Consider the following 144,179-nt stretch of genomic DNA (forward strand, 5'->3'; position numbering starts at 1 on the left):
GAGATGGATTCAATTAAGGTCCCTAGTCTGAAAATCTAATGATGGGCTAGTTGTCTTGACGAAAATAAACCTCGAACTCTGCTCAAATGGCCATTATTAATGCATAAGGTTTTCTCCTTTTTCCCTTACTATATGAAATGCTTAATAAGGTAAAAGATACAATCCAGGTGTGGGAGTTCTACAGCCTTAATAGAGTATCATGATTTCTCATGGTTCATTCACTGTTCTAACAAGCTAATGAAATTAGTGAGTATAGAGAACCCAAAACTAATGGATTTATTGAATTTTTCTTGCCTTCATCCAAGATGTACTAATAATAAAGTTCATCTATTGACACAATCATTGGTAATGGTTCCACCCTACTGTAAATTTATTTTTCTCCTCAAATTCGAGCTAATGCACTACTGTCCCCAAACACAGCATTACCCATAAAACAAAATACAAATTACAAAATCCAAATATGAGCTTGTACATTTGGTTCTTGTAAATACAAAATCATTGTTGACAGCTATGCTTTGGATGTCGAATCGCGTTGGCAATGGTCTAATTACGGCCTTGTTTGAGAGCGCAAACACCTTCAATCTTGTGAATCTCTCACACGCTTTCTCCAATGCACTACCAACCGCTTTCTCTATCTCTCTACATTGAGAAGTGGTGCGACAATGTTGAGATTGGAATCTAACACCGTCGCCTTCAAGGACCTAAACAATCAAAGCCACGAAGAATTAAATAATAGGCTTGTAAGTGACAGCGTCTTTCTCAATATATAGATTAGAGAAAATAACAAAAACACAGATGGAGAAACATCAAAATATGGAAACTAAAAGCATACCATGGACTATATGGACATAAACAACCAATAAACCAAGGAATTGGAATAAGGGTTCTAAGTGGTTAGTCATGATTCTTAGTAAAATCATAAAAATTAACAAAAACCCAATTAAAGAAACATGAAGATGAAGATGGAAACTAAAAAACAATCACTTAATCATCTGTTCCATTCGAGTTTAAAACTTCAAACCCAATCATTTATATACATTTGATCTGGTGAGAATGACAGAGTATTTTACCATCGAAATGAAGAGCCTGCCATATTTGCGTGTGTATCAAGTGCTTGGTTTGTATTTGCTAGTGCGTGCAAAACTCCGTTTCAGTGTCAAGTCACTCACACAACACTGTCATTGTTACGTAAATATTTTCTTCTTTAAAGTTCCAATATACCTGAACAAGCCCTATGTTTCATTAAGTTTGATTGCTAAAGTGCAATACAGAATCTGAAGAAGTGAAGGACGATTACAGTATATAGAAGTGGGAGATCTTGGCGACATGGATAAACACGAAGCACAAATCTAACGGAGTCAGATTTTTGATTGGAACCAAGAAACTGGATAGTCCTTCCATACATGTATATAAACATGGGTGTTTGGTGTGGGCTATACCAACAATGATTATAACAATGAGTTTGAGATAATAGCAAAAGATTGGAGAACCATATCAAACTTTTAAGAGCTTGAGACTTAAAAGATCAATTATATTCAATAATAAAAAGCACCAAAGCTTTTAAAATTTGGTTGAGACTTCCAAAATGCTGAACAAAATGGGTTGATTCTTTGAGTACTCTTTGAGATGGCTTAAAGCCTCCGGGATCGAGATTGATCCTGTTTAAGATTTAAAACCATACCAAATTGGGATTACTGAAAATGAATAGAAAGCGTAGCTTAGAAGAGTAGGCATTTGCTTAAACTATGTAGTATAGATACTAATATTTGACATTTGCACATACATGTATATGGTGAACACTTGCATACATATATGTATATATATCTGCCACAAATTTCATAATGCTACAACGTTGGATTCTATATATAAGGGAGAACAATACAAGCAACCCTTCCCAAGTAACAACCACACGATATGTATCATAGGAATACAGTAAGTTGTGTTGATATTTTCTTCACTATGACACTTCAAAACAAGTCAAAAATGGGCAAATATGACAATATAGATTCATTCTTGAACAATTCCAAGCCATTGCCTTTTTGCTCTCTATGGAACAAATAATTTTTGATAACTTCAACAGTATGTGTGCTAACAAGTATAAAAAAAAAAAGTTAAATTGTCTTAACATGCAAAATAACAGACTGAACTTATGAACATGGGACATGGGAGTCTGACCATCTACTGAAATGTGTGCATCTTCCTGCAAGTGTCCTTTATTTCATATATTTTCGAATAAATTCTGGAAAAGTATGTCTCTACACATGTTTAAATTATTGGTGTGCATTATGACCATGAAAATCAGACACTACACATAGTCAAGAATCAATGAAAGAAGAAAGAATACCCAAGGAGATTTTCATAGATCAACTAGGTGACTAGTCAAACCAATTCCACTCTTTGAGAAGCTCCAAACAACTTCACCAATCAATATAAATAAAGCCAAAAAGCTGTTTTGTTATTTAAATCTATAATAAAATCTCATACATATTCTCCTTTAGTTCTTCGCTGCACTACTTTAAACTCCTCATCAAACACCCCACATTGATGTGTCAATAATTCACAAGGGACTTGTCGTTCTCTCTACACACCAATGACTAAATCATTTTTCGGTTGTAACCAAAGCAACAACAATCTCAGCGTATAAATCAAAGCATTAAAGGTATAGATCGTGGGTTATCGATTTGTAACTTGCCAAGCATATACATTCAAATGAAGAAAGAACACTACATTATTTCTGTCCAATTTAAAATAGAAAAAAACTAACATAATTTGGTCTCGTGCCCATTGGAATCTTCTTCAGACTAAAACACAAACAATAGAGATGCACAAGTCTTGTTCTGATGGGAATCTTTCTGTTAGTACACAATATCATCTTTCCACCACATACTATGTATCTTTCCTAACTTTCCACCACATCCTATGTATCTTTCCTACTTTCCACCACGTCAATCTTAATATCATCTTTACTGAGCTCAATGTTAAACATGACACTTATTGGCAGCCCAGCACCTTAAGCTTTGTTGGTGTTACTACCATCCAATGAATTTTCCCTTTTAGTTTCATGATATAAATAATATTAAGGAAACCAAGACATTATAAATATTGTTCAAACAATTTATTTTTATAGATGAACTGTGTTTAATGTGTAAGTTGGCACAAAGATTAACTTCCTCCAGTATAATTTCATTCTGAAAAAAAAAAAAAAAAAAACCCCTTTTTGCTCCCTTGCATGCACATTGACTTTCTTCTAACTTCAAATGCACCAACTTTCTCACATGTGTCTAAAATTAAGAATATCCAATCAAGTAAATGGTGACACAAATTTGACACAATAATTAAGTTCTAATAACTAGTTTGATAAAAAAGCATTGATTAGAGGCACACAAGTGGCAAAGTTACCTAAACCACATCATTGCTTGTTCAAGACTTTGGGAACTTTGATAATGGATCATCGTAGCTTGGAACTGCAGCTAACAAGGCCTCCCTATTTTTGAGAAAGCAAATGAGCACTCAATTAATAGTAGAGTACGGAATTCTCATTAAAACTTTGAGGTGCATGAGCAAAAACAACAATTGTGAAAGAGCCGCACAATATTGCTCACCTGTTTTCAAAATTTTCAGGTAAATCATGTCGCAGATTGTCACCTCGGTATCTGTATATGGGAGAAGGACCAAAGAGAAAAATGATTGATGGACAGAATAATATAAAGAGAACAAATCTATTTCACGTGCAACAAAAGCAAAAAAAAATTAATCCTAAAAATTGCGGGGACAGAAGAATACAACAAAGAAAAAAAAACAGAGTTTAGATTTTTCACATGAAGGAAGCATTGGATATTTAGCAAACCTGACGGTTCTCGAGCCGTTGTTTCAGTTTCTATGATTACATATGCAAGTCATCAAGAAGGAACACACTATGTTCTTGCAATTGAAGGAGGCACATTCCTATTAAAAGTTGGCTCTTAAATAATTTGAGATTCACAATACTGTGTGGTATGGTTCAACAACTATACTAATCAAACTACTAGGTCTACATAAATGCTATATAGATATAGTATAAGTAGTCTAGGTTTACACACAAATAAGAAATAAGAATCCCTAAAACAAGGAGTTTGGATCCCACCCGGAAGGGGACAAGAGCAGCTCATATTACAGTGTAGTAAATTGTCTTGTATGGCTGCTTTATATAAAAGACTTGGAATGAGTGTTTGATCATCTATTTTTCGTATATTTGCCAATTTTCTTGTACTTATATGAGCATTTGCCTTTGGATTCTTTTGAGAGCTTATATTACCACCAACTTTCTTATAATACCAAACAATGAATTAAACAGTCTAGGGTGAGGATAACCATTCTATTTTGTTAATTATTGCAGTCCATTCCATTCCATTCCATTTCTTCTCCAAAGAAACTCCCCAATTTAGGTTTCTAAAGTGAGAAGTAACTCAGGCTTTAAAACTTAAAAAGGGTTATATGCAAGTGATCAATGAAGAAACCAAACGTCGATAGATTATTGTTGAAGTTTCTCTCTTTAATTTCCTTTTCCCTTTTGTGTTTGAACCTTTTTATTTTGGTGTGTATATCCTTATTATGCATTAGTTTAGCTTTCCATGAGTTTGATTAAGTTTATAACAGAAACACTTGCATTGTTTTACAAATGAACCCAATTGCATTGTTTTACAAATGAACTCAGATCCTCTAATCTTGCACACTGCATCAATCATATTCCCTGCAATCACATTCCCTGCAATCACTACAGTAGCCTAAGGGCCATCTGAATGTACAAGGACCTCTGTAATACTTCCAGTAATCCTTCTTAAATTAAAAAAATTTAGGATAGCTAGTAACTAACCAATTCCCTACTACATAATCCTTCCTAAATTAGAAAATTCTTTATTGGAGCAAGCAAAGGATTTCAAACTAAGAAAACATGAGAGCCAAATCCTAGACCACCTCAACTGGTACAGAAACACACATCTAAATAAAATGACTAAATTTCAAAACTTTTCAAAGAGAAAATGCAGCAAACCCAGACCATCAAAATGGGGAGAGAGAAAAAATCATACTATTTGCTAATAATACTATTGGTTTTTGAAAAAAATTAGAAGAATGACAGAGATAGAGAGAGAGAGAGAGAGAGAGAGGAGAGAGAGAGAGAGAATACCTCAGGTCGTCTCCTAGTCGAGGTGGTCTCCTAGTCGAAGTCGTCTCCTACTCGAGGTCACCGCCTTCGTTCCTTCTCTCCTTCTCCTTCGTCTCCTTCGTAAGCATGGGTAGGGTTTCTGAAATTTGATTGGGGTGTACGTAGTAATAAACGGTCTGCCAATATCTATTTCTTTTGGAAATTTACAAAAGAGTGAGGGTAATTTTGGTATAGAAAATGTGTTCTCTTCCCTTCCCTCCTCGTCACTCCGATTTTGGGGGGAACAAAATTTTACCATTTTTCCCTTCCCTTCCCTCCATTTTTCATCTCTTCCCTCCTCACTTAACAATCCAAACAGGAGAAAAGAAGAGAAAATAACATATTTTCTCTTCCCTTCCCTTCCCTTCCCTCAATCCAAACACAGTGTAAGAGAGAAGTGCATCTGTCGAGAGAGAGAATGAGAGAGTTCCCTCTGTAAAAATATGTTGGTTTTAAATAAGAGGGATGGGGCACTAAATACAGGAAAGAATAAGGGTGGCGCTGTAAATATTACATAACTTATGGGGTCCCGTTCAGCAACAAACATTTTGGCAAAACATTTTTCAAAACATTGGTCAGAGGTTTTGGAATGGTCCTCACCAAAAATCAGCACATTTCAAAACTTCTAGTCCAGTTTACAAGTTGAAAAATCATGGATTGTCCATTTTTTGTAAACCAATTTTAATGGGGTTAGAAGTTTTGAAATGGGCTGATTTTTGGTGATGATGATCTCCTCATCGTAGAGATCATCCTCATCAAAAATCAGCCCATTCCAAAACCTCTAACCCATGTTTTGAAAAATGTTTTGCCAAAATGTTTATTGCTGAACATTTCTCATAACTTATGATTTATACGTTAAATTGTATCTGAATATCCAACGGTCCCTAAATGTTTGTCAAAATACTTGTTATCCATTTGGGCACTGAACGCCGCCCAATATATATAGGTCCCGTTCAGCATCAAACATTTTGGCTAATATTTTAGCCAACCATTTTTGTCTTACATGGGTTAGAAGTTTTGGAATGGGTTGTTTTTTTATGAGGGTGATCTCTACGGTGAGGAGATCATCCTCATTAAAAATCAGCCCATTCCAAAACTTCTAACCACATGTTTATAAGTTGAAAAATCGTTGACCGTCCATTTTTTGTAAACCATTTTTGATAGGGTTTTATGTGTGTGTGTGTGTGTGTGAGAAAGAGACAGAGAAAGTATCTTTGATGCTCATTGGCCGGAGAAGACAACGGCTATAGAGCTCGCACAGTCAAAAAAATGGGTTTTACTGAGAGAGAGAGAGTATGTACCTGGATGATCGCCAACCGGAGAAGACAATAGGTAATGGAACTCTTAGCCTCGCACAGTCGAAACCCACCTTCCGTTTACTTCGATTGGCTTGTGCGATTTAGGTTAAGAGAAGATAAAACTTTACCAGCTAAGTTTTTATTGTAAAACAATACACAACATATATATATAGGGTCAGGTTCAAACGACAACCATTTCAACACACATATAGACAACGTGTTTTGTCTTATATGGGCAAAAATGTTTGGAATGGGCTGATTTTTTGTGAGGATGATCTCTATGGTGAGGAGATCATCCTTGCCAAAAATCAGCTCATTATGAAACTTCTAGACCGTCCAATTTTTGTTGAAAAATTATAGACCGTCCAATTTTTGTAAATCAATTTTGATGGGGTTACAAGTTTTGGAATGGGATGATTTTTTGCTAGGATGATCCCCTCATCACAGAGATCATCCTCACAAAAAATTGGCCCATTCCAAACATTTTTGCCCATATAAGACAAACACGTTGTCTATATGTGTGTCGCAGGAACCCGACTCATATATATATATATTATATCGGAGCAGATATTATCGAATCAAATTTCGTAATATCCGAATTTGTATCCAAAACTCATTCGAATTTTAACATAACATCCGAATCCAAATCCAATATTCGAAAATTTCGGATAATATCCGATTTTTTGAACTTGAATTCGGATTTCGACTATCCATTGACACCCCTATCTACATGACACGATTTGAAAGGAGCTTAAAACACATTGAACTCCTAGGAAAGTTTGCGTGGCACTTTTGGGATGAGTTTAAGATGCGTTGGACTTTTAATAAAATTGTTTTCCACCTGCATGCAACCCACAATGTGTTTAGCCTCCAACCAAAAAATGCCATGTACATTGTATTTTGTTATAAAAAGATGCCAATATTTGTGGAGGGGCCTTCTCTCACCACTTTTTATTTATTCCAATTTCGTTTTATGAGTTTTTTTTTACTAAAATATATGAAAAATCGATAAAAAAAAACCTATAATAAAGACTTGTATAGATGATTTATGTAATGAGGGTAGATAAGGTCTTAGGCACATGAGCGTCTACATCTACAAGTGGGATTGCGTATTCGGTAAGATGACTCCGATTCTTGCCTAAATCGAGTTTATGACCATTCAAAAATCATTGCGTCAACGAAAGTCTAAGAAAAAGGGTGAAGTAAATGAAGAAAGAGAGAATCTAGAAGAAATGAATTGATGCTAGTCTCAGAGAAGATTCCAACTTAAGTCTTGTTTTCTATCTCTGAATTATATAATTTCTAAATGACTCTTGAGGTCTTATTTATAGAAGTTTAAGATGGAGTGAACAGATGATATTATCCCTTTTATCTTTAAGACTAGCTTCAAAATATTGATGTTTATCAATACTTGACGACATATGACAACATTAGCCTAGCCATATAAATGTGACACATCATCAACCATTTTTTTCTTATAGTTGACCCGATCATAGATACTCCCACTACAATAGAAGTGGATCCCATATATTGTGGAGTATCCATAATGGGTCTCCTCCCCAACCACTAAGCCATACCCTCTATCCAGTCCAAAGAATGTAATAAATCATAGTTCAATCAGATTGGCCCACTATTAGATCATGTGACGGTCCAATTAGATACATATATGACGAATTATTCCATGTGGCAAATAACTTAGGATGTGCTATCTACAATTTCAAACCACAAGAACCATCCTTGAAAGATTTTCATCAAAAAATGAAGAAAAATATCCAAGTTTATTTTTGCTTACATCTTCAAAGAGTTTAAAAATCACTTCTTCTTCTTTCTTAAATTTTTTTTTTGATGGAATAATCTCTGAAACTCAATTGGGATATCTAAAATCCAATTTTTGGATGAAAACGCTGAAACCAAATGATTAGGACATTCGATTGTGAGAAACGTGGTGAGTTGGGGCTGGGGCGGGGGGTCAAGGATTGATTAGAAGAGAAAGTTTTACTAAATGTACTCTTAAGAGAAGTCCTAAAATTTGAGGACTAATTAGAAAGCAATCAATCGCCAGGGTCTTTAAGTAATTTTTCAAAAAGTTTTAGGTAATTGTTGAATAGAAGTACAAGGGTGATTCTGGAAATTCTGGATTGTTTTGACCAGGAGATTGAGGCATGAACGCCATGACTTTTGCTGTTTGGGTTGATGCAGAAGCAGGAGTGCAAGCTTAGACGTTCGAACACGAAGCGCCCATGTCGAAGTACAAGTGTCGACACTTATGGACACGTATCCCTTTTTTCCTCTTACTACTCTTTGCTGCTGCACCTGTGACGGCTCTCGCAGTACCACAGCCAACAGAAATGGTACTCTCTCTCTCTCTCTAAATTCTTGAAACACGGATATGGGTCACCATTCGTAATTAAAAACTCAATCATGTTAAGCTTCACACCCATAAGTTTATCTTTTGTGTTAATTTTGAACTTGTTTTGTTGATTCCTTGTGGTAGATCACAGCATGAGTAATTTTGTAATATATATATATATAGGGAAATGTTCAGCACCCTAAGTTTTACCACACACTTTAACAAACGTTTTTTGTCCTACATGGGTTAGAAGTTTTGGAATGAGCTGATTTTTGGTGAGGATGATCTCTATGATTAGAAGATCATCCTCCCCAAAAATCAGCCCATTCCGAAATGTTTAGCCCCATGTTTACACGTTGAAAAATCGTGGACCGTCCATTTTTTGTAAATCAATTTTGATGGGGTTAGAAGTTTTGGAATGAGCTGATTTTTGGTGAGGATGATCTCCTCACCATAGAGATCATCCTCACCAAAAATCAGCTCATTCCGAAACTTCTAACCCATGTAAGACAAAACGCGTTTGTTAAAGTGTGTGGTAAAACTAAGGGTGGCGAACGGGACCCATATATATATATGGGTCGGGTTCCTGCAACACACATTGCGACACACATATAGACAACGTGTTTGTCTTATATGGGCAAAAATGTTTGGAATGAGCTGATTTTTTGTGAGGATGATCTCTGTGATGAGGGGATCATCCTGGCAAAAAATCATCCCATTCCAAAACTTGTAACCCCATCAAAATTGATTTACAAAAATTGGACGGTCTATAATTTTTCAATAAAAATTGGACGGTCTAGAAGTTTTGGAATGAGCTGATTTTTGACAAGGATGATCTCCTCACCACAAAGATCATCCTCACAAAAAATCAGTCCATTCCAAACATTTTTGCCCATATAAGACAAAACACGTTGTCTATATGTGTGTTGAAATGGTTGTCGTTTGAACCTGATCCTATATATATATATATATATATATATGGGACGGTTCAGCAGCCCTAAAGTTTACCAAGTTTGGTGCCAAACATTTTTCAAAATATGGGTTAGAAGCTTTGGAATGAGCTGATTTTTTGTGAGGATGATCTCTATGATGAGGAGATCATCCTCACCAAAAATCAGCCTATTCCAAAACTTCTAACCCCATCAAAAGTGATTTACAAAAATTGGACGGTCCACGATTCTTCAACTTGTAAATTAGGGTTAGAAGTTTCAAAATGAGCTGATTTTTTGTGAGGATGGTCTCTTCACCGTAGAGATCATCCTCACAAAAAATCAGCCTATTCCAAAACTTCTAACCCCATCAAAAGTGATTTACAAAAAATGTTTGGCACCAAACTTGGCAAACATTCGGGCTGCCGAACCGTTCCCATATATATATATATATATATGGGGACGGTTCAGCAGCCCTAAAGTTTGCCAAGTTTGGTGCCAAACATTTTTCAAAATATGGGTTAGAAGCTTTGGAATGAGCTGATTTTTTGTGAGGATGATCTCTATGATGAGGAGATCATCCCCACCAAAAATCTGCCTATTCCAAAACTTCTAACCCCATCAAAAGTGATTTACAAAAATTGGACGGTCCACGATTCTTCAACTTGTAAACTAGGGTTAAAAGTTTCAAAATGAGCTGATTTTTTGTGAGGATGATCTCTCCTATTCCAAAACTTCTAACCCTATCAAAAGTGATTTACAAAAAATGTTTGGCACCAAACTTGGCAAACTTTAGGGCTGCCGAACTGCTCCCTATATATATATATATATTTAATGATGATTAGAAAATTTTCATAATAGAATATATTTATTTTTCATCTAATCTTCCAAAGCATATGTTTTGAATTTTACTAGAAAGATGTGTATATTTTGTATCCTAATTTGTCTAAAACTATGGCAACTATTTTATCGGAAAATCCAGGTAGGAACCAGGATTCTAGTTTCTTGAACTTTGGGTATAACTTTTGGTTTTGTCTTTGTGTTACTTTCTTCTTTGATCAGGACAGTGGTGAGTTTGGTTCAAAGAACAGCACCTCATTTGCAGAAGAACATTGTAAAGTTTCAAATCTTAAATGTGCATTGAAGCTCTTCGATGCCGATTTCTTCAGTGATTCAAAAGTAGGTAATTTTGTGTGTGTAGAATATGGTTGGGTGGGGGGTTTTTTGCTTAAATTTTTTATAGCTTTTATTTTACTCAGGTTCGGGAGATGTCTAAGGGTGCGAAAGAGTTTAATATCCCTATCTATAGAGCAAACAGGAAATTGGTTGCTTCTACAGATGGAGGGTTACATGATCCATCTGTTTTGATTTTCAGTCCTGAGTGGGATAGTAAAGAAAAACCCCATGAGATCAGAAGATTTATGCATCCTTCTATTTCTGGCATTCAAAAGCCAGATAGAGAAGCAGATATTGCTTTTATGACTGTAAGTGCTGCTTAAGTTCGAAAAAGGTCGTATATATAAACACTATAGCACATCTCAATTGCTTTTTTTTCCTTTCACTTACAAAATTTATGGTGTGTGCTAGGTTCTTGAACTGGGATACCTTATTAAGAAAAAGCAAATTACATCTCAGGAGCTTACTGGGATATTCCTTCGGAGATTAAAGAGGTAAGCAAGTGTGTATCAAACAATTAAATAAAATTTCGGTGCTCTCTGTATATTAATGTTTTTCTTGTGCTAATGGTGCATAATTGGATGATTCCATTAGGTATAATCCTGTTCTTGAAGCTGTTATTTCTTATACAGAAGACTTAGCATACAAGCAGGCACAAGAAGCTGATAATTTACTTGACCGAGGAGTGTATTTAGGTATCTACTCGATCCAGCTAATGCTCACACTAATCTCTGATCAGTTTTTTTTTTTTTTTTTGTGGTCATGGTTTCATGCATATTTACAATGTATGGTGATCAAAATTCACCAAGTCATCATGCATTTTGGGGATTGATATAATGTTGTTGTGAAGAAAACGAAACAACAAAGAGGACAAAATCTCACAAAACACAAGGATTTATGTGGTTCGGCAGTGTGCATATATCCACTGATCAGATCAAGAACAATCACTATTTTCTCATAAGTTTTCCAGTTCTAGAAATCTATATTTATAAAACTAGGAGTTGCTAAAATGCATCTGACTCCCAGTGGGGCACTGTCCCCTGCAACCCCACAACTCTGCATACCACCACCAGAATACATGACATTTACACAGCACTTGTTATACCTATAAAAATAAAAATAAATATACTGACACTGTTAGATTAACATATCAGTAACATGTTTTTACTCTATATCAGTGATGTGGTATGCATGCAATGTTTTTTGAATCCGAACCACCCAATTGAAGAGCTCAAACCCAACCAATGAGAGAACCTGACTATTCCTAGGACACGTGCAGTCCCCTCCCCCCACATGCACCAGGTAATTTCTTGGATAAATTATTGAGAGTGGCCCTAAGGGGCAATTCAAACTCAAGCCTCACGCTTCTTGAGGCATGGTCTGGCCATCTACCAACCCTTTGGGGTTACCAATATTCTTGTCCAAAACAGCCTGATGAGATGATAATTGTTACTGATAGTTGGGAATGTTGTTTAACAACTCCTAGATTGGTCAGGGCAACACAGCCAATTGGCTGTCCAGAACTTATAGACAGACCCATGGTTATATAGGAAAACTATTATGATTAGACAAGCTGCATTTCTTCTATATATATAGCTCCATTTTAAGAATTATCTCATTTATCACATTACTACTGTATTTTGCAACATTAGAAAGTATTGTTCCTCCGTGGATTGAATATTGTGTTGTGTTAATAGGTCCCCTCCATGGAATTCCATATGGATTGAAAGATATAATTTCAGTGCGCCAGTATAAGACGACTTGGGGTTCAACAACTTTCCAAAAACAAGTTATTGACATGGATGCATGGGTTTACAAAAGGTCCTTGTACTTTAAAATATGAAATCTGCACTTAGAATGTAACTTTTGTCACTCAGCTTGATTGGTTCTTGATTTTGATCCTTTCAGGCTAAGGTCAGCAGGAGCTGTCCTTGTTGCAAAGCTTGTTTCTGGATCACTAGCATATGATGACATCTGGTTTGGGGGAAGGACTCGAAACCCATGGAATATTGAGGAATTCTCTACCGGCTCGTCAGCTGGACCTGCTGCTTCTACATCAGCAGGTTTTTCTTGGTTTCCTGGGCTGCTTTTTTTTTTCAGCCACAAAATTTTACTAAAATGAATGGGAAGAGGGGTATTAGGGGAAGAAGGCAAAGAAACGAAGTTAAAAGAGATGTTCAAATTTTATTGCCATTGTTTGATTTTTCAATTTACTTCCAAGAAGTTTTCTTCCAAGTTTTTTGGCCCTTTTTTATGCTTTAGTTCTATCTAGTCTCAACAACATTGTCATAAAGTAACAGATGCACTCTATTTACCCTAAATTGAAACACCAGCCACAATTAATGGAACTCGTGCATTTGAATTAGACCCTGTTTGAGCCAAAACAATCTATATATATGATCTCTATGGTGAGAAGTCATCCTCACAAAAAATCAGCCAATTTTGAAATTTCTAACCCTAATTTATAAGTTGAAGAATCGTGAACCATCAATTTTTTACCGTTAGTTTGTAACCACTTTTCATGTGGTTAGAAGTTTCAGAATTGACTGATTTTTTATGAGGATGATCTACTGACTATAGAGATCATCCTCACAAAAATTCAGTCCATTGCAAAACTTTTTAGCCACATAAGACAAAACTTTATTTAGAATGTTGTCTAGGATTTTGTCAAAATAACCCAACCCATATATATATATTCAACACCCTACTGTTTGCCTTATGTGTTGTCCTACATGGGTTAGAAGTTTTGGAATGGGCTGATTTTTGATGAGGATGATCTCTATGGAGAGGAAATCATCTTCACCAAAAATCAGTCCATTCCAAAACTTCTAGCCCCATGTTTACATGTTGAAGAATCGTGAACCGTACATTTTTTGCAAACCACTTTTGATGGGGTTAGAAGTTTCGGAATGGGTGATGGTGAGGACGATCTCCTCACCATATAGATCATCCTCACCAAAAATTAGGCCATTCCAAAACTTTTAATCCTTGTAGTACAAAACCCATCAACATAGAGCAAACATGACCCTATATATATATGGAACATCACCTTTTTCTCCCACCTATTAGGTAGATGCGCCCCGAGATAACATGTTTCCACTCTTATACCCTTGATCTTGGATTGGGTGCTGGACTTGCACAAAAATCTTTCACACCTATATTCGGATATCTTGATTGGATATATTTTTCCATTTATTTTATACTTGTTTAATCTTGTATTTATTATCGCATTATCTTTTTTTTATTTATGACGGGGGTGTCTGAACTTACATCTGACTAGGGGGACCGGAAGGGCTAGTGCCAGAGCCAAGGAATATGGGTCCCTCCCCTGGGCACATGCAACACCCACACATCACACTGAGGGTGCGTCCTCGCAGGTGGCCCTGAGGAAATACTGGTCATACTGGGTATTGAACTCACAACCTACGGACTCTCACCGCTTATTAGGTCCAAAATTTCCATTGAGCCACCCCCTCAGGGTTTTATCATCGCATTATTGCCATGCAATATGCATTTAAGCATTATCATTCTATTATCCCTGATGAGTAAGCATGTTGGATTTCTTTTTGAGATTTTTCCCAAAAATGTGCGCAACTTTTGCAAAAATTCCAATGCTGGTACACTGTTCATTTTAATTCCCAAAACATGTTTTCGAGCGAGTTTGCTCGTATGTATTTGCCCTTTCTTTGTTTGCTCTTGGATCTCAAGCAGAAACCTGCTCATAATAAGGGTTGGTCTGACATTATTCTTTTTTGCAGGTCTGGTTCCATTTGCTATTGGTTCGGAAACAGCTGGTTCCATTACCTACCCTGCTGCTCGTTGTGGCGTGACAGCATTACGCCCGACTTTTGGTACTGTCGGCCGAACGGGTGTTATGTCCATCTCTGAAAGCCTGGTATCCCAACATAATCTTCATCTTTGTCCCATATTTTTTCTTTTCTTTTCTTGGTGGGGTGGAGGGGAAGGCGTGTTCAATGTAACCATGGATTCTAAATCCCTTCTATTGAACAGGATAAGCTTGGCCCTTTCTGCAGAAGTGCCATAGATTGTGCACTTGTTCTGGATGCCATACAGGGAAAGGATCCAGATGACCTCTCATCAAAAGACTTTTTCTTAGAGGATCCATTTTCTATTGACATCACAAAGCTTACAGTAGGGTATCTTGAAGATGCTGAGATGGAGGTCAGTTAACCTGTTGTTTTTGATTTTGCAAGATCAAATAAATAAACTCAAAGTGGACTATTTCAAATGTATGTCCACGACAGTATTAAAAAACTTGCGACTTTGATCAACATCAGAGAAATGAACAACTTCTTGAAATATTTTTCCAGGTTGTTAATGTTCTTGCCTCAAAGGGTGTTAATGTTGTTCCTTTCAAACTGAATTACACAGTCGATTCTGTTCAAGGCATCCTGAATTTCACAATGGATGTTGATATGTTATCTCATTTTGACAAGTGGCAGCGGTCAGGGCAGGATGATGTTTATGAAGCTCAGGATCAATGGCCCCTAGAATTGCGTCGTGCACGCATAATACCCGCAGTAGACTATGTGCAGGTTTGTCATTTGCCCTCATCCAATAATCTTCGGGTGGAATGGAAGTGTACAGTTTGAAGGCAGTTGTTCTTAATCAATTTCACTGAATACTTCTTTGTTATATTTGAATAAACATAAGGAAAAGTTAAATGGAAATGTGATAATAAATAAGATTGCATTAGAATTATTATAGTCAAGAATTCAAGATACATAAATGAAAAATTAAATGAAAATGCGATGATGTTAAGATATGGCCAAACCAACCATGATCCATCCTTTTGACACTGCCCTTTTTGACAATAGTTAATACAGTAGTATCTGTATAGAATGATATAGTGCACCTTTAGCCATCAAATATTGAAGAGCCGTATGGTTATATGAGAGGAATAGAAGCCCATTTATTACGTCAATTATAATTGTAGATACGTTGAGAGTTTAAGGATTTAAACGTCATCTACTTGGGTAGGTGTCGCAACCATTCATAGAGTTCAAGGTGTGAATGAACATCATAAAAGAAGATTTTGAAATATGTTTTTTCAAGATTTAGTGACTCATTTCTGGTCTTAACCTAGAAGTTAAGCGTTAGAAGGTTCGGTTGTGAGACAAGGAAGGTGTTAAGTACCTTGTCTCACCCACCAAGTTGGTGGTTACCAAGTATTGGCCAAATGTGAAGTATAAACTGATTTTTTGAAGTTTAGGAAGATAGTAAGTATTTACAAACAAAAAGAGATACGGTATGTTTCTCAACTTATATGTGGGTGCAATGAGCAAGCTAAAAATGTAACTTCATACTTGCTGGAATGTTTTTTGAGCTTGAGGTTTTGGTTCAAATCTAAGTAGATTTCACTTTTTGGAACCTCTAGCTTCTACCACACATATATATGCTTACATGGGAGTCTAGTTTTGTTGGTTAAGTTCTAGGAACATATCCATGGGTTGGACACATCTTTTGGGGAACTTTCACCTTATGCATGAAAATATGTCTTCTAGGGACTGTTCTTTGTTGGTTTAGAGTATTAAGTATAAATATAGGTTGATTTACACTTTTGACTCATAATCATTTTAAAAATAAAAAGAGTGGTGTGTGCATGTAATGTTCTATAAAGGAACTTGTTCATGGACTTAGAAAAGTGAAGATTACTTCACATTGTGAAGGATTACTCTTTTCCTCCTTTGGTTAAGAAAATTAACTTGAAATTTGAAGTACTTGAAACTTAAAGGAAATAGAGATAAATTGTTAGGGAAATTAAATACTCTCTAAGGTTATTATGGAGTTAGAAAAGATTACCTCACAAGTGAGGGATTACTCTCTTGCTACTTATGCCATTGAAAGGAGACTAAACTACTTACATAGCAAGAAATTAAATGTGCATAAAATTAAAGAAAGGGATAGATAGGAAGGGGGATTTGAGGGATTTAATTACATAAAAACAGAAATATAAATTGTTTTCCTCACCTTGGTCTTTTCCTCTTCTTCTCTCCTCTTCCCCTTCTTGCTCTAGGCTTCTAAAATGGGTAAGAAACCAATTGGGCAGAATTTTGAGGCTTTAGAAGGCTTTGAGAAAGAAATTTGATAGAATTTTAGGATCCTCAACTTCCTCCCCCATTTGCCTTTGATGAGTCCTCTATTTGTAGGTTCATGGGAGACCTTCGAGGATATAAGTGTCCAAATCCCTTTACTTCATAACTTTTCCAAGAAAACTTAATAAATGACTTTAAATACTCTCAATCAACTTGTCCTTGATGGTTTTTGTACCTCCTTGAGTCTTACTAATCATGATTATCAAAGGGTAGAGGTGTAATAACTCACAAGGTTCTAGAGAATTCTATAGGGAGGGTAGAAGTGCCCAAGTCCTTTGAATTTTGTCAATCTCTAGAGAATGTAAGAGCCTTGTCATGTAATTTGCGATGGAGAATTGATACTTTTAAGACAATTGCATTAAGTAGGCTCTTAACAACTTGAGGGTAGAAGAGTAAAAGTTCTAGAAGATTCTTGTGGGTGGGCAAAAAGGTCAAGGTCCCTTGATCTTAGTCAATTTGCATTGAATTTAGGAGACTAGATCTTGAATTAAGGATAGGAATGATGGGCTTAAAGGTCAATTACCTTAATTGAGTCTTAACAAATTATGGGCAAAAGGGTAATTGGCTCTTTGTGGGGATCAAAGATGACCATAAGTCAAGATTAAAAGAACTACACAATTTCTAAAAAATCAAGGTTGCAAAATTAAGAAAGGCTTAATACATGTGCAAAGTTAGGAAATTGGTTGGATTTTCTTGAGGAATAAGCAATTAATGAGCGGTTTAAAAAGTAATTTCCCTAAGAAAATCTAAAGCATGCATTCCAAACATAACTGTCTGACTGAACTTGGTTTTAGGTGAATGAAAGTCAGAACAATTTTATGAAGGACATTAGGCCAAAGAAGGCTTTGTAAATTTAGCCTAGACATTCGGTGAATGATGGCCAATGTTAATTTTTCCCTGACATTAGGTGACGAATGACAAAAGGCATTAAGCCTGGCTGTTGGTCAGTGAGGGCCAAGCTTAAATTTAAATATTGTTGCAATTTTGTGATTTTGCTTGTGCTTGAAGTGGGTCTGACTTGATCAATTGAAATCCTTTGGGTTTCACCCTTTTTCACTGGATTTTGATGAGCTCTTGGGCTCAGTTCGGGCAAATTGGGGTGTCTACAATGATCATCCAATTAGATAGACTAATTTATAGGATATAAGAGTTTCTAATGCCCGCAAATTAGTTGGATAAATATGTTCCATATTGGCAGTAATCCCATTCCCTAATCATGCAACTAACACCAAGTAGGTTCCGTCTGTATGTGTCAATTATAGTACAGAGAGAACGAAGAAAATAATTGTTCCTCTATTGTTAAATACCTCTTATAAGATGAAGAGTTTGGCTTGTTTACAGGCACAAAGAGCGCGAGGAAAATTGATTCGGGAGATCCGTAACAGCTTTACTGTAGATGCATTTATTGGCAATGTAACAGATTGGGAGAAAGTTTGCATGGGAAATCTTGTAGGCATGCCGGTCGTTGTTGTTCCAACTGGATTTAAAAATATTACAAACCCACCCGCAGGTGGTACTCGACGAAGAACCACCATTACTACTGGTATATATGCTCCTCCACAACATGATCACGTTGTAAGTCTTCCTCCCCCCCTCTCTCTCTCTCTCACACACACACACACACACACATATATGGTAATATCCAAGCTTTCCTTGAGATGTTAGCACCCTTCTCTAGTATGTTTCTTCCATCAATGCCTCTCCAAAAGTGTTGATATATGCTTGTCTTCATTTTCTTAAATTCCTTTAGTGATCAAGCAACCCACATATTATTGATCTTTCCTTTTCCGACTTGTGAAGAACATTTTATGAAAACTGACATTCATATTCTGCCATTTAATTTGGATGTAAATTATTTCAAACTCGTACTCTTCCAACATAGTTGTACATTTGTTGTGGAAGTGTTTATTTAATGAATAATTTCACAAACAAGAAGAGCCAACCTGTAACACAAGACAGGCAAATGCTCTTGCATCCCGTGCCACTGAATCAGTAACAAATTATATCTGGACCAGATTCGTCTAGAAAGTTGATATGGCACGTAATGATATGTAGCAGTCACAAAATTTGGCTGACCTATTGAAAAGTTGCAGTTTAATTGTGACTTTTTTTCCCTTTACTGAATAAATCCATTACTGCTTCAAGAAGTCACAAGTTTTTGAAAAAGTAGTGAACTTCGCAATTAAAACACAATATGCACAACTTTTTCAAAAACTCGATCCCAAGTTACTTAAAAGAGAACGATACCATAGTTGTTACTTTTTATTGACTCACTTCATTTATTGTTGCCTAATATTTTACGCCAATGGTCAATACATTTTTTAGCACATATAATTTTATGGGAATACTTTATCATGTTCATATATTCATGTGTAAACATTCAATAGTAAGTGTTGTTTTGCTCAAAGAATATGTTGAAAAATTAGAATAAATGTCTAAGGTATGAAATATGTAATTTTTATAATTTTCTCAATTTTTTTGTCAAATTTCCTTCTTGTCGATCTTATTTCCAAACTCCAACTTGATGATTATGACATGTAGTGGTTTGGCTAGTCAGATTATGTCTCTAACGTATGTACCAATCCTAAGATTTTGAAAACTGGAGCTATCCTTGCCTTGGGAATATTCTAATATGTTCTCTTTCATGTGTGCAGGCTCTAGCATTAGCCATGGCTTTCCAATCTGTCACCAATCACCATAAACGGCACCCACCCATTGATGATCTTGGGCCAGATGATTTCATTCCAAATCCGCCTGAATTTAAGTATCCTCCTCTCTCGTGTGCCAAGCCAACCCCTCATCCCATCGCTTTAGAACCGTGGTCGAATGGCTAATGGCTCGGCTTCCAGTGGGTATTCATTCAATGAAAGCCTTTTCCTTAGAGTCCAATCCTCGACCTACTCGATGAGATTATGGAAGTAACGCATTTATTGCTACTGCACGATTTATTCTAGTTCCTACTGTTTTGTACTTATTATTTACGTAAAAACAGTCAGTTAAAATGATTAATTTGAATCAAGCTTGAGACAATGACATCCATAGGGGTTATATCATGGAAGTTGCACCCTTTCATGTTATGGGCAATGGACTCTTCATCTCCAAACCACAAAATCTTTTGATAATTCATTTTTTATGGGTTAAAAAGACATGGATTCTTCTACCGATCAAAAGAAAAAAAAGAGAGAGATTCTTCGGTTTGTACACTTCCAATCCAGCATTTTCCCATTCATATCTTCTTGTATGATAAAGATTTTGGGTTAGTGATGGGAATTTGTGGGAGGCACATAAAGAATAGAGTAAGTTTACTAAAGATGAACTGATTATAGTTCACCGAGAGGATTGGTATGTATGTATAGCATTTACCAAGTCGGGTTGGGTTTTGTGTTGAGATTCGACAGCATCCAAAGACTTGGGTCACTCTATTTCTTTTTCCTCCCCTGCTATGCAAATGAGTTAGTGGTTGGTAATTAGACAGTAAAGATCGGTTTTGAACCCATGGTATCAACACTCACATGATCCTTTCTACTTTGTGGGTTGGTTAACTAGTTGAAAGTTTTTTCTACTAAATGCCCCTCCTTGTGAAAAGTATTGAACTACTCAAAATACTTTTTCACCTCTTTTTTTTTTTTTTTTTTATCAATCATCGTTGCAATGTATTTAGATTTGTGGTAATAAATGATGGATGGAGAATGCCTAAGGCTCAAGATAAAACACCTTTAGTTTGGTATTTTTCGTTATTTTCTTCCATTATTTTCTTCCAATTATTTGGTTCTCATTTTTTTTTCTTTTAAATAAAATGCCTCTATTTTAACGTTCTTGTTTAATATTTTCTTTTGGAGAATATATATTTTTCTCTATTCCTGTGACTGAGACAAGAGTAACTTCTTAGATTGTCTACGTACCTCAATTTTGATTGTGATTAAGTGTAAACTTAATCATTATACCATCTCTTCCCTAGGTTGGTTGGTGTGGTTTAGAAGAATCATACTATTTGACTTTATACATAGGTTGCAAAGGGGGCGATAAGAGATCGGATTTGATCCATGGTGATGTCAGGAGATTGGTTCGGCCAGAGGTGGCCTCTGTAGTTGTAATGTGCTTGATTTGGTAAAGCTTGGTTGACTCTACCAACTTGATTCCATTATGGTTTTGGTGTCAGATTACTTCATCGAGTAGAATCTTGATGATGATTGAGCAAGGATCAAGTCCCTGACTTGCATATCTTAGATTTCTTTAGTAAGACAACTCTTTTAATAGTAATGCATTCATTCCATCTTGACCATTGACTTTCATTATCCTCTTCAAAGATAGGATTTCCATTTCTATAGGGAGGATTGTTTGATTAGTGCCTTAAAACACTGAATTTAATACATTTTATCAAGGCACTTATCAGATTCTTGATCTTATTTTACCATAATTAGCAAATAATATTGCAATTGCTTTTTGTCATCACTTTACATATTCTACCATATTAAATTGGCATAATTGCATCAATTAATTACTTAGAAAAATCTTATCATCGTGTGCTGGATTTTGTAGATTGAAATTAAAAATTCTAATATGAATACAATTGAGCAATTCAAGCACATCAGGATGATATTAGAAGGATGTGGATCAAAATTCAACCACGTCTCGGTAGATTCCAACCTTGCGACAATAAAATGGTGATCAATCAGGCTGATTTTGCATGGCCATACTTCACATGCAAGGGTGATCTAATTGTTGATGTACACACGTACCAAATGATTTAAGAAGCCAATAATTATCTATAAATAAGACCTTAGACCTATTGTAATTTGTTCTTGCTTCTTTAGTCCTCTCTAGGTCTTCTTTCCAAATTAGATTAGGTTTTATAGCTTACAATCAATAATTGAAGTGCGGAAATTAACCTCAAACCTAACCTATAATCCACTTACAAATCTCCAAATACATAAACTTCACAAAAGAACATAAATAATTAAACTCTAAGTCCATCCTCAAGCAGATTGGGAATGCAACTCATTAACGCAACGAACTTTATGTGCCACCTCATAATCTGGCTCCTCAAAGACTAATTTTAGAATAGTTGACATCTAAAATGGTGAGGGATATGGTGAGTGAAATCGATTCGACTCTTTTTCACTAAATAACGAAAGGGGTTTGATTGGGAAATTAGGGATTTTTAGGAAGTTGCCACTTAGTTTAGGTCTAAGAATCATAGATAACTCCAAAATGAATCAGGTTGATCCACAAGTAAGAGAAATGTGTGAGAGGTCAAATTACGGGTTTCAAAAGGTATTAGGCACCGAACCCGCCTGATCAAGATGATCGGTCTTTACTATAATCCAAAACTATCCTACAGTCAAAAGAAAAAGACTAAAGTCAAGCTAAGGTCCAGTCATCATCAATTTATATTGGTTTTGCTAAATGAATTTTGCGGCTAATGTTTTTCCAAATATTACATAATTCCTCGAACTCCGTACAAAATGGAAAGATTTGAAAAAGTATTAATTTCATCTCATGTTCTAAAGTTCACATGGCAATATATTTTAATTGAAAAATTCACATATGCAAATATCTCCCAAATTAAAAATTCGTAAAAAGTTTTCAAATTAAAAGATCATGAATATGAAAATTTTAAATTGACGATTTATGAAGTTTCTAAATTAGGAATATGAAATTTTCCAAATTAGAAACTTGCAAATATGATAAATTCTCGAAGTAGAAATTTGTAAAAATGATTTTCTAAAATAGAAAATTACACCTATATGACAAATTCCTAAATTAGAAATTTATAAATATAAAAATTTCAAAATAGAAAATCACAAATACATGACAAGTTCCTAAATTAGAAATTTGTGAATACGAATTTTCCAGAATAGAAAGTTGTAAAAACATGAAATTTTCAAATTAGAAAGTCATAAATTTTCATTAGCATAAAATTCTTAAATGAGAAAAATGCAAAACTCTCAAATTGGAAAATTATAAAAAAACATGAAATTTCTAAAATTAGAAAATTTTGAATATGAATTTTTCCAAAATAGAAAATTATGAAATCCCAAAATTAGAAAGTTTTAAAAATGAATTTTTTAAAATTTAAATTATGAATATGAAAACTTTCAAATTAAGAAATTATGAATAGACGGCAATTTAACAACTCGGCAAAACTCAATATGACATAAAATCACCAAATTAACGAAATGTGAATGTACATGGATCTTAAAATGAGTAAAAATCAATATCTTGTAAATTACCAAGTCAGGAAAATATTAGCATACATGGATCTTGAAATTATAAAAATCAATACTATGTAAAATTACTAAATAGGAACATACGTGGATTTTAATATTAGCAAAAATCAAAATCACGTAAATTTATTAAATCAGGAAAATAGGGTATACATGAATTTTGAAATTAACAAAAATCAAAATTATGTAAATTTATCAAATCAAGAACGTATGGGCATATATGAATTTCAAAATTGGCAAAATATGAATATGGTAACGAATTTATGAATCGAAGATTTATACATGTCAAATTTTCAAATTAGAAATCTTATGAACATATAGCAAATCCGCGGATTGAGAATTCATGGACATAAAATTTTTGAATCAAAATATTATGAGCACGTGACAAATTAGCAAATAAAAATTATTGAATCAAAATTAATACATATATGCAAATCTAAAATGCATATATAGGCAAAATTCATACACATGGCAAGTTAGAAATTAATACATATGTGCAAACATTCTCGAGTCAAAACGTTAGGAATATGTGATGAGGTAGGAGAAAAAGAAAAGAATAAATAAAAAAAAGAAAAAGTAACACAACAAAAATACATTGGCTGTTGGGATTCCTTCAAATAAAACTTCGAAAGCAAGGGTGAGCTTTACGAGGAGAGAAATTCCAGTTGGAGGTACGTTGTTGCTGTAATCGAGTTGGCGGAGTAGGAGAAGATTGAAAACGATGGTGACGTGGTGAGAGCAGCCGATTGGGGCTGTTGTGAGGGTTTTTTCCTGTTTATTTTTTCTTGTTATTCTTCTTTTGTTTCGCAAGATTAATCCCCAGAGAATAGGAAAGAGATCAGCCAAGAGAGGAGTCTGAGAGAAGGAAGAGAACGTGGAATCGCTGATGGGTAAGGTGCTAATGGAGTGGGGTGGAGAAGGAAGATGAATGTGTTGTTGGATGAGGCGTTAATGGAAGAGTGAGGGGGAAGATGATGGAAGGGCTGCTGTTTTGGGACATTGAGAAGAGAGAGGACAACGTAGTGGTGGATGTTGGTCAGTTGGAGGTGATGGAAGAGAACGTAGTGGTCGGTCGGGTGGTAGCTGCGTTGAACGTGGTGAAGATATGGAGTGGAGAAGTGGTGATGGCTGCGTTTGAATTTTGAAAAGAAGAGGAGAGAGTGTTGTGGGTACTACTAGGGAAAGTTGGAAAAAAGGGAAGAGAGTGTTGTGTTTGGGGTGTCGCAGAGAAGGAGCAGCAACCTTGCGACTATTAGGAGGTTTGTGGAGAAGAAGGAGCAACAACTTTGTTGCTGTGAGGGTAGTGTATTCGACCCTCCCTCAATCTCTCATCATTTCCTTCTTTCTTTTTCTTCTACATCTTCTTCTTCCTTCTTTTCTTTTTTTGCTTGTTGACCAGAGAAAAGAGAGGTGGGGGACGTGAGAGAGAGTTGGGCAGAAGTGGGATTGAGCTTGGGACGATGAAATGAGAGAAGAGAGGGGCCTTTTTTTTAAAAGAATTTCTTTTCCTCTTTTATTGATTCTTTCTTTTCAGTTTTCTTTATTTTTCTTTCTCACGTATTTCTTTAAGAGAATGGGGAGTGATCCCATACTATCCACCTTAATAGTCCTTCATTGATGGGTTCGCGATTGGTTAGTTATTTTTTTTTCCTTCGATTTTTAATGTGATTTAATTTTGAATGGTTTATTAATTTTTTTTTTTAAATTTTGAATGGTTGATTTAATTTTATTTTTATCCTCAAAAGGTTGATTTAATTTTATCTTTAATCTTGATTGGTTGATTGAGTTTAATTTGAACTTTGATTTTGATTTTTTAATTTGTTGCTCGACTTTAGTTATTTTTTGATGGAATTTTAATTTGGATTGATTAATTAGTCTTTAATTTGATTTTAGATTTGATTTTTTATTTAATTTTGAATTTGAATTTGAATTTTAAGTTTTAATTGGTCGATTAAATTTTAATTTTAGTTTAATGGTTATTTTCAATTTGAATTTTTTTAAAATTTGATTGTGAATTTTAATCGGTTGTTTTAATTTTAAATTTTAAATTTTAATTTAATTTTGATTAGTCGAGAGTTTTTTCAACTTGTTTAATTCTTTTATTACGTTTTCCTAAGCGTCAAGGTTTTTAAGTAGGAGTTGGACATTAAGGGGTGTTTTAGTCATTTTTTGTGATTTCTCTTAAATTTCTCTATTTTTGTCGATTTGGGTCTCATTAGACTTGAAATTATATTATGAATACAATGTAGGTATTTTTGAGACTTTTCGGAGGTCTGAAATTCATGAGGGGTATTTTCATCATTTTATTGATTTTTGTTACTTTTTGCGAATTTTGGCATGAGGTTTCTTTTAGTCCCAATGTGATTGTTTCTAAGTTTCAAGGTCTCATTTTTCTAGCTTTGCGAGGTCTCTAAGTTATCAAAATGCATAGCGAACCTAATTGTGTGTATTTGGTAAATCAAGTATATGGTATAGCGATCCTAAGCGCGGGTAATTCTATGTTGCGTGGCAAAGAGAAAGAAGAAAGTGAAATTAAAAGAATTGGAGGAAAATAGAGGGAATTGGAAGAAGGCCTCTCAGAAGCTTTCAAGTTCTTTGCACTCATCATTAAGAATCCACCATAGTCGGGTGACGAATTGTCGAATCAGGCGGGTGCAAAAATGGGGTGTTTATAGATGCCCTTCTTTGGCAGAGGGTAGAAACAAACTAGATGGAAAATCTACTTTGGTAGATAGTGCGACATCTGAATGCCAAAGTCAGTGACAATTCATTTTGTAGCCTGATTTGACAATTTGTCAAGGCGTCCAGATTTTTGAGGGTAAGCTTTCCCTAGACTAAAAAATGTCAGATCCTCGAGCGTGAACTCTCATTGACGAACGGTGTCAGATCCTTGAATTATGAAAATTCTCCCTGACTTATGCAAGAGTGCACGTGTGTGCAATGGTGTGGTGCTTATGGAATATTCCATCGGATCATTGAGAATAAACTATTCTCGATAAAAAAATGTCAGGTCCTAGAGATCTCTCGCTAACAATAATGATTCAAATTGAAATGCACATACGCATACGATATTGAATTTTTCGGAATTATGGTAAGGTTGTAGTCATAGTATTATTGGAATCAGGTGATGTAAGAAATTCATTAAATCCTATTGGAAATTTTTTTTTTTTTTAGAGTTCAAAAACTTTGAGTCTTGCTTATCGGACTCGAGCTTATGGAAGGGACTTGCAGGAACTTATTAGAATCCTACTTTAACTCATATCCTATGATTCAGAGTAAAAAATTATACTTTCGACCCAGGTTAGCTATTTAGGAAAAATCTGTTAGAACAGTATACCTTAAAGAATTGGATAGTGAAGAAAAATTATAGTCAGAAATCTAGAGTCCAATGGTTAAAGGAAGGAGATCGGAATACTCGTTTTTTTCTACAATTTAGTAGTGGAGAACAATGCGCGCAATGGGATATCAGAATTGTTAAATGCGGAGGGAGATTCCATTACAGATGAGGCTCAAATGGGGATTTGGACTACCATTTTCTACTCAAATTTATTCAAGGAACCTGCTCCCACTGTAAGTGAAAATATTCCATCTATTTCAAAATTATCAGTAGCCCAAAGTTGGTCTCTAATCAATCCTGTGACTAGAGAAGAAATAAGGCAAGTTGTTTTTGAGTCCCTAAAAAACAAATCCCTCGGACCGGATGGGTTTGGGATGGAATTCTTCATTTATTTTTGGGATATTGTGGAAGATGACTTCTGTGCTGCTATAGATAACTTCTTTCGTCATGGGAAGATGTTAAAAGAGTTGAATGCTACATTTTTATGTCTTATCCCAAAGGAAGGGAATGCCAAAACTCTTGATAAATTTCATCCTATTGCGCTTTGCAATTTTGTTTATAAAATCATTTCCAAAATTCTTTCTAATAGACCATCAGTTTGTTTTAATTCCATTGTAAGCTTCAATCAATCGGCTTTTGTTAAAGGTTGAAAGGTCCAAAGATAATATCCTTCTTGCGCATGAGATGGTCCACAATTTACTTTTAGCTTTGTCTCCTAAAGCCCTTTGTGCTAAATTGGATATCCGTAAGGTGTATTATGTCAATTGGATGTTCCTAAAGTCTATTTTAATCCAAGTGGGATGTCCGCTAGTCTTTGTTAGTTTGGTTATGGAATGTGTGTCCGCCTCTAAATTCTCTGTAATCATTAATGGGTCTTCACATGGGTTTTTCCCTAGCAAAAAAGCTTTACGCCAAGATGATCCACTTTTTCCTTACCTATTTACCCTTATTATGGAAGCGTTCACTTGTCTATTTCAGTTTAAAGTGGGCTCAAATCAAATTTTTATTCCTTTTATCCAAGGAGTCCATGGGATTTCACATCTAATCTTTGCAGATGATGTTATTCTTTTCTTACAAAATGACATTAACTCTGTGCATCAAACTAGAGGTTTTAAGTCATTTCATAGAATTTCGGGGCTCCAAATTAATGTTACCAATAGTAACATCTTTTTCAGTAAATCTTGTATGAAGATCAATTTGATTCTGAGTACTTTTGGCTTTAACGAGGGAAATCTTCTTATCCCTTATTTAGGACTCCTTTTTTCTTCTTGTTTGACTCATACTCTTTGCCAACCATTAATTGACAAAATTTATAAAAGAATTGCTGGGTGGAAGGGACACTTACTTTCTTATGCGGGGAGGGTTGAGTTGATTAAGTCGGTTCTTTCAATTTTTCATTTGTATTGGTCAACTTCATTTAATATTCCAATTAGTGTCTTGAAAAAAATGGTCACTTAGTAAATTTCTGTGGAGTGTTCCAAATCTTGATCGTTCTAATCATCTTGTCAATTGGAATAAAGTGTGTTCTCCTAGAAAATTGGGAGGCATTGGCATTCATCGATTAAGGGATAGAAATAAAATAGGTATGATGGAACTCTTCTGGAATTTGGTAGGGAATAAATCCATGTGGGCGAAATGGATGGGATAAAGGTTTGTTGGTGGTTCAGATATTTGGCATTGCCATGTCTCTCAAAATTCATCATGGGCGTGGAAAGGCATCCTAAAGGTGAGAGAATTCCATGAATTTTATCAGAATAAAATTGGGTGATGGAATGTCAACATCTATGTGGAGGGACCCTTGGATAGAAGGGAGATCACTAATTTCCAGATTTGGTAATAGGATTGTGAGCCTTTTTTTGGATGCAAAAATTTCTGATTTTATGGAGGATAATAATTGGCATCTATTGACTGAATGGAAGAAGTGTGAAATCTTATTGGTTCGCAACGGCTACCACGTGGGCTACTAAATGATAAAGTAGTTTGGTTACCAACATTGAATGGGAAGTTTACAATGAAGAGTGCATATGAAGCCATTCAAGGAGATCATCAAACTCTATTTTGGTATGATATAGTTTGGCATTCAAAATCTATTCTGAGACATTCTTTTGTAGCTTGGTTAGCAATCCTTAAAAAACTTTCAACGATTGATAACCTACAAAAGAGAGATGTATTCTTTGTTTGCGGGATGTGGAAACAATAGACCACCTCTTTTTTAGGTGTCCATTTAGTAGATGGGTTCGGAGTTCGGCTCTTAGGATATTTGGAATTACTAGAATGGACATGGGTACTATGGTGGAAGAAATTCTTATCGTGAAGGGTGTGAGATTTCCTAACAATATCATTTACAAAATGCTTTGTCTTTGCTTTTGTTCAGTGATTTACCATCTTTGGAAGGAAAGGAATCGGCAAATTTTTGAAGAAACTATATCTCTAAAATCTTTTATTCTTGCCCAAGTGGAGGAGGATATCAAGACTGTTTTCCACGATGAAGAAATAGAAGATAGCCATTTATCTGTGAGTACCCCATTCTTCATTAGCTGGAATTGTTCATGGAAAGTTTAAAAAAAATCTGTGAAGGAATTTTCTTGGAGGCAGCCCGATATTAATTGGATTAAAATTAATACGGATGCATCGAAGAGAGATGATTATGCTGGGATTGGCTTCATAGGCAGGGATTCGAACGGATATTTTATCTTTGTGGCATGGTCGAATGTTATTGATGATGATATTGTGAGTATTGAGCCATCGGCCATAAAGAAAGCCTCAAATATGCAGTTCTCAAGGGCCACCAATCCATTATAGTGAGTTCAGATTCATTATATGCAATAAATGTTATTAATAAAGTGAATGAACCCGGTTGGAAGTACGAAGATTTAGTCGAGGAGATAAGGAATTTGGTTTTGAGAGTTACAAGATGCAATTTTGAATTTTGGTGGAGGGAGGCGAATAGAGCAGCAGATTATCTAACAAGACTTGGCGTTCTTGCTGGGGAATTTAATGTAATTGAGGATGTGTCGCTAATACCTCAAGAACTTGTGAGAATTGTAGTAGAATATCAAATTTGTTTGTATTCTCGTTAGTTTTTTTAATAAAAAGGGTGGGGTCCCTACAACTTACCGATAAAAAAAAAGTATTTGAAGAAACAAAGCAAGTAGGCATTAAGTGGGGTGAGTCCCTTTTGGAAGAGGTAGTAGGGATAGATCTAGAGATAGGGACAGTTCCAACAAAAATATAAAAATAAATGAATTTGAAATAATGAATTAATAAATAAATAAAAAAATGATTTTCATTTAAAAAAAAAGAAACAGAAAAAGAAAAGAAAAAAAAAAGGAGTTATGTTCCAATTGTCTTGTGATGAGGGTTTTTGGCTGTTTGTTTCAGTTTTACTGATTATTATTTTTTATGTCTAACCATCTGTCATTTTCATGTATCAGGCATATGAGTAAGAAGCATCTTATTGATCTTTAAGCTACTTGATGGTGAGAAAAGGCATCAAATGGTCAAGCTTGCCTTTTATTTGTTTCTCTTCTTCATAGTCATTTACAGGTCTGTTTTAGAACTAATTGTGTAATTAATATTTTAATATGCATGTTGGTCATCTTGCACTTTATGCATTATTATGTGCTAATGGAAGGTCTTCCCTGCTGTTTGTGGGCATAAAAAATCGGTCTTTTCTTTGATTATGACAGCTTGATGAGACTAAATGCTTAATTTTATCTAAAATTATTGCTATATTTTATTAGATTTGTTTTAAGGTAAAATTTATGGACTGAATAATTACATTTAATCTCCCTTCTTCGGATTTAGCTAATTACATTTGTAGTGATTTACTTTTTTTTTTGTTAGCTGCCAAGAACTTAAGGTATTTGCAAGATTGGTTGTAACCTTCATAGGCTTGTTGGGACTCCGCCTCAGACGGGTTATCCAATTCATCAAAACTTATTATGGTATAAATTTTTACAAGTGGGAATGAATGCTACTTGGAAACAACAATCATCATTAAAGCCTTAACCCAAAAATATGGAATGAATCTTGTTCCACCATTCAATTCTGAATTGAGAACAATGAAAAAATACTAGAATTTAATGGTGAATTGGCTATTCTGTGTTAAAATAGTTTTCTTTTGTAAGAAAGTCCTGGAGGAGCACAAAGATAACCTTATTAATCATGGCTCATGAGGTTCCATGTATTTTCCCTGATTTGGCAGTCATGTTCCAACAAAACAGAAAGCAAGATTTGGAGCAGTAACCATGTTGGACAAGGAATCCTTGGAAATACCAATTTTACGACTTGAATTTTTCAAATGGGTGTAATTTGGAGGAAATAACAATTTTAATTTGGTTTGACTCTTTATAAGTCACCCGGAAATAAATGGGAGAGGTGCCACATGCTATAGTTGTCATCAAAGAAATCTCCTAATGGGTTCCACCTTTTTGATAAACTAAGGGATTGTGTCATCGAAACAAGACAAAGAAGATAAGCCATAGGTTGATGCTAATTAAGAATAAAATTTAAGGTTAAAGCTTAAGTTTCTGGGATGATTGGCTGTAGATCTTCTCTCACTCTCACTCTCTCAGATCAATTCTGTTTCTGAACTGGAAGAACGATTGATCTTTTGCAGGCTTGTGTTGGCAATTGTTAAGTCAGTTACAGAAGATGATGATGGTTTGCTTGATTCTGGAGCATTTTGAAACCCCATTGCCCAAGCAATGACGCAATCATTGTAAGTTTTTTCTTTTATTTGCTGTTATCTATTGGAAGAATCCTGATTTTTTTAATTAGCCAAGCATGTGTGTGTATTATGTTTCTTCTATATGCATACTTGTTTGATTTGCATTGTGGGTTTTATTTGTTCTCATCGATTGCTTAAGTAAACTATTTTGATGTTATATTTGGCTAAAAGAGTGGCAACTACCCCCCACCCCTGCCCCTGCCCCAAAAAAACAGAAAAAAGAAAAGAAAAAATGTTTGGCTAAAGGGGTTGCAAGTGAGGGTGTGCTGTATGTAGAACCCTTGGGATGTTGGTGCCATATCTCAACAAATTTTGAAATCATAGAAGCCTCCCCATTCTTAAGTGATGTGTCAGAACCTTGTTTAATTTTCAAATGTTGATAGTAATCTTTTCAGTAAAATTGGGGTTCAAATTGTTTAGGCATTCTCCTTGTCATGTTATTGCTGCCATCTAAAGTAGATTTATTTGAACAATCAACCCTAATTGGGTTTACATAGAAAAACAACATATTGTAGATGCAGAAATCTACTCTACCTTGAGATCCTAACGCAAATCAAGATCTCACACCCAATAAACTACAAGAATAATGGGAAAGCATTGAAAAAGATATAACACATGGATTTTTTACGTGGTTCAATAAACGTGCCTACATCCATGGGTTCAAAGAGCCATTTCACTATAATGAATCTCGTGTTACATGATCTCCCTCTCCTTCCTCTACTTTTCTCCTCCCTTTACAATGGCTTTAGCCCCTTTTAAATGGAAAACCCTAACCCCTAAAAAAAAATTCTAATCCTAATTTGATTACAATTTTCACATTTAACCCCATCCAAAATGAGTAATTATCTAAAGGGGAAGAATCCTTCCTAATTAGATGGAGTTTTTCCCAAACGTTGCCATGTACCTATCTTAAAATTCTCACTAATTGGTGTGAAACGAATGGTCCAGATGGGAGAGGATTTTATCCCTCCACATATATTACCTAAATTTTTCTGTGCATGTTAATAGGGTAGGTGAGTTGTATGGAAACGCTACAAATGTAATAGTTGAGTAAGTGGGTAGGTAAGGAGTTGGGAAGTAGGAAACGTGGATAAGTTTCGTGAGTTTAGTGGGATTCTATTTTGTTTGTATTTAATCTCAGATTTGAAAAGTAACATAAAATATGGAAAAAAATTATTGAGAAGTCCTTAATTGGATTTGGATATTGACCATCCTGAATTAATTTTGGTGGTCCAATCTCCCTCGAAGGAGATCATTATCTACCTTCTTTATCAATTTTTTTTTTTTTTTTTTTTTGTGATCTCTAAAAATTAGGCATGTAACACACCCTTTGACAAACAATCCTTATTTGAGGTCATATCACTAAAGATGTTTTCTATCCATGAAAATTTCCCTTACCATTGTAGCTGCTGCTCTACTTTTTTTAAAAAATTTTTATTGTTTGCTGTTCTACTCTGTTATGTAACCCCAACACCAAAAAAAAAAACTTCGGAACTTAAATCCTTATGAAAACAAGCAACAATTTTTCAAAGACCCTATATTCTTTTGAAGTGTACACTATTGAAATTCTAATTTGATTATACAAGTAGGATACTAATTACAAGACCATAACTATTTTCAAAACTCCGTATCATTTTTTTATTATTATTATTGTTTGCTGCTCTACTCTGTTTTGTAACACCCTCAACCCCCAAGAAAAAGAATAAAAAAATGAAGATACTGTTAAATTTAGAAGTTGAAACATAAAGCTAATCAAGAGAGCTGCTATTGGTACCCCAACTTTTACTTATTACATCCCAATTAAAGAGTGAATGGTTGGGAATAAGTAAGAGTTGGGGTGCCAATAGAAGCTCTATTGTAATTGTTTGCTAGATTTTTTTTTTTTTTTGGGTTGGGGGGGAGGGGGAGGGGGTGGTTGGTTTAGGATTTTGAGTCTAATCATAACTGTAAACAAGTACTGACATTGTTTGAATGTGTTTTAATCTTTTTAATGTTGAGATGATAATTTGAATCAAAGCTTTGTAATGTTTGAAAAGTGTGTTTTAATCTTTAGTTGGGGTGTTATAAGTTAAAGTTGGGGTGCCAATAACAACTCTCCTAATTAATTATCGGTTGCCATGCAGAGTATCCTGCCTCGCAGTCATTCAAATTTCTGTTCTTTGAGAGCGCGGAAGCAGATGCATCCACCTTAGAAAATGGCTGAAATTGAGTTTCTGAATTTTCTTCAAGCATGTTGTCTTAATGGTTATCACATGCAGAATTAATTTTTGTATTTCTTCGAACATGTAATTTTTTTCTTTTTTACTTCTAATTTCTTTTTAAGAAATTTGATTTGTTCTTTGGCTTGATGTTTCCTCTTGTATTTATCTCACAAAACTTAAACTAATCGCATTGTTTATTTGCTTAACAAGTTCTCCATTGTAGTCTCATGTTATTTCTTGCTTGGATGTCTACTTGATTCTATTCTAGAATTGAAGCTGTGACATATATTTATTTGTCATCGTGGATACTCCTTCATATTATAGTGAGATGCTCACATTTAAGATATCTTTCTTAATTATTTTACAAATATTCATAACGTTTGAAGTTTTGGTTTTACAAAAAACAACTCCCACATTCATCTTTTGGTTTCCTTTCGATGCCCAAGACGTCATTTTGATCAAATTTACATAAAAGATAACAGAATACTAATGACCAAGAATGGATGAAGGAATTTCACAATTCAAGCACTCCAATGATATATAAGTCATATAATGGGCCAAGTGATGATATTGTTGTGACTTAAATCCAACAGAGCAAGTCATTTATGTTGGGGAAAGCTTCCCTTAGATCGACTAAGAATGATAAACTTTGAAGATTCAAAATAGGGATCAAACAAAAACATGAGATTTACATGATTCGGTAAGATTGCCTACTTCCATGAGCAGCGATGATAATTCTTTGTTCATGAAAAACTATGAAAATATAGTTTTTTAAGGGTTTTTGAACTTGGAATATATTTCACGTCCTAGGGTGAAACTTTTATTTTTTTAATGACAAAAATACCCCAAAAGTTGTACAGACATCCAAAAAATCTAGAATACACAAAAAAAAACTCATGTTAGGGTCATAAATCAACAAATTTTCACATATTTTTTAAATTGCTACAATTAAATTATTGGGCAACTCAATTATGACAAAGAATGAATGAAGGGACTTCACAATTCAAGCACTCCAACGATGTATAAGTCACATAATGGGTATTAATGGATCAAGTGATGATATTGTTGTGACTTAAAATCCAATTGAGTGAGTCATATTTGTTGTAGAAAGACAACCTTAGATTGATCAAGAATGATAAACTATGAAGATTCAAAATAGAGATCAAACGACCCATCGGGGCTAGCTGAGATGGTAAGGATGGACTGGGTGTGGTCCCTAGGTCTTGACTTCGAATATCTATATGCTCTTCCACAAGGCTATATTTAAATGCCTACACAGTACAGGGTGGTAGTACGTGCAGCCCACCAAAACAAAAAAAATAAAATAAAATAAAATAGAGATCAAACAAAAACACAAGATTTACGGGATTCGGCAAGATTGCCCATGTCCATGGGCAACGATGATAATTCTTTGTTGATGAAAATTTGAGAAAATATAATTTTTTAGGGTATATGAACATGGAATATATATGAAGTCCTAGGGTGAAACTTGCATTTTCTAATGACAAAAATACCCCTAAAACTGTAGGGATGTCCAAAATATCACGAATACACCCAAAAAACACGAGTTAGGGCCATAAATCAATAAATTTTTACATACGTTGTGTTCTCAGTAGATCTAACGACGAATCGCTTCTCAATAGCATGGCAAAAAGATTTATTGGTTTGACCACCTAGACAAATAAAAAATCAATCCAATGGTCTCATTTTTGGCCTAGAATGAAAAATGATTAAACCAAATGACTAGAGACAACCAAGGAATTTTTCCACTTGATTAGTTGGATCTCAACCATTTGTTTGATGGAGAAGACGTTTGAGTCTTCACTATTTTGTATAATTTTACAGACCCGTAGTCTAAGAATTTTTTAACAAGCCATGATTATCATAAATGTAGTAAACTAAATCACGACATTTTCAAAAAGTCGGATAGTTTTTGAAAAATCACTTTAATCTTAATCAACGATTTTTTAAAAAACTCATAGACTATTTTTTTAATTTTTATTTTTTTCATTCAATATATAAAATAAAATACATATTTTTTATAGTTCAAAATTTTATTCAACTTATCTGATGTTTAATTTTCTGATATATTTATCTTTTGCCAATTATTTTTCGAAGCTTTAGATTACCAAATTATTCCCGAACCCCGACTTTGTTGCTATGTACCTCGAGTCGAGTCGATTGGCTTTTTAGTTGACTCACCCCTTAACTTTCCTAAGTGTTATGCTAGAATATCATGCATCCAATGCAAAATAAAAGACACACAGAGATTTACGAGGTTCACCCATTTATGGGCTACATCCTCGGAGTGCGATCAATCTTCTTTATTTAGTATGGGTTTACAAAAGTATTTTTTTTTTTTTCTGTCTTTCTCTCGAAGTTGTTATAAATATCTCAAGAAAATTTATCAAATAATTCGCTCATGTCGGCATCCGTCCATTCTCTTGCTTCGTCAAGAATCGCTAATTCTGAAGAAAATGGTTCTTTGTGTAATTGTCTTGAGTCATCTTCTGTCCATTCCAATAAATGGTGATCTTGCTCGGCTACCATATGAATATTGCTGGCTTGTTGTTGGAGTGAATTTACAATAACGTCCTCGTTGGATGTGGAAGCAAGCCTTCTATTTATTTCATCCATTGAAATGCCACAGTGTGACAACCAATCAAAACGATCTCTTAAAATATCTTGTAAATGATTGTCTTGTGTCGTCATGGCCACCATCACTGGTAATGTTGATTCCATCATTGGTACTACTAATGCTGATGGAGCTTCATTTGATTTCTTCACGTTCTCGTGAATCCGACATACGACCCAGTCTTCCAACTGCATGTTAACAATAAAGAAATTAATTATTATCATGAAATTAAATATTAATCAAAAATAGAAGAAGAAGAAGAAAGATCCATACATTGATTTTCTTCAAGTTGTTCAGCCGTTTCGTATGCGAGCTCTCAATGATTAGGTATTCATGCATAATCCAATTGGTTTTTTGGTGAGACTTCCCTCTAAAGAACACCAAAGTTCTCTTGCACCCAATTATCTCTTTCTTGAGATAGATTTGTTTATCACCCGTAGTCCTCCAAAAACCATCAACCGTAAGACGATTTGGACGTTTCCCATTGGGATGCTTTCGATACCTTTGTGTGAAGAAGTAAAAGTCTTTCTCCATTTGAAGTTTGTACATCTCTGTTCAATTAATTAACAAATAAATAATTAAAAATTAATTAAACTTCATCTCTCAAAAAAAAAAAATAAATAAATAAATAAATAAATAAATAACAAGAACAACCAACAACCAACATCCAAATTTATTTATGAGAGTGAAACCTGCGAGATTTTCAGGATTGTATTGGTAGAGATTCTCTTCTGGAATTTTCTTACAAGGTAATTCTTGATCCAAAATTTTTTTGAGAAGATAATCCAATATTAATTCTTGATCGGTAGGACAGAAACGATAACCCGGTGGAAGCATGAAGCATTCTTCTTCTTGAACATTAACACGTCCTCTTTCTTGATATTCCATCTTTTTGTTCTTGATTCTTTAGATTTCTTGTATGTACGTACGTACGTAGTAGAAGGACCGATTGGAATTTGAAACTACTTCCAAGTAAAACTAAACTAAACAGCTGGAAAAAACCCAATCGCAATCTTCTTCTCTCAAGCCTACGTTGAATGGATGTCTCACGTGTATGATGTATTCGGAGATAGAAAATGGATTTTTATAGAAGAGTAGGGATCCAGAATGGTGTCCCCTACTTAAACAAGGTAAGATGGCACCCATCTTATGCCACGTGTAATCTTTTTTGAGACCTATTGACCGTTGGATGTGTGGTCTATCCGTTGGAGAATCTACCTCTTGAAAAAGAGTTTAAATCCAACGATTATAAGACAATTGCCATAATCAATGGATGCACAGCACATCACCAATCAAACTGACATTTTTTTATGTAGATTCATCAAGGATTGACCAAATATCCATACCGTCAGTGGGTGTCCCCAAAAATTCAACCATTTACTTATTTTATTTTTTTAAATTGGGGTTTAATAAGTGAAAGTTGGGGTGCCAAGAGAAGATCCCTTAGTTAATTATTTGTTTGTTACAATGGGAAAAATGCTTGTTATACTATTTGATATACCATCCCCTTTTTTGAGAAATATTGATTAACATGACTACTTCGTGTCAATAGATAAGATAATCGGTATTTATATATGCTAGTTAGATCTCTTATTGTATTGTTCATTAGAGCAATCAATTCAGACCCATCGAGATACATACAACTAGCTATTTCTCAGGGTCATCCAAGAATATATCATTTGAAAATTTATCAATAATCTAACATCCATCAATGAGGGCTTAAATTCGGTCGATCCAACTATATCCATACCCATGTCTAAATTATTTATCTTAATCTACATCCGTATTTGACTTAGAAGAGAGATCGTTTTTTTTTTTTTTTTTTTTTTTCTTTTGTTTGGAAGGGCATATGGAGATTTGAAGGTGTGACCAAGGGAGCAAACCCAGTCGCCCTTACCTATCTCAGCTAATCCCTGGTGGATAAGAAAAGAAAGATCTTAAGGTTGAAGAAAAGAGACATATCTTTAACAAGAAAAATCAACGGCATTTCTCGAAATGAGGGTATTTAAGTTATTAAACATTTTTATTTGACTTGGTCGAGCTGACTCCCAAGGTTTTAACTTGACTTGACTCGATGGACATTCAAGTTGAATCGAGTTTTCAGATTTAAAACTATGTTTTTGAGTGGTTTTGGGTCGTTAGAATTGAATGGGTTTACCATTAGTAAGTAATTGAATAGATTTAATATTGTGTTTTTTTGTAACAATGTTGCAGGTTGCTCCTTTTCTTTTTGTAATGATCTTCACTACTGAAAATATATTGCAGGTTGCTCCTTTTCTCTTATTGTCTTTCCATTGTAATTTATAATGCACTCTTCTTCCCTCATATTTTACCTTTTATTTTTCTCTTTTGTAAGTGATTCCTTCCTTCGAGCAGCACAAGCTTCTTATGACTTAACTTATCATATCCAACTTACATGTCTACATCCAAATCAAAATATATTTCACTTGACAAGTTATAAACATGCAGTCTGATTTGTAGGCCCCAAGTCTAGAGTTGGAGTTCTTGACCAATCCAAATGCTCTTTCAAAGTGAGAATAACCACAAGTAAATTCATTATAAATAGAAAGAACCAATACAGTGAATGCTTCTGAAGTTCTTTTATTGGATATGTTCCCACTACGTCATAAGGGGCAATAAATGACTGCTCTTTTACCGTCGCAAGAACAGTCGTTTTAAAAGGAGTTGTGTTTTAATTGTGATTACCAATAAAAGTCAGGAAAAACGGTTGTCTTAGACAGTCGTTTTTTTGGATTTATAATTTTTAAAAAAAAATTTATTTTTTCTTCATTTATAAATTGAAAAAATGAATCATTACAATCGGAAAAAATGTGCCCTGTTGACACCTAACGTGGTTATAGGACCAGAACACCATTCTGGATTGCAGCTCTTTTTTTCTTTCCTACAAACTAATGCAAATTTCAGAAAATGTTCAAATAGATTAAAGGCCAAATAACGGAAAAATATGCAAGAATCTAGTGTGCTCCCTATTACTATATATCAATCAACATTTTAATCCTCTGCAGACCATTAGCCATATTATTATAATGAGGGCAAGGAATGCCGTTCCAACCATCAGCTTCAACCTGAGCTTTTGAAGCCACATCTTCCTCCGAAGTTGCCTACCCTGCCTCTGGAAGCTATTTGCCGGAAAACAGGATATGCATCCTCTGCCCCTGAGAGAACGGAATTAACCTGTTACATAGTAACGATAACAGGATGAAACAAGACATTTTGCATTGTACGGTGCAAGACTTTGATCACAAAGTTTACAAGAAGATGACAAGTTACAAGGATAATCCTTGTACCAGATATATTTCTATACAATCTAGGTGATGAAGTGCATCAATGATTGGAATTGAGCACATTTTACTAGTTTTAGGATTCAGCTGCTTTACTGATAATGGGAGAAGCATAATTGGCAATTGCTGCATCTGGGGATTGTCTAAGGCGTCCAACAATCGAGTACAGCTCTGATGAGTGAAGGAATTGTCTGCATAGAGGGTGGGCACACATTTTCGCTAATAAGAAGAGAGTGATCTTTAGAGGTGACCCATTTACTGCATCCCTTCTACTCAGACCCAAAGCTACAGTTGAAGAGTCGGAGACAAGCTTTAACAAAGCCTGCAGAGAGCAAACAATGCAGTTAAAATGTCAAGGAATCTAGTGTCATGTATGATACTCTAGGCTGTAGGCTCAATCGAAAGCCTTAACTGGTTAACCACGAACATGCCCCCTCCCCAAACAAAAAAATAATAATAATAAATAAAATTTTCCTCCCATTTAACGTTTATAGCTAAAATGAATGTTATTAAGATCATTTAACTCCTTCCTCACTTAAACTAGTAAATTTGAAATGCATGATAGTCTGTGTAGCGTCAATTAGAAATGTTTTTAGGTGACAGATTTATAATGGTGGATAAAGAAAAAATGATTGAGAGACTTTTTAAAAACTTGAGCTTTATGTGAGAAGCATTAGTACTGGAGAGACGCAAGTCAATGGACTTTAGACAAGCCATCAAATCTCCATGTTTGTTAATAACATTTGAGGCTAACAGCCCACCACACGAAGGCCAAAAAGCCACCCCATGCTCGTTTAAGACATAGATTAAACTGACAGATTTAAGACTGGAAAGCAGAATGTACATAACTGACAGACCTGTATCGCTCCCTTAGAAACAACATCTTCACAGAGCTTGCTGGAGTTACGGACAAGATTACTGAGGGCACCTGCTGCATTTGCTTTGGACTTGTCTTCTTCCACTGAAAACAGAAGATTAATGAGTAGCGGAATGGATCTCCCGAGTTTCCTCTTAAACAGGTCATTGTGGTACACAGCGTTGCCAATCTGGAGAGATGAGAATGTTAGATCAACAACATTTGTTAAAGGTCAATATCACATAAATGTATGTTTTCTTCAGATATAATATCATTAGCTTTCAAACAAATCAGTAAATAGAATTAGGGCCATGAAGTCATGGTCGATGAAGTCACGGAAAGCAGTAACTCCACAAGAAAGACAATGACATATTGGAGAAACAGTCCATACAACACCTTTAGGTGATAACCCAACTTGATCCTTTGAGCCATCTAATTCTTGAAGATTGTCAGCTAATAAACAAATAAGGAGATGAGGTATACCATTTGCACATGCCTGTTGAACGGCTAATGGCCCTTCCCACTTAAGTCTGATTTCCATCAAACCAACACACCCATCTCTAAGGCCATGCCAATATGAGAGCATACCATTCTGGTTAGCAATTACTTCATTTGAGGATTGGATACTTACGAGGCCACATAGTGTGGAAGTCGGACGGATCAAAGGAATGGCAGTTTCAGAGACGGGGGATTCAGAAGGAACTCCACTTTCAAGGGATAGAACAGCTGCAAGAGCTAGCATGGCCGCTGCACAATGTGGTTGTAAGGATGTCGTCACCATAGTATCATTAGAAGAAGACTAATGGGCAAGGATCGAAAATCGAAAAAGCTGTTTCTTTGCAGAAGTCGTAAGCATGAATGATGCAGAAACTCTTCCAGACACCTTCAGACATTGTGCTATAGTTGCAAGGGTAAGACAAGAATACAGAACCACGACACGTGCGCTGGATATTTTGAACTTTTGATTAGTTGTTTACAAACTCTAAATACTACAGTCCAATTAGAATTAAAGAAATCAACTTTATATCATGTATAATTTAAAGGTTGGAGGATGAATGAAACTGAAAATATTGTAATGTGAAATTATGCAACAATGAATAGATTCCAAAACATAAATTTGACGAATTGCATGTCAGCTGCCTATATGGTCGAAATAAACATATATATATACACTTGTGTGTGTGTGATAGAAGCTGAAAACATTCCCATATGACCCATCAAGTGATTAAGCATATTCTCATCTTGGTATTCGCCATATGCAATCAACTACTTGGCATCAGCTATTATAGCTACAACCCTAACTGTTGGCTGTTTCAAAGCTGCCATGGAAGAAGCTACTGTGCTGCAAATATCTCAAATGAAATGGCTCCTCAGTATAAAGTGAAAAACAAACTTAGTATAAACATGAGCATTGACCTTCTAAATGACTCAAAGTTGATGAAAACATCAGCAGTTGGATGTGAAAGACAGGCTGCTTCAATGCTATGCTACGAATTAGAGCATCTTTAAAAACTAAAATTTGAATTATTGTATGACCAGCAACAAGAACAAAATTCCAATGTCTTTTAAAAAAAAAATTGAATTAATTGCTCAAAACTATCAAAGAGTGATAAAAAAATATCCATAAAATATTCTTAACATTGTCGTAGGTCATTATTAAAAGTAGAACTTGCCCACCACCGTTAGATGCATCATAACGATGTCTTTTTAAATCATGATCTAGAAAGCAAACCTAGGTACATAGAAAAACTTGTGGGTTTTAGCATGTCTATGGTATCATCACCCATAGTGTAAGCTAGTTAGGACCTTCAATATTCTATACCCTTGTTCAAGGGTTAAAAATTTATATTAAACTACTTTGAGAAATTGAAAGAAACTACAAGAAGTATGAGTGTAGGGAAACCACTTGGGGCTTACATGTTTCAAAAGTCACAGAACTTTATGAATGGGATTGTTCATAAGGTAAATTAATTTACTCAAGTAAATTCTGTCCAAATTTGAGTTTCTGGGTTTAACGAGCCCAATGGGGCTGGAAATACACATGTTGGCATATTAAATACACATATTTTTTTTAAAACTAAACTATATATATAATGAAATCACCTAGAAGGGAAGTTTGATCAATTTTAGGTCAAGTTCATATGCGGTAGAGTGTCACCTTGACGTGGTGGAAGTCACCACTACAATACAGGAACTTAGGCATTACCTTGCAGTTCATACAAGTAAGACAACCATAACTTGAAACCAATATGGCTGATTAGTCCAGAATACCAGTTCTCAGAACTAAATATTCATTACTAATTAGTCTGCCTCACAAAAAAAAAAAAAAAAAAGGATATCTATTATGGTCATATTGGAATCCTTGAAGTGCCAAATTCGGAAACAAACCTAAGATTTGACCCCGACTTCGGTGTTACCTCCTCAAACTTAGTTTTGAATAACTCAAACACATAAAACCTTTCCAATTATGAAAGAAAAATCAGAGAACTACATTAAATATTTCTCAATTCTTGAATGGTTCAAGGTGTTACTTGATATCGACAATCCAATATGGGCATGCAATCTGGTAAAAGGTCGAAGGAAGCACATACAATGGTTTCACTCTTACGATGTTCAGTTTACATTGTACTCGAGTTAGAAGTTAAGGTTAGAGTCCAGCTTCCTAACATACTACAATAATCAGCCATAACCACGGCAGATGGTAGACATTCTATTTAATGATGTGCAGCAGTAGTAAGATTTAATATGGCAGTGCAACTATGTTATAGCACTTCAATACTCATAAATCTTACAGCAATAATAAATCTTACGTTAGGCCAACTGATTTCATCCAAATTACAGGGTGCAACACAAATGTAGCATATGAGAACAGGAAGGTAATGCAACTACAAATGCATCAAAGAAAATAGTCAATAAGTAAAGTTGTCAATTTTTTTACCATTTTTGAGTTACTTCAATCATAAAGATCCTCATCATGTACCCATTCATCCTCACTAAAATCAGGAAATGAACGAAAACCATTCGCATAAAACCATTGACCTTTCTCAATTTTTCGGCAGTTTGGGCACTGCATCATGTAAAACCATTGACCTTTCTCAATGATCGCCCAAATTCATCTTTTTTTTTTTCTTTCGACCACCCAATTCAGGCGCAAAATGTACTAGTTTACATTTATAATTATTAGGTCTATAAGGAGTGAGCCAAACATTCATGAATCTGTAGGCAAAGAACATGACAAGGCTTATAGATGCTTAGGATACCACTAGGAAGATGGAGATATTGGTGAGGATGTGTGACAAAGAATAAGTGGTAGGTGGCTGAAGTAGAAATGTGCTTCTGAAGGATTATGTGACTGGCATGTACCAAAAAACTACATGCAAATTTACAAAACAACAATAATACCAAACTAATTACAAATACTAACCTGATCGAACCTTGATAGCTGTTCCACAGCATCATTCCCAACCAGTGCTTCACCGACAAACAGGACCAGGTCTGGCTTGTTGAGGTAGATCAGCTTGGAGAGTGCTCTCATCAATAGTTCATTATCCTGAGAACATAAAATACTTCTCTTACTTACATTGTTCAACATACCTATACAAAACAAATTTGCAATGTTGCAAGAACCAAACTGATATAACTGCGCTAATTCCAGTAAGAGAACATGTCCTATACACGGCAAAAAACAGTCCATGAGACAGGACACGTGGCAAATACATGGGCAACGACACCACCATTAAGACTAGTCAGGTCTTCTATGTCCAAAATATACCTCACTTGATCATCATAATAATCCTATTTTCACAGAAAAATGTCAATAGAGAAGGTTAGGATTAGAGATTGATCAATTATTTGGCAATTTGGCAAAAGGTGATCAGGTTCAGAACCATCAAGTGTTTGGTTTTCCTAGTCCCATCTAAATGCGTGCCACATATTTAAATGACGCAGACAAAAATAACCCTCCAACATGAATTAATCTATGTTGTAGCAATCCCAAAATATCTGAGATTAAGGTAGCAAGCATATGATCCGAAGAGACAAGCCTTAACAGAAGATATAGCTTTATATAGAATTGAATGGGAATGTAGGATTCATGTTGCTCACTCCCCATAGTTGGGTTAGGTATAGATGATGAGGAGAATATCATGGAACTCTCTAGAAGTTAATATGATACCTGCATTCGTCCAGCCATATCTACAAGAACAACATCTGAACCATTGCGAGTAGCCTCCTGGATGGCTTCCTTTGCAACAATTGCGGGAGCTTTTTCATAGCCCTTCTCAAATATGGGAATCTGGAGAAAAGGCAGTACATTGGTTACGATTCACTCAGTACAACCAAGATTGCAACAAATACAACATTTACAAATTTCTCCTCCTTGGGCCAACAGAGGCCCAAAGTTGAACATTATTGGACAGTGTGATTCCTACCAGGAGTCTACGTGCATGAGTCCTAAGCTGCTCAACGGCTCCTAACCGGAATGTATCACAAGCAGCCATCATGACACTGACCTCATGCTGCAGTAGCCAGTATGCAACCTGCAGAATAATGACATTCCAAAATTTGTTTATTTTAGTGAGGAAGGTAGGTGGATATGAGTCATCGCTTGATAAAACTATGTGGCAGGCAATTAGAGTTGACTGGTTTAATCATGTACTGTCAAAAAAATTAATCAGTTCATAGCAAGTACTAAAATTTCATCCATGTATGTGTTAGTGTAAATAAATTCTAAAACAAACATCTCTCAGCACATGGATCATACTGTAAAGAAGATTTAGTGGTTTAGATCCCATGTCCTAAATTGTAGCACATGGAGTGGGACAAAAAAAACCTCCTAAATAGAAGGTAAATACACAAATCAAAAAATAATATTGAATATTTTCCTACACTGCTGCAGGCATTCATCAGAGAGTTGTTAAGGTTCTCATTTAATATCTGCTACTTGTAAACAACAGGGCTGCTTAGATACATACAATTTTTTGCCAAAATCCAAATGAGTCTTCTCCCTTTCTCTCCCCCAAAAATGGTTATAAAGGATTTTTAACATAGTATATGTTGCTGAAGACATTCCTTCAACTTTTTAAAGGTGACAGGCTTTGATACAAGTGAGTCCATACCATTTGCTAGACACTCATCTGCGCTCTCTGCCAATGCATTTGCTGTCATCTGTGATATGTATAACCAATTCCGTTAGTCAACATATATGTATTGCAAAATCTGACACGTCCAATGCGGATACTTGACCCTTTTAAAAAGTCCACGCAACATAGATTTAATTGTACTCTTTTTTGGATGATTGGAAAAGAACAGAAATAAAGATTCAGAAATTAAATATATACATATATATATAGGGTCAGGTTCAAGGGACATACGAGAAAACATATGTAAAAACAATGTAACATTAATAAAATTTCAAAATATGGGTTAGAAATTTCAGATTGAGCTGATTTTTTGTGAGGATGATTTCTATGATGGGAAGATCATCCGAAAAAAAAAATCAGTCCAATTTGAAATTTCTAACCCCATTAAAAGTGATTTAGAATATGGACCGTCGATTTTTTGCCAATTTTTGTCAATAATTTGTAAATCACTTTTGATGGATTTAGAAGTTTCTGATTGAGCTGATTTTTTGTGAGGATGATCTTCTCATCGTAGTGACCATCCTTGCAAAAAACCAGCTCAATCCAAAACCTCCAACCCATATTTTGAAAAACCATTGTTTTTTCATATGTTTTTACATATGGCCCTTGATCCGCCCCCATATATATATATATTGGATGTTAATGTTCATCCTATCAGATCAATTTTTTTATCAAGAGCATCTCTTAAGTTGGACCCATCAAAAGGCGCAGGCAGGTTCAACCTGATCCCTTGATGGTAATGAATCTGAAGAAGGCTCGGGTCGGTCAATTCCAGCTTCTACAGCGGCATCCCAGTTTCCACTTTCCTCAAAAGATAGTGTCAACCTTGTTGCTTGAAGACCATCCATCACTGGCATGCATACATCCTGAATGGTATTACAAACAATTATGAATATAACTTGCTTGTACAACTCTCAACCCTTGCAAGCTAAATCTGCTCGATCCTACTTCCATCAAAGAACATGTATGGAACTCCGCTTGAATAACAAGTTATCGACCCAATATGAGAAGGATCCCTATTGTGCAGGTTGAAGGCTTAAAAAGGATGATTGGAAGGCACATACTTTAACCGAAAAACTTGGTTCCAGATAGCACAGCATGAGAAGACAGGGTTCAAGTACCCCAATTAGTTTGGTTAAGATTTAGGACTTTCATGATGATGACCAAGATATTCTTGATCCTAAAAACTTGTAAAATGAACCAAGAACTATTCAGATTCAAGAGATTACCATAAGAATGAGATCATATCTAGAAAAACATTGGAAAGCAAAACATGTCAAACAAAGTTGACCAGTTTCAAAAACATCTAGAACTATTCATATTCAAGAGATTACCATTAGAATGAGATCATATCTCTGACTCTGCAGTGCAAGCACAGCTTCGACACCATTATTCACAACAACTATGTCGGGACCTACTTAAAACCTTCACGTGGTCTTGATCTAACCTGGATAACATAGATCAATATCAACCAACAGCTAACACTAATAAACACAATTCATCCCTCATGTACAAGAGAGAAATTGGAACAAGTGCAATTAATGATAATTAGTTCAGAGCCATTAAACAAACAGGAAATCTACCTGGTTTATGAAAATAAGAAGAGTTTGGGACTGGCATAATGAGGAATGAATTTTTCGTAGTGCTTGTGTCATCAATCGTGATTGTACCTCTGGGAAAGAGCCATTTATAGCACCATCAAGTTCACATTGGGAAACAAGAGCCGTACCTGCAGAAGTCATCAGCTTATGTGAAGGAAAAGAAGTGAACTCGCAACTAAATGAAATAATTACTAACCACGGAAGAACAATGTCCAGCAATAGAATACCAAGAAAGTGTATAACTGATCCAAGAGTAGTACCACCTCACAGTTCCTCTTGTATACACCCAGGACAAACAAATTTTCAGCATTTCCTTATATCAAGAGAAATCTCTACGTAGAAAATATAAAATTATTAGTCAAGTGTTCTTGCAATGTCACCAATAATACTTTTAATTAATATTGTACTGTTCAATCCCAATCAAAGATATACAGAAAAGCAGAGCACATTTATTCATAGATACAAGATTTATATGATTTACATGATATTCACGTAAAGCCCACATCTTCAGTTTCCTTTCGGTGCAGAAGAAGCCATTTTGATCAAATTTACATAAAAGATAATAGAGTACTAATGATAATTCCATTTGCACACGGATTTCGCAATCATAAATGGTTTTAGCCTTGGAGGTTTTAACAAACGTCCATCCCTGTACTCAACTTAGTTAAGACAAAAAATGAATGAAGGGACTTCACAATTCAAGCACTCCAACTATATATCGGTCACATAATGGGTATTAATGGACCAAATTATGATCTTGTTGTGACTTAAAATCCAATTGAGCGAGTCATTCTTCTTGCAAAAAGACGCCCCAAGATCGATCAAGAATGATAAACAACGAAGATTCAAAATAGAGATCAAACAACCCACCGAGAGCTAGCTGAGATGGTAAGGACGGACTGGGTGTGCTCCCTAGGTCTTGACTTCGAATCTCTATATACTCTTCAACAAGGCTATATTTAAAGGCCTACATAGTAGGGACACCTAAAATATCAAGAATACACCCAAAAAACACAAGTTAGGGCCATAAATCAATAAATTTTCACATACGTTGTGTTCTCCGTAAATCTTACGACGAATTGGTTTACAACCTTCTCATTAGCATGGCAAAATGATTTATTAGTTTGACCACTTAGACAAATGAAAAATCAATCTAATGGTTAGCCCAGAATGAAAAATGATTAAACCAAATGACTAGAGGCAACCAAAGAATAGAGTTGGTAAGTATTACCAAAGAATTACTCCACTTGATTAGTTGGATCAATTCTAAACTAATTGTTTTCTGTGCATTACATTGTAATTTTAACCAGGTCAACCATTTGTTTGATGGAGAAGATGTTTCAGTCTCGATTGTTTTGTATAATTTTATAGACCTATAGTCTGTGATTTTTTTAAAAAGTCATGATTATCAAAAATGTAGACGACTAAATCACGATATTTTCAAAAAGTCAGGTAGTTTTTGAAAAATCACTTTAATCTTAATCAACGATTTTTTTAAAAACTAACAGATTATTTTTTCATTTAATATATAAAATAAAATACGTACTTTCTATAGTTCAAAATTTTATTCAACTTATCCGATGTTCAATTTCCTGACTTTATCGATCTTTTGCCAATTTTTTTTTGAAGCTTTCTATTACCAAATTATTCCCAAACCCTGACTTCGTCACTATGTACCTTGAGTCAACTCGATTGGCTTTTTAGTTGACTCACCCCTAAACTTTCCTAAGTGTTATGTTAGAATATCATGCATCCAATGCAAAATAAAATAGACACACAGAGATTTACGAGGTTCACCCATTTATGGTCTACATCCTCGGAGTGTGATTGATCTTCTTTATTTAGTATGGGTTTACAAAAGTATTTTTTTTTTCTGTCTTTCTCTCGGAGTCATTATAAATATCTAAAGAAAATTTATCAAATAATTCGCTCATGTTGGCATCCATCCATTCTCTTGCTTCGTCATCAATCGCTAATTTTGAAGAAAATGGTTCTTTGTGTAGTTGTCTTGAGTCATCTTCTGTCCATTCCTATAAATGATGATCTTGCTCAATATTGCTGGCTTGTTGTTGGAGTGAATTTACATTAACGTTCTCGTTGGATATGGAAGCAGACTTTAAAAATGGGTAATACCTCTGCAATGGATTACTTACACAAGTTCAAGATTACTGCTAATAAACTAGCTACTATAGGCAAACCAGTTGATGACTTTAATCTTGTCACATGTCTTGGAAAGACTTCGACCTGAATATGGTCCATTTGCCACCTCTGTTTCTCATAAAAAACCACCTATTATTATGAGAGAACGCTATGGTTCATTGATTAGTAAAGAAATTCGTATCACAAACTTTTTTTCAACGAATGCAACTGAAGCAACTGCCTTTGTGGCTAACCACTCTCCCTTACATTCACAACGGGGAAACCACTCTGGTTGAGGGGCCTCTCACTCATTTAGTAGAGGTCGTGGTCATGGAAAAGGTCGCAATGCTAATGGTGGTCAACATTTTAGACAACCACATACCAATCCGACTTCTACTCGTCTTATTTGCCAGATTTGTAACAAAGTTAGGCACTCCGCCCTTGATTGTTACCATCGCCTTGATCACTCATATCAAAGACGTGGAATTCCAAATCAACTTAACTCTCTTCATGACCTTCTCCTATTGTTTCTAATAATGGTTTTCGGTATTATTTTTCAATTGTTGATGACTATAGCAAATTTTGTTGGCTTTTTCCTCTTCAGTCGAAATCTCAAGCTCTTGCTACCTTTATTAAATTTAAAACTCATACTGAAAACCTCTTGAATGCCAAGATTAAATCTCTCCAAACTGATGGAGGGGGTGAATTCACGAGTAATTCCTTTCGTAATTTTTTATCCCTCGATGGCATCCACCATCGCATGACATGTTCCTACACTGCAGAACAAAATGGGGTAGTAGAACGTAAGCATCATCATATTGTTGAAATGACACTTGCTCTTCTTGCTCATTCTCACATACCTTCCTCTTATTGGACTGAGGCCTTTCTTACTTCAGTATTTCTGATTAATAGGCTTCCTATGCGTATCCTTAATCACATCTCCCCTTGGGAAATGTTATTTCATCGAGTCCCTGATTATTCCATTCTTAAGACTTTTGGTTGTGCATGTTATCCATACTTGAGGCCTTATCGAAATCATAAACTTGACTTTTGCACTTCCAAGTGTCTTTATTGGTTATAGTTTGCAACATAAGGTTATAACTACCTACCTCCATATTCCAAGTGTTGGGTGTAGATTTCACGTCATGTAATTTTTTGATGAAAATCAATTTCCATTTAGCTACTCTCCCTACTCCCCATCATCCATCACTATTTCTTCAGTTGGTGTATTTATAGGCCCATTACAATCTTCCTCCCATACGACTTTACCATCCTTACAACCCGATGTCCTCGTTCAATCCAATGAGACCCACCCACCTTCACCAAACCCCCCTGCAGCGCTGCGATTCAGTCCCTACCTCGGACGACATGGTTTAGTCCAATGTAAACCACCCCTTCATCAATCCCCCCATTCCACTAACCTCCCTCCCATTGTCATGCCTTCCCAACCTCAACTTATAACTACCTCTAAGCATCACATGATTACTCGATTTCGTGGTACCCCGCACACCCAAGACTATATTGCTACCCATTATCCTCTGGCCCTCATTGCCTCTACTCTACCTGTTGAACCTTCTAATTATACCCAGCATCAAAGGTGGTTGAGTGGCGAGCTGCCATGGCACAAGAGATTGATGCGCTTATCAAAATGGGTTCTTGGTCTTTTGTTCCACCCAAATCTAAACAAATGTTGTTGGATGTTGTTGGATGTCGTTGGGTTTACTAGATCAAGCAAAAATCGGATGGTATTGTTGACTGCTATAGGGCAAGATTGGTTGCTCAAGGTTATCACCAATAACCTGGTATTGATTACACCGAAACCTTTAGTCCCATAGTTAAGCTACTACAATACAGTTGGTTTTATCTCTAGCTATCTACTTTAATTGGCCCCTCAAACAACTTGATGTTTCAAATGCATTTTTGCATTGTGAATTAAATCAGGAAGTTCATATGACTCAGCCACAGGGTTTTGTTGATTCTCAACATCCTAACTATGTTTGTCAACTTCTGAAGGCCATATATGGCTTCAAACAAGCACCGTGTGCTTGGTTTATGCGCCTCACTCGATTTCTTGAAGAACTTCATTTTGTGAGCTCTTCTGATGAAACTTCTCTGTTTATAACGCAAATTTGATGGCAGCATTACTATTCTTTGATATACGTACATGATATGATCATTATCGGCAGTTGTACAAGGACAATTGCCCATCTTATTTCTCAAATGAAGACGACTTTTGCTATGAAAAATCTTGGTGATCTCACTTACTTCTTGGGTAGAGAGGTTTCTAGATCATCCAACTCTTTGTTTCTTTGCCAACACAAAATCTCCAGTGCCTACTGGTAAAAAATTGTCCAAATATGACGGTATTCCATTATTAGATGGTTCCGAATATCAAAGAATTGTTGGGAGTCCTCATATCTCACTTTAACATGACTAGATCTTGCCTTCTCTATCAACCAAGTTTGCCAATCCTCCCTGCAATCTCCTACAAGTACTCATTGGCTAGCTATGAAACAAATTTTTCGTTATCTTAAGGGGACTCTTGACTCTAGTATTACTTTTATGCGAGGAACTTCTCCACTATCTCTTCAACCAAGCTTTTTGTGACGCAGATTGGGTAGGTAGCCCAGATGATCGACGCTCTACAACCAATTATTGTTTATTCTTCGCTTCTAATCTCATCTCATGGAATGCCAAAAAGCAACCTATTGTTTCGTGCTCCTCCATTGAGTTTGAATACAGAGCTCTTGCACTACCGCTGTTGAATTATCTTGGGTCCAATCTCTTCTTAAGGATGTACATGTTTATTTATCAGCCCCTTCTCTCGTCGTTTGGTGTGATAATGTAGGGGCTATCTCGGTCGCTGAAATCCTGTCTTTCATGCAAGAACTAAACACATAGAAGTCGATTATCACTTTGTTCGGGAAAGAGTTCTCAACAATCTTTTGATTGTTCATTACATTTCTACTGTTGACAACTTGGCTGATCTGTTCTCTAAGGGCTTATCATCACCTAGATTTCATCTTCTTCGGAACAAGTCGACTGTTGGTTGTCCCCCTATCAACTTGTGGGGGCAGAATCGGCTACAGAATCTTATCCTAGGACCATTGATTCTCCAAATCTCAGTCCTAACAGAAAATCTTCAGCTGATGTCAATCCTAAAGGACAGGATCTGTTCCTCCTTTTATTTCAAGAATACCAATAATTTAGGAGTTAACAAATCAATGTAATCTGTAACAAAATTTGCAACAAATCTGTTTTGTATCTCTATATATTTGGTGTAACTCTAATCACTGAGTGTGCAGTGATACAGTCCTTTTACAACAAAGATTCAAAATAGAGATCAAACAACCCACAGGGGCTAGCTAAGATGGCAAGGACGGACTGGGTGTGCTCCCTAGGTCCTGACTTCGAATCTCTATATGCTTTCACAAGGCTATATTTAAACGACTACACAGTAGAGGGTGGTGGTACGTGGGGCTCGCCAAGGCAAAAAAAAAACAGAGATCAAACAAAAAACCAAGATTTACGTGATTCGGCAAGATTGCCCACGTCCACAGGCGGTGATGATAATTCTTTGTCGATGAAAAGCTACGAAAATATAATTTTTTAAAGCTTATGAACTTAGAATATATATGAAGTCTTAGGCCGAAACTTGCATTATCTAATGAAAAAAATTCCGCCAAATATCAAGAATACACCCAAAAAACACAAGTGAGGGCCATAAATCAATAAATGTTCATATACGTTGTGTTCTTCATAAATCTTACGACGAATCGGTTTACAACCTTCTCATGCATGGCAAAATGATTTATTAGTTTGACTACTTAAACAAATGATAAATCAATCTAACGGTTAGGCCCAGAATGAAAAATGATTAAACCAATGACTAGAGACAACCAAAGAATAGAGTTGGTTAGTAGGACCAAAGAATTGCTCCACTTGATTAGTTGGATCTCAACCATTTGTTTGATGGAGAAGACGTTTGAGTCTTCACTGTTTTGTATAATTTTACAGACCCATAGTTTATGATTTTTTAAAAATCCATGATTATTATAAATGTAGTTAACTAATCACAATAATTTCAAAAAGTCGGGTCATTTTTGAAAAAAATCATTTAATCTTAATCAATGATTTTTTTAAAAACTAACAGATTATTTTTTTCATTTAGTATATAAAATAAAATACATATTTTTTGTAGTTCAAATTTTATTTCAACTTATTCGATGTTAATTCCTGATTTATCTATCTTTTGCCAATTATTTTTCGAAGCTTTATATTACCAAATTATTCTCGAACCCCGACTTTGTTGCTATGTACCTCGAGTCGAGTCGATTGGCTTTTTAGTTGACTCACCCCTTAACTTTCCTAAGTGTTATGCTAGAATATCATGCATCCAATGCAAAATAAAAGACACACAGAGATTTACGAGGTTCACCCATTTATGGGCTACATCCTCGGAGTGCGATCAATCTTCTTTATTTAGTATGGTTCTTTATGTAATTCTCTCGAGTCATCTTCTGACCATTCTAATAAATGATGATCTTTCTCGGCTACCATATTAATATTGCTGGCTTCTTGTTGGAGTGAATTTACATTAATGTCCTTGTTGGATATGAAAGCAAGCCTTCTATCTAGTTCATCCATTGAAATGTCACTATGTAATATCCAATCAAAACGATCACTTAAAATATCTAGTGAATGGTCGTTTTGGGTGATCATGGCCACCATCACTGGAACTGCTAATGCTACTGTTGGTGGAGCTTCATTTGATTCCATCACTAGTACTGCTAGTGTTGGTAGAGCTTCATTTGATTCCATCACTAGTACTGCTAATGTTGGTGGAGCTTCATTTGATTCACGAGAAACTATGAAACATAAATAACCACAATCTTAGAATAACTATAAATAGGAGAGGAGACTGAGAAGGGAGGGGTTGAAAAGGCCATTGAGTCCATTACTGATTAATTAAGGAGCTGACTTTGTCATTGGATAATTTTTGACAAGTACCACATCGATATAACCATCGTTGATTGTAGGGAATGAGAGTCACGAAATGATCAGAGGGAGCTAAGTTGTAAGAGGTAACACAAAATCACCTTTACAAGAACTATTTTGAGATAGAGAGTGAATTGGAGGCTGTTTGACTTTGTCTAATTTTCCCATTCTTGGATACAAAGCCCTTCTCTTAGATGGATCAAAGTCCTAACAAGTAATCAATCCATTCAACAACCACAACGCAAGTAGGTCCCACACTTCCTACTACCGTCTGATTGATGCCTCAGCTCTTGGATTAGTACTAGCAAAATGAATGATCTTAAACCATCCCACCTATGAGACCAACAAAATTAATGGTAAAAAAAGCCCCCATTCCTTGTTTTTAGTACAAAAGTCAGCTTTATACAGCTTATAATCTGATAAGAGAGTTGTTAGTGATCCCCGCACTGTTTTTAATTCTCAAAATGGGGCAATAGGGGTTGGTTTACACTGCAATGTAGTGCAAAGGTTTACTAAGGGGAAAACAAAACCCATTAAAATCTACATAAAAAACAAAATCCTAGACTCTGATCTACCATTGTCGATCAAGGGTGGGTGCTTCTAATCAGTGCTATTTTCCATCACTGGTACTGCTAATGCTGGTGGAGCTTCCTTAATTAATCAGTAATGGATTCACGAGAGGGCAAAGGAATCAAATGAAGCTCCACCAACATTAGCAGTACTAATGATGGAATCAAATGAAGCTCCACCAACATTAGCATTAGCAGTACCCATGATGGTGGCCATGACGACCCAAGACGATCATTCACTAGATATTTTAAGATATCGTTTTGATTGGAAATTACACAGTGACATTTCAATGGATGAATTAGATAGAAGGCTTGTTTTCATATCCAACGAGGACATTAATATATTTTCACTCCAACAACAAACCAACAATATAAATATGATAGCCAAGCAAGATCATCATTTATCGGAATGGATAGAAGATGACTCAAGAGAATTACACAAATAACCATTTTCTTCAGAATTAACGGTTGATGATGAGCCAAGAGAATGGATAGATGGTGACATCAGCGAATTATTTGATCAATTTTCTTGAGATATTTATGACGACTCCAAGAGAAAGACAGAAAAAAGAATACTTTTGTAAACCCATAATAAGTACAGAAGATCGATCGTGCTCCGAGGATGTAGCCCATAAATGGGTGAACCTCGTAAATCTCGGTGTGCCTATTTTATTTTGCATTGGATGCATGATATTCTAACATAATACTTAGGAAAGTTTAGGGGTGAGTAAACAAAAAAGTCAATCGAGTCGACTCGAGGTACATAATGGCAAAGTCGGGGTTCGAGAATAATTTGGTAATTGAAAGGTTCGAAAAATAATTGACAAAAGATCCATAAAGTCAGAAAATTAAACATCAGATAAGTTAAATTAAATTTTGAAGTATAAAAAATATGTATTTTATTTTAAATATTAAATGACAAAATAAAAAAAATTTAAATAATTTGAGTTTTTCAAAAAATCGTTGATTAAGATTAATGTTAATTTTTTTTTTCAAAAACAACCTAACTTTTTGAAAATTGTGATTTAGTCGACTACATTTATGATAATCACAACTTTTTAAAAAAATCACAGACTATGGTTCCGTAAAATTATACAAAACAGCAAAGACTCAAACGTCTTCTCCATCAAACAAATGGTTGAGATGGTAAAAATTACAATGCGATCCACAGAAAACAGTTAGTTTAGAATTGATCAAACTAATCAAGTGGAGCAATTGTTTGGTCCTACTTACCAACTCTATTCTTTGGTTGTCTCTAGTCATTTGGTTCAATCATTTTTCATTATGGGCCTAAAATCAGACCATTGGATTGATTTTTCATTTGGCTAGGTGGTCAAACCAATAAATCTTTTCGCCATGCTAATGAGAAGGTTGTAAACCGATTCATCTTTAGATTTACGGAGAACACAATGCATGTGAAAATTTATTGATTTATGGGCCTAACTTGTGTTTTTTAAGTGTATTCTTGATATTTTAGGCGTCTCTACAACTTTAGGGTATTTTTTTCATTAGAAAATACAAGTTTCGCCCAAGAACTTCATATATATTCCAAGTTCATAAACCCTAAAAAATTATATTCTCGCAGTTTTTCATCAACAAAGAATTGTCATCGCCACCCATGGAGGGCAATTTTGCCGAAACACATAAATCTTGTGTATTTTTTTTTTTTTTTTTGCTTTGGTGGGCCACACATACCACCACCCTATACTCTGTAGGCGTTTAAATATACCTTATGGAAAGGCATATAGAGATTCGAAGTCAAGACCTGGGAGCACACCCAATCCGTCCTTACCATCTCAGCTAGTCCCCCTGGTTGTTTAATCTCTGTTTTGAATCTTCGTAGTTTATCATTCTTCATCAATCTAGGGGAGTCTTTCTGTAACAAAAATGACTCGCTCAGTAGGATTTTAAGTCACAACAATATCATCATCTTGGCCGATTAATACCAATTATGTGACCTATGTATCGTTGGAGTGCTTGAATTGTGAAGCCCCTTCATTCATTCTTTATCCTAACTACCCAATAATTTCTTAAGTGTAGTAATTTAAGAAGTATGTGAAAATTTGTTGATTTATGGCTCCAACTTGAGTTTTTTTTTTTTTTTTTTTTTTTTTGTGTATTCAGAATTTTTTGAGTTTCCGTGCCACTTTAGGAGTATTTTTATCATTAAAAACGAACGTTTGACCCTAGGACGTCATATATATTCCAGTTCAAAACCCTAAAAAAATTATATTTTCGCAATTTTTCATGAAAAAAGAATTATCATCACCACCCGTGAACATGGGAAATCTTGCCAAATCACGTAAATGTTGTGCTTTTGTTTGATCTCTGTTTTGAATCTTCAAAGTTTATCATTCTTGATCGATCTAAGGGAGGCTTTTTGTAACATAAATGACTCACTCTGTTGGATTTTAAGTCACAACAATATCATTCACTTGGCCCATTATGTGACCTATATATCATTGGAGTGCTTGGATTGTGAAGTCCCTTCATTCATTCGTAGTTCTAACTAAATTGAATATAGGGATGGACTTCTGTTAACACCTCCAAGCCTAAAACAATTTACGATCACGGAATCCATGGGAAAATGGAATTATCATCAGTGATACATTAAACAATAGATTCAACACCATAGTTTTATTTGGTATGCTTCTCAAGTACTAGCCTATGGTCAACATCACATAGCAACCTACAAATAAGATCTTTTGCCTTGGGTGTCAACCTTGAATCTTCTGAAAATTTTAAGTGATTTCTCCAGTGCACAATCTGAGAATCATCGAGGACATTGTCAAACAAGTAAATTTCCAACCTTTCAACCATACACAAATGCTTAGTGTGGTGGAATAGGCACTGAATGAGGAGACAAATTGAAAGGATTGTAAAACAAAAAAAAAATGATATATATATATATATATATATATATATATATATATATATATATATATATATATATATATATATATATAATATCCTCTAGAAATTCAGGGTGTGTTTTACAGTTGTGATTGTACGCGACTCGAGGAATTGGCAAAATGGGTTCGATGGGCATAAGTATATAAAGAATTTGTAGATGGATTGAACGGCAATAAGATAAGTCGACGTTTAATCTCTAATGAGGGTTGGAGCGGAGAATGGAATAGTGTTAAGTGTCCAATCCAAAGGTGAACAAAGCCCTATATATAGGGGATGGATCATGGGACATATGTAAAAACAATGTAATAATAATAACTTTTCAAAATATGGGTTAGGAGTTTCGTAATGACCTGATTTTTTATGAGGATCTATGATGAGATGATCATCCTAAAAAAATCAATCCAATTTGAAACTTCTAACCCCATCAAAAGTGAATTAGAATGTGGACCATCGATTTTTTACCAATAATTTGTAAACCACTTTTGGTGGACTTAGAAGTTTCAGATTGAGCTGATTTTTTGTGAGGATGATCTTCTCATCATAGAAACCATCCTGACAAAAAATCAGCTCAGTCCGAAACTTCTAACCCATATTCTGAAAAAAAACATTGTTTTTACTTATGTCCCATGATCCAACCTCATATATATATAAGCTACAAAAAATATGAAACCATTAATCAATTTATGAAGGATAATTTGAAAGGGGAAGTTAAAAAACCTGTTACAAAGGAAAGGAAATTTACCAACATCCATGAATCACAAAAACGTATAATTAACACGAATGGATTTAAGATAGTAACAACTCCTCATGGTGACTATATAACTTTCTCATAGAATTGAGCAGAAATAAGTGGAAAACCACAATGCCATTGCATGATACTTAGTGCATGCTAAATTCCTTCGGACTAATTTTGAATAGGAATATCTTGATTACAATGATTTTCAATTCTATTGCAATGAAGAGAGAAGTCTCAATGTATTTTTGATCATTAATTCCCCAAAAGTTTGAAGAGTAACAACGTGAAAAAAGCTCATATTCGACGGCCTAACACCATGGAATTTCGAAAATTTTGACGGACCATGGTGTCAAATTTTTTTCTTCCAACCGGTTGAAACCGTCAAATTAATGGAGGATGGGAGAAATGTGATGGCCATCGAATCTAGGGAACGTAAAAAATTATGACACCTCTAGGCCGTTCAATTTTGATTTCTAAAATTCATGGGCCTTGGCTCGTCAAATTTTCCTGTAGAATTTTCCAATTTTTTGCATAGTGAGTTCAATTTGAGTATTGTATTTATAGATGATGATTTATTAGAGATTTTCTTCTTATAAAGCTACAAATTATTATTTAGTGTGAGATTCTACATAGAATTCTACACAAACCGTGATTTTTATTGTTTCATACTATTAGAATATCAAGCTAAAAGTATAAACACTTCCCTTACTCAAAGAGATGTCATGTCTTAATTCAGGCACTAACACAAGGTGTACAACTTGTGTGGTTTAAGTTATTAAACCATTAACTAAGAGTAGGTTGGCTAGAAACAAACCATACCTAATCATTAAACCATAACCACCCTCCATAATTAAAGCAGCATTGTATTCTACTTTTGACTCAAAAAAGTAAAGAAAATAACAAAAGTGAATTTTGTAGATCAAATGAGCTTTGACTAAATGGAAGAGTTTGGTCTGGGTACACATAAACACACCCGATCATACTCACACGGGGTTCTACCAATGCAGACACATGGGAACATACACGTATCAGGTTCTGTCACTGTGAAGAACACATATGTAAACACCAGATTCTACCAATGCATAATCCAATCATACTTCAACTAAGAGATGGATCAAACACCATCACACACTGCATTTTATTACTGTGAAGGAAAGAATAAAATCAATTACGAATTCAAAAATTAACCTGATCCTGCATTAGGCGCTAATATATTTTAACTACTAACAAGAACATAAACGAATTTCTTTTTCTTCTGTTTCCAACATAATGAAATAAGAGTTTGATCCTAGAAAGAGTTGACGTTAGTAATAGAACTACTCTTACATAGCCTTAGATTGCCATCTTGATCCATGTTTCCAACTGAAAATATTTAGGATATGACACTATCAACAGGGACTTGAAGTTAGCAAAGAGTGATTTCCTCTAGTGATTTAGTGTAGCATTAAAATATCAAAGGGATCAATTATTGTTAAAAATGACCAGCACAAAAACATAAAGCAGACTATCTTATTTTCTTCCTCACAGGTAATAGTTAACATTATAACAGAGCCAGCAGTTGAAGCAATTCTTTTATCTTATGAATCAAAGGGGTACAAAGGTGGTAATGATGTCAATTCCACTAGCAATATCAAGTTTATTTCCTACTTGTTTAGCTAACATTGAAACTAAGTACCCATAAATATTTTTTTTGTCTCACTTACTTTATGCATTGTAAGTTAAAATTTCAGTTTTAGATCTCAGATGAAATATTGAGCCAAAGAGATGAAAGTTCTAAAAGTTCAACTTCATTGAAGGTATAGTACTCAAATTTATCACCTCCCAACACACATTCAAGTTCTTAATTCAATTTGGTGTAATTGTTATATATGCATGTTGGGGATGGATTACTTATAGATTAAAGAAGTGACCATCAGTGAGATTCTTATAACATTCCAACAAAATGCGCTCACATGGAAACTAGTATATTATTTACCTAAATGTCATTGAAAAACTGAATCCTACACTTAGTGTAGATGCAAATCAGACATTAATGACATTATTCTATGCAAATCAGACTTCCCCTCCCATCTCTACACTAATCAGCTTTAATCGTTGGACTTCAACCATCAATGCCTTGTTAATAGCTGCATGGTTGACATGTCTTAAACACATTTACGAGCATACAAGCTCACAAAAACGCATTTGTGCACACATTTAAGAGTAATAACTGAAAATAGCAACATAAGTAACTGAACTAAAGTTAGTTTTAAACAAATTGGACGCTAATAATTAAAGAACCATATGTGGTACTAGGGACCTAATTATGGTTCATTTAAGTTGGAAGATTGTTTATGAGAAGTAAACAACAACGAAATTTGATGAAAAGGAAGTTTGGATTCAAAATAGAAGCATACAATCGACCATTCAAAACAGAAGAGGTTTGGATTCAGAATAGAAGCATACAAAAAAATCTACCTTCGTGATTGGATGGATAGTCAGAGGAGTGAGATAGCGGTGGAACGTAAGACGTTCGAGCTAAAGGAAGTTTCAATTTAGAATAGAAGAGGTTTTGAGGTGAAGGAAATGGTAGAAGGGTTGAATCGATTATCCAGTTGAAGGAGGAGGAAGCAATATGGGCCTCTAATCAACTAGATTTAGAGAGAGGTTCATCAAATACCTTCAGGGCTTAGTACTCCAAGGACGGTAGAATCTTCTTTATCTAGCACGAGCAGAACCTTTACGGAACGTTCTTGAAGCTTCAAAAGTTTACGGAAAGATTTTGTTCGCGAGCAATCGTGTTTTCGAAAGGTCTAGGAGGCAAGGGTTGGGAGGAAGTTAGCCTCTCTCTTAAAATGCTATTAAAACCATAAGAGAAGATGAAGGCACCTGTGAAGAAGGATGGGTTAGTCAAATCATGGGCTGAGGTTGTACACAAACCCCATGCTTCTAAGTTAGAGGTTCTTGGAGCACCAGGTATGGAAGTGGGCTCTAGTTCTGGGGTAAAGCAAGCTCTTAATATGGGTAAACCGTTTGGCAACTGGAGATGGGAATTCATTTGTAAAGCGAGTTCTCTGGAGGCAGATTGGGAAGGTTTTTTATCAGACATTAAGCAAGGTTTAACTCAGCCGCCAACGATTAAACTACTAACTTGGGAGCTTTTTACTTATATCTTGATGTTTGAAGGTAAACTTCAGGAGAATGGTCATGATGGGAAACACGTCCTTCAATTTACATCCCTGGTTTGCGGATTATAACATTTTAAAGCCAGCTTGGAAGGATGGGAGATCTTGGGTTCACATCAGTGACCTACCATTTCACTTATGGGGTAATTTTGCCTTCAAAAGGATCGGCGCTCAGTTGAGTGGACTCCTGGAGGTGGATTCGACAACTCTCCGTCGCACGAAACTGGACAATGCGAGGCTGAAAGTTGGTTGTTCTCCATGGAAGATGCCCTGTGGCCTTTATCTCTGGGTCGATGGTTTTAAATATATGTTAGGGGTTGAGGTGGCAGGAGTAGAAGACAAGGGGACAGATTCCTCAGTGGACTTGGGGAAAGGGAAATAAAATGGGCTTAGTACCTCAGCCAAGACAGGAACCCAGGTGAACGAGGGAAGGTTTCAGTCAGAGGAAAGGGCGAGACAGAAGGAGATACTCGGCATATCGGAAATTATCAAACCTAGGTGCGTTCGAGATACAATGCTGAATTGCTTGAAAGTCAAGTTTCGTCCCTGTAGTGTAACACGTGGTAAGTGTAATAATTTTTTGAAGCCACGTCGCTAAGAGCAGGAGCATACTCATACGATAAAGCTGTTGGCTAAAGTAGCTAGAAATTTGGAGTATAAAAAGTGGCTACGCAAGAGTGGGGTGGTGGAGCGCAGTGAGCCCAAGTTAATTGGATTGAGACCTATGGTCTCAGGGGCCCGTTGTGGCGATGAAGCTAATGAAGGCCATTATCTGGTTGATGTTGAGCTGGGCAGCGATGATTTGTTGGGTAAGTGCCCAGACTTAAGTTTCTTTGATTCAGGCCCAATTAGGAAAAGCAAATCCAAGGGGAGGATTGCTATGGCTAGAGTTGATCCGGTCGCATTATTTAATGTGGCTAGGCCGAAAATCAAGAAGGCCCGTAACATTTTATATCGTTGTAAAGACATTAAAAGGAGGTCCAGTAACAGGCAAGTAGTGGACAAAGGTCAGTTGTCAATCTTTTATGTTTCGAAACCGATTGAAAGCAAGACAGTCAAGGCTATCGAAGGTGTTGAGGACAGCGACTCTGGTTTTGAGGTTTGGATGGGTTTTGAAGTCGAAGGGACTCCAAACCTAGTGGGTAACGAAAATGGGTGCTCTGGGAAGGAGGTAAGGGTGGTTGGGCATAACTTATTTGTCGAAGGGGATCTGGGTATGAAAAGCAGAGTGAGTTTTGTTTTGCTCCAGTGTTAGGAGATGGTTTACTGGAGGCTTGTACGTATAGGTCACCCTAACACCAAATCCACCTCCTCCCCTTCAAAAAAAAAAAAAAGCACACAAAATGATTTCTGTGGGTTGAAGGATTGAAACGACACTCGTAATGACCAACACACATCTTAAATCACAAATGAGTGGTTCATCCACAACTACAAATGTATTGGCAAGTTGATTATCATAGAATTTGTGTTAGTTGGCAAAAGTGGAGGCGCGCTTTTGCATTATTATGCAATTTAAGTCTTATCAATCACAACAAATGCCAAATGCCGACAGACTTCCTGATACAGCACATCAACCCATTTCTAATAAAAGTGAGGTAACAGTTCAGTAACTCTCTCCCTAACTTTGGTCTTCCCAAATAGATGTTAAAAACAAAGGAAGAAATAGTTCTTTATTTGGTTAAAGGAACACAACTAGCTAGAGCTTTCATTCCCATTAGATACGTAAAGGAAGAGCTCATGAAATGAAGGAAGAACCCTAAAGGGGCATCTCATCAATGAGATTCTGATTCAAGACAAAATGGAATAAAGTTAAGACTAAGTTCAATGAGAGGTAGACCAAGATAAAGGACAACCTAATTAAGGGGCTGCTATAATACTAAGTCACCTTATTATGTGCACCTATAGAAAACTAACAATCCACCATTTGAAATCAGATTGAAGCAGAGACAATGAAAATATTTTCACTTAGTTTCAACGAAATAAATGTTTAACACTGGTATTTATTATGTTTGCATTGTACTAAATTTACTCATCCTTGAATTAATAAAATAAGATAATAATGCATCCATCTTCAAGATGGCATTATTGGTCAAAACTCCAATAAGAGTTGTAAGAAAAATTCCACCACCCTAGTTGCAAGTTGTACAGATGCAATAGAGTAATTATAGCTATTTTATATGCGTATGTACTTGTATGTTCGCTTATTGTTTTTGAAAATCTAAATGCATTTATTACCAATTTGCCTTTATGAACAAAAAAAGAAAGAAAAGAAAATCTTGTTTCCAATGGGTGTATCTTCTCACTGAAATTGGTTTAATCAACCAAGTGTACAGGGCTTAGAAATCAATCAAATTTAAAACGAAAAAAAACAGGTTTGTGGAATAAGAATATTGAATTACTTTCACGTAAGTCAAATGACTGAATCAACATGTCTGCTAATTGAAGATTAGAGAGAAAAAGTTATTAGATTGATTAGCCCTAATTAGGCTATATAAGTATTACATAAGAGAAAGAAGTGAAAAGACTAAAATAACCCTACAGACTTATTTAACACTCCCCCTCAAGTTGGTGCGTGGATATCAACAATCCCCAACTTGGACAAGACATCTTCAAATGAGGTTTTACTAACACCTTTAGTAAGAACATCAGCAAGTTGTTGAGAGGTAGGGACAAAGCGAGTACAAATCTGTCCAGAAACTATTTTTTCTCTAATGAAATGACGATCAACTTCTATGTGTTTCGTTCTGTCATGCTGAACCGGATTTGCAGCTATGTTAATAGCTGATTTATTATCGCAATATAGTAAGAAGGGGACCGGCACAGGAAGACATAAATCAGCTAGTAAGATTTTGAGCCACAACAACTCGCATATTCCAAGTGCCATGGCTCTGTATTCTGACTCAGCACTTGACCGAGAAACCACATCCTGCTTCTTACTACGCCAAGTTACCACCAACTTTAGTACAATACCCAGAAGTAGACCGTCTATCAGTCACTGAACCAGCATAATCTGCATCTGTCCATGCCTCAATGCGAAGATGACCATGATTGTTGAATAAAATACCTCGACCAGGACATCCCTTAAGGTATCTAAGAATACGATAAACAGCAGCAAGATGAGATGTTCGAGGCGAGTGCATAAACTGACTTACAACACTAACAGCATAGGCAATGTCAGGGCGAGTCATAGACAAGTAGATCAATTTTCCCACAAGACGCTGATATTGGCCAATATCGGACACACACTCCCCCTCAGAATCAGCCAACCTGTGATTCTGCTCAATAGGAGTATCAGCTGGACGAGATCCAAGCTGACCAGAGGCACTGAGTAAGTCAAGAACATACTTACGCTGAGAAATAAATATACCAGACCGGGACCGGGCAACCTCAATACCCAGAAAATAGCGAAGATGTCCAAGGTCCTTAATCTCAAATTGACGTCCTAAGTAAGTTTTGACCTCGGTAAGGCCATCGGCATCATCTCCAGTAAGAACAATATCATCCACATACACAATCAGAGCAACAGTTTTGCCTCGGGAGTGACGCAAGAACAAGGTGTGATCAGCAGAACTCTGATGGAAACCAAACTGATGCATGGCCTTAGTGAAGCGCTCAGACCAAGCACGAGGAGACTGCTTCAGACCATAAAGAGACCGGCGAAGACGACAAACATGTGCAGGAGAAGCAGAAGAAAGAAAACCAGGAGGTTGGACCATATAGACTTCTTCTTGAAGATCACCATTGAGAAAAGCATTCTTGACATCTAACTGAAAAAGAGGCCATCCTCGAATAGCAGCAACAGAAAGGAGAACGCGAATGGTGGTCATCTTGGCAACCGGAGCAAAAGTTTCCTGATAATCAATCCCATAAGTCTGAGCATAACCTTTGGCCACCAGACGGGCCTTATAACGAGCAATGGAACCATCCGGATTATGCTTAAGCGTGAATACCCAACGACAACCCACAGCTTTCCTTCCAGACGGAAGAGGCACAATTTCCCAAGTTTGAGTCTTTTCAAGAGCAGTCAACTCATCAATCATAGCTGCGCGCCACTCAGGATGAGCAATAGCATCTGCAACAGTAGTAGGAAGAGAAACAGCGGAAACAGAAGCAAGAAAACTCCGATAGGAGGGTGATAGTGCAGAGTCAGATATATAATTTGAAATGGGATAAGTACAAGTGCGCTTACCCTTACGAGTGGCAATAGGACGATCATCACAGGGAACAGACGGAGGCGGAGCTGGAGGCGAGGAGGCGAGCTGGTCGGACATAGAAGTGATGGTAGTATCACGTGGACGTCGAGTGTAAACCTGCAATGAAGGAGAGGACGAACTGACGGGGGGTGGAGAGGGAGGAACAGGCATGGGAAGGGGAAATAAAGAAGGAAAATGATCATCAGGTGAATCTAGAGGAAACCACTCAGATTGAATGCCAACGGACCCATTATAGTAAGGAGTATGCTCAAAAAAAGAAACATCGCGAGAAATGAAACGTCGTCGAGAAGGAGGATGGTAACAACGGTAGCCTTTCTGGGTAGAGGAATAACCCAAAAAGATACATTTGACGGCCTTAGGGTCAAGTTTAGAACGATTTTGGTCAAGAATTTGAACAAAACAGACACACCCAAAAACACGCGGAGGAAGTGGAAACACGGGACGATCTGGAGAGAGCTTAGAGAGGGGTGTGACAAACTGAAGAACACTGGAGGGGGTCCGATTAATAAGGTAAACAGCAGTAAGAACTGCATCAGCCCAATAGGATTGGGGCACGTTCATGCCAATCGAAATGGCACGGGCTAACTCTAGAATATGGCGATTTTTTCTTTCTGATCGGCCGTTCTGCTGAGGGGTCTTAACATTGGACATTTGATGCTCAATGCCAGACTCTAAACAAAGTTTCAAGACCTCACTATAAGTGTACTCAGTACCATGATCAGAACGGAAGGTCTTGATGGTACGACCAAATTGGGTTTGAACCATAGCAAGAAATTGCTTAAAGATCCCATAAACCTCACTCTTGTGTTTCATAAGATAAACCCAAGTGGTACGACTGTGATCATCAATGAACAAGACAAAATAGCGAAAACCAAGAGTGGATATGACGGGGGAAGGACCCCACACATCAGAATGAATTAAGTCAAACATAGCAGGTGTAGTAGGATTCATACTAATAGGATAAGAAGAACGCACATGTTTAGCTAATTGACAAGTTTCACAAGAAAAATCAAGCACATTGTTATTATTAAATAAATTAGGGAACATGTGTTTCAAATATCCAAAAGAAATATGACCTAAGCGTAAATGCCAACGCATTACAAGAGCCTTATTAGATTGACTACTAATACTACTAAGCTGAAGAGCAGAATGGGTGCTAGGGGAATCGGGAACATCCAGGAGATACAATCCATTCACTTCACGTCCAGTGCCAATCGTCCTCTTCGACTCCAGATCCTGAAAGACACAATGAGAAGAATAAAAGGTTACACTGCAGTTCAAATTTTTGGTAAGGCTACTAACGGATACCAGGTTAGTAGTAAGTTGAGGAACATGTAGTGTGTTAGTTAAGGATAAAGAGGATGTAACAGGTAAAAGACCTTGACCAGCTATGGAAGACAAAGAACCATCAGCCAGGCGAACCTTGCGATGACCAGAGCAAACACTATAGGTTTGAAATAGGGAGGACATACCGGTCATGTTATCTGAGGCACCAGAATCAATGATCCATGGTGAGGGAGTGGTGGAAACACTGTGTGCAGATGCAAAGGTACCTGAGTGAGCAAAGGTAGAAACCGGCTGAGATGAAGTCTCTATCTGATTGAAGAATTTTCTGAACTTGTCAAGCTCGGCTTGGGATAGAGATACCGAGTCTGATGAGGATGTAGTAACTGAAAGAGGTGTTGAATCAGTAGTCGACTGAGAAACTATATGAGCTGAAGATCGTTGAGACTGTTTACGTTGCTGATTAGGATGACCATGAAGTGCATAACATCGAGCCTTCACATGACCTAACTTTCCACAATGATCACACTTATGTCGTTGACGGGTAGGCATAGACCCACTGGGGGGTTGTGTAGAAGATAAGCGAGTAAACATAGCAGAATGATCCCCTGAAGAATGAGGTAGGACAGCTGCACGACGACTCTCATCCGCTAAGACATATGAATAAGCAGTCTGTAGCGACGGAAAAGGATCCATACCCAATAAATGAACTCGCGCATACTCAAATTCGTCCCGGAGACCCGCTAGAAACTGAAAAACCCGATTCTTATCCAGAATTGACGAATATAATGTCTCATCAAGGGGGTCCTTCCAAGCATAGGATGAGGAATAGAAAGTCAGCTCTTCCCACCGAGCACGTAGCTGTGAGATATAAGTGGTAACTGAAGAGTCTCCTTGGGAAAGACGAGAAATCTCACGCTCCAAATTGAAGATTCTGACATTATTCTGACGTTGTGAGTAAATACTCTTTGCGGAATCCCATATCTGTTTTGCTGTAGAGGAAAACATAAAACCAGCCGCAATGTGTGGTTGCATAGAAGTAACCAACCAAGAACGGACCATAGAATCATTAGCAAACCAATGGGAGTAAGAACTGTCAGTCTGTGCAGGTTGTTTGTGTCCCAGTGAGGTAGCCGATTTTCCCTTTTCCACCAATGAACATTTCAACTGATCTTGCCCAAAGGAGATAATTAGGACCATCTAATTTTACGGTAGTGATCTGAATACCTGGAAAATCAGTTGAGTTAGAGGGAAGACCACTCGATCCATTACTATTACCAGTGATTGAGGAAGAAGACGTCTCGGAAGCCATCAAAGACTAGATGTGCTTTAGTTTGAAAAAGAAATTGATCGCAGCACCCTCAATACACGATCGTAAGAGGCGTGGAAGATGATTAAACACTGTTGTATGTGACCCAAACAACCATCAAATCAATGGTAGGACACCAATGAGTGGTTCTGCCGTTGTCGTAGGCCTCAACTAGGGGTCCAGGTGCTGTTATGTGCCCCAGAACTTCCCAAACAGCAACCTGCTGTTGATGTACCCCACTAACGATGGCCTGACAGCCACAACAACTAGCAACTGTCGTTGCTGCCAGCCTCCTAAACAGCACCTGCTGTTGCCGCAGCCAAAGAACCAATCAACTGCTGTTGCTGCAATCCAATAAACAGCATCTGGAGTGATCGAGCCTCCCGAGAATAAATCTGCAATGATCGCAGCCTCCAAAATAAGGTCTGCTGTGATCGTAAACCACAAACTGCACCTCTGCAGTGATTGTAGGGTTTGCAGCCTCCAACACAGGGTCTGCTGTGATCGTGGACACCTAGCTGCACCTCTGCAGTGATGATAAACCTCAAATAAGGATTTGCTATATCCGCCAGACCCAAACTGCATCTCTGTAGTGATCGTAAGACCCAACTGCACCTCTGCAGTTGTTGTGGAAGTCAAACAGCACTGTTACTGATGTCGTGGAAGTCAAACAGCACTTCTACTGCTGTCGTGGAAGTCAAACAGCACTGCTGCTGCTGTCGTGGAAGCCAAACAGCACTTCTGCTGCTGTCGTGAATGACAAACAAACACTATACTATCATGCTGTTGTTATTGTTAACTCCAAACAACAACCTTGCTGATAGAACAACCTGATCACAGGCTTCAAACAGATCTAGAACCCCTATCGCATGATGCGATTAGGTGTAGAGTGGAGGTGAACCCCCGTAGGGGTGATGGGGATTGAAGACGAGAAGTGTGGAGGTGATTTAAGAAAGAGGAAGATGATGAAGGTGTAGCAGACAAAGCAGTAGTTGAAATCGAGAGAGCCTTGCTCTGATACCAAATTGAAGATTAGAGAGAAAAAGTTATTAGATTGATTAGCCCTAATTAGGCTATATAAGTATTACATAAGAGAAAGAAGTGAAAAGACTAAAATAACCCTACAGACTTATTTAACACTGCTAAATCACCAGCAATAAAGAGATTGGACAGCGCTGGTTTCCTAGTAGCAGCTCTCATAATCAAGCTCTCTCCCTCTCATTTTGAATCTCTTTCAATACTCATTGCATTGTAATCAAGAATATACTCAATACACTACAATATGAATTATATGCTAAATGTGTGTCATTCATTGTAATCTATGCCATAAGTTTTACTCTAAGAACATGAAATTAAGGTCAGGATTGGAATATGATAACAAGGGACTGTAAACAAGTCAAGTGAGCCTTGGTTGTTGTGGAAAGGGAACAAGTTATCAAGTGTTTTTGACTTTCAATGTTACAAATGAACAATAAGGACCTTAAGCATATCTCAAACTCATAAATCAGATATAAAGTGCTTAATTAAAGATCTTTGTTCCCAATAACCCATCCAATCCTATCTTGTCATCTTCCATGCTGATGGTGCCTTAACATATCGAAATAAGTAAGTTTCCCTCAAAATTGTGAAATTATATCAATGTATTAACCAACCAATGTATAATAACATGTCCAATTCCATTGCTGGTATTGATCCTTGGCTGCAAACACAAACTATGTCCCATATATGACTGGTAAAATCTGATTAGCAAAAAAACCCATATATTTGACACCTAAAGCTTGCTTGTGAGAACATAAATTAATAATGGGGATGTACCATAACTACCACTGCCACCATCGCTGTCATATTCACAATCACCATCAATGTCACCATAACCATCACCATCACACCACCATCATTGTTACCCCTCCACCACCACCACCACAACAGCCACCACCATCTCCCGACATTTCCAAAACAGATTTAACAATTAGCATTCAAAGTTACCAAATCGCTAAAGATTAAATGGATGCCAATTTATCCATCTTTAGATATTAACAAACATGTTTGGAAAAAAAGGGCTGACCAACATACAACCCACAACTACCACATGTTTTAGATTTCTATGCTATTTCTTGGGCCATTGGCTTGGAATGTTAGATTCTGGTTATGGAAACTGATTGCTTGAATCTAGAATCTTTGGCTAAAAATTGTTTTGGGGAATTGATTTGAAATCTTGAATCACAATCCCCTCTCACCATCCCAATTTCTACCAATTCCGATATGGAATATTATATACCCAATTGCAGAAAAAAGAACAAATTCAAAAATCCATTATTATTATTATTATTATTATTATTATTATTGTTTTGCTTATGTGAGAATCACTTTTATTATCTCTATCAATTGTAACATCATGGACAAGAATCAGATTCTAAAATTTGAACGAAATGTATCCATTTTGTCATCTAGGATGGATTCCATGTTCTAATATAATAATATAAATGTTGGATTCTTAACTACATACATTTACACCCGTTTGCGACCATATGGGGCATTTGGTTAGAAAGAAATGCTAGAACTTTTCAAGAAAAGGCGAAATCGGCACAAGAGTTGACAAGATCAATTCTCGAGCTCTTATTCTTTTGCTACAAAATCTTTACAGAGTTTAGAGAGGTCTTTCTCAAGGACTTTTTGTCCTGTTGGGAGGTCATTTGTAGCATTGAGATGCCTTAGTGGTTTGTTGGTAAAAGACAGATGTAAAAAAGGGAATTCTAACTGCCTATCTGACCTATGGTATTTGGTATTTGTTGCTGCTTATGAAGACAAAGTACAGAACTCTCACCCGTGAGCTTTGCATGTGACACATCAAGACTTGTTATAATCAGTGCCTTTCACAAAGACACGTCAAGACTTGCTATAAAGTTGCTTATGAAACTATTTCAATATCATTGTATCTATGTCTACTTTCAAAGCATGTAGAATCAACTTAAGGGATGAGATGTTGCTGCTTATGAAGACACAGTACAGAACTCTCACCTGTGAGCTTTGCATGTGACACATCAAGACTTGTTATAATCAGTGCCTTTCACAAAGACACATCAAGACTTGTTATAAGGTTGCTTATGAAGCTATTTCCATATCATTGTATCTATGTCTACTTTCAAGGCATGTAGAATCAACCTAAGGGATGAGATGAATCATTTCTCTGACCAATGGTTATAAATTATGTAGAACCACACGACAAAGACATCTAGCTATAAATTATGTGAAAAGGGCAGAGAAATGGACAATAGATTAACAGCCCTCACTTCCTACAATACTCAACGCTCCTTATCTCCCATACCTCTTTCTACCATCTCTCACCATTCTTACAACCACCTCCTGTACCACCTTGCACAATCAAGCACCCCTTCCCCTTACCCCCCTCTTTCCATCAAAACTACCCCACTCATTTCCATTCTTTTTTATAAAATGAGATAACCATCAATGATGAAATTGGGGCTAGAACTTTTGAGCTGGAACTTAAAGAACTAAGGAAAGAAAAAATATTTGAAAAATAGAGTAAGAACATTTTTCTCTATAGCAATCTTTCTCCCTAGCAACTTCTCATCCATTCCCTTCATATTCCCAAGACTCACAATGTATATGTGCAAATCTGAGCCAAACAACACTCTCCTCTTTTTTTTATTCTTCAAAATTTAAAAAAAAATGAGCGCAAAATAATAGGAGCAACAGGGGAAGGAAGGACTTGGACTCATTGGTTTTGGTATTCTTGAAGGGTATAATATTTGCCCAAAGCTCATCACCCACAGGTAATGTGTAATCAACATTCTTTGTGTACTTTTTGTGTTAGTGCATTTTTTAAACCTAAAAAGGCCAAGAAAATACTAAGTGTGGATAATCATGGATGGTTAGAAGTTTTATTTGATCAGATGAACTGGTCAAATTAAGGTTGAAAATGGGGGGAAGAACCAGCCCTGCTCAACGTTTTTTTAGGGGCACTCACAGAACCACGTGTTCTGCGTTAAAGTAGGGAAGATGATGGTGGATTGACTCAACCAAATATCTGCTTGTAGGGTAAAATTAAGCCATTGTATTTGAGTATGAGGGTTGAAATCTTAATGAATTTTAACCATGGTTTTGGATATATGTATGTATGTATGTATTCTCCAATATTTAGACCTTCAGCAAAACGTTGCTCTATAATGACAAGTGCAGTTCATGGCAATGGATGTGGTGCAAGCAAGAGAACTGTGAATGTATCTTAGCATAAGAAATCTAGAAAACTGTAGTCCACATAAGCTTTTCATAGATGGAAACTAAAAGCAATCAAAACTGACCAAATAAGTTTGAATAATAAAAGAAACTAACATTTATGTGAGTCATAAATTAATTGTTCTAATTCCCAGTATTAGCTAAACTAAAATGCATAGGCAAAATTCTGATAGATAATCAAGCATAGTATAGTATCCACCCTCCTAGGCATAAGGAAATAAGAAAACCTCTGCAATATCAAGAACTAGAAATCAAATTAAAAAATCGGCAAAAGCAACCAAGTGAGATCAAAGTTTTAGGGAAAAAAAAAAAAAGGTAAATGAAACAAAATAGTGAAAATAATTTCAAGCCTCAATATTGTATTCCCCCTTACCCATTCACTCTACCACACTGGCCAGGGCAAGATGAGATGGAAGCCAATCACCTACCACCACCAAACTACTCTTCAATGTGGGCATTGAGTTTGTGATCCTGGGGAGTGCCGACGCTTCTAAAGTGGTGCAAGCAAGAGAGCAGTGAATGTATTCTCCAATATTTAGACCTTCAGCAAAACGTTGCTCTATAATGACAAGAAAGTGCAGTTCATGGCAATGGATGTGGTGCAAGCAAGAGAGCTGTGAATGTATCTTAGCATAAGAGATCTAGAAAACAGTAGTCCACATAAGCTTTTCATAGATGGAAAATACAAGCAACCAAAACTGACCAGATAAGTTTGAATAATAAAAAAAACTAACATTTAGGTGAGTCATAAATTAATTATTATAATTCCCAGTATTAGCTAAACTAAGATGCATAGGCAAAATTCTGATAGATAATCAAGCATAGTATAGTATCCTCCCTCCTAGGCATAAGAAAATAAGAAAACCTTTGCAATATCAAGAACTAGAAATCAAATTAAAAAATCGGCAAAAGCAACCAAGTGAGATCAAAGTTTTAGGGAAAAAAAAAGGTAAATGAAACGAAACAGTGAAAATAATTTCAAGCCTCAATGTTGTTTTCTCTCTTACCCATCAGCTCTACCACACTGGCCGGGGCGAGATGAGATGCAAGCCAAGAACCTACCAACACCAAACTGCTCTTCAATGTGGGCACCGAGTTTGTGATCCTGGTGAGTGCCGACACTTCTAAAGTTTCCTAACCACATGGTTGAAATAATAAAATGATCAAAATCACTGACAAGTTCATCACACAAACATTTTTTTTCTCATTAGATACAAAAGTAGGCACATGGTGGCACACTTAATAATCCACACGCATGTGTGCAACACACAAGGACTATAAAAATATATCAACTAAAAGATTGATATCGAAACAAGATATAAAACCTTAATGCAAATAAATACTCTCTCCCAGTGTTCGTATACCTTATTAAATAAGCAATGGATATAATTCTCAAGTTCTGACAACTCTATGTGAACCAAATCAATGGATGAAGCAATACCCCCACAACATTAAAAATCTAAACTACAAACTCTCTCTCTACGAGTCCTCCAATTGGGAATATCAAGCTATAATTCTTAAAAGAAATAGGAAAGAAATAGGAAAGAAAAGCAAACTAGGCCCATAATAAAGCCATCTATTCAATCAATTGGAAAGTGAGGTTACGAGAAGAGAGAACCTAAGTTAAAAGGATAAGCATCACATTTCCACCCAGAGGCTTTGAGGGGCCCTTGTCCTATTGTTGAGTGTCACCATTAATGGATATCTGTCTGTCTTCTTGGAACTCTTGTGCTTTGTTTTATTTTTATAGAACCTAAAAGTTTTAAGGACACACTACACTAGAAACCATGCCTAGACCACTAACAACGTTGCATCAATAATGATGACACCGTACCAATGGGGTACTTAAGGGCTAGAAGCACAACGATGAACTAGGTTAGAAACTACAACTAGACCAAGAACTTACAATGTTTTATTAATTATGATGGTATTTTGAACCTCAATCACAAACATAAGAAACTTACAATATGAAGTAAACAACCAAAAATATATCAAGCCACCATTTTAATAAAAGGTATTTAAATATTCTAAATTACAATCTAATAATAATGTGTTTAAGAAAGGACATTTTCAGTTTATATAACAAGAGTAGTGTATGGAACGGAACATGTCATTTTCTACTTCAACTTCATCATCAATCCTTTGTAAAATCTTTAGTTCACCAACAAAAATTGCAAAATAAGCAGGAAAAATAAAATTCTTGGATTGCACTTTCATAAACAAACTAGATTGACATTTGCATTACTAAACAAAAATCAGATATAGAAACAACAATGGAGTAAATAATTCAAAAAATTCATTAAACTCAATCAAGACTAAATGTCATTTTATTCCAAATGGAAAAATTTTATTGAATTGTAATCTCATGGTAGAACTAGATATCAGAATTCTTAATAATATTTTCTTGCAATCTTAATGCAAGAAAAGAATAAAAGAAACCCAATTCTCAGCCCTATTAATTTACATTTTCATTGATGAGTTTACTTGTTTTTCATCATAATCTCTATTGGCATACTTAGTTCGCCAAGCCAAAAAAACACAAAAGAAACCTTGGGGGTTATATAAATAAAATTGAATGAATCATGTTCATTCAATTCTATCACTAAATGAAAGTGAACAAATTCGAAAGCCATAACCTACCCACCTAAATTTATCTATTGGTAGGGTTTTCTACAATGCAAAAGATTTTCATAGAATGAATACCCTGTTCATTTTTTTCATAATTTTACATAATCAATTTGGCTATGAACTCCAAAATTAGAAACCTTCTTCCCTTTGAGAAGAGAAGATCCACATATCAAATCAAATTTTCTAGTAAAATTGATGAATCCAATTCAAATCCAATTGAATCTATGACACTCAACCAAAATGAGATGAATATAAACAGTGGGTGATAAAATAGAAACAAAAGAAAAAAAAATTATGGAAAAATAATAAACTAAAAAATATAGAAAAAAAAAACCACCTCGGAGCTTAGTTCGTAGGGTTTTTTTACCAAAGCACCTTAGGGTTTTTGAGATCAACGATTAGACACAATTCTTAGGATACTTGAGATCTGGAGTGGTTCCTTCGGTGGGGATCTATGATGAGAAGATCATCCAAAAAAAAAAGTCCAGTTTGAAACTTCTAACCCCATCAAAAGTGATTTAGAATGTGGACCGTCAACTTTTTACCAATAATTTGTAAACCACTTTTAATGGACTTCGAAGTTTCAGATTGAGATGATTTTTTGTGAGGATGATCTTCTCATCATAGAAACCATCCTCACACAAAATCAGCTTAGTCTGAAATTTCTAACCCATATTTTGAAAAAACATTGTTTTTACATATGTCCCATGATCCGACCCCATTTATATATAAGATACAAAAAATACGAAACCATCGATCAATTTATGAAGGATAATTTGAAAGGGGCAGTTAAAAAACCTGTTACAAAGGAAATGAAATTTACCAACATCCATGAATCACAAAAACTTAAAATTAACACGAATGGATTTAAGATAGTAACAACTCCTCATGGTGACTATATAACTTTCTCATAGAATTGAGCAGAAATAAGTGGAAAACTACAATCCCATTGCGTGATACTTTGTGGGTGCTAAATTCCTTCAAACTAATTTTGAATAGGAATTTCTGATTACAATGATTTTCAATTATATTGCAATGAAGAGAAAAGTCTCAATGTATTTTTGATCATTAATTTGCCAAGAGTTTGAAGAGTAACAACGTGAAAAAAGCTCATATTCGACGGCCTAAGACCATGGCATTTCGAAAAATTTGTCGGACCATGGTGTCAAATTTTTCATTGTCGAATTTTTTTCTTCCACTGGTTGAAATCAGGATGCGAGAAATGTGGTGGTTGTCGAATCTAGGGAACATCACAAATTATGACGGTTCTAGGCTGTTCAATTTTGATTTCTAAAATTCATGGGCCTTGGCCCGTCGAATTTTCCTGTAGAATTTTCCAATTTTTTGCATAGTGAGTTCAATTTGAGAGTGTTTTATTTATACAAATGATGATTTATTAGTGATTTTCTTTTTATAAAGGTACAAATTATTATTTAGTGTGAAATTCTACACAAACCGTGATTTTTATTGTTTCATACTATTAGAATATCAAGCTAAAAGTATAAACACTTCCCTTACTCAAAGAGACGTCATGTCTTAATTCAGGCACTAACACAAGGTGTACAACTTGTGTGGTTTAAGTTATTAAACCATTAACTAAGAGTAGGTTGGCTAGAAACAAACCATACCTAATCATTCAACCATTACAACCCTCCATGGAAGAGTTTGATCAGGGTACACATAAACACACCTGATCATACTCACACCCGGTTCTACCACTTCAGACACATGGGAACATACATGTATCGAGTTCTGCTACTGTGCAGAGCCGTTTAATCCTTTCACTCATGTAAACATCAGATTGTACCAATGCAGAATACAATCATGCTTCAAATAAGGGATGAATCAAACACCATTACACACTACATTCTATTACTATTAAGGAAAGAATAAAATCGATTACCAATTCAAAAATGAACCTGTTCCTGCATTGGGTGCTAATATATTTTAACTACTAACAAGAACAAAAACTCATTTATTTCTCCTGTTTCCAGCATACTCAAATAAGAGTTTGATCCTAGAAAGAGTTGACGTTAGCAATAGAACTACTCCTACATAGCCTTAGAATCCATCCCGATACATGTTTCCAATTAAAAATATTGAGGATATGACACTATCAATAGGGACTTGAAATTAGCAAAGAGTGATTTCCTCTAGTGATTGAGTGTAGCATTAAAATATCAAAGGGGTCTATTACCATTAAAAATCACTAGCACAAAATCATAAAGTTGACTATCTTATTTTCTTGCTCACACGTAATAGTTAACATTATAACAGGGCCAGTAGTTATAGCAATTCTTTTCCTCTATGAATCAAAGGGGTACAAAAGAGGTAATGATGTCAATCCCACTAGCAATATCAAGCTTATTTCCTATTTGTTAACGAACATTGAAACTAAGTACCCATAAATATTCTCACTTACTCTATGCATTGTATGTTAACAGAACCTATTGATGATCTCCAATTCAAAATTTCAGATTTAGATCTGAGACGAAAATCTTGAGCCAAAGAGATGAATTTTCTAAAATTTCAACTTCATTGAAGGTATGGTACTCAAATTTATCACCTATTTATGTTCTTTTTTAGGGGTCGCAACACAAATTAAAATTCTTAATTCAATTTGGTGTAATTGTTATGTATGCATGTTGTGGATGGATTACTTATAGATTGAAGAAGCGACCATCAGTGAGATTCAAATAGCATTCCAACAAAATGAGTGCACATGGAAACAACTAGTATATTATTACCTAAATGTCATTGAAAAACTGAACCCTACACTTAGTACAGATGCAAATCAGACATTAATGACATTATTCTATGCAAATCAAACTTCCCCTCCCATTTCTGCACTAATCAACTTTAATCGTTGGACTTCAGCCATCAATGCCTTGTTAATAGCTGCATAGTTGACATATCTTAAACACATTTACAAGCATACAAACTCACACAACCGCATTTGTGCACACACATTTAAGAGCAATAACTGAAAATAGTAACACAAGTAACTGAACTAAAGTTAGTTTAAGCCAAATTGGATGCCAATAATTAAAGAACCATGTGTGGTACTAGGACCTAGTTATGGTTCATTTAAGTTGGTTAATTGGTTATAAGAAGTAAACAACAAAGAAATTTGATGAGAAGAAACAAACAGGAACAGATATCTAACATCTCCATCCAAAGGTAAAGTTCTACATGAGGACCAATGAAGAATGGTAACAAGTACAGATGTTATAGCCCCATCACTACAGATTGTAGTGGTCATCTACATAACAAATACATTTCAAAAAATAAATACAATATCAAAATAAGATAAATGTACGCCCTATTCACCTCTTCTCTATCAAAACAATAGACAATACCCTATATCCTCATCTCCCATGCACATAACCAAAACAATTCAAGTGTAAGGACTGGGACAATGTGACTGATAACCAACACCTCCATTTTTTCTATGAAGGGAAGCAAGGTCTAAATAACGAAAAAAAGTAAACTCCCACAGACCCTTGACACAGACTCCTTATGCATCATTACAGCCATGTTGATAAAAACAAGGCACCCTAAACCAAATCCACCTCCTCCCCTTCAAGAAAAAAAAAATGCACATACAAAATGATTTATGTGGGTTGAAGGATTGGAACGACACTAGTAATGATCAACACACATCTTAAATAACAATGGAGTGTTTCATCCACAACTACAACTATATTGACAAGCTGATTCTCATAGAATGTGTAGTCGACAAAAGTGGAAGCGCGCTTCTGCATTATTATGAAATTTAAATCTTATCAATCACAACAAATGCCAAATGCCGACAGACGTCCTAATACAACACGTCAACCCATTTCTAATAGAAGTGAGGTAGCAGCCCAGTAACTCTCTCCCTAACTTTGTTCTTCCCAAATAAATTTTAAAAACAAAGGAAGAAATAGTCCTTTGTTTGGCTAAAAGAACACAACTAGCTAGAGCTTTCATCCCCATTAGATATGTAAAGGAAGAGCTCATGAAATGAAGGAAGAACCCTAAAGGGGCATCTCATCAATGAGATTCTGATTCTAAACAAAATGGAATAAAGTTAAGACTATGTTCAATAAGAGGTAGACCAAGATAAAGGAAAGCCTAATTAAGTGGCTGCTATAATACTAAGTCACCTTATTATGTGCACCCATAGAAAACCAATAATCCACCATTTGAAATCAGATTGAAGCAGAGACAATGAAAATAATTTCATTCAGTTTCAATGAAATAAATGTTTAACACTGGTATTTATTATGCTCACATTGTACTAAATGAACTCATCCTTGAATTAATAAAATAAGATAATAATGCATACAACTTCAAAATGGCATTATGGGTCAAAACTCTAATAAGAGTTGTAAGAAAAATTCTACCACCCTGGTTGTAGGTTGTACCCATGCAATAGAGCAATTATAGCTATTTTATAAGTGTAGGTACTTGTATGTTTGCTCATTGTTTTTGAAAATTTAAATGCATTTTTTACCAATTTGCCTTTATGAACAAAAAATAAATAAAAAATCTTGTTTCCTATGGGTGTATCTTCTCACTAAAATCGGTTTAATCAACCAAGTGTACAGGGCTTAGAAATCAATCAAATTTAAAATGAAAAAAAAATAGGTTTGAATTACTTTCACGTAAGTCAAATGACTGAATCAACATGTCTGCAAAATCACTAGCAATATAGAGAGTGGACAGTGTTGGTTTCCTCTTAGCAACTCTCATAATCAAGCTATCTCCCTCTCATTTTGAATCTCTTTCTATACTCATTGCATTGTAATCAAGAATATACTCAATACACTACAATACAAATTATATGCTAATGTTTGTCATTCATTGTGATCTATTCCATAAGTTTTACTCTAAGAACATGAGATTAAGGTCTAGGATAGGAATACGATAACAAGGGACTCAAAACAAGTCAAGTGAGCCTTGGTTGGTGTGAAAAGGGACCAAGTTATCAAGTGCTTTTGAATTCCAATGTTACAAATGAACAATAAGGACCTTAAGCATATCTCAAACTAATAAATAAGATATAAAGTGCTTAATTAAAGATCTGTGTTCTCTGCAACCCATCCAATCCTAGCTTGTAATCTTCCATGTTGATGATGCCTTACATATCGAAATAAGTAAGTTTCCCTCAAAATTGTGCAATTATATCCATGTATCAACCAACCAATGTATAATAACATGTCCAATTCCATTTCTGGTATTGATCCTAGGCTGCAAACACAAACTCTGTCCAATATGTGATTGCTAAAATCTGATTGGGAAAAAACCCATATATTTGACACCTGAAGCTTGCTTGTGAATACATAAATTAATAATGGGGATGTACCATAACTACCACTGCCACCATCAATGCCACCATCACACCACCACCACAACAGCCACCACTATGACTAGCACCACCATCGCCCAACATTTCCAGAACAGATTTAACAATTAGCATTCAAAGTTACGAAATCCCTAAAGATTAAATGGATGCCAATTTATCGATCTTTAGATATTAACAAACATGTTGGAAAAAAAAGGGCTGATCAAGATACGATCCACAACCACCACGTGTTGTAGATTTTTATGCTATTTTCTTCTTACTTTTTGAAGGAATCCACACAGGTCCTCAACTATTGAGAGTAAGTTAATAAATAAAGCAATCTGAACGAGAAACCCAAGAACAAGAGACATCAAAAACCAAAAGCAAACACAAATAACAATTAACAACTAAATCAACACATAATAAAAGAAATCAACATAAAGAAGACAGAGCAGATCGTCAAAAGATAAAGACAAACCCTAATTTACAAGTGGTTTCCACGTAGATCAATGTTATGAGCTAGAATTCGAAGTCCAGATTATTTAATGCATTGTTTGGTTGTTTCAAACTATGCTGTTTTATTTTAAGTGTTGGAGTCCTTTGTTTGATCGTATCTAATGGGCCACGTGGTCCCTTTACTAGGTAGTTTGTTTCTGTAATGGTATGAGTCAGTTGGGTTAGTTATGGGTCAGTTAAATTGTATGAGTTTGTTGAGTCAGTTATTTAACTTCCTAGTTAATGGGCTATGCCCATGTTGTGTAATGGTCAGTTATCACCTGGCCTAGTTATGTTTGTTATTATTCAATCAAAAGGAGAAGCATTTTATTCAATTATAGAGTCTGAGAAGGAGGCCTGGTAACCTCGAATTACCATAAAAACAATTCTGTCCTTTTGAGTAAATAATTTTACAAATATAACAGTGGTATCAGAGCCTTGGTTCTGCGACAATGGCTGAAGGTACTAGGCATGCGTAGATGACTGAAGCTTTGGCAGCATTGAAAGAAGAGAACACCTACCTGTGTGAAGAACAGGAGCGACAGAAGGAGATCTTAGCCGCAGTACTTAAACAGATCAATAATCTGGCATCTAGGGAAGGTTCCTCCAACTCTCAGGTCAGTAACAATCCTTTATTTGAGGGAAATGGGGGAATTCAAGTTAGGTCCTTAAGGTTGGATTTTCCTAAATTTGATGGTACTGATCCGGATGAATGGATTCAAAAGGCACAACAATTTTTTGAGTATTACAAAACACCTGATGACCAAATGCTTCAAATAGCTTTTTTCCATATGGAAGGGAAGGCCTTATCATGGTATAGTTGGTTAAAAGAGTCCAGCCCAGTCCAATTTTGGGAAGATTTTATTGCAGCCTTAGAAGTGAGATTTGGACCCTTAGCCTATGAGGATCCTATAGGGGAATTTACTACATTAAGGCAAAATGGGACTGTAGAAGCATATCAGACACAATTTGAAATGCTATCTAATAAAATAACTGGATTATCTGAAGAGTTTCGAATTAGTACCTTTCTCAGCGGCCTTAGGGATGATTTGAGGATCACTGTCACCATGTTTCAGCCATCTACACTTTCAGCAGCCTTCGGTTTGGCTAGGTTACAGGAGGAATAAGTGCTTAGGCGTGTAAGGTCAAATCCAAACAAGTTCCAAAACTACCAAAATATCAACCTAAACAACCAGCCTAAATTGCATGTACCAGCCCCTATTTTAAGACTTCCAGCACCTCCAAATAGACCCAACCCGAGACCTCAAACCTTTAATAATCCTTAAAAAACCAGCTTTCCCATCAAAAGACTCTCTCCTACCCAAATGCAAGAAAGGAAGGAAAAAGGTTTATGTTGGTTTTGTCATGAGAAGTATCATTTCGGACATAAATGTACTAAACCCAAGATTTACCTTTTAGAAGGAATGGAGGGAGAGGGAGAGAGGAAACCGAGGAACCAGAAAATGAGGAAGGTACTTTGGCTGTGATAGAAACTAATGACGAGGAAGTGGGTACATTGTTAGGAATCACCTTGCATGCTATTGCTAGATCTTTAGCCCCTAAAACTATGAGATTGTTTGCTGAACTTAATCACCACCAAGTCTTGGTCTTGATTGACACAGGAAGCACTCATAGTTTTATAGATCCAAATATAGCAAGGAAGGCCAATCTGTCAAGGGAAGAGAGCCACTTAACAGTTCAGGTGGCTAATGGTGCCACTCTTCCTTGCCTTGGTTATTGTAAGGCAGTTCCTTTAAAACTACAAGATTACACATGTAAGGCTAATTTATATGTGTTGACTCTTGGGGGTTGTGACTTAGTTTTGGGTGTTAATTCGCTAAGAGGATTGGGGTCAGTTTTATGGAATTTTTCTGATCTAACTATGCGATTCCAGTGTGATGAAAAAGCTGTAGAGTTGCAGGGAATCAAGAGACCAGCAATAAATGTGACTGAGGAAGATGACATTGGCGACCTCAAGAAGGGAACAACAAAAAGAATATGGCTGCAAATTATGGAAGGAAATGCTGCAAGTCTCACTCCTAGCATTCCGGAAACAGTACAGCAACTTTTGGACAGATTCAAAGGGGTGTTTGTTGAACCAAAAGGGCTGCCACCTCCCAGGATTTTTGATCATAAAAAAAATTACAGGAGGGCTGTAAACCTACATCTGTAAGACCATACAGGTATCCGTATTACCAAAAGGAGGAGATAGAGAAACTAGTGGCTGATCTGATCAAGAATGGCAGCAAACGGAGCAGCCAAAGTCCCTATTCTTCACCCGTGTTACTTGTAAGGAAGGTTGATGGAAGTTGGAGGATGTGTGTGGACTACCGTGCTCTCAATAAGGATACCATCAAAGATAAGTACCCTATCCCTAATATTGATGAGTTACTTGATGAATTAGGGGGTGCTGAAATTTTTTCAAAGCTGGATTTAAGGTCAGGATATCATCAGATAAGAATGCATCCTGATGACATCCCTAAAACTGCCTTTCGCACGCATGAGGGTCATTATGAGTTTTTAGTGATGCCTTTTGGGCTTACTAATGCTCCATCGACTTTCCAAGGGGTGATGAATGAAATGTTTAGGCCTTATTTGAGGAAGTTTGTGCTGGTATTCTTTGACGATATTTTAATATACAGCAAGTCAATGCAGGACCATATAGAACATCTTACACGGGTTTTGGAGATACTAGAAGCGAACATATTTTTTGCCAAGCTGTCCAAGTGTGTTTTTGGTAGCAAGGAAGTCAATTATTTGGGGCATCTTATTTCTAAGGAAGGGGTCAAAGCTGGTTCCCAAAAATTGGCTGCTATGCAAGAATGGCCAACTCCTAAAAATCTCAAAGCTTTAAGAGGTTTTTTAGGATTAACAGGATACTACAGGAAATTTATCAAAGGATATGGAGCAATCGCGACCCCTCTTACCTGTCTTCTTAGAAAAAATGTTTTTTCTTGGAATGATAAGGCACAAGCAGCATTTGAGGAATTAAAAGAGGCTATGGTAAGTACCCCTGTGCTCAGATTACCTAATTTTATTAAAACGTTTATGGTGGAATGCGATGCTTCAGGAGAAGCTTTGGGAGCAGTGCTGATGCAAGAAGGGCAGTCCCTAGCCTATTTTAGTCAGGCTTTAAAAGGGACGAATCTGACTTTATCTACCTATGAGAAGGAATTACTAGCCTTGGTGATGGCAGTGAGGAAATGGAGACACTACCTATTGGGACAGTCCTTCAAAATACCCACCGACCAGCAAGCACTCAAATATTTGCTGGAACAAAGGGTGGGAACTCCCTCACAACAGAAGTGGATCTCTAAACTGCTTGGTTATGACTTTACAATCGAGTATAAGAGTGGAAAAAATAATGCAGTGGCTGATGCACTCTCCAGGGTACATTACCCCGAGAGTACAAACCCAAACAGTACCCAAATACCATCCATAAACACAGACCAACCAGAAATTACCAACTCCAACCCATCTACCAAAAATCTCAGCACAAACCCATCCTCCACAGCAATATCCAACCAGAAATCAAAACAACACCAAATCCAAATCCAAGCAGTCAGCATAGTCCAAGCACAATGGATGCAAGAGTTAAAGAAAGCTTACCAACAGGACCCCATGTTGTAGCAGCTGATTAGCCACTACCATCATGGAGACATGGACCAATCTCGTTACCAACTCCGGAATGAGCTACTCTTTTACAAGGGTAGGCTACATCTTGGGTCATTGGTGCCCTTCCAGCAGCAGATCCTGCATCAATTCCACAACAGTCCATTAGGAGGCCACACGGGAGTACAAAAAACACAAGCAAGAATAAAAAAAGGAGTTTTATTGGCCTAGCCAAAGAAATGATGTTCGGAAATACATCAAAGAGTATGATGTATGCCAAAGAAGCAAAGTGGAAGCCCTCCTTCCATCAGGATTGCTCCAGCATTTGCCCATTCCTGCCAAGAACTGGGAAGACATCAACATGGAGTTTATTGAAGGATTACCTCCTTCAGGAGGCAAGACAATAATTTTTGTGGTGGTGGACAGGTTAAGTAAATATTCTCACTTTATGCCTATTACTCATCCATACACAACTTTAACCGTGGCTAGGTGTTCATGGACAATGTTTTTAAATTACATGGTTTACCACTAACCATAGTAAGTGATCGAGATCCTGTGTTCACTAGCAATTTTTGGAAAGAAATGTTCAGGTTATCTGGAACAGATCTGTTACTCAGTACAGCTTATCATCCTCAAACGGATGGACAAACAGAATCCATGAACAAAGTGCTCGAGTATTATCTCAGGTGCTTTTCAAGCGACAGACCAAAAGACTGGGTTAAGTGGTTACCTTTAGCTGAGTATTCTTACAATACATCAATCCATACATCAACAAAGGTATCCCCTTTTGAAGCTGTCTATGGTCAGCCTCCTCCTCGAATGCTACCATACGAGTCAGGAGCTACCAAAGTTCAAGCTGTGGATGAAGAGCTACGAAGCCGTGAGTTTATAGCCAGCTCATCAAGGAAAACCTACAAGAAGTACAATCGAAAATGAAACATTTTGCTGATAAGAAAAGAAGAACTCAGGAACTCGAGATTGGAGACCTTGTATACCTCAGGTTACGACCTTACAGACAAATGACCTTAGCAATGCGAAGAAATTTGAAGATTGCACCAAGGTATTTTGGACCCTTCAGAGTTAATCGCAAGGTGGGTAAAGTGGCTTACGAACTAGATCTTCCTCCCGAAGCTAAGATCTATCCCGTATTTCACATATCATGTCTCAAGAAAAAGCTAGGAGACGGAATTCAAGCTTACACTACTCTACCAATTCTCACGCCTGAGGGATCTCTTGAACCAGAACCTGAGAAGGTACTTCAACGAAGGCTGAAGAGGAAAGGAAACACTGCCGGAGTTGAGGTCTTAGTGCAGTGGAGTGGAACCAATGAGGGAGATGCGACTTGGGAAGATCTTGACATTCTAAGGCGTCGTTTTCCTAACCTTGAGGACAAGGTTTTCTAACAAGGGGAGTTTTGTTATGAGCTAGAATTCGAAGTCCAGATTATTTGATGCATTGTTTGGTTGTTTCAAACTATGTTGTTTTATTTTAAGTGTTGGAGTCCTTTATTTGATCGTATGTAATGGGCCACGTGGTCCCTTTGTTAGGTAGTTTGTTTCTGTAATGGTATGAGTCAGTTGGGTTAGTTATGGGTCAGTTAAATTGTATGAGTTTGTTGGGTCAGTTATTTAACTTCCTAGTTAATGGGCTATGCCCATGTTGTGTAATGGTCAATTATTACCTGGCCTATTTATGTTTGCTATTATTCAATTACAGAGTCTGAGAAGGAGGCCTGGTAACCTCGAATTACCATAAAAACAATTCTGTCATTTTAAGTAAATAATTTTACAAATATAACAATCAAATCGAAAATACCGAAATCGAGAACAAAAACAACCAAATCCACGACTATGACAAAGAAAACAAATCAAAATCTGAAGAAAAACTTACTAAAACTGTCTTCAACAAGTGAAGATGAGAGAGAGATAATGAGATATAATGCACAATAGAGAAAGATGGTGAGAAGAAGAGAGGGAGAGGAGAGATGAATTTTTGAGCGCGACGGAGACGAAATTTATGAGTTCCTCTCTTTGATTTCCCTCGCTCGACATCTATCGCATTTTTTTTTAAAAAAAGGGACCAACTAATTGCACGCCACTAATTGCTGGTTGTACACCAATCTTAAAAATCCTTTATTTTTTTAGAACCTCTATTTTAACTTACTGCATGCACTCCAATACCTAATCTTTTTGGGTATAACCATAATTTTAACTTGTAGTTTTGTATTTTATTCGCATGCTCTACCTTACTCATGTTTTGCGATGGATTTTGCTCGAGTTCTCTTTGACTCAAACTTAATTAAGGTATTAATTTTATAATCTTTGTTTAGAAATTAATATGAACTTTTGTCTTTTAAGGAAAGGTAATTTGTAAATATGATTTTAAAATGATAAAATATTTCTTGCAAAAATTATTGAATTAACAATAATTTTTGTTAGTCATAATTGAGGAAGAACCAAAAAAAAATTTAAAAAGGAGTGCAACAATTTTTTAAATTATTTTTGGAGTATAATCATCTAAATAGAATAAAGAGGGAATTTTTAAGTGATGGTGTGTAATTGATAGTGGGTGGTGAGCAACAAGTCAATCCCTAAATAAAATTCAATTAAAAAATAGTTATATATAATCTATAATGTTTTATTTTTTTTAAATCTATAAATCATAAATTATAATAGGATATATGTAATACCTTGAGTTTTTTATTTGTATCTCGAGAAAAAATAAATAGTAAAATTTTGAGAAAATTTTGAAAGTGGGACTTAGGATAAAATTTTAAGATTTTTTTCTGATCATTTTTAATGAAAATTTGACCTTATTATTGGATTCAAAATTATCGAAAAACAAATTTTAGCTTATAAGTGCACTCAAATGCGAATTTGAACGGAAAAATTGCAAAATCCTCAATTTACAAGTCAAACAACTAAAAAATGAATTTTTTTGCTACATCAAAATTTTTTAAAATTTGATCACACCATTGGGTCCACAATGAAAAATTATAGAAAATAGAGTATTTGCTTGTTAATTTCGGAGCTTAGAAAGTCAAATTATCATAAATAATGAAAACAACTTTGATTTTTTTATCAAACCAGACTGAAAAATTGAATTTTTATTAGAGAAAGAATTTGTAAAATCTGATCATGTCATTAGATCTGCAATAATAAAATATAGAAAATAGAGTATTCATTCGTCAGTTTTAGAATTCAGATAGTTGAGTTATCATCAAACGAAATAACGTAAAAAATACCAATTTCGTTTCACCAACTTATATAAAAAAAATTAATGAAAATTACTACTCATTATCCCTAAATTCGTCTGAAAACCAGCAAGAGAAAAAAAATGTAAATCGTTGGTTTCAACCACCTTTCAACTCAAGATTCATCGCAAATAGGTTGTTGTCGACGTTTAGCGAAGATGGGAAAAATATCTGCAATATTGAACTTTATAAACCCTGCCCATTTTTTCTTCTTTTTTCTCTTCTCTTTATCCGTATTTCATTGAAAAACTGTCATATTAGATACAGGGGTTTTGACCCTCCAATATTAGATTTCATCTATTTCAACCCCAAATCGTCTTCCATTATAAAGGGATAAAAGGACAACGTCATCGAGATCTTCGAAACCGCTGGGTGTAAAAACCTCATTTTCACACTCGTCTAATTAATTAACTCGTCAACTCGATTGTGATAGTTCCCAATGATGGATGAATATTCCAATGTTTTTTATTTGTTATTATATATGTTTTAAAAATTCGGATGAGGTATTTCAAACAAATAAAACTTTAGAAACTACACTATGTTAGAAAAATATGACTCAAAAACATAGAAATCATCATTTTGAAACAAAAAGAATCTTTACGAGAAAAATCACTAAAAAATTATCAAATTACTAAAATACCTCTGACATCAAAACATTCCTAGAGCCTACATTATGATTAGAAAAATCATTTCGAAAACATAAAACAGCAAATTGGAAACAAATAAACCGTTTATCCAATTTTCACAAAATTTGATAAAATTTCCAAAATGCCCTCATAGAATCCTTGACCATTTCACGCAAAAAACTCATAAGTGATACAAATCGATATTCCCATTGACTTCATTATAAAAACTGATTTCAAAACATCGAAAAATGACCCCTCAACGCAAAAATCCTCTTTGAGGGTAAAATAGTAATTTTCTAACCCTAAAAATTTTAAATTATGAAATTAAGAATTGAAATATTAATTAACGTAAAGTAAAATCTTAATAAATTGAATTAAAATTTTTAATAAATAAAATCAATTAATTAAATCTACTTGCCAAATTTTAAGTGGGGCCCACATAAGATTTATTAAAAGACCCCTCCATTTGGGGTCTCAAAGAATTTAAAATATAATTAGGGATTTTTTTCAAACGAAACTAAAAAAATACTCTTTCATTGTACGCAAGAATTAAAACCCTAATTAACATTATCTTAAAGAGACCTAGTCAAAGTAAAAGACTTCCAAAAACTCTATAAAAAGGAACCTCTACAACCTAATCTTGCAGGTTAAGAAAAACCCTAGGAAAGATAAACCATCCAACCTTTTCAAAACCCTAAGTCCCTATCTTACACCCAAATCTTAGTTTTTACTCAAAAAATACCAAGAAATTCTTAAAAAACACCCATAAACCCTCAAAACACCCAGAAATATCGATAAAGTATTCAGATCTAGGAAAAAAACACCTCATCTTAGAGATCAGAAGTGGATTTAGTGACGAAGATGAAAATAGGAAGACTCATATGAGAAACGCACTATGTCAATTCTAAGGGAATTGATCGTCGAAATCACTCGGCTAATTTAGGTATTTATTTTATTTTTATTTTTTTTAAGGTCATTTTTAGTAATGCAATATTTTTGGGTATAGTAGAAATCAGTATTCGTTGAGTGGGATTGGTGCCTAACACCTTCCAATCTCGGAACATGATCCCTGTACCTTTTTTTTGTATATTAATACTTTGACTGATTTTGAGTCATGTTTTGGTTCCTAGACTATAAAACTAGGCGATGACTCCCAACCACCAAAAATCGGATCCGCAACCCACGGATTGATGGCACTTTCACTGGCGACTCTGTTGGGGGTATTTTGAGGATCAAATTTTGATGCATTGCTAAATCAACTTAATTTTTTTTATTTGTTTATTTTTATTTTTATTCATTTGGCTTGATTGTAGATCATTTGTTTGGATTTTGAGTATGATATTTTTTATTTCTTTTATGGTCCAATTGAGGGTCACTTTTGATATCCCTAAATAATTCAAGATTTCAAATATTAATAAGATAAGGATGGAATAATGGTGGTTGGGATGAGGATAATGTTTTTTTTAAATAAAAAAATAATAAAAAATATTTTTTTTCTAATAAATGTTGCTTTGATAACATTTTTTTTTCTCATCTAAATCTATGCATGATGAATGGTATCAAAAAAAGAAAAAAAAAGAATTTTTTGTAAGGTGCTACTGTTGATGCGTAAGAAAAAGAGATTTCAAAGAAAAAAATCACAAAAAAATAAAAACCAACACTAATGTGTATGGTGTGTAGGTGTTTAGCTAGTAAAAAAAAAGAATTTTCTCTTTTTATCTTCTTCTCCCATGACAAAAAGAAGAGGGCAGCAAGATGAGAGAAACGTCTTCTCTCTTTCATCGTTCTCTCTATCCCTCTCTCTTGTTGTGATTCCTGTTTTCTTCCTTTGAAAAATCTTTTTAATCATTATCGTAAAACAATGGCAACGGAGACAGAGAAATAATGAATGGAGAACAATCTCGGTCTCTATTTGGAATTTCCCTGTCTGATAAACCGATTTGGCAACAATTTCTCGTCTGTTTTGATGGGTTCTTCTTCAGTTACCTCGTTGATGGAGTCTGTGAGCGATACATGTATAATCATGTCCAATTCAGATATGCTCATGTTCAAATTCACCAAGGTTTTTCCGATAATGGTAATGGGATCCTTCCTTACCAGAGGACTTAGTATGATTTTCGGTTATACAAATCCAGCTTATAACCGTGGAGATGAACAAGCTAAAGATTGAACAACTTCGCTTTTGGTGCCAATATTGGGTTTTAGTTGCAGCATTGACAGTCTTCGAAAAGGTTGGGGCACTTTTATTTCGTGGGTACTGATGTATAGTGAAACCAAGTTGGCCTTTTTCATATACTTGTGGTATCCTAAAACAAAGGGAACGACTTATGTTCATAGTTCCTTCCTTCGGCAATATCTTGCAAAGCATGAAACAAAAACTGATCAAATTTGTTGGAACTAAGGTCTAGGGCTAGTGATATTGATGTTCTATATTGTCAAAGGCTTCAAGCTATGGTTAGACCAAGGTTTTTGAGTTGTTGCAGTACGTCTTTGCTCAGCTAATATCAAGGCTTCTCACATCCACCTTATAACCCCATCTACTCACTATCTTGATTCGTTACTCTCTGACTCGCTTAACTCGTAAGATTGCTGGCCATGAATTAGAGGGTTCGATGTCTCTACAGATCTCCAACTAAGAGAGAAGGGGGTTTAACACATACCTCAATGATTCTTGTGAAAGATATTTTGGTTTTGGTTGATCTCTCTATGAACTGCTATTACACACCAAGTTCTGCATATAGTGCACCATCAAATTGTTTGTTAATTTTCTTTTTCCAAACGTATAAATTGGTGTGGTGGTAGAATCTTTTTCGTTTTGGATTGCGTTCTTAGGTTTTTGTAATAATTAGCAATAGTTAAAAAAAAAAATTCCTGTCTTTAAAAAAAATCAATTCGTTAAAAAAAAAAGATCATCAATCCTTATCTCCACAACTGTCATTCTACGCTCAATTCAATATTCGTTGAAATCTCAATTAGTTTAGGATTGTCCAAAGTGATCCTCGATTGGACAAAAAAAAGTTTTTTTGTTTTAGCTTATTTTTTTTTTAAAAGGGAAGGGGGTTGGATTTTGAAAATCAATCATAAGGGTGAATTTTCTTAAGTGAGTCAACTCAATTGAACTCGTCTTACATCACGTGAGGTACTAATAAAGGGAGGGGGGGTTGGATTTTGAAAATCAACCATAAGGGTGAATTATATTAAGTGAGTCAACTCAGTTGAACTTGTCTTACATCACGTGAGGTGCTAATTGTGTGCTACTTATGTTAATATATTCTCCCTTATCTTTGTGTGATTTTATCATAATATGTGTTACTATGATACCCCAATTTTGAACTTAATGAGTCGAGTTGACTCATTTGAATTTATTGGTCTCATGCAATTTATTACTTGCTCTCATAGATTCCATTAATACTTCACGATGATGCTTCATGTGATATTTTTCCATGTTAATATGATGTTCAATGCTATGAAACGAGTTAACTCAATGAATCCATATTTGAATAGGTCATGTGCTAGATTAGGGTGCACGATTTCTTTTTGATACCCGATTGATGTGATTGTATCCCTTGATATCTTGATTGATTGAACCATTAAGTCTACCATGTTGATTGTTTTGATTTTAATTAATTGATTGATTTAATTTCTTCTTAGCATGCTATGATTTTTTTTTAATGTTTGCATTCACTATGATTGTGGCCAATTGATGATTTGATCTAGCCCACGGGCCCATTCATTTGAAAAATGCCTCGGGCACACTCCACCCTATTTTGTACACACTACTAGCACGTTTATATTGTTGCATTGCACGCTTGGATGTCCTTTCTAACCAACGTGACACTAGTGCGTAGCTCGATCTCTTCATGAGACGCGATGTCATTCATGAAAATCACAACTCCAATCACGTACCTTTATGGTATATAAAACTGGGGCATCAGTACCGTTTGATCAGGTGACTCTGAAAGATATATCGGTGCACCCATGTTAGAGTGACCTGAGCCTTTGTCTTACTGTAAGTCTCAAAGTCACATGTCCTGATTGCCAACGTAGTACTAATACGTAGTCGGTCCCCTTGTGGGATGTTAAACCATTTATGAAAGGTACAACCCTAGATTCATACCTATATGGTATATCAAAGTTAATCTAAGTTACACCAATTTCACTTCTTGGTTAAAATTAGTGCCTAAGCGAGATCCTGCCCCACTGTACCTTGTGTACTAGGGGGGATAGACAAGGTCTATACTAAATGAGAGGTGACTTAAGAGTGTCTTTGCTCAACATCGTGTGTTACTTCTCAACTGGGGATTAAACTGACTGCTTTCCACTTCAAAGATCTGGATTGGAGTTTTAGATTATCACTTTGAATACTTATACGGTATATCAAATTAAGTCACCACGTACCGTCTGATTGAGTACGCTCGAGAAGTATATATGTGCACTTCGGTAGGGGTGGCCAGATAAGTTGCATTGCACATTATAAATTTAGAGTTTAGAAACTTCCTTATAGGTCACGACTCGAACTTATCGTGGGTGTTCTCAGGTTATTTTTTTTTAAATGTTGAGATTAGGAAGTTACAATTTTGTCCTTAAGATACCAAACTTTGATCTGATTTGATTCAAGGCTATCATATCATTGGTGCGCCAACCCAATAAAGAATCCATTCTAAATGTGACAATAGTTCATAATGATCCAGCCAATCTCGATCTAACAATCATAATGGGTCAGACCATTTATATAAAAGTGGTATTCAAACTCTTTTCTAATTCGAGTCCCAACCCATTTCAAAAGAAGAAAAATATTTTCCAAAGGAAAAGAAAAGGATTTTTACAAAAAGATCTATTTTTTGCATGGGAAAATTGTTGAAAGTTGTTATTCAATGAAAATATTATTTTTCAATGATTTTTAATAATTCAATAAAATTATTTTTCCTTTTGAAATAATGATTTTCAATGGGTTAGTGCACATATGTCAATAAAATCTCGGGATTCATTAAAATATTATGAAAATGGTAACATTGAAATTGATAAAATTCACCTTCAATTAGGTTTCAGGGTTATCATTATGCCTAAACTCAATTGTCCACCGCCTAACTAACGTCGTAAATTAGGTTGGTTAGAATAAAATGTCAGCACCAAATCAATCGTTAGAAAAACCCTCAAAATATTTCAATATTGCCTAGTTGTTCCCTGAATATCACAATGCCTCAGTCATACTGGTTGGAAACAATATTCCGAGTCCTCAGTCTATAGTCAAGCTCGTTGTGTGTGGGTAATGTCTTTCATAAGTTTTGAGTCAATTTTTTTTTTCAATTAATCAATGTCATGTTTCTTTAGATCGAGTTTACTCTTTTTCAATTGAATCGAGTCTATAGAGGTGTCTGTCGCCCCATTTGAATTTGATTGTATAAAGAATTTTGAATACCTCAAGCGCATTAACGGATTAACTAGAAATTTGGATTCAATGAGAGATTCTTCTAACAAGGAACCCCATCCTGAACAAGAAGATAAATATCGTGCTCGACCTTTAATCGAGGAAACAAAGGTCATTGACCTCAAGAGAAAATAATTCCCAAGAAATTCAGATAAAAACCATTCTATCCTCAAATGAACACGAAGGAATAATGAATTCACTCAGAAATTTCAAAAGACTTGGGTATTGTACGACACAGAATAAATATTTGTCCGATAAAATGAAATTATCTATGAGATCAAAGATGTTACAAAATGTATCAATGTTGTCTTCACTGCATCTCAAGTTGCAAAGTTCATCCAAGCAAATATCATAAGTCGATACAGGGTACCTTCAGAATTTATTTTTGATAATGGGTCACACTTCAAAGTCAAGATTATCACTTTGTATTCAAAGTTCAAGATATGGCATTACAAATCATCTATTTACGGTTCTCAAACTAATGGAGTGGTTGAAGCAAGTAATAAGAATCAAAATAATCATCGTGAAAATGTGTCAATAGCACCAAGATTGGTTAGAAAAGTTACCATTCACATTGTAAGTATATCATACTTCAATACAGTCTTCCACTAGAGCTACACCATACACTCTAGTATATGATATGGAAGCAGTCTTGCCAGTTGAAATGGAAATCCCGTCTCTCAGGGTCTTGTTGGAAAGTTAGTTATTAGAGACAGATTGGGTTCGTCATAGGTATGAAGAATTAAACTTAATCGAAGAAAAAACAATTTAGAGTTCTGTACCATGTGCAAACTTATCAAAGAAAAATCACCCGTATGTTTGACAAAAAGGTCAAAGTTCGCCACTTACAAGTTAAAGATTTAACCATCAAACATAAAAAAAAATTGAGCACCCCTCATCGACTATAGGAGGAAGTCTAAACCCAATTGGAGAGATTCATTCATTAAGGAAATACTGCTTAGAAAAATCGTCAAACCTCTAGATCATGATGGAATTGAACTATCAAAACTAATCAATCTTGACCAAATTAAGCGATATTATATTGAAAGAGGGCATCTTCTCCTTTCTTAGCCCGTTGTAGCCTTTTTCAAAAAAAAATAAAGAAGCTTTTTTTTCCTTCTTAGCCCGATCACCCAACCCAGGGGGGAATGATTCGAACTACGTTTTGGTCTCATCCCAAAATTCTGAGATACGTAGGCAACGTGAGAAGTTACTTCAGGCCCGACCACATCAAAATAAAAAAATATATTCTCCCACAAAAAAATAATAAAAAATCCAAAATAAGAAAGAAAATTCAAAGATTTTTTTATAAAAGAAATACCACACAAAGGGCATTAGGATTTTTGAGCATCAAACTTCTTTTTTTTATGCCCAGTCATAAACTTACCCATAAAAGTCTTCCTAAGTACCATGCCAAAAAAGTCAACGAAGGTAACAAAGCATGATCAGGCAGTAACTCCAGAATTCAGAAAGGAAGAAAAAAAAATGGGGCATGCTAAGTTGAAAATCTGAAAGGAAGACTTAGGCAAAAATTAAAGAAAGCTCGCAAAGTTGAAAAAGGCCTTGGCAACAATTACAGTAAAGAAAAAAGCCTGCGAGGTTGAAAATCCGAAAGGGCGACTTAGCCAAAGATTAAGGCAAGTTCGCAAGGTTGAAAATCCAAAGAATCAGTCTTGGCAACAATCAGAACAAAAAAAATTTGTAAGCTCGCTAGATCGAAAATCTGAAAAAGTGATCTAGGCAAAGCTAAAGTACGCTCGCTAGATTGAAAACTTGAAAAGGTATTTACGCAAAATTTAGAGCAATAAAAAAATAAAAGAAAATCTTCATTGAGTTAAAAAGTTAAAAAGGCGATCTGAACCCAAAACATCAGAAGTCCAAATGAATAAGTTTCAATACCCAGCTTAAACCAGGCAAAGACTCAGAAGCCATGAATATCTTGTCTACGATTTATCTGAAATTTTTTACTTTCCTAAGTGAACTAAGGAGGAGAAGGATAAATTCTATAATGAATCTCAAAAGGAAATATTTTGTTCTCTTGAACCTAACTCAAAATCTTCAATGCAAAAAAGTTAAAATTAAAGGTTAAATCTTATTGTGCTTGTGGTAATCAAAGATTTCAAGCCTTCATAACAAGAGGCATTTTTTTATAGTATGTAGTTTTCCCTTTTACACTAGGGGCATTTATTTTTTTTTCAAATTGTATTCAATTATCTCTAGTACAATGTTTCTTTTCAAACTAGGGGCATTTTGTTCTCAAGCTTGATTAATGTTAATCTTAAAGGATAATGGGAACCTTGAATTTAAGATTATCTTCTTGATAGCAATTTTTTGAAAACTCCTGAGGTTCAAAGGAAGTTAAAAATTCATAAATTTTTTGAAAAACCTTGAGGTTGAAACATAAGTATTTCTGATCTCATATTTGGTTGTGTTAGAGAATAACTCATTACCCTTTCACACAGAACAATAGATATGGCATTATTTCTTTACCAAATTTGTAACTATTTTGTGAAGTATTAAAGAACTTGCAAATACTTGAACGGATAGTCTATCATATCATCTAAAGTGATATACTATCCTGGGATGTACAGTAAGGACAACTAAACTCATATGCGGTATGAGATGCGTATGAGAGTTGAGTCACAATTGAAATTCAAGTTTATTATTTTCTATCTTTTTCAATGAACTTGTACTGTAAAGATAGTTGTACACGAATGAGGATTTATAATGGGAATCACATCCACGTTTAATAGGCATAAATGAAGATGATTAGTGAGTAATCACTAACAATTTAAAGTAGTCATACGTTCTGACACATCGAAAAAAGACCCATTGCTTACAATTACATCAAATAGCCAGTCTAAGCTGGATAAATAGTCTCTCAAGTGTGGTAAACAACGACCAGCCACAAAATCAAGAACTATAATTTATTATAAAATATCTTGTCCTAATTGGGAGTGATCCAGTCGTAAAATCTCAACTTTTTAATTTCACTACTCCACCATTATGTATTATGTATCTATTATTTTATTTTGATTTATAAAATAAAATGCACGTTTATTGTTTCAATGTTGAAAATTAGAATTGTATAAAAAGAAAATGCTATAGTGAGTAATGAGGATTGGCATAATGCGAATCTATCAAAATGTTTAGTTGCTCATCCCTGACTATATGTACCAGTTAATTGTAGTTTAATTTGCAAAACATTACATGTATTGAAATGTTTTAGTATGTTTACTCGATTATGTTTAAGAAAGGTTACTAGTAGAAATTGTGTGGACTTACTGGGTAACCATTGTTATTCACCATTTCCTTTTCATTTTTTTAGTTTCAGAGCCTATAGTTGACGAACGGGCATAAAGCCGATGAGTGAAGATCACCTGTTTAGTCAAATAGACGATCATAGCTCATGACCTGATAATTACTGGGGCTATACCCCTTAGTGGTTTCATTTCGTCCAGGTGGTATTATAGATTTTGGGTTAAACGTTAGGACTTTTGTTAGAGTGATGAGTTTCAGTAGAATCTTGTATATTGTTTATCATTCTGCATTCTGATCTATCATCTTACATTGTTAGATGTATAAAGACTTTCGCTATTATTTTTATTTTAGATGTATATACAGGATATTATATATATTGTTTATCAGGTGAAACATGTACCTGAGTGCCTTGGAATGCTAGTCATAAATAGAAGAAATCATACTAAATTTTCGAGGCGCCACTTAGTAACTCAAGATTCAATATAAGGCTTTGTGTTAATGTTTTGGGGGTGTCATTTCAGAAAAGGGAAGGTGGTCAAATTGTCCGAATGGTCGAATTGTCGCCAAAACTAGGAATAATGAAAAGAGAATTATAAGTTTACCCATCAAGCCTTTTATTTAAAAGAGAGTGGTTCCTTTTTATTCTTTTCTCTTCTTCTCCATAGAACTGAACGATAGCCACTTTTCAACCCAAGGGTTTCGACCCATCTCCATTAAGTTCTAGCGCTATCGAGGCCGAGTTGAACCTCGACGAAGAAGGCAAAGTTGTCCGCCACAACGAGGGCTACAACTTCACCATCTTTGATTGTATATTCTTGTTCGTTTTCCCTACCCTCCATCAATAACTAGCCGTATAGTGCGAAGGAAACTCTACACCTTCCATCTAAAGGCTCTATCGAGTAGGAGTTAGAGTTACCCTTTATTGTAGATGCGAAGAAGAGCATCGTCGTCAAATGCTTTGCAAACCCTTGCCTATTTTGCATCCAAGTCAGCTCAACCTCGACTTTCAAGCCATCAAATCTTGATTTGTAGTGCTAGCTAATATCCTTGGCATCCACAACGGAAAGAGACTCTCAATTCTTAGTAGTAACCTTAGATTTCGAAAATATGCATTTAAGTTGTTTTAACAAAATTTATTGTTTGTTTTAAATCATAAAAATCTTTGTTTGAATTGAAATTCATGCTAGAAATAGAGATTTGATGTGTTTTATTTATGTTTTAAATGTTAACATTGTGGGTGGATTGAATGATTTGAAGAACGGATGAAAGACCCGAAAAATGGATTGAAAGAACTCAAAAATTGCGAAGTTTCAGTTTTGTCGGTAGATGCCGTCAGTCCCACCGACACCTGCCGATGAGCATTCTGTTGGTTCCACCGAAAAAATCAACCTTCTGCCATCGATAAAATCCTTCTGTCGACAGGAACTATTGGTTCCACTAATAGAACAAGCTTCTGCTACCGACAACATTTTTCTGAGGCAGAGAAACAGACTCTGACTTTTGGCTTGACTTCCCCATTGCTTATATTTGATTTCCCACCATTTATTTTATTAAAAACAATTAAGTAAATGCCCTTCATTTACTTTAAGTTCTTTAATGAAATTAAGGTTTTACCCCCCATTTCGGAACAATGGGAATGGTTTTGAGATCCGAATCTCAAAGGATCAAAATTCAAATTTTGGTTTCAAGAACAAAACGTAGTTTCGACGTTTTCGGTAAAATTTTAAAATGTAATAACTTTCGCATTACTTTGAATTAGATTACAAAAACTATGTGATGTCGAATCTTATGATCGAAACTTTCATTTTGAAAAATCTATTTTCAATTTCGAGAACTTTGAAAAATTGAGTTTCCGACACTTAGCCAAATTTTCACCAGCTTTCCTTATTTTTAACAACTTTGGTCTCGTGCATCGCCGGGACCTTGTTTTGAATAAACTTTCATGATTTTTTATGAAAATACCAAAAATGACTTTGAAAGATTAAAAATAAATGGTTTGATTTGAAAAGATGAAAAGTGAGAATGTCGAGAAAATGAAAGAAGGGATGAACAGTAAAGTGTTAGAATCACATTCGATGGGTGATGTTTGCATTTTACATTGTATGTTGTATGTAGGTTGGTGAAAGGATATCTAGGTTATTAATGAAAGGGTTGCATGTTTATTTAAGATTATGTTAGCGCATGCGCTGAGTATTGTTATTTATTTTTAGGTCGGGTGGCCACAGTTGCATGGTAGGAACTAGATATCCATTCTCAACCCTGTTATGTTAATTTCTCTTTTGTTTTAAATGAAAAATATGATATATATGTACCTATTTTGTGAGTTGTTAAAGGGTCTGTGAATACTTAAAGGGATAGTGCGTCACATCATCTGGAGGGGTGTACTATCTTGGGATGTACGGTAGGGACCACTAAGCTCATACGGGATATGGGACGCGTATGAGAGTGGAGTCACAACTAGAATCCAGGTCTATTCTTTTCTTATCTTTACTAGTAAACGTGTATTGTAAAGGTGGTCGTATATGAGTGGAGTGTTATTTTGGGAATCACATACACGCATGATAGGCATAGACGAAGATGATTAGTCAATGATCACTAAAAATCTAGTAGTAGTCAAACGTTCTGATACATTGAAAAGAGACCTAGTGCTTACAGTCACGTCAAACGGTCAGCTTGAGCCGGATAAATGGTCCCGCAAGCGTGGTAAATAGCGACCAGCCACAAAATCAGGAACTACAATGTTATTGAAGAATATCATGTCCCGACTGGGAGCGATCTAGTTATGAATCCTAACTCTTTAATTCCAATACTCCACCACTTGCATTATGTATTTGTTGTTATATTTCAAATTATAAATTGAAAAGCATGTCTATTATTTCAATGTTTTCAACGGTATTTGCATAAAGTGGAAAATGCATAATGAGTATGGATGACTGATGTTATGTGTAACTTTTAAACTATTTAGCTGCTCATCCTTGGCTATATGTACCAGTTGTATTTTATTCTGTAAAACCATGGATGTATTAAAATATTCAATATGCTTTATTCGATCATGTTTAGGAAGGGTTATTAGTAGGAATTGGTTGTGAACTTACTGGATAATTCTCGTTACTTACCCTTTCCTTCCTATTTTTTTAGTTTTAGCACTTGCAGTTATCGAAGCAGTCGTAGAGTCAGTAATGAGAAGTATCTGGTTGGTTAGATCGACGATCAGAGTTTATTGCCTAGTAAGCATTAGGGCTACATCTCTTAGTGTTGTCAGTTTCATCCAGGATGTATGCAGTTTTTGAGTTGAGAGTTTAGGCCTATGTTAGAGTGAGAGTATTTTGGTAAGCCTGTATATTGTTAAATCTTCCACACTCTGATCTATTTACATGTTAGATGTAATTAGTCTTCCGCTGTTATCCCTGTAATTACATCTTTATATACAGGTTTTGTTATAACATTGATTATCAGGTTTTGTGTTTCGTTGAATGCTAACATATACAAAGGAGGCCATGTCGAAATTCTGAGATACCACCTAGTACCTCGAGACTTGGCAGTGGGATTTGTGTTAATGTTTGGCGAGGTGCCACATAAACTTTCTTTGAAAGTTTTTAAAGGAGCCTTTGATTGAGGTCTCTTTGGAAATAGAGGAAAATCTTGAAGAGTTTGGGATTTTTGAATGTCAAATTTATCTCACCATTTACGTAGATGTAGACACCCCATTTTCGCACTCGCCCGATTAATCAACTCATCAACTTCATTGTGATGGTTCCCAATGATGAATGAATATTTTAATATTTTTTATTTGTTAATAGATATGTTTCAAAAATTCAAATGAGATATTTCAAGCAAACAAAACTTTAGAAACCACACTACGCTAGGAAAATATGACCCAAAAACATAGAAATCATCATTGTGAGACAAAAAAAAGTTTTGCGTAAAAAATCACTAAAAAATGACCAAATTATCAAAATACCCCTAACTTCAGAACATCCATAAAGCCTACGTTTCGCTTAAAAAAACTCTTGCGAACACATAAAATAGCAAATCAAAATCAAATAAACTGTTTTGCCAATTTTTACCAAATTCGACAAAATTATGAAAATACCCCTCATAGTCAATGACCATTTCAAAGTGACATCTAGAAAACCCCATAGATAGAATGACCTCAGAGAAACGATGAATCCAAGCTCACGGAGATTGTTTTACGCCATACAGAGATTTGAGGAGGCGACATACTTTCCCAGAATACTCCCCCTGAAGATGAAACCCATGAGGGGGGTCCATATAAATAACCTTTGTTAGATCACCATTTAGAAAGATATTCTTCACATCAAACTGGTGAAAAGGCCATGAATGACAGGCAGTTAAAGAGATAAGTAATCGAACAGTAGACAGTTTGGTTACAGGGGCAAATGTGGCTCCAATGTCTTTTTTCGGAGTCTGCGTAAATCCCCTAGCAACAAATCGAGCCTTGTAGCGATCAACAATACCATCTACGAGATACTTGACTGTGAAAATCCATTTATAACCAACAGTCCACTCCCCATAAGGAAGAGAAACAAGATCCCAGGTGTGATTCTTCTGCAATGCATCCATCTCAATAGTCATAGCTCTAGTCCACATAAGATCACGTAAAGCCTCAGATACAGATCGAGGAACCCGAATAGAGTCTGTGGTGGCAAGATAGGCTCGATAGGAAGGAGAAAGACCCTGATAAGAAATAAACTGGGTGATAGGGTGATTAGTAACATACCTTCACTTACCTTTGCGAAGTGCAATAGGTAAGTGATAGTCAGAAATAGAATGAGAAGGCATAAATGTAGAAGGGGATATATCTGAGTCCAAGGAGGAGGTTGGAAAAGGTTGAGAGGGGGGAGGGCGACGAGAGCAAACTTGCAGCGATGACGACGAAGATGAAGATGGAGAGAAAACTGAAGAGAGTAACACTATGAGAGAAGAATCCTGCAAAGGAGAAGAATCTTGCAAAGAAGATGAAGTACGAAAATATGGAATATTTTTAAAAAAAGTGACATCCAGTGAATGAATAATATGATAAGGGAGGGGATCATAGCATCGATACCCCTTTGACATGGAAGAGTAACCTCAAGAAGACACAACGGGTAGCCTTGTCATCTAGTTTGGTTCGATGAGGAGTTTTATCCTAAACAAAGTAAGTGCATCCAAAAATTCTAGGTGTAATAGGGAAGAGAGTGTTATCAGGTCGAAGAACATGAAGAGGCACCCGTCCTCCTAAAGTGCGACTTGGAACACGATTCAGGAGGAAAGCGGCAGTAAGAATTGCCATATTCTAATACGACTTAGGAACATGCATCCCTCGAAGGAAGCAACGAACGATGTTCATGAGGTGGCGATTCTTACGTTCCACCATCCCGTTTTGCTCAAGAGTGTATGGGCAAGTTAACTGATGATGTATACCATGCTCATGGAGATGGGAGCGAATCCCATCAGAAATATATTCCCCACCATTATCTGTTTTAAGAGTTTTGAAGGTAATGTTGTATTGAGTTTAAATCATTTTAAGGAAATTAACAAAAATAGGTAGTACCTCGGAGCGAGAACTTATTAAATAAACTCAAGTATAATGAGAATAATCATCAATAACTGTAACATAATATCTATAACCATTAAAAGTAGTAACAGGGGAAGGTCCATACACATCAAAATGAACTAAATTAAAAATAGCATTAACTCTATGCATGCGAGGAATATAAGAGGTACGAGTGTGTTTAGAAAGCTCACATATAGAGCACTGAAATTTATGTTCACTACAAGATTGTTTTAAAGTAGGAAATAATGAATATAAGTGTTAAAAATTAACATGTCCTAAGCGAGCATGCCATAAGTCTAAAATCTAAAAAGAAAAAGTATGATTTCTAGTGAGTGGGAGCACAGAAGTTGGGACAGTAGTGGGTGGAGCTTCAAATAGGTACAACCCATCCTTCTCATATCCCTTATCAAAAATCCTCCTCGAAGTTAGGTCCTGAAAGACATAGTAAGTAGGAAAAAACATTACAGAACAATTAAGCGATTTTATAATACTACTCACAGACATAAGGTTAAGAGATAAGTGTGGAACATGGAGAACAGAATCAAGAGAAAAACCAGGGGATAAGGATGTAGTACCCTTACTGTGAACAGGGGTAAGGGACCCATCAGCAAGGCGAACCTCCTTATGAGTAGTAGGAAAAATAGAAGAAATAAAATGAGTGGATTCACTAGTCATATGATCAGAGGCACCAGAATCAATGATCCAGGTCAAAGGAGTAGAGCCAGATTGAGTGGCATGAAATGCAAAAAAAGTACCTAGAGGAGTGATAACATATGCAACTATCTAGGATGAAGGAGTCTGAGCCTGGAGCTGATCTCGTACAATAGCAGAAATCTGTGTTTGAAGATATTGTAAATCAATAGTACCAAGAAAAGCATGATCAACTGAGGTAGATTCCACAACAGCAGCACAAGACTGACCCTTAGAAGATCTCAACAGGTGGGGATAGAGTTGAAAGAAGCGGGCCTTCTCATGGCCAAGTTTCCCACAATGACTACACGTAAGGCCACTTCTTTTACCAAGCTCATGGCTCCCACGGCCTCAATTTCCAAATCCTTGAGGACGAGAGTTAGAAAAATCCAAATTGGCCGCAAGAGCCATCTGATCTGTATCGGGAGCAAAGATAAGGATAGAAGACTGATTCTAAGAGGGAACAACACGACGACGATGCTCATCGCTATCAATAGTCGCGAATGTCTTAAATAAGGAAGGTAGAGAAGTGGTATTAAGGATTTGGTCCGCAGTGCCTCAAACTCAAGGCATAAACCCATGAGGAACTGGTATGTCTGATGTCAAGTAATCCTCTTGACCACACACCCACTTGCCTCTGTAGATAACTCAATCATAGACTCATAGTGCGAGAGCTCCTCCCAATGGGACTGAAGAAATTCAAAATAATCTGCAACACTCTAATTTCTTTAGGTAGCCTGAGCAATATCCCAGTACAGTTCATAAATCCTCGAGTCATTGCGAGCATGTGCATATGTTTGAGTGAGAGCTGACCACAAGGAGGAGACGGTCTCACGATACATAAACATAATGTAAATGCGTTGCTCCATGGAATTAAATAGCCAACCAAGAATGGTGCAATTATCGATTTCTCATTGTTCAGATTTGGATTCAGTTATGGGTGGTTTAGGAATAATTCCTGACAACCAACTCGATCTTCCTCTACTACACAAATAAAAGTGCATAGATCGGGACCAGTTTCAAAAATTACAGTAATCTAGTGGGGCATTGGTCATACGTTGAACTCAGAAATTGGTCCCAAGGGTTGTGATAGAGTCCTTAGGCTCGTGAGTTGTCTTTGCACACTATGAACATGAAGAAAATTTGGATTGAAAAGAGATCTCCCGTATTAGTCTTATCTAACGCTAGATAATCCCACTGATTACTGTTGGCAACACTAGAAACAACCTCTACTACTATCGTGAGGTTGAACCAACCAAAGTAGAGATGTCGTAGGTTATAGAAACAACTGCTGTTGCTGTCACAGGTCTTCGCACAACCTTAGAAGTATTGTAGGGTTGATCACCAATCACCCAACAATTGTGTGCTGCTTTCGTAGAGTAGTTTAGGCCCTGTAGGGCTGATTGAAGTATACACAACAGTTGGTTGTTGTATATTGCTGTTGCAAGTCGTGTAGAACCAAATAGGAACCAATAGACTGATTATAAGTGAGATTCAGACCTGGGTAGGTCTTCTACTGCTGTCGCAAGTCATTGTAAGGCATGTAAAATATCTCAACACAGATAGGGACCTACTGCAGCTATGGATCAGGTCTCAGGTAAGGTTTAGGCCTGTAGATCTAATCGAAGTTGAGTTTTAGGCCTATAAATCTGATCGCATGTGAGGTTGAGGCTTGTAGATCTGATCGCAAGTCACTTTAGGACATGTGGATCTGATTACAAGTGAAGTTTAGGCCTGTAGAGAGCTATTGCTGCTGTCGTAGGGCATTATAGGGCATGTGGATCTGATCGATGGTGAGATTCAGACCTATTGTTGCTATCGCAAATAATAATATTGACCTAGAAGCTGTTTGCAAGTCAGATTCAAACCTGTAGATTATTTGCTATTGCTGTTGAAGAGAAGAATAGGAGCCTAAAAGCTGATCACACCACCAATGGGATTGATTAACATGCACCAAAAAGCTCAAGGATTGATTGCCAAGAGAAACCCTATCGTAGGGTAAAAAAAAATATTTTTCACAACGCAAATCTCTATTGCAACATGTGAAGGGCTAATAAATTCTTTATCGCAACTTGAGATTAAGAAAACATGAATCAAATAAGAAAAGAGCCCCCCAAAGGGTAGAAACTCCGAATGAGTCTCTTGCTAGGTTTAGTGAATCAAGGACGTTGGGAGGAGGAACGGAGAGAGGTTGTGTTAGGTTTTTTTTCTTTTGGCTCTAAGACCAATAAGAATTTTAGAAGAGAAAATTTACAAGTTTCATAATGAGAGCTTGATATATATTTATAATTCATAATAATAGAATAGTCATAAATGCCCTTACATAGAAAGAACAGAAATAAACTGATGAAAGTCAAACTAGAACTAATTATCCTAGTATTTCCAATAGACCTAATTAGTATTCTGAACATCAAGCCATGGCTCTATCTGTATTTCCTAAATTGAACGTAATCAGGCCCAATTTCGGGTAATTGAAACCGATAGACAAGGTGAGGATGTCGTCTACTTTGTTTAGTAGATTAGCCGCCTTAGCTCAAGATTGATGATTCTATTTCCATATGTTTCCTAGGCCATTCTTGGTTGTGAACATAATTAACGTTTTGGAATCATTTGTGAGTTGTATTGTGAGAAATTACATGTACATATTGATTCACACAACAACTTCCCCACTGCCGCTGGCTTGGCTTCTTTTGCTACTTGTTTTGCTTGTTATTTATGTAATGTAGTGTTTCTTTCATCATAGAGCCATTTGTCTAACAATTACTTATAATACTGTTATTTTGCTATTTATTCCCTTGCAAAACTAATGAATGTTAAAGAAGAAGTGGATAAGCTTTCTGCTATTGCAAGGTAAGTCTTTGCATATCCATGTGTTCTTACTTTTCTCCAGCTACACCCACTGTTTTTAGTGCTTATACGTATATATATGAATTATTCGTGCTTTTGTAGAATTCTATTTTTCTCTGGTCATTGTACTTTAATTTTTTTATTATTCTGGAGCTGTTTTGATCTATTTAGTAGCTCTACTTGTTGGATTTGAGAAAAATAAGTTCAAGACTACTGATTTGAAGCTTGATCAGAGTGTTTTTGGATAATTCTGAATTTTCTATGCTTGTTTTACCATGATTTTATTTATTTATTTTGGAGCTGTTTTGATTTATTTAGTAGCTCTGGTTGTTGAATTTGAGTTATAGAAGTTCAAAGCTGCTGATAGAAGCTTGAAGCTTGATCACGACATCATTTAAGAATTTTAGTTTCATGGTGCTTTGGGTATCTTCCTGTTGAAATTTGTTGTAGTTTTGTTGAGTTTGATTATTTTTACATGTTTATTTTTAAAAGATTCAAGCTTAGCTAAGTATGTGAATTTTAAGCAGATCTAGTTTGTGCTTAAGTTCATTTGGTTGAAGGAATTCTTTCAGTTGGAACATAACTCTCTGTTTCCTTAAATTTCTTAGAATTTGAGGACTTCAAACTGAACCTTTTAAACCACATATATTTTTTGACATCTCATGATGCTGACTAGCAAGAAACACCCGTGTGTGTGTGTGTAAGTGCCAGCATAATCACAAAGCCCCTGAAATATGGTTGCCAAAGAGAGCAGAGATGAAATAGATGGTAGTTCAAGTGACTTGGACAAAAAATCAAAGCATGGGGAGGAAGAAGAATTTGATTGTGAGACAGTAAAAGATTATGTATCGTCTCAAGGGGATGCACATGCATCCGAGTACAACAAGATGGAAAGGGCTTCAAGGCTTCCCAAAAAACTTGCAAAAAAGGATTCTGTAGAAACTTATATCTTTCTAGGGAGAAATCAGATTGGAATGAAGCAAATAAGACACAAAGCATGGGATCACATACCAACCATAAGAAATCTGCAATGTCCAATGGAAAATAACAACTAAATCTAAGAATATGAAAGTCTATCCACAGTCTTCATCAGAATCATCTAAAGGATTTGACAGGTAAATATATCAATAAGTGATCACCTGTCTAGATATATAGTCTTTGTTACCAATCGGCATTGTTGAAGAGCTCCAAAAGAAGGAAAGGAAGAATGCAAGCTTGTCTTCCTCACTTCAGTACACAAACAATTTTCCTTACACTCACGAAGTGGAAGTGCCCACTTCGTGGAACCTGTTGAAGGACTTTAAAGGCAGAGTGAAGGAGACATTCTTCGCAGATGATCCGTTACGCCATTTCAAGGACCAACCAAGGTTGAGAAAGTTCATCCTGGGCTTCCAGGCAATTTTCCCAATTCTTGAAGAGGAGAGAGACTACACTTAAGTAAGCTCAAAGGAGATATAATTGCAGGACTCACCATAGCAAGTCTTTGTATCCTTCAAGTATATAAGATGCTTAAAAAAGAATACAAAAGATTGGATTTAATTTAATCTCCAAAAATTAAAAATTCTGGTATGCAACACAGGACATTGGGTATGCAAAGCTTGCAAATTTGGTTCCCTAATATGGGCTGTGTAAGTTTTATTGCTCGTCAACACCTTGCATTGGCTTATCATCGTTGTTCGAATTCTTTATCAAACCTATCTTTCTATTGTTTTGATTGTCATAGACTCTAGCTTTGTTCCACCATTGATTTATGCTTTCATGGGTAGTTCAAGAGATATTGCCATTGGACCAGTGGCTGTTATATCTCTTTTGCTGGGGTCAATGCTCAAGGACGAGATTGATCCCACTAAACACTTAAATGAGTATCGTCGACTTGTAAGGCTATTTTTTTTTGCTAGGATCACTCAATTCTTACTTGGGTTTTTCAGGTAACTATTTTACATTTTTTATTGTAATATGCCATGAGCAACAGAAGATTCATGGCTCCCAAGAAATGTTCATGTAGTCTGCAGCATTTAATTCTCATCTTGATCGCATGATTTCTCTGCTTCATATGTTTTAATGGAAGTTTTACTCTCCTTCACTGTTTAGGCTCTTGTTAAGGTGCTGCCTACATAACGGATTCATTTCTGGTCTACTTTGTGGCCTTCCAAATTCCTTACCTATTCCAACCGTCATCAGTGGAGGAGGGGATGCTACAATAGTTTCAGAGTTATTCTCTATATTATCTCTGCACGCTTCATCTTCAAATAAAGAGCTTCTAATAGGAGAAGCAACTAATCAGAAGTTCAAAATATCCAGTGCACGTGTCATGGTTCTGTATTGTTGTTTCACCCTTGCTACTATAGCACAATGTCTGAAGGTGTCTAGAAGAGTTTCTGCATTGTTCATGCTTACGACTTCTGCAAAGAAACGGCTTTCTCGACTTTCAATCCTTGCCCATCACTCTTCTTCTAATGATATTACGGTGACGACATCCTTACAACCACATTGTGCAGCGGCCATGCTAGCTCTTGCAGCTGTTCTATCCCTTGAAAGTGGAATTCCCCATCTCTAAATTGCCTATCTTTTGATCCCTTCGACTTGCACACTATGTGGCCTCGTAAGTATCCAATCCTCAAATGAAGTAATTACCAACCATAATGGTATGCTCTCATACTGGCATGGCCTTAGAGATGGGTGCGTTGGTTTGTTGGAAACCAGACTTAAGTGGGGAGGGGCATTAGCCATTCAACAAGCGAGTGCAAATGGTATACCTCATCTCCTTATTTGTTTATTAGCTGGCAATCTTCAAGAATTAGATGGCTCAAAGGATCAAGTTGGGTTATCACCTAAAGGTGTTGTATGGACTGTTTCTTCAATATGTCATTGTCTTTCTAGTGGGTTTGTCAGTTGTGATCAAAGTCTTGTATCGTACAGTACAAAATGTCTTGTTTCATCCTGTTATCGTTACTATGTAACAGGGTAATTCCGTTCTCAGGGGCAGAGGCAGGGCAAGCAACTCCGGAGGAAGATGTGGCTTCAAAAGCTCAGGTTGAAGTTGATGGTTGGAGGGGCATTCCTTGCCTTCATTATAATGATATGGCTAATGGTCTGCAGAGGATTCAAATGTTGAAATCGATCAGTACCTCATATTCCCATATTTGTGAATAAAAGGAAGAACTCTTAATGTATATGAAGACTATACTGATTGATATATAGTAATAGGGAGCACACTAGACTACAACCCACCTCCTTTAATCTATTCAATCAGTACCTCGTATTCCCATATTCGTGCATATTTTTTAGTTATAAATTCAGAAAAACGAATGTCTAAGACCATCGTTTTTACGACTTTCTAAGACCGTCGTTTTTTTTCGATGATCTAAAACCATTGTTTTTTTTTACTTTTATCGGCAATCGTAATGAAAATGTGACTCCTTTTAAAACGACTGTCCAAGACAGTCGTTTATTGCCCCTTATAACGTAGTGGGAATATATCCAATAAAAGAACTTTAGAAGCATTCACAGTATTGGTTCTTTCTATTAATAATGAATTTACTGTGGTTGTTCACATAGACGACAAAAATCTGTTTGCCTTATATCACTTGATGGACCATTTGTTTTTAGTCCCAAAGGAATGTAGGAATCAGCTATTCTCAGTTTGAAAGAGCGTTTGGATTGGTCATAAACTCCAACTCTAAACTTGGGGCCTACAAATCAGATTGTAAATTTGCCAGCTAATAACTTAAGTGACATCTATTTTCATTTGGATGTAGACGTGTAGGTTGGATATGATGGAAGAAGAGTGCAGTAGGAGAAAGTCCATCAGTAGTGAAGAGTAGATGCTCCTACAATTTCCAATTATCAAAGACATATTCCTATTATCTTGCATTATTATTTATTTGTTTGGTTAATTTTTTTTTATCTTTCAATGGATGAATAATAATATTTATTTGCAATATGAGCCCTAAAGAGAGCCGAACATTTTTTCAATGTATGGGTTAGAAGTTTCGGAAAATCAGCCCATTCCGAAACTTTTAACCCCATCAAAAGTGATTTACAAAAAATAGACGGTCCACGATAATTCAACTTGTAAATTAGGGTTAGAAGTTTCGGAATGAGCTGATTTTTGGTGAGGATGATCTCTTCACCATAGAGATCATCCTCACAAAAAATCAGCCCATTCCAAAACTTCTAACCCCTATTTTGAAAAATATTTGGCTCTTTTTAAGGCCTTTGAATGCTTCCCATTACTTATTTGTTCAAAGCCATATACCTATTAAGAAGTGGCTTATCATATAATCTCGTTTGGTTGCTAATGACAACTAAAGCACTGCAAATAATGCTTCTGGGAATTAAGACATACTTTTTTTTTCTTGTTGGCCTCATATTCTAGTCCTTGTAATATAGTCACATTACTATAATATTGGTTCATTGTGTACAAAAGTGTCCATGTCCAACATTGTTGAACATCAGTGAGTTGTGTTCCAATAAAAAAGATTTGAAATGTACAACCGAGATTAAGGCATATTCTTAAAGATCCAAGGAAATTAAACAAAGAAACATGTTGTAAAGTGTTAGAACTTAGAAAATGTCCATGTGAAAATTTCCATTTGAAATTAGGTTACCAATGTTATTTGAAGACATTCATGAACATAATAATATCATTTATGATTTACCCTACTCACATCATGCCCTAGGATCTTGTTCCTGGTTATTGCTTTTTGTCTTCCAAATGTATCAGCTTATTGCTTTTTGTCTTCCAAATGTATCAAATTTGATGATTGTGTTATACTCTTGGCTTGGACATTGACATCAAAGGATTTATTTGTAAAGATAATTTTTTTGTGTTATATTTTCGATCTAAATAGAAAAAACATAAGACAAGAGGTGGCAGCCCACAAGAACATAGTTCTTCATCAATAGTCACATGAGGAGTGATGGTAGCACTCTGACTCCAGAACTGACCAAATCCCTCATAAGTGATGTCATTTTTTTAGTCAAATTTGATATTTTTATTTTTGAATAAATTACTTATCACTATGTGAAAAAGCCTATATTTGACAGTCTTAACCCGTCAAATTTTGAGAAATTTGACGGACCATCCCATCAAATATGCTTGTCAAATATTTTCTTGTAGAATTTTTTTTTATGGCCTTAAACTATCAAATTATTGGAGAATGAGCTTCAAAAAAAAAAAATCCATAGAGTATAACCGTCGAATATGAATGTTTAACAAACAATAGGACGGCCCTTTAATTCACCAATCACAATAAATGAAATAGTAATAAAAAAAATCAGAAAAAAAAATCATAAAACAAATTCCGAATTAAACTAAACAACTCAAAATTCATATTATATATTGAAATTTCATTACTAAACAAGCTCTAATTGAAGCAATTGGATACTTACAAATGAAATTACGTCACATAATTGCTTAAATATAAAATACAATTAGAAACAAATGATCGTCATGTCTTTGATCTCTTCTGGCTCTCTCCGCTCTATTGTGTCCCTTTATTTTTCTCAAGGTTTGGATTTCTCCTACATTGTCACTGTTCTCAAAGAAATCCTAATAACGCTTTTGTACCTGCACAAAAAATGTGTAGTACATTGAGATATCAACCCAAAGTAATAGAAGAACATAGCTAGACTTTATTCACAAATGTTAAAAAATAAAAAAAATTTATATGAAAGCAAAATACTATCAAGATCTTCAAGAACTGTACATTTATGGATATTAATAGCAAATCGAAAAACAAGTCGATAGAAAATCAATTCCAAGCTAACTTGGTTAGTTGTAATCGAACAGTCCTCCACTAATGAAGAACAACTATAAGCAACCATAACCCACCAGCATAAGAACCAATTATTTTGATATGCAGCCAATGTTCATTGCTCAATACTTAGAAAATACACAAAACAGATGCCAATAGCAGTTAGTTTAAAGCTTAGTTATCGAAAGTGCTAGAACATGGTTCTATGTTGGGAGTAGCCAAAGTGCTACAATGGATTTATGTTGGGAGTGTGAGAGTCATCAAAAAGTAGAAATTGAACTATTTGAAGTGTTCATTTATGGGTAAGATGGTCAAACCAACATGTCTAAGCCAATTCAAACCAAGCACCAAAGTTGTAAATAGAATAGGCACATACTCTTTTCACAGGTGGGAAAAAGTAACTCAACATCATAAGAAAACAAACACAATCAAGAAGTGTCAAGGGCAGCAATGTGTATGGTCCGACAGAACTACTACCTAGTGCAAGGTTGAATATGTGATCCAAAGAATTAAACTGAATAATCATCAATTCTCATAACCGACACGTGTGTATAAACAACAAAACTTGGAGACTTAGTACATCAAATAAGCAAAGATGTAAGCACATGAGAAATACAAAAGTGATATACATCTCCATGACTCCATATTATCTTACATGAAAAAACTCATTCTCTCTACGGACTCATGGATTGGGCTCCCATAGGCAATGTGGGACTATCGTGCTAACATGTACAATGCATAAGGAGAATATTATGTCTAAATGATTATAACTTTGGTAATCATACATCCAAAACATGACTATTCTGATATGTGAATAGAGAATACTAGAAAGAAAAAAGGTAGTTTAAAAAATCGGAATCAATAGGACATTTAACAAACCTTTGGAGTACCAACAACAATACTGATATCAATATAATCTTTGTATATGATGTCATCACCATCAATGACAACGTTGATAATTGGCTGATTCTGGAGCCCACTAATAGCGGCCTGAAAAAATAAAGAATATCATGTACATGACCAAAAACAAAAATAGAAAGCATTGATAGGATAAATGAAATGGGGTCCAAAAAATAAAAGTAAAACATTTATGTGCCAAAAATAGGTTGCTTGGGAATGAGGATGAGTACAAGTAGAAAATTGGGGACATATTCTTAGAAAGTGAAGGTGGTTTCCAACTTCCATGTGGTTGCCACATGAGGTTGTGAATTTCGAAATTATAAACTGCTTGTAATTTACAAAGATAAATTTGTTTATAAAGAAGTTGGGTTTCTTTAATACAATATTAAAAGATGCATTGGGAAAATATTTATTAAAAAAAAAAAGGTTAAGAGATCTTAACTGTGGGGAAAATGTAAAAAAAAAAAAAAATCTATTGACAGTACACCTAGATAAGACTGTCAATGGATTAGGTTAAGGCCGGCTAAGGTTTAACCAAAGCCCAATTTAGTTGTAGGCCAAACATTGAGTGAATCTGATCTAAACCTATTAAATTCCATGCACAAATAAATAAAATTGTAAAAATTTGTCATTTTGGATTGGGATCAATTTGAAAACAAGAAATGGCATGTTGGATCTCGATCCACAAATTAGGGCCGATTCGACTCAATTTCTCCATCCAGACCCAATGTCATTTGATCAGATCATATGGTTTACCCAGTCCATTGACTGCCCTGCTAATAAGATTGCCCTAACTAGTGCAAAGTCCATCCATACTTTCACAAACCTGACATGAGTCCCAACTTCACTCCATGCTTTTCCAAAAATGCATCTTTGTAATCAGAACGGAGCTTCATCAAGTTAGTCATGCAAAATAGAATGCACTATAGTTTCAAGTCCGTAAAATTTCACAATTACCCAAAATATATGGAAGAAAGAAGAATGTGATACAAATTACATTTTAGATCGGCAAGCCTGTCTTAATGAGATCGGTATCTCAGATATGGCAACAATTGAACCTAGGTCAATGGTATTAGATAATAGTACTTTAATGGCCCAAAGCATAGCTCTGGCATCACAATATGCAGATGATGATGGTTCCTTTTATGTAACCAATGAATATAAAATTCGAGGAGAGGTAGAAAGACTAAACAGAAAATTTCAAAGCCATGACAGGTTGTGAAAACCAAAGATGGTCAGTCCACATTCCAAGTGAATATCGAACTTATGAAACTAAACTTACATATCAACTTCATTAAACGTGGTCATCAACGCATATGTGTTCTGAGAATCTTTCAAATGTGTTGCAACTTGTTTTCCAAGCCTCGTCATAGGAACCTGTAAGCATGATAATTTTATGAACCAACCTATCATTAATATTAGAAGTTTAAAGAATTAAGGGAAGCCAAACTATGTGTCGTACTCATCGTATGGTAAAACCTATAGTATTGTCCTTTTAACACCAAGATAATATGTCATATATAAACAAGCAAGCAAAGCTAGCTGAAAGATAACTTTCCACTTGGATGAAGCATCAGTCTCTAATGTCTTAATCAACACTACAAAATTAGCACTTAAACACGATGCTCAAGTAATGGCATTGCTTAGAGTCATTTTATGAATAATTCACAAATCATAAAGAGACATGCTAAATGGGTGGAGAAAAAGGAAGAAAAGAAATATTGAATAACTTAAATTTTTGATAAGTTACTAGGTGCAACTTAAAATATCTAATGTCTTTTCTCACCATCTGCAACTTTCATATCCCTCTTGTGCTACTAGAAGTGGCCTCCCTATATTTTCCATGCAACACAACAATACACATCCATAGTATAAGTTTGTTTTGTAATGTCTACAATCCTAAAAGGCATACTTCCTATGTAGTGTTTCTTTACACTACATTGCTTGTAAAATTATGAAAGATGTAGAAAGAGAAATAGAGGCATATAGTAATATTATGAAAGATGTAAAGAGAGAAAGAGAATTCACCTGATTCAATGACCGTCGGATGCCATGAATACAATTGCGATGGTGATGATGGATTGATCTAAAGTGATGAAAATATGAGACGACGAGCACGTAAACTTAACAAGTAAATCGTTGGTATACTTAACACGTAAACTTTACCTCTCTCTGTTTCAATTACAGTGCAAAATTATCCGAACAACAGAGCTTGTTGTCGCTCAAGAGAAACTTAATGAACTACAGCGACAAAAGGATGTGAAATGTTAAAGATTTAAAAACTAAAAACGTATCAACCAAATTAAAATCATTTTTTTAAAATAAATGATGTTTAGTAGGTGAGAAATGTACTAATATATTTGGCTACTTCATCCTACATATTAGACAAAACAAAAAAATCAATAAGACTAGCACAACCCATATATGATTTTTCCACACCTAGAGACAAACTAAACACAAGCTTAATAGTCTAGTTCCCCACATCACGATATCAAAGATTTAACAATGCTAATTCAAACAAATAAATGAGGAGATTGAATAAAACTAGAGAAGTTATATAAATAAATAAACGATGAAAAATATAACAGATATTAGGCAAAAATAGGAAAGGAAGTTGAAAATTTATGGTAGTGGTTGCGGTAATGTCAAGTTTCCAGCTATTATTAGTAATTTCAGCAACCATAAAGTGGATCATGAGAAAAACAATCATTTATAATGAAAATATGAAACCAAGGGAAAAATACATATAAAACACACCAATATCAAACACAAATACATGGCACCATAACCTCCAACAAGTTTAAAAAATATATTGACCTTTGTTTTGATTGTACCGCACTTCCTCCCTGTAGTTGGCACACAAAAAAAGAAAAATAATTTATTATACATCTAGATTTGGAATCAACATAGTAATGATAATTAGATGACTACAATACGCTTAGTTTCAAAGATGACATCCACCAAATGCCTAACTATGAATGTGTTATCCTTGTGGACTAATTATCTAAAAAGTCATGGTCTTTATAGGTATATTTTAATGTGCCTACATGATCTTAATGTGGATGTGATGGATTTGGTAGTCTTTGATCTATGTATGAATGGTTTGATTTGTCCCACGGACCCAATCATCCGAAAAATGCCCCGAGCACACCCTATCCTATTTGCACACACTACTAGCACGTTTACTTTACTACATGACACGCTTGCATGTCCCTAATTGCCAACGTGGTACTAGTGTGTGGCCCGGTCTTCTCGGAGATGCGACGTCATTCATGAAAACCACAACTCCAATCACGTACCGTAAGGTATATAAAATTGGGGCATCAATACCGTTTGATCGGATGATTCTGAAAGGTATATCTACGCACCCATGTTGGAGCGACCTGAGCCTTTATCCTATTGTAAGCCGTACGATCACATGTCCCAATTGCCAGCGTAGTACTAGTACATAGTCGGCCCCCTCGCGGGATGCGAAAACCATTTATGAAAGCTACAACCCTATACTCGTACCTATACGGTATATCAAAGTAATCTAATTGCACTTCTTGGTCAAAATCAGTGTCTAAGCAAAATCCTGCCCCGCCGTACTACAGTACTGGGGGATAGACAACGTCTATTCTAGATGAGAGGTGACTTAAGAGTGCCCTTGCTTAGTATCGTGCGCCACCTCTCAACTGGGGATTAAACTGGTTGCTTTGACTTCAGAGATTGTGAGTTGGAGTCTTGGATTAACACCTATACGGTATATCAAACCAAGTCACCACGTACCGTCTCATTGAGTACGCTCGAGAGGTATATAGGTACACTTGGACAAGGGTGACTAGATAAATTGCATTGCACATAGTAAACCTAGAGTCTAAAGAACCTTCCTATAGGTCACAACTCGAACTTATCGTGGGTGTTCCCTGGTTACTTTTCAGAAATGGACATTACAAATTGTTGAGATCAGAAAATTACAATTTTGTTCTCAAGATAATCAGACTATTTGTTTAATAGGTGCACCAACCCAATAAAGAATCCATTTTAAATATGGTAGTGATGCACAATGACCCAGTTCATCTCGATTTACCGATCACGATGGGCCGGACCATTTAAGTCAAAATGGCGTCTAAGTTCTTTTTTTTCTCTAATTCGCATCCCAACCCATTTCAAGAGAAGAAAAATATTTTCAAAAGAAAAGAAAAGGAAAAATGTTTTACAAAAAATTTATTATTTTATTAAAAAAATGACTTACAAAGATATGTTTTGCATGGACCTTGGAAATGTATTGAACTATTCTTTTGTGTCAACTCAGGATGCTAGCTGCAGGCAATAACCCAATCGACCAGTTGGTCAAAACAACCATCACGAGGATGCACACCGTACAGAAATTCAACTTTGAAAAATTCATGTTAAGATGCGCCCTGTACTTCCACGAGTTTGAGATAGATTGGAACCTTTTACGCGTTATGGCTAATCATTGGAACCCTTATCTTCACATCTTCCACATTGGGCATATGTGCTTGTGTCCTACTCATGAAGACTATTGTGACATCATGAGGATATCTACTTTAGGTCTTCTAGTCAGGCCTTCATTGAAGACAGGATATTCTAGTGACCTCGCCACAGGCCTAAACATTTCAAAAGAAGAAGCCAAGGCCTTAGTCCATAACGGGAGATTGGATTTAGTACCCTTATTGAGTTCATACAACTCCCGCAGTCATCCCATCAATGTAAAACTAGAAGTCTGATGAGCCATTAGAGACTATCGGTTATGTTTAGGGATCTTAACCCAATACATACTGACCTCCAAAAGTGAGGGTCAAACTATTCCTGAGTCCTTCATAGACATAGCTTACCAACTCTCTAGAAAAGTCAACCCTGTACCTCTCATTCTTGTTGAAACCTTCTCAGGTTTGGATGTCATAAAAAATGGTGAGGGAAGGGGTTTTAAAGGAAATCCTCACTACTTTATATGTGGTTCTGCGATCGTCTTAAAATTGTGGACATTCCTTCAACCCTCGAGTATAAACCAGAGCACTTTTCCAAGAGAAACATGTTTGTACGTCATAACTCAGTCAAGGCTTGAAGCAAATGGTTGGATTCTCACCTTGCCCGTCATATTGGTTTGAGATGCCCTTGGTGGATGGCTGACTACCCTGTTTTAGGTACTAAAGGATCCTATTATGTCTGTTTGATTGGACAGGAGAAGACATCTTTTTACCAACCTGCCTTAATACCAGAACAGTACGAAATGCCTATAAAGTTTTCGCTACCTCAACCCAAAGAATTATTTTCTCTCGAACCATTGACGAAAAAGTTAGTGCATATCATCGAGAAGGCTTGGAACAAGCGTACCTTAAGATATTCAAATGGACCAGCAGAGTTCAAAGAGCTAGTCGTTAGAACCTGTAGACATGAGAATGTTCAACTTTGAACCTCAATGCTACGTTGTTTGAAGTCGCCACCATTCTTTTTTGTAAATGGGTGTGAATGGGCACCCGAATCGATTATTTTGAAAACCATTTTTTTATGGCATTGTAGTGACTCTCAATCCTGAAAAATGTATGGTCTACCTAGGATCTAAGTAAGGGGATTCGGTTAGAGAATAAGGAAGGTGTTAAGCACCCCATTCTCTCCACCTAAGGTGGTTACCTTTAGATTTGGCCATTTTTGAAAAGGGTTAAGATAACAAGTAGAATGCATGAGATGCATGAAGTGGGTGGGTGCATATAGTGTGTATGTACTTCATTGGAAGAGGTTTTGATGTTGGTGTTGACATAAGAGATATCTTATGGAAAAAGATATTCTATGGAGTCAACACACTTTTGCATGAGTTGAAATGTTGGTTTATGATTTTAGAGAAGTTCCATGAAAGGAGTTCTCTTAGATCTATAACCTTAATGCATGCATGTTTAGCTAGAAACTTAGTGTTTTAACCCCATCAAGAGAGTTACACATTTCTTCATCATAGCCAACATGTGTGATGTGTGTGCATAGTGTACATTATGATGCATGATATGAGAATGGGTTTAAAAGGGCTTCAACCTCCATCCTTTCGACCAAACCGCCTCAAGCATTCCATGCCCAAGGTTGAGGTTCAATCTACTCGGGATGAAGGAGGGTTCTCCATTACATCCTAAAGGCTTCTAAAAATAAAAAAAGGAGAAGGATAGAAGAAGAAGATGCAACTTAAAAGATAAATAACTATTGTCCCACCTTGTCCCTTTTGGAAGTCTTGAAATAACTTGAGCTTGTGTAATGGACTTGAGAGTTGAAGGATGTGGTTGAGGGTTGAGAGAGTTGAGGGATGAGAGATGAGTAGAGAATTTGGTAGAGTTTTAGGTTGAGAGATGGGGGCTTGAGAGCATACCTTGCTTATAGAAAATGAGGGTATTTATAGAGTTTTTGGAGAACTTTTGGGGATAAAGTGGTCCAACCCTAAAAATAAAGAAAATGGACATGAGATTTAGGTTGTTTCTTTTTAGATTTTCCATTTGTATGAGGGTAAAGATGACATTTGTGAAGAAACCCTAAAAATATGCTTTGATCTTTGGTTTTTTGATAAATAGAGGTGAGAGAACAAAAGTACTTTTGGGAGGATGAATGGGGGAGTGACATGTGTAAAGGTGGAGTGGTAGGTAAAAAGTAGATCTTGGTTTATTTGTAAATAACTCATAAAGCAAGGGTGGAAGTGTATTTTTGAAATGGACAAATGGGAAAACAAAAGTACTTTTGGGAAGGTGAATGGGAGCATGACATGTGTAAAGGTGAAGTGGTAGGTGAAAAGTAGATCTTGGTTCATTTGTAAATAACAAATAAAGCAAGGGTAGAAGTATAATTTTGAAATGAACCAATGAGAGAACTCCATGTATGTACTTGAAGATTCCCACCTTTTGAGGGCATAATGGGAAGTTCTCTCACCTTTATAGATTATTACCAAAGACCAAATAACCTTTTTGGTTTGACTAAACTTTTTGATAAGGGCATTCTTGAGTTTTCACAAAAGAAAGGTTGACTCTCCAATTAGATGATGCATTGGGTGTTGGAGGCTTATGAGGTATCAACATGTGTCATCTTGTGAAGGGGTGAGAGAATGGACTTGGTGTTGGGCTTGGATTTGGGTTAGGATATGGACTTGGATTTGGGCTTAGGAGGGACTTGGTATTAGGTTTGGGTATGGACTTGGTGTTGGGTTTGGATATGGGTGATGGACATAGGTTTAAAGTGGATTGGGGACAAGGTATGATATGAGATGCAAATAGTATGTATGTATGGATGAATATGATGCCAAGTGGCAATGTGGGTCCATTGAGAAGTTTAAGTCTAACTCAAAATCAATTCGAGAAAATTTGGACTTTCCTAACGGGTTCGTGCAAATTGGGGTGTCTACAGAACCAAGAGAAGCAAACCTAATTGTCCTAGCAATCCTGATGATGATCAAAACAAATCCAAGCATCCATGTGAAAAAATCTAAGTCAGAGTTATTGAAAGTTGTTATTCAATGAAAATCTTATCTGTCAAACAATTTTCAATAGTTCAATAAAATCTCCTTTAGTTTCTTTGTGAATAATCATTGCATAAATGAAAATGGTTGGTGTACAATAAAATCTTAGGATTCACTAAAGTGTTATTAAGGTGGTAACACTGAAATTGATAATCCACTTTGAAATGGGTCCACAACCCATATCTAATTTTGAATCAAGCCTTTGGCCATCAGTGATCTAATAAGGATGACAACCAATCCAACAACTCAACTTGTTTCACTTAAATCTACTTCTCAAAAATGTCATATCGACTTTGTGTCGATGCCAGCTTTGGTTGATACAATCTTTTCACCGACTCCGTGTCAATGTCAGCTCCGGCTGATGTAATTCTTTTTTCAAAATGTTTTACCGACTCCGTGTCGATGCCAGTCCCGTGTTGATGGAATTTTTTTTTCAAAATATTTTACCAACTCTGTGTTGATGTCAACTCTGTACTGATGCTAGCTCCGTGCTGATGTAATCACTTTTTAATTATACCAACTTCGTTTCGATGCCAGCTCCGGCTGATGTAATTCTTTAAAAAAAATGTTTTACCGACTCCGTGTCGATGCTAGTTTCAACTAATGTAATTTATTTTTAAAATATTTTACCAACTCCGTGCTGATGTAATCGCTTTTTAAATATACCAACTCCGTGTCGATGCCAGCTCTAGCTGATGTAATTCTTTTTTCAAAATATTCTTCCAACTCCGCGTTGAAGCCGGCTCCGTGCTGATGTAATTCTTTTTTCTCAAAATGATCCACCTCCGCGCTGACGAACCATATTTTTTTAACTAAAATTTTCTTTTTGGGTGTTATCCCGAATAATTGCTAAACTTAATAAAACATCATGCATATTCCTTTTGTAAACAAGACAATAACGTTTGGTCTTCTATACGCACAAGGTGGCCAAACGAAAGAACTACAAACACCCTGAGAAGCCTTTGTATTTCCTTCGATCTACATCAATTATGAGCAACTTAGAGGACCCTCAACCTGCGACAAGTGAACTTGCTGAAGCTAATGCAATAATAGTGAAGCTAGTAGAAACAACGAAAAAACAGGAACAAACGTTGATGGCTATTTTTAGTAGTACTAACTTTCTACAAGCGCAAGCCACTCAACACCAAGCATCTGGATCAAATCCGCAACCCCCTGAAGAGACATGACTAGATCAACAGACCACCCCACCTCCTATTGTGCCAATGTATCAGGGCCCTCCACTTTACATCCCACAGAATCAACCACCTCTGGTGGTAATCCCAAATGATGAATGTGACTTCAGGGTGCCCGAGGCCAAAAATGCCACTGATAACAAAATGGCCTAGCAAATTGAGTCTCTCCAAGAGGAAATGAGACAAATGAAGGGTACAAATATTTTAGGAGGGACAAGATTCAGGGAGCTTTGCTTCTATCTCAATGCCCAGCTGCCGGTTAAGTTCAAATGCCCAAAAATTGAGAAATATAATGGAGTAGGAAGTCCGCTGTCACACTAAAAATTATACTGTGGATCTATGTGCCAATATGGCGAAGATGACAGGCTACTGGTACAGTTATTCCAAAGAAGCTTAATGGGGCCGGCCCTCAAGTGGTTTTCAGGACTAGATCACACGTTCATCAAGAACTAGCAAGACCTGGCTGAAATGTTCTGGCACAATTACCGATTCAACACAGATGTAGGTCTAAATCGGAATGATATGGCTAGAATGACGAGGAAGCAGAGGGAAACAGTGAATGAATACGCCCAAAGGTGGCGAGAGTTAGTTTCCCAGGTACGGCCCGCTATGATCGAACAAGAGATGAATACCACGTTTATCTCTACATTAGGACATTCATTCTACACTCATCTAGTAGGGCATACCACGGGCACTTTCTCCAATCTAGTTCAAGTGGCAAACCGGGTCGAGGACGGGATTCGAACTAGTTTAATATTTGACTTCACAGCCCTAAGTGCAACAGCAGGGACATCGACACAGAAGAAGTTAGTCCCTTTTTTCAAAAAGAAAGAGGAAACTCAAGTCAACAATGTACAACCCAACCAACCTCTTTTCATCTAGGCACCAGTTCAGAGACCGCAGGCACCACAAGTCCCTTGGATACCAGTACCTCGAGCTGTTTGGTCTCTAGCACCGCAAAATCCCTTTCAGACAATTCCTTCGCAAGCACAACCAACACCACAGTATGGGCAAAATCAACAAGCACGGCCCAACAAGGTAAACAGGGTATTCACCAGATTGTCTATGACGCTGACAGAATTACTTCCGATCTTGCTTAGGGGAGAGTACCTCACAAAACAACCACCAAATCCAGAGGCTGCGAAAGGACCAGGGTATAACCCCAACTTATTTTGTGAATTTCATATGGGTGCACTGGGACATTCTACTGATCAGTGCTGGCAACTCAAGCACCAGGTGCAAAATTTGATAGATAAAAAAGTACTCATACTGGATGGACCAACGAATCCCACTCAGCAGTAGAACATCAACCAAAACCCCCTACCTACCCACAATGGAGGGGGAAGTGGGCATAGATTAAATGTCATTCTTGGGGAACCCGATTTTAATCCATCAACTTTGATAGTTCCTATCGGGTCGAAGATTATAATCCACCCAACAAGGAAGCCAGAGACGTCAACAGTCAGCACCGTCAATAAATACACAACAAACCAGCATCGAAATACACGATCGCCATTGAAAATGGCTGATCTCACCATCCATCCCACTCATCAAAATACTTCTACCAGGCCACCTCTCATCATACCGTACACATTGTCAAGTCTTCAAAATATGACTTGACCCCCCTTCATATACCATACACCTCATCCTCACGTTCACCACTCGTCATTCCATACGCTCCATCGACTTTTCAAGTAGCTTCTCCCATCCCCACGACATTCAAAATGCAACTACTACCTCTCATCCTCAATGTGAAGCCCGATCCATCCCCAATAACTATACGCTCACCAAAACCATTCCCATATAACTCTAACCAAGCGGTTCCCTGAAGCTATGAAACCATTGTTACTACGATGTAGGGGTCAAAATAATGAAAAGGGCAATGGTGGCCGACATTGGCCATATGACAAGAGTAGGGAGGTGTCAGAGGGTACCGATAAAAGGGATAAACATCAAGGAGGAGGCAAAAGAAACAACAAAAATAATAGTGGATGAGGAGAAAAGAAAGGAGAAGGGGAAGGGCAAGATAAACGAAGAGAAAATAGGGAAGGTGACACACAAGGAAGTAGCAAACTTCATTAAGGTCATTCGCAAGAGTGAACACAATGGTGTGGATCAACTGAACAAACAGCCGGCTCAAATCAGCATCTTGGGTCTGTTACAAAAATCAGAAGAACATCAAGAAGCACTACTGAGAATTCTGGGAAAATTGCATGTACCTACAACTACTTCTCCAATACAGTTAGAACAAATAGTGGGTCAAATCATGGTTTCCAACCCCATCGTCTTCATAGAAAGTGAGTTCGTGCAATATGGACGGGGGCACCTCGAGCTACTAAATATCATGATCATGTACAAGGGCATGATGGTTGCTAGGGTGTTAATCGATAATGGTTCAGCCCTCAATGTCTGTCCTCTCAAAACCTTTCAAAAACTTAATGCGGACTGGTCACATGTTAAACCCAACAATAAGGCTCTCCGAGGACAACTCGAGAAGGGACTCTCTGAAAGAGATAGATTTACCAATTACTATAGGACCTTACACCTTCGAGGTAACATTCGAAGTCATGGAGATACCTACAACTTTCAACTTGCTACTGGGCAGGCCATGGATCCATATTGCTAGGGCAATGCCTTCCTCTTTGCATTAAAGAGTCAAATTTATTATGGGGCAGAGGATGATATCTGTACTAGCAAAAAACTTGATTCCAGCTGAGAGAACTCCGGACGTCCCCTTTATTGACATAGAGATGACAAAAGACAAGGCGTTATATCATTCTTATCAGTTTGCTGCTGTTAACCACATTGAAAAAGGGAATGAGTAGGTGAAGGCAGAACTATCAAGGGAAAATCTGATGATTGGTCGGGTCCTAAAAAAAGTAGGTTATCGACCCAGGCAAGGGTTAAGATTGGGAGGAAAAGGGAAAGTTACACTAGTTGAAGCAAAGAAACATACTCCTTATTTTGGTTTGGGATTCAGGCCCACGAAAAAAGATATTATGAAAATGAACGACAAAAAAAGGGAACTCCAATTAGTCAAAAAGCAAAATCGTGAGCTTAATGTCTGGAATCTGGGCAGGATTCCTCATATCAACGTCAGTTTCCCGAAATCACAAGTCAGACCCGACAGTCTTTCAGAACCATTGTCAACAAAGCCAACAAGAAAGAAGAAAATAGTGAGTTTCAAACCCCAACACTGTCAAGAAGACTTAGTCGTTGAGTCCCAATCATCTTTCATAGAAGGCATTGATGTCTTATTCAATGGGGATTCCGATGAAAGTCTCTCAGAGATCGTTCTAGAATCCACAAAAGTGGAAACCACCACGAACCAAGAGAAAAAATCACCCTTCTCCACTGGCATCGACTAGGCATCAGTCATTATCCCACCAAGCTTGGGAGGGACTATGTCCCAACTTAACAAAGATCAATTGGAGATAATGGTCATCTTCGAACCACCAACCAAATCACCTTCACATCTCATCCGCCCCTCAGAGAAGGGAAAATTTTAAACAATTGGGAGGAATTCCCATTGACCCTTGAGGCTGTTAAGGCCTAAAAAAAATACCGTTAAACTAATCTAATTTGTCTGAGGATCATAACGAGCCATCGTCCTCGGGTAAAAACTGTTTTGAGGGCTCAAGAAGCAAGCCGATCAAGTAGAAACTGAGAAGGCTAAAACCAAAATAGACCCTCAAAGTCAAATATGAGATCATGAAACAGTTCGAAACAGGATTCTTCGTAGTTTTTACATACCCTGAGTGGTTGGCTAATGTCGTCTTAGTACCTAAGAAAGATGGAAAGGTACGCATGTGTGTTGACTATTGAGACTTGAAGAAGACCAGTCCTAAGGATGATTTCCCACTACCACACATCGACACTCTAGTCGACAGTACAATAGGACACGGCATGTTCTCGTTCATAGACGGCTTCTTAGGCAATAATCAAATAAAAATGGCAGAAGAAAATTAAGAAAAGATTGTATTTATCACACCATGGGGTACTTTCCACTACAAAGTCATGTTATTCGGACTGAAGAACACATGAGCGACTTATCAATGGGCAATGACCGTATTATTTTACGATATAATCCATAAGGAAATGGAGGTCTATGTAGAGGACATGATTGTTAAATCTAACATTGAAGAAGACCATCTAGTGAATCTAAAAAAGTTGTTCAACAGGCTGAGGAAATACAGTTTAAGGCTAAATCCTGCAAAATGTGTATTCGGAGCAACATCGGGCAAATTATTGGGTTTCATCGTCAGCAGAAGAGGCATCGAGATAGATCTGGCAAAAACCAAATATATCCTCGAGGTGAAAGCACCCGTTTCAAAGAGAGATGTTCGGGCATTCTTGGGGAGAATACAATATATTAGTCGTTTCATTGCTCAACTTACGTCTATCTATGAGCCAGTCTTCAAACTACTAAGGAAGGACACACCGAAAAAGTGGAACGAAGACTGTCAAGAAGTATTCAATAAGATCAAGCAATATCTACTCAATTCACCAGTCCTAGTCCCTCCTACTCTAGGGCGACCCCTACTTATGTACATCTCAGTACAAGAAATGTCAATGGGGTGTGTACTGGGGCAATACGATGAATCAGGATGGAAGGAGTAGACTATCTACTATCTCAACAAGAAATTTACCGAGTACGAAGTGAAATATTCGACACTTGAGAAAACTTGTTGTGTGCTAGTCTGGGTATCTCAACGACTACGCCACTATTTTCTTAGTGACTCAACTATGCTTATTGCCATAATGGAACCCCTCAAGTACCTTTTCAAGAAATCGACATTAACAGGTTGTACAGCAAAGTGGCAATTATTATTATCTGAGTTTGACATCACCTATGTCACTCAAAAAACCATCAAACGGCAAGCAATCGCCGACCACCTAGCCGAGCACCCATTGCTTGACTACGAGCCATTAAAAATGAACTTTCCTGATGAAGCCATACTGATGACTGAGGTTAAAGACGATGATGAGGAGCCAGGCTAGAAAATGTACTTCGACGGATAGCCAATAAAAAAGGAAACGAAATAGGGGCAATTTTGATCAAGCCAGATGGATCCCACGTACCAATTGCAATCAGATTGAAATTCCAATGTTCTAACAACGAGGCTGAATACGAAGCATGCATAGCAGGGTTGAAAGCAACACTGGATCTCGAGGTAGATGAGATCGATGTTTTCGAAGATTCAAGCTTAGTAGTCTATCAGACGACTGGAGAATGGAAGACCCGAGAACAGAGACTGGTCCCTTACCATGAGTATTTGGAGGAACTAAGCTCATGCTTTGATATAATTTCATTCACATACATGCCGAGAGCTAAGAATCAGTTTGCAGATGCACTAGCTACACTTGCTTCTATGATCAATATCTCAGAAGACTTAATCATCGACCCTATCAAGATTGGAATTCAAGATGAACCGACTTACTGTCTACCTATTGAAGTAGAAGAATCTGAGGAAAAGCCATAATACTCAGACATCATGGCATATCTCGAAGATCGAACCCTCTTCTTAGATGCAAAGCCAAACGATTGAAGGACCATTCAGAAGTTAGCAAGGCAATTCTTCTTGAGCAACGGTATTCTGTACAAGAAATCAACCACGAGGTCTTACTTTGGTGTGTGGCAAAAGTAGAAGCAAAACGATTAATCTAGATGGTACAAGGTGGAGTTTGTGGACCTCACATGAATGGTCACATGCTTGCCAAGAAGACCATGAGAATGGGATATTATTATACTACAATGGAAAACGATTGTTATCAGCACGTTCGTAAATGTCATCTCTGCCAGATCTATGCCAATAAGATCAACGCTCCACTTTCAGAATTGCACAGTATGACTACGCCATGACTCTTCTCATTTTGGGGCATGGACATTATTGGACAGATCTCACCAAAAGTTTCAAATGGACATCACTTCATCTTGGTTGCTATTGATTACTTCACAAAATGGGTAAAAGCTGCATCAGATGCCAATGTCACCAAAAGTAATGTATTGAAGTTGTCAAGAACAACATCATTTGTCGATATGGGCTCCCCAGCGGATTAATAACAGACAATGCCAAGAACTTCAATAACAAGGATTGATCAAGATATGTGAAAACTTTCAGATCATCCATCACAACTCTATACCCTACAGACCTAAGATGAACGAAGCAGTCGAGGCAGCCAACAAAAATATCAAGAAAATTATCGAGAAGATGGCAGTTACATACGAAGATGGCACGACATGTTGCCCTTTGCACTACACGCCCGTCGAATCTCGTTTAGAATTTCGACTGGGGAAACTTCATATTCACTGATCTATGGAATGGAAGTAGTTTTACCCGTAGAGGTGGAGATCCCTTCCCTCCGAATCTTAAAGGAAGTAGAGTTAAATGAAACTGAATGGATTCAAGCTCGGTTTGATCAACTAAATTTGATTGAAGATAAATGCCTTGCGGCCATTTGCTGATGAGTGTTTCCAAACACTCAATTATACACACATTTTTTGGATATTTATCTTGATTTTTGTACCTATTTATCCATATTAAGATAATAATCATGATAAGTCTCAAATCACCACGTTGCATGTTAATTAGGCTTAATTATATATAAATAAATTTATTTACTAGATAAATCTAATTACGTGTGTTTCTTGTGCAGAAAATCAACAATTTGGAATCAAAATCTCAATACAAAAGTATTTGGGCCCACTTTGGAATGTCCTAATCCTTAACTCATATTCTCATCTTTTATCTTTTTGTGCAAAGAAAAGTGGAGGTTACTTTTAGACTCTTCTACACACATTTTCTCTATAAATATAACCTTCATTTCTATATAAAGGGTCCCATCTTGGTTCTCTTATCCAAGACTCCTTTAATCTAAGGCTCTTAGCCTATTCTCTTATTTTTTGTATTTTTATTTTCTAATTATTTTCTTTTTGTTAAATAGTCTTGTAAGAAGTAGAAGAAGAAGAAATTGTAATTTTCTCAATGAAATGAAGAAAAGTTCTTTCATCTCTTATCTTCCCTCTCTTGCAATGATATTAGGCTAAGTTCCCCTCCATTGGAGAGTAGAAAAGCCTAGAGAAAGTTCTTGTGTTATTTCTAATTTCATGCCTTTCTTTTATTTAAAATGCTTATGAATTCTCTTTAAGTTTGTTGCACCTTTTATTCTTAATATAGATACTTTATGCTTAGATTAGATCAAGATAAAGTATGCTTACGATTGAGTTATAAAAAGGTTAGAAACTAAGAATTGCTCATCAACATGTTCTAGGTAGATCTACCTCCAATAGTGTTTTAATTCATAAATTTACTTACTTTTAATTTCATTTACTTTAGTTTATTTTCTAACAATTTTACATCTTCTTATAAGTTCAAAAATATAAAGAAAAACAGTTTTAATTCCTTTTAGTTAATTTGAATTTTATCTTCTAAGCTTAGCTCTATTCCTCCTTTCTCTTGTGTTCGATCCCCTACTTGTCCCACAAGTTAGGTAAAAGTAAGATTATTATTAACTCCGGTGAGAAGAACAACGATAGTCTCATCATTTTCCATGGACAGATCTATTAACGACGAATAGCTCGTGTCTATAACAAAAAGATTAGGCCTAGAGATTTCTAGTCGGGAGACCTTGTATTGAAGAAGATTCTACCAATCCAAAAAGACGCCAGAGGAAAGTTCAGACCAAACTATGAGTTACCCTTCATTGTGCAAAAGGTGATGACGGGAGGAGCTCTGATCCTCACAGAAATGGACGGACAAGTCTCCCCTCAACCGATCAATGGTGACACCGTCAAAAAGTACTACGCTTGAGATCTGACCCTGAGATGACGAAAGGCCATCTTTACTATCCCAAACTAACTATCACACCCTAGTCAACCCTTTTGAGCCATCACGTTCATTTCTTAACCTAAGATTGGGGTAAGTCAACAACACAAGATGATACAAAAAAAATAAAAAATAAAAAATAAAAGAAAAGAAAATCGGAAAGATTAAAGCATCAAATTACTCTTGGCCAGCATGATGATAAACTGTAAACGGCTAAAAATACAACAAAATCAAAAAGGTCAAAAACTCGGACACTTGATCTTAGCTCGACCCAAATCTCCAGCCTAAACAAGTTCGAGAGACATTGGGAGGAGACATATATCACATTTTCGAAACAAAAATATACGAACCCCCTGTTTAGCCCACTTTAAATAAACTTAGACCCTACTTTAACTTTTTTTTGTATCATTCCACTACCATAAACCTAAGCTAATATTTTATCCCACTAAAAGTCATTTCTAATCAGGGAATGCTCGAGGGCAACATAGTGACAATGGCAGCACCAATGATCTTACGACTTGGTCTGGACTTCAAAGTCTTGTTAGTCGTTGGAAAACTCAATAGGGGAATTTAGGTCGGATATTTATAAAAAAAAGAGTACTTGAAATGTAGAGTAGCTGATCTCGCATCTCAACTTGAGTCACCAAACCACAAAGACACATAAAATCTGAGCAGAATTGTAATGAAAAATAAAAAAAATACAAGCATAATCTGAAAGGGCATAGTGAAAACCTGAAAGGGCGCTATGAGTAAAAGAATCAGACTATGGCAAGATTAAAGCCACCGACACGATGAAAATTCTAAAAAGGACGTCAATGCGTAAAAATTTGGAAACTGGATCTGGTGAAAACTGTAATGGGCACCAGGGACAATAAGGGTGAACAAAAAAAAATTGCAGGCCCGCAAGAGTATAAACTGTGAACGACGAAATCTTTCCAAGAAAACCCGTGTCCCGAGCAGATAACAATCTTTCAAATACCAAGGCACTGAGGATGACTCTAAATGAATCAAAAGAATAATTGATGTTTATATCCTCTATGGTTGGCAAAAATACCAAGATCATCGTAACCAAAGATTTTACAAACTCTGAATTTATCGTACTTATTTGATAAAGATATTTCATAAAATTTCAAAAAGAAAAACTACTATTTTGACCGATGATGAAGAATCTAGAACTTATTCAAACTTCAAGTTTTCAAAGCATTAGATACACCTGAGGCCAAGTAAGTACAAAACATATTTTCTTTGCATTAATCTTTCAACATTTTGCATACATTCAGATAATGAAAAGAAAATACAAAAAGAGTGAATACAACGCAATCAATTAAATATCATGAAAAAAGAGTCAAGGCGTTCCTCCAAAGCACATATCCGGGCAGCCTGACTCATCATCACTAGACGAGACACGAAGGCATCGAAGCAGGGACCCCGAGCAAGCCCCTCCTGAGATCACTCTCCGGGCCTACTGAGGTAGATAAACCATTGATCATTGAACTCGTAGTTGCAGCAATGAAAGAGTTTATAAGAATAGCCTAACTAGGGAAACCGTTGCAAGTGCATAGCCTTGATTATGCTTATGAGATTCTAAGTGAATATGAGTACATGCAAACATTCCCGAGGGAAATTGGGCCAAAACCATTTGGATTGAAGTCAGTAGCTTCTCGAGAAACTATCATTGTTATCATGAATCACATTAACCTTGTTGAGATCCTTATAGATGTGAATCAGTGGTCCATCATGTTTTCTAGTATTATTTTAAGAGCATTGACTCTTGAGGTCGTATCAAGAGGCGTAGTAGAAAACTACAATGGAGCCCTTCAAATGATGATAATAGAATTTCAAGTCCCTTCACCTCTGTTTCCAACTTGAAAGAGTTTCTTTGTAAGGTATTGTAAACAACATGATGAAGGAATTTGGGTGGTGGTCGATGTTTTCTTGGATCATTTGTGTCCTTGCCTGATATCGAGATGTCAAAGAAGGCCATCAAGCTGTTTAATCCAAGAAATGCCAAATGGTCACCCCAAGATCATATTGGTCGAACATGTAGAAGTGGATGAGAAAGCAGTTCACAGTATATATAGAACACTGGTTAACTCTGACCTTGGATTTGGAGCAAAGTGATGGGTTGCTACCTTAAATCGACAGTGCGAATGCCTTGCAAGTGTTATAACTGGTAATATGCCAGCTGGAGATGTTGGTGTGATCACAAGTCAAGAAGGACGAAAATATATGTTGAAAGTTGGCTGAGAGAATGATGATGAGTTTTTGCTTTGGTGTGAGTGCTTCCACCGCTCACACATGGACAACATTATCGGGAAGTGGCGTTGAAGATGTAAGGGTCATGATTAGAAAAAACATAACTGATCCCGGCAAGCCTCCTGGTATTGTATCAAGTGCAGCTACTTCCTTCTGGCTTCCAGTCCCACCAAAGAGAGTTTTCAACTTCCTTCGCGATGAGAACTTTAAAAGTGAGTGGGACATTCTTTCTAATGGCGGTGCTATTAAAGAAATAACACATATTGCTAATGGCAAAGATCTTGGTAACTGTATCTCTCTACTGCGAGTTAATACTCCAAATTCCAGCCAGAGCAACATGTTAATATTATAAGAGAGTAGCACCGATGCAACGGGCCTTTTGTAATCTATGCTCCTGTTGATATTGTTGCAATTAATGTAGTTCTAAATGGGAGAGACCCAGACTATGTAGCACTCCTTCCCCCTGGTTTTGCTATACTCCCCGATGGGCTAACAATAAATAAAGGTAGAATTACTGAAGTTGGGTCCGGTGGATCTCTACTGACTGTCGCATTGGTTCCAACTGCAAAACTCTCTCTTAGATTTGGGGCGACTGCTAACAACCTCAGTGCTTGCACCGTTGAAAGGATCAAATGTATCATTACAAGGGACAATGCATAAATTGAAAGGGTTAACTTATGATAGAAATAGAACAAAATCAACAAAAGAAGGCAATAAAGAGGGATTTAAAAAAAATCAAAAGAACTTTAAAAAACTTTTCGAGTTGTACTCAATTCCAATTTGTTAAAACGCGACTAAAGAAATATCTGAATTTCTAAACTCATCAAAATTTCATAAAATCCAAGATCTCACATGAGCTCCGCGCCATCGAAATCAAGGAATTAATAAGACAAAATTATGTCAGACCCTGTGTCTATCAGACCCCATGCTTGAGTAGCCATTTTCCAAAAAATCTCAATACAATCGGTAATTCAAGATTGCGTTTTTACATAATTTTTCTGACCCGTACAAATAGGGGTTTAGACTATTCTTTGAAGTTCTTTGCACGCAATTCCTGCAAAGAAAGACAGTTGTAGATACCCTAATTTGAACGGGCCCCTACTCGAAAAGGCCCAAAAATACATATTTTTCAATAAAAAGTGCCAACGGGCCTCAAAAGTCCAAATCAATCGAAATATGGCATTTTGATCGAATCAAGGCCCTTAAGACCGCCTAAGGATCTAGGGGGCCCACCAAAAGGACTCGACATACCTTACGCTTTCCAATATTTGTCGTGCCATTCCTAAAATCGAAAATGACAAATTCTCAATGAAATTATCTGACGGCCCTAAAAAGCCCGATTTGCTAACACATGGCATTTCGATCAATCTAATAACTCCAAAAATTCCTAAAAAGATAAAAAAAAATGTAAAACGAGACTTGGGACCATCTCCACCTTACTTGCCCCTTACCGCTCTATCGCCAAAACTAAAAATACTCTAAGCCCATTTACGGTCTACTAACCTTCATCTCTCTAAAATCAATCCCTCACCTTACCCCTTAACCTAAACATAATTCCACATAACCTAAACTCCAAAATATCTCCAACATACCCAACCCTACCCTAAAATAAACCCTGTCCCATCTAAAAATACTTACAACCTTCCTACAACCCAAGCCCAATTCTCCTAACCCAAACCCATATCCAATTCACATCTAACCCACAACCCCTAACCCATAAACCACAACCCACATCAACCAATCACTTTTTTATCATCAAAAGGTGACACATGTCGTCACCCCCTCTCACCTCCCTCATCAAATTACCCACCCCATCACTTTTCTTTAAAATATTAACTACTAACATCACTTTTTTTCTAAAAAATCACATCACCCCACACCCTCCCCTAACCTACCATCATTACTCCCTATAAACATATATTCTCTCAAATCAAATACATCAACCTAAACCCTTTCCTAACCTACCCTCATAATTCCCCAACCCCTATTCTCTTAAATCAAACACATCAACCCACACCTACCCCTAACTTATTATCATCATACCTCCCCATAATCTATCATCATCATTTCTTATAAATCCATCTCTACAACCTAAACCTACACCCATCCTCTAAAGTCAAATACTCAATCTCTCCCATCAATTAAATCTAAACCCCCAACTTCCACACATCTTACCACATGTCACCATCTCCCTCATCCTCCCAACCACACTCTTACACCCTCCATTCTCTTAAACCAAAAATCACTTAATCAATCAATCACCCTCTTAAACACCCATCATCTCACCTCACCAAACACTCTACCCAAATGGTTTGGGTAAGATCTAAACCATTTGGATCAAAACACAACCCATTTACCCTCATTACATAATTACCTCTCACCCAATTCCTAATTTCATATCCCCTACCTTTAAAACATATGTCATTCTCTACTCTTCCCCACTCTACCCTATTATATCCCTAAAATAATCCCTCAACATCTATAAATACCCTCCTCCTCTTCTAAAAAAAAAAAACCCCAACTATCACTACTAACAACTATCACCAATTCTCACCAAGTCTATCAATCATCTCTTATTAACTCCACATCAAGTCTCACTAAAAAAGAAAATCCCTACTCTCTCTAATCACCTCTTCTCATTCTCATACTCTTATATTCTACTAAGGACTCAAGAAGACTTAAAGAAGAAGAAGGAAGGAAAGAAAAGAAAAAAAAATATTGAAGCATCAAGGTGGGTTCAAAGTACACCCCCCCCCTTTCTTCTTCTCTACCCTCTCCTCCTCCCTCTTCTATTATCCCCTCTCCTCTTCATTTTGTTGGAGATGGGCTTAGGATGAATGACCCACAGGGCAAAAGTTTATAAGGATTATTTTCATCAATGGAATGATCCTATAATCGAGCCAAAAGTAAATCCCTACTTAAGGAACAAATGTACGATACGTGGCACTTCATTGTTCATTTTTTTAAATCAAAATGACCGAGTTGAGTTGAGGTTAGCACCACATGGTAGGGAGAAAAGGATGCCTAACACCTTCCCTTTTCTCCAACTGAGTCGCTTACCCCGAATCTCAAGATTTGATCCGTACCTTATACATTGAGAGTCAATAAACGCCAAAATGATAATTTTTCAAAAAATGCACATCGGGTGACCATTCACACCCACTTACAATATGAATGGTGGCGACTCTAATCCTTAGTAGAGATGGTCGTCGTAATGGAATCACATATCTACAGCTTGACGACTCCACTAGGAAGTAAAAGCTCTACCCTAGTGTCAAATTGATCATTTTGGAAAAAAAATTTTAAAATATTCTTATTTGCAAGCTAACATTATTTGTTGTATTTATCTTTTAGGTGGGTTTCTTTTTCTTTATCTACTTCCTTGGGTTAAAAAAAAAAAAAGAAAAAAATTGATTTTTCCTTTATTTATCCAATTATATGTTTTTTAAGCATGTATATCATCAAAAAATGGAATTTTTTTTTACCAAAGCCAAAAACCAAAGGCAATGTGCCTCAAAATGAGTGAAAAAAAACGTTTTTCTTTTTTCTTACCGAATGGACAGTCGAACTTAAATCGATTGTAACTTTCTCGTCTGATCTCTAATTAACCATTATAGCAAATCGATTTGGGGTAAAACAAAATTTTCTTCCAAATTTGACAAAGTTAGTAAGATTTTGACAAGTCAGAATCGATTTTTGAGTCCATTTACTATCGTTTCCATTAATATTTCTGTTCGACTTCGCATAGGGATACAAAATGAGTAGAAAAATTTTTTTGGCCAGAGCCAAAAATCAAAGGCAATGTGCCTCAAAATGAGCACAAAAAAAATTTTAATTTAAAAAAAAAAATTAATTAAAAATAATAATAATAAATTTTTTTTTCTCAGCTTGTTCCTCACGTCAGTTTTGAAAACTTTTCTCTTGGAATTTATTTTTTGTTTCAAGTTGTAGAGTTTCAAAAGATTAAACAGCTCATTTTTTTTGTTAAACTCAGGGCGTACCGCTCACCACTTTTTGATTGATCAAAATGAAAATTCAAAGTGATCATCGATTAGACCATAAAAAAATAAAAATAAAAAGAGAAGTCCTTTTGTTATTAGTTCATTCGTTAAAAAAAAATAAAACAAAAAAAAAATAAATAAATGGATTGGTCGATGCCTAACTATGAATGTGTTATCCTTGTGGACTAATTATCTAAAAATTCATGGTCTCTATATGTATATTTTAATGTGCCTACATGATCTTAATGTGAATGTGATAGATTTGGTAGTCTTTGATCTATGTATGAATAATTTGATTTGGCCCACAAGCCCAATCATCCAGAAAATGCCCCGGGCACATCCTATCCTATTTGTACACAACACTAGCATGTTTACTTTACTACATTGCATGTTTGCATGTCCTTAATAGCCAACGTGATACTAGTGCGTAACCCAGTCTCCTCGGAGATGCGACGTCATTCATGAAAATCACAACTCCAATCATGTACCCTAAGGTATATAAAACTGGGGCATCAGTACCATTTGATCAGATGATTTTGAAAAGTATATTGATGCACCCATGTTGGAGCGACCTGAGCCTTTATCCTATTATAAGCCGCACAATCACATGTCCCGATTGCCAGCATAATACTAGTACGTGTCGGTCCCCTCGCGGGATGCAAAAATCATTTATGAAAGCTACAACCCTATACTCGTACCTATACGATATATCAAAGTAATCTAATTGCACTTCTTGGTCAAAATTAGTGCCTAAGCGAGATCTTGCCCCGCCGTACTACGGTACTAGGGGGATAGCAACGCCAATTCTAGACGAGAGGTGACTTAAGAGTGCCTTTACTCAGCATCATGCGCTATCTCTCAACTTGGCATTAAACTGGCTGTATTGACTTCAGAGATTGTGAGTTGGAGTCTTGAATTATCACCTATACGATATATCAAACCAAGTCACCACGTACCGTCTGATTGAGTATGCTCGAGAGGTATATAGGTGCACTTGGGCAGGAGTGGCTCGATAAATTGTATTGCACATAGTAAACCTAAAGTCTAAAGAACCTTCCTATAGGTCATAATTCAAACTTATCGTGGGTGTTCCCTGGTTGCTTTTCGAAAATGGACATTACAAATTATTGAGATCAGGAAGTTACAATGTTGTCCTTAAGATAATCAGACTATTTGTTTAATAAGTGCACCAACCCAATAAAGAATCCATTTTAAATACGGTAGTGATGCACAATGACCCAATTCATCTCGATTTAACGATCATGATGGACCGGACCATTTAAGTCAAAATGGTCAAGTTTTTTTTTTCTCTAATTCGGGTCCCAACCCATTTCAAGAGAAGAAAAATATTTCCAAAAGAAAAGAAAAGGAAAAATGTTTTACAAAAGATTTATTATTTTGTTAAAAAAAATGACTTACAAAGATATGTTTTGCATGGACCTTGAAAATGTACTGAACTATTCTTTTTTGTCAACTTAAGATGCTAGATGCAGGTAATAACCCAATCGACTAGTTGGTCAAAATAACCATCACGGGCATGCACACCGTAGAGAAATTTAACTTTAAAAAATTCATGTTAAGATGCGCCATGTACTTCCATAAGTTTGAGATAGCCGAGGTTGGTTGGTGTGATTTATAAAGAAACAGGCTATTTGATTTTTTTAAAGGCTACGAGGAGCTAAAGAAAGTTATCTTTTTTTTTTCTAAGATAGGAAAATGGTTCGACCAAAGGAGGCATCCTTTAGTGTATTGCTACTTGACTTGGTCTAAGTTCGGGGACTCGATATCAGGATTGCTCTGTCAAGTAAAGACCTCTTTTGAAATAAAAAATCTTCAGTCTTTTTTTATGAATTAAATTCTTTGTATTTGATATTGACTCGTTCAACCCTTTCCAAATTTTTAAGAGCAGATCTTAGCACCTTTGTCGATGGTTTCATCTACATCATTCTTGATTGATAAACTTCGACTTTGAAGTTCACCTTCGACTTTATGTCTTGATTTATTTGGTGCAATCTATTCTGATAAGACCAGCAGGAACATTGTTGAATTTCTCAAGTAAATTTATTATTTTTTCATATTCCCCTGAAGATAATGTATCACCAATTTGCACTTCTTGAGTGTACTCTTTAATTCTAATATTTCTTAAGTTTGATTAGTGAGCTCTAAGTCAATCCCCATGTTAGATATTATGTTCAAATCATTATTACACGCATGATAATTAGAAGCTTCTTTATTCTATTAAAATTAAAAAAACATAGACTGACAAACTCGACTAAAACTCAAAAATTAAAAGGAAACTAAAGTAACTGAAAAGACTGACGAAACTGAACTGAAACTAAAATAAAACTCAATGATGCTTATCTACAAAGTGGGAAGGTCCTTATGGGCGGATGGACATAATACTATAGTGCAAGGGTAAACTTCTTGGACTTGACATTAGTACTTTGCCTAGATGACTCTTTTGACGGACCCAAAATGGCATAGACAAGGGTTTAGAGCGTCTAGGAGCAATTACACCTGAGTGGAAGTACACCAAGATTAACCATTGATTCTGAAAGTTTGATTCTTAACCACATGATTAAAATTTTGATATAAATTAGCCAAAGTCCGGTGGGAAATATCGAATCCAAATGCACTATAAGTCTATAGTTACCAAGAAGGTGAAACAGATTAAAAATGGGTCTACCCCTGATTGGGATTGAGCCTTCGATCAGACAAAATAATTTTGACCATAGGATCGCATCTATTTGATATAAAATAGTTTGAATCTTTGAAAGTAAAACCAATTAGTCTAACCGGTTTGATGTTGATCAGTTTGATCCATTTGTCGATAGGGCCAATTGACTTACATTTCACACATTGGGTCGGACCAATATTGCAAGTCTAGTTTGAATTGTCTGGATCGGTCCGCCTACTTACTTATTGGTTGGATTTATTAGAACAACCTGGTAACACCCATAGTCGGTTCGGGTCGTGACCAATAGGAAGGTTCCTAAACTCTAGGTTTACTATGTGTAATGCAATTTATCTGGTCACTCTTACCCAAGTGCACCTATATACCTATCGAGCGTACTCAATTAGACGGTACGTGGTGATTTGATTTGATATTGATAATCTAAAACTCCAACCCACTTCTCTGAAGTCAAAAGTAGCTAGTTTAATCCCCAATAGAGAGGTGGCACACAATGCTGAGCAAGGGCCCTCTTAAATACCTCTTGTCTAGAATTGACGTAGTCTATGCCCCTCGTACAGTAGGGTACAGCGGGGCAGGATCTCGCTTAGGCACTTATTTTAACCAAGAAGTACAGTTGGTGAACTTAGATTAACTTTGATACACCGTATAGGTATGAGTCCAGGGTTGGTGATCGGGACATGTGACTGTGCGACTGTAATAGGACAAAAGGCTCAGGTCGCTTTAGCTTGGGTGCATTGATATACCTTTCAGTGTCACCTGATCAAATGATACTAATGCCCCAGTTTTATATACCTTAAAGTATGTGACTAGAGTTGTGATTTTCATGAATGACGTTTCATCTCTGAGGAGAGACCAGACCACATACTAGTGCCACGTTGGCTATAAAGGACATGCAAGTATGCAATGCAACAAAATAAACGTGCTAGTGGTGTGTGCAAAATAGGGTGGGGTGTGCCTGGGGCATTTTCAGATGAATGGGCCAGATCAAATTATCACAACATGGGTATCATAGAAATATCAATCAAGATAATACATAAACCCATAATATCAAAATCAAAATAAACAAGTCAAACACATATCTCAATCAAGATTATGGCACATCGAATAGGCAAAAATTATGGCACAAAAATAATCAATTATTGGCCAATCGATGAAATAGGCACAATTTTTTTTTTTAATTCTTTTTTTCAAAATGAAATAAAATCAAAATGACTTTTTCTCTATGATCCAATCAAGGATTACTTTGGACGATTCAAAATAAATTGAGATTTTATTGAATATTGAATCTAGGATAGGATGATAATCGTTGAGATAAGGGGTGATGAATTTTTTTTCTTTAGAAACAGATTTTTTTTTTTTTGCGATTTTTTATTGGAATCCTTTCCTCATCACGAACAACATTAAAAAAAAGCAATTTTTTTATTTATTAATGCATAACTCACAAATAATTTATTCGAGAAAAAGATGAAAAATAAAAAATCATTTTCTACTAACGGCACACCACGTATAAAAATAAATTTTTTTATTTTTATTTTTTATGATTTTTTTATTGAAATTCTCTCCTCATCACTAACAACATTAAAAAAAGTAATTTTTTTTTTCTTAGCGCATCACTCATAAATAATTTATTTGAGAAGAAGATGAAAAATAAAAAATATTTTTCTCCTAACGGCACACCACATATAAAAAAAAAAATTACAATTTTTTATTGGAATCTTCTCCTCATCATGAACTACATTAAAAAAAAGCAATTTTTTTGTTTCTTAGTGCGTCACTCACAAATAATTTATTTGAGAAGAAGATGAAAAATAAAAAATTGTTTTCTACTAACGGCACACCACGCATAAATTTTTATTTTTATTTTTTGCGATTTTTATTGGAATCCTCTCCTCATCACGAACAACATTAAAAAAAATTTCTTAGCGCATCACTCACAAATAATTTATTTGAGAAGAAGATGAAAAATAAAATATCATTTTCTACTAATGGCACACCACACAGGAATATATATATATATATATATATATATATAGATATATATATATATATATATAATATATATATATAAATTTTTTTCCTGGATTTCTCTCCTCATCACGAATAATATTAAAAAAAGTAATTTTTTTTATTTCTTAGCATATCACTCACAAATAATTTATTTTCACAACTTACCACTCATGCATAGTAACGTGCTAAAAAATTTCTAAAATAAATATAAAATTTCATGACTCTCACCCCAACCACCATCATTCCATCCCCCATCCATGTCACTTTGAATCTTTCATTATTTAGAGTCATCTCAAAATGACCCTAGATTGAATCAGAAAAAAATATATGCTAAATCAAAGTATCCAAAATCGAATCAAAAGATACCAAAGGATAATACAAACCCAAAAAATAGTTCAAAAAATGGGACAATACCCATTTTTCCACATCATCATACATTAATTAGGGTCATCCCAAACGATCCTAAATTGAATCATACCAAATAATATTCCATATTAATATGCTAAAAATGATGGCGAGAAAATATAATACAATCCCAAAAATAAACGAATCAAATAAACTAAAAATAAACAAAACAAACACACACACAAAAAACTAGGTCTAAATGGCAATGTTCCGATACTTGGGGCTTTTCAAGTTTGATCCTCAATAGTCCCCAGTGGAGTCTCCACAGAAAGTACCCTGATTTGTGGGGTGCGCAAATCCACTTTTGATTTTTAAGATTTGGGAGTCGCCACCTACTTATTACGAACTAGAAACCGAACAATGACTTTAAAAGGTAAATAACACTAATCTATGAAAGAAAATACTAGTCTGGGGATCATGTTACGGAGTTGAAAGGTGTTAGGCAGCAACCCCGGCTGGTAAACGCCGGTCTCTACTTTTTCCAAATAAAATTACATTGCTAAAAGACCTAAATAAATAAATAAATAAATAAGAATGAAAAATACTTAGATGATCACAACGATACTTCCCTCAGAATTGGTGGAGAAATTCCTTGCTTCATTTCTGTTACTGAATCCGCTTTGAATCTCCAAAATGAAATATCTTCTCCTTAAATCTAAGTGCTTCCTAATTTTTTTATTGATTTTTGGGTGTTTTTGACGGGTTTCTGAGTGTTTTTTTTAGCAAAAATTGGGGTTTGGTGTTAGGTAAGGAGTTAGGACTTCAAAATTAGGATTTTGGGAAAGTTAGGGAGCCTCCTTGACTTACTTTTTCTAGGATTTTATCTTGGATACGAAAATAAGTTGTAGAGACCCCTATTTATAAAAAATTTTAAGAGCTTTTTAGATAGTTTTAGAGTTAAATTATGTCTCTTTTAGAAAGTTTTAGAGTTTAATTAGAATTCTTTTAGGGTTTTGACTTAAGTCTCACTTGATTGATTAGAATTTAGGATTTTGACTTAAGTCTTACTTGATTGACTTGATTTTAGGATTTTGACTTAAGTCTTACTTGATTAACTAGAATTTAGTGTTTTGACTTAAGTCTTACTTGATTGACTTTAATTTTAATTAGGATTTCACTTTACATTAATTAATATTTTAATTATTAAACTTATAAAATTATCGTTTTACCCTCGGAGAGGACTTTTTGCGTTTTAAGTCATTTTTCAATGTTCTAGGATGTTTTGGAATCGATTTTTCGTAAGGAATTCAATGGAAATATTGTTTTGTGTCATTTATGAACATTTTTGTGTGAAATGATCGTGAACTTTATGAGGGGCATTTTTATAATTTTGTCAAATTTTGTGAAAATTAGTGAAATGATTTATTTGATTTCGACTTGTTATTTTATGTGTTAGAAAAAATTTTCCTAAGCGTAATATAGGCTCTAGGGATGTTCTGATGTTACGAGTATTTTGCTAATTTGAACATTTTTTAATAATTTTTATCGTGAGCTTCTTTTTGTCTGAAAAATGATGATTTCTATGTTTTTGGGGTCATATTTTCCTAGCGTAGTGTGGTTTCTACAGTTTTATTAGTTTGAGATACTTCATCCGAATTTTTGAAATACATCTGATAACAAATAAAGTATTAAAATAATCATATATCATTGGGAATCGTCGTGATCAGGTTGACGAGTTGATTAATCAGGCAAGTGCGAAATGGGGTGTCTACAGGTATAAGGAAGTTCCCTACTGGAGTCATTAAGGAGGCATGTACCTTGAATTTGAATTAAGGATGTCTTCCATTTCTTTAAATATATATATATGTATATGCTGATAATTTTCACCGCTTACTAAGCTCTTTCATCTACAGGGGGGGATATTTGTGTGGGAGCAATAAGGGAAGTCAAAGAAGAGACACATAATATGAGCCTAGCTACTTATTCAATTCTTTATTTCCATCTTTTTCAATAAACAAGCATAAATATATCACATTAAGACAACTAAAATAATAGTTGCATCTAAGGTTAGCCCAACATAGAGAAATTGAGGGTTTCACTAGATTTTTTTACATTAATATGTATTTTTTTCATGAGTCATTCTTAAGAGTTAAGGGATCCTAACAGTCTTTTTGTTTGTTGAACACGTCAACAAACTGGAAATATATCCTATAATGGTGCATTTTTTTTTCTTATAAGCCGGTTCTAATACCCTTAATAAGATTTCTGATTTCATATTTTGGCAGATTGACAAAGAATTTATGAAAGTACTTGCATTCAGGTGAGAAATTTGTTTGATATTTACAGTTCCTTCCACAATTAAACCATGGATGCTTGTTTTTTTTAGGTTGTATGTGCCTCTCATACAGTAATACCAGATTCAAGACTAATCTCAGTATATCCTCAATCTTGAATCAATGTTTCTTTCTTTTAGAATCATGATCTCATAAATGAAAATAAACACATTATTGGGCTACACCATTCTTCAAGCTTCACTTATGAGGCTTCAAAGGTCAAAATCTCAAAATCTAATGTGATCTGATGACCTAAACTATTCTATGAATTGATTCTAACTGTTGTGAGAATTCTAGCACATGGGCTAGGAAAGTTGAACATATTAGAATGTTTGTTGTAACCAGGTGCATGTGCATTACATGTCAGCACATCTTGATATTATGTTTACTGGAAGTAACCTTGCCCCATAATGCTCAAGAATATAGATCGACCCTCATTTAAAAGCATGCTTTCGTATATCACAATTTTGGGAATTTCTAGATTTGTCTTTGTGAGGAAAGTTTTGGGTATTTTTCTCGTTCTGAGAATTTTTTATTGTGCCATATTGAGAAAATGTTAAGTATTATTCTCATCCCCTTTAAGCTCTAAACTAGTTTAACTTGCAGGGAAATCCACAAGGCCTTTCTTGAAAAGTCAGATTTATTCTTTGTTTGCATGTTGCTGCCTCCCCCTCTCCTTTAGCATTGAAAAGTAGGAATTGAAGATCAAGGCAACCCTGGTAATTCCCGGTGATAGTTTAAAACAAAGATTTGATCATATCTTAGGATACAACGAGGTGAAAGCAAAACATGTTAACCAACCAACTACTCTAAAAGACCTATATATTGGAGAAGGAGAGAACTATGATATAGTTCATAGTTTTTGGTTATGTCGTTCTTGAATTTTCTGAGTGTGAGCCTAGCTACTCTTTCAATTCTTTATTTCCATATTTTTCAATAAACAAGCATATAATATATCACATTAAGACAACTAATACAATAGTTGT

The 144,179-nt window shown here is 36.0% G+C and overlaps 4 protein-coding genes, 2 long non-coding RNA genes and 1 pseudogene across 15 annotated transcripts; 3 read left to right on the plus strand and 4 right to left on the minus strand.

The window, feature by feature from the left end:
• Positions 1-8,612: 8,612 nt before the first annotated feature.
• Positions 8,613-20,162, plus strand: LOC147398283 (Amidase family protein). 5 transcript variants are annotated; one of them, XM_086447447.1, is made up of 12 exons: positions 8,613-8,831; positions 10,822-10,938; positions 11,019-11,243; positions 11,347-11,429; positions 11,530-11,630; positions 12,633-12,756; positions 12,844-12,998; positions 14,694-14,830; positions 14,947-15,117; positions 15,267-15,491; positions 18,393-18,594; positions 19,706-20,162. In XM_086447447.1, the coding sequence occupies exons 1-12, from the start codon at positions 8,721-8,723 to the stop codon at positions 19,750-19,752; spliced, it is 1,698 nt and encodes a 565-aa protein (XP_086303573.1). In that variant the 5' UTR covers positions 8,613-8,720; the 3' UTR covers positions 19,753-20,162. The 5 variants fall into 5 exon arrangements, with proteins under 5 accessions (XP_086303573.1, XP_086303572.1, XP_086303574.1 ...); XM_086447446.1 differs by having other exon boundaries at positions 8,614-8,831; positions 15,399-15,491; positions 18,393-18,626; XM_086447445.1 differs by having other exon boundaries at positions 8,617-8,831; positions 18,393-18,626; positions 19,706-20,104.
• A 3,706-nt stretch (positions 20,163-23,868) lies between these two features.
• Positions 23,869-33,774, plus strand: LOC147398284 (uncharacterized). 2 transcript variants are annotated; one of them, XR_015179810.1, is made up of 4 exons: positions 23,869-24,578; positions 30,050-30,161; positions 31,237-31,338; positions 33,471-33,774. It is a non-coding gene; the product is annotated as an uncharacterized LOC147398284 (long non-coding RNA). The 2 variants fall into 2 exon arrangements; XR_015179811.1 differs by having other exon boundaries at positions 23,874-24,010.
• A 2,168-nt stretch (positions 33,775-35,942) lies between these two features.
• Positions 35,943-37,248, minus strand: LOC147398285 (NAC domain-containing protein 2-like). The gene is made up of 3 exons (XM_086446696.1): positions 36,876-37,248; positions 36,457-36,734; positions 35,943-36,371 (listed from the first exon to the last, which is right to left on the minus strand). The coding sequence occupies exons 1-3, from the start codon at positions 37,069-37,071 to the stop codon at positions 35,943-35,945; spliced, it is 903 nt and encodes a 300-aa protein (XP_086302822.1). The 5' UTR covers positions 37,072-37,248.
• A 1,902-nt stretch (positions 37,249-39,150) lies between these two features.
• Positions 39,151-41,122, minus strand: LOC147398286 (serine/threonine-protein kinase TIO-like). Its single transcript, XM_086447451.1, has 3 exons — positions 40,973-41,122; positions 40,343-40,531; positions 39,151-39,807 (listed from the first exon to the last, which is right to left on the minus strand). Exons 1-3 carry the CDS (start codon positions 41,120-41,122, stop codon positions 39,562-39,564), a joined length of 585 nt encoding a protein of 194 aa, XP_086303577.1. The 3' UTR covers positions 39,151-39,561.
• Positions 41,123-41,129: 7 nt separating this feature from the next.
• On the minus strand, positions 41,130-48,421 carry LOC147398287 (uncharacterized). Of its 3 annotated transcripts, none has more exons than XM_086447452.1 (8): positions 47,311-48,421; positions 46,817-47,211; positions 46,205-46,348; positions 45,459-45,507; positions 44,772-44,879; positions 44,516-44,635; positions 43,766-43,891; positions 41,130-41,285 (listed from the first exon to the last, which is right to left on the minus strand). In XM_086447452.1, the coding sequence occupies exons 4-8, from the start codon at positions 45,459-45,461 to the stop codon at positions 41,130-41,132; spliced, it is 513 nt and encodes a 170-aa protein (XP_086303578.1). In that variant the 5' UTR covers positions 45,462-45,507; positions 46,205-46,348; positions 46,817-47,211; positions 47,311-48,421. The 3 variants fall into 3 exon arrangements, with proteins under 3 accessions (XP_086303578.1, XP_086303580.1, XP_086303579.1); XM_086447454.1 differs by having other exon boundaries at positions 46,817-46,929; positions 47,066-48,421; XM_086447453.1 differs by lacking the exon at positions 46,205-46,348 and having other exon boundaries at positions 46,817-48,421.
• An 8,936-nt stretch (positions 48,422-57,357) lies between these two features.
• LOC147398288 (uncharacterized) lies at positions 57,358-86,762 on the minus strand. 3 transcript variants are annotated; one of them, XR_015179814.1, is made up of 4 exons: positions 86,621-86,762; positions 73,674-73,800; positions 73,040-73,280; positions 57,358-57,555 (listed from the first exon to the last, which is right to left on the minus strand). It is a non-coding gene; the product is annotated as an uncharacterized LOC147398288 (long non-coding RNA). The 3 variants fall into 3 exon arrangements; XR_015179812.1 differs by lacking the exon at positions 57,358-57,555 and having other exon boundaries at positions 68,914-73,280; XR_015179813.1 differs by lacking the exon at positions 57,358-57,555 and having other exon boundaries at positions 68,914-73,307.
• Positions 86,763-122,261: 35,499 nt separating this feature from the next.
• On the plus strand, positions 122,262-132,472 carry LOC147398289 (homeobox-leucine zipper protein MERISTEM L1 pseudogene; annotated as a pseudogene).
• The last annotated feature ends 11,707 nt before the right edge of the window (positions 132,473-144,179 follow it).

Source organism: Akebia trifoliata, chromosome 7 (genome assembly GCF_017979445.1).
Source record: "Akebia trifoliata isolate Shusen 1 chromosome 7, ASM1797944v1, whole genome shotgun sequence".
Taxonomy (NCBI): domain Eukaryota; kingdom Viridiplantae; phylum Streptophyta; class Magnoliopsida; order Ranunculales; family Lardizabalaceae; genus Akebia; species Akebia trifoliata.

Coding starts and splice junctions, on each gene's coding strand:
- LOC147398287 (XM_086447452.1), bottom strand. Junction 44,636..44,771: donor CTCATGCACGTAGACTCCTG/GTAGGAATCACA, acceptor CCTTTTCTCCAG/ATTCCCATATTTGAGAAGGG. Junction 41,286..43,765: donor AGCTATCAAGGTTCGATCAG/GTTAGTATTTGT, acceptor CAAAATATCCAG/CGCACGTGTCGTGGTTCTGT.
- LOC147398283 (XM_086447445.1), top strand. CDS start 8,721: ATGTCGAAGTACAAGTGTCGACACTTATGGACACGTATCCCTTTTTTC. Junction 8,832..10,821: donor TACCACAGCCAACAGAAATG/GTACTCTCTCTC, acceptor TTCTTTGATCAG/GACAGTGGTGAGTTTGGTTC. Junction 11,631..12,632: donor TGACCGAGGAGTGTATTTAG/GTATCTACTCGA, acceptor TTGTGTTAATAG/GTCCCCTCCATGGAATTCCA.
- LOC147398286 (XM_086447451.1), bottom strand. CDS start 41,122: ATGGTGACGACATCCTTACAACCACATTGTGCAGCGGCCATGCTAGCT. Junction 40,532..40,972: donor CTTCCACACTATGTGGCCTC/GTAAGTATCCAA, acceptor TCATCTCTCCAG/ATTGGCAACGCTGTGTACCA. Junction 39,808..40,342: donor TTTCTAAGGGAGCGATACAG/GTCTGTCAGTTA, acceptor TGCTCTCTGCAG/GCTTTGTTAAAGCTTGTCTC.
- LOC147398285 (XM_086446696.1), bottom strand. CDS start 37,071: ATGGAATATCAAGAAAGAGGACGTGTTAATGTTCAAGAAGAAGAATGC. Junction 36,735..36,875: donor CAATCCTGAAAATCTCGCAG/GTTTCACTCTCA, acceptor TTAATTGAACAG/AGATGTACAAACTTCAAATG. Junction 36,372..36,456: donor ACAACTTGAAGAAAATCAAT/GTATGGATCTTT, acceptor GTTAACATGCAG/TTGGAAGACTGGGTCGTATG.